General features: G+C 41.6%; 4 protein-coding genes across 9 annotated transcripts in view; all 4 read right to left on the bottom strand.

Annotated features, from left to right (window-relative positions):
• Window positions 1–25,903: 25,903 nt before the first annotated feature.
• LOC129859637 (inactive dipeptidyl peptidase 10-like) lies at window positions 25,904–72,602 on the bottom strand. Of its 2 annotated transcripts, none has more exons than XM_055929674.1 (26): window positions 72,317–72,602; window positions 47,669–47,783; window positions 47,287–47,382; window positions 43,119–43,213; window positions 40,066–40,140; window positions 39,030–39,082; window positions 38,760–38,841; window positions 36,557–36,677; window positions 35,616–35,770; window positions 34,039–34,136; window positions 33,417–33,540; window positions 33,262–33,300; window positions 32,955–33,062; window positions 32,723–32,814; window positions 32,476–32,523; window positions 32,136–32,257; window positions 31,731–31,778; window positions 31,128–31,226; window positions 30,879–30,948; window positions 30,402–30,596; window positions 29,065–29,119; window positions 28,881–28,977; window positions 28,536–28,594; window positions 27,342–27,438; window positions 27,139–27,212; window positions 25,904–26,892 (listed from the first exon to the last, which is right to left on the bottom strand). In XM_055929674.1, the coding sequence occupies exons 1-26, from the start codon at window positions 72,371–72,373 to the stop codon at window positions 26,752–26,754; spliced, it is 2,415 nt and encodes an 804-aa protein (XP_055785649.1). In that variant the 5' UTR covers window positions 72,374–72,602; the 3' UTR covers window positions 25,904–26,751. The 2 variants fall into 2 exon arrangements, with proteins under 2 accessions (XP_055785649.1, XP_055785650.1); XM_055929675.1 differs by lacking the exon at window positions 72,317–72,602 and adding an exon at window positions 53,670–54,098.
• Window positions 72,603–85,791: 13,189 nt separating this feature from the next.
• LOC129859636 (actin-related protein 3-like) lies at window positions 85,792–98,951 on the bottom strand. Its single transcript, XM_055929673.1, has 12 exons — window positions 98,721–98,951; window positions 98,078–98,133; window positions 91,189–91,313; window positions 90,637–90,747; window positions 90,456–90,551; window positions 90,001–90,108; window positions 89,566–89,709; window positions 89,160–89,333; window positions 87,080–87,172; window positions 86,706–86,831; window positions 86,450–86,533; window positions 85,792–86,256 (listed from the first exon to the last, which is right to left on the bottom strand). Exons 1-12 carry the CDS (start codon window positions 98,762–98,764, stop codon window positions 86,161–86,163), a joined length of 1,257 nt encoding a protein of 418 aa, XP_055785648.1. The 5' UTR covers window positions 98,765–98,951; the 3' UTR covers window positions 85,792–86,160.
• A 16,940-nt stretch (window positions 98,952–115,891) lies between these two features.
• On the bottom strand, window positions 115,892–127,741 carry LOC129859635 (ly6/PLAUR domain-containing protein 1-like). Its single transcript, XM_055929672.1, has 3 exons — window positions 127,211–127,741; window positions 124,002–124,136; window positions 115,892–120,113 (listed from the first exon to the last, which is right to left on the bottom strand). The coding sequence occupies exons 1-3, from the start codon at window positions 127,257–127,259 to the stop codon at window positions 119,878–119,880; spliced, it is 420 nt and encodes a 139-aa protein (XP_055785647.1). The 5' UTR covers window positions 127,260–127,741; the 3' UTR covers window positions 115,892–119,877.
• Window positions 127,742–128,220: 479 nt separating this feature from the next.
• Window positions 128,221–134,148, bottom strand: part of LOC129859633 (nck-associated protein 5-like) — a 157,551-nt gene continuing 151,623 nt past the window's right edge. For all 5 annotated transcript variants that reach the window (XM_055929666.1, XM_055929667.1, XM_055929665.1 and 2 more), the window contains one exon: window positions 128,221–130,832. In XM_055929666.1, coding sequence (XP_055785641.1) covers window positions 130,509–130,832 — 324 coding nt within the window. In that variant the 3' untranslated portion in view covers window positions 128,221–130,508. The remainder of the gene's footprint in view (window positions 130,833–134,148) is intronic.

Here is a 134,148-nt window from a genome sequence, read left to right as displayed (position 1 = left end):
CACTGATGATACCAATCTGTCAATCCACTCAGTCCTCTTATTGAGTTCCTCCTCAGTGAGTGGACTGGACACTCAGGTGGACAGACGTCTCCAGTGATTTCTGTCTGTCTTCCAAAGGAACTATTTCTTCAGGGAGGAGTGACAAGGAGCTAGTTGTGGGGGAATGGCGTTATTTGTTTTCCACAGTGGATTTCAGTAATTAAAGCATTGACATGGTTTATTTAGTGTCAGTGGTTATCGAATGAAGAACCGGTGGAGCCAATATTTTAAAGCTACGGTACATGAACACCCTACCCAGAATTCAATGGATTGAAATGGTGGATTAGTTTCAAATTAAATAGCAGGGACATTGTTAGGTACTGTATGCACTGTTACATGATCACACCGGTGGTGGTCGGATCCGTTTAAAACCTCTACGGGATCGGTGTCCCCCTCGCGGGCTAATGTAGGCTAATGTGATTAGCATGAGGTTGTAAGTAACTTAAAAAAAAATCCCAGGACATAGATCTGAAAAGGGCAGAAAGCTTACATTCTTTTTAATCTAACTGCACTGTCCAATTTACAGTAGCTATTACAGTGAAAGAATACCATGCTATTTTTTGAGGAGAGCGCACAATTATGAACTTGAAATTGTATTAATAAACCAATTAGGCACATTTGTGCAGTCTTAATACAACCTTTTGAACAAATATACAATGGTTCATTGGATCAGTCTAAAACTTTGCACATACACTGCTGCCTTTTAGTGGCAAAAATCTAAATTGCGCCTGGGCTGGAATAATACATTATGGCCTTTCTCTTGCATTTCAAAGATGATGGTTTTCTTTGTATTATCTTTTAGCAGATCTTATGTGTTATATTCTCCTACATTAATTTCACATTTCCACAAACTTCATAGTGTTTCCTTTCAAATGGTATCAAGAATATGCATATCCTTGCTTCTGGTCCTGAGCTACAGGCAGTTAGATTTGGGTAAGACATTTTAGGCGAAAATTGAAAAAAAGGGTCCGATCCTTAAGAGTTAAGAAAAGTTTTAAAAGAATCGGCGGAATGAATACACCCCTGATCACACGCAAAGAATTCACTTTCATAACCACATATAAACAGCGTGTTGTTTCCTTCTCACATCTATGCGCTCTCCTCCTCTCACCTATTCCCTTCACTTGTGGACTTCAGTGCACAACACATCAGCTGTCTGTGACGAGGCAAAAAAACTTTTCCCAGTCAAACCTTCATATCATAACTGCTACACACAGCCTACATCGTTGTCAGCATATTAGCTAAAGTCATAGTCAACATACTGTAGCTAATAGAACTAACGCGTTAGTAAACCCGCTAAAATCATGCAGTACAGTGTACAGCCAGTAAACAGTTTAGCAGTTACACCGGCGGGCCCCGGTGGCAATACATTTGTAAAACCAAAAGCTTACCTTGACTTGGAAGAGTTCCAGTGTTGGATAGTCATAGCCAGCTAGCTAACATATCATCCCTCTTTTTGAGCCAGGTATTTGAGTAGGCTAAACTAGCTAGATCCATTTGCTAGATAAGTAAGTAATTGTGAAAAAAAAAAAAAAAAAAATTAAGATATGAATTTGTTCAAAACTGTTGTCTTTCTCTCTTTTTGAGTCAACTACTCACCACATTGTATGCACTGCAGTACACGCTAGCTGTAGCTTATGCTTTCATTACTAGATTAATTCTCTGATCCCTTGATTGGGTGGACATCATGTCAGTTCATGCTGCAAGAGCTCTGATAGGTTGGAGGATGTCCTCCGGAAGTTGTCATAATTACTTTGTAAGTCTATGGAAGGGGGTGAAAACCATGAGCCTCCTAGGTTTTGTGTTGCAGTCAATATACCCAGAGGAGTACGAAAGTCAACTGTCCCCCGGCTACAGCATGTTGCTACCCCACAGAGTGCTGCTGAGGCTACTGTAGACATTCACTGCAAACAGTGTGTTTTAATCAATTATTTGGTGTTGTGAATATGTCTGGTATTGTAACTTATTAAATGTTTCACTATTTTATTTTTATGAGATTAACTGAGGAGGATGGTCCTCCCCTTCCTCCACTGAGGAGCCACCACTGGATCACACAATATGTTGACAAGGATAACATTTAGTGTTAGTCTTATATCCATAATGCATTGACATCAGTAATCTATATTACATGGGGGGTTACTTCCAGAAAAGTTGAAAATAAGAGATATTCAGTGATGGTGTGGAGTGTACTTTCTCTCGCTTTTAGGACTATCTACTGATGGGGAAAGCAAAAGGAGAAAGATGTTGAATGGTGTGGAGCTAAGCTCGCTCGCTCCGTCTCTCTCTGTTTCTCTCTCTCTTGTTATCTCCCTCTCTCTTGCTCTTGTTATCTCTCTCTCTCTCTTGTTATCTCCCTCTCTCATATATATATATATATATATATATATATATATATATATATATATATATATATATATATATATATATATTATATATATATATATACAGTATATATTATATATATATTTCCCTCATTCTATGTTTCACATTATCCTCCCAGGTCTTGGTTGGGGTTTCTGAGAGGGTTGATGTCTGAGAGGGTTAGGCTCCTAGACCTCAATGCCTGGAGCATCATAGGGGTTATGAGAATGTCAACACTGCAAATCACTTAGTAATGACATTCCCATATGCTCCCAAACAGATATTTCTCTGTCAAAAGCAGAATACATTTGATGTCCTCAGTAAGTTCGATTTCATTGCTCATCCATGAATTTTCATTCTGGATATCTTCGGTCATGGGATATCTCCTGTACACGTTTAATAAGAGCAATGCTGCAACTGGATGTGTCCATGTCACCTAGGGAGTAGTAAACATTCACACTATCAAATTGCATTGTAGGAAATACGATTGAATCAACAGTTTTAATAAGCAAGATTTGCAACAAATCCAAGTGAAACAGGATTCTTTATTTGCCGGTGATAATGATGATATCCTCTTCCATGTATTTTCCTCCTCAATCTTCTTTGTCTCTGTTCCGTTACACACCACCTAGCTGGGATTCAGCACAGTCTGAATAATATTGTCCTCTCTTCTAGATCTGTAGCATCTGCTGGTTTAATAAGCCAGTGATTTCGCTGTCTGCAGAGATTCAGGGGAGCAAACATGCAACAACACTGAGACGCCTCGTGTGTGACCGCAACCATTGTTCCTCCCAAACAAAGTCTTCACTTTGACGTGTCTGTGCTTGGCTAACTGGAGGAACTTTCTTTTTTTTTCAATCTGCGCTATCCGTCCTCTGTTTTCCTCTTTTCAGTCCCTGGTCTGTTTGAGGAGCTAACACAACCCCAACATACCACAAACGTTATCCACCCTCCATGCGACAAAAATCAATAACGCCTAAAGAGAGTGTGTTCAGTCAGACTGCTTATTAGAATGAAAGACCAACGGATAAAAACACAGAAATAGACAGATGTCTTTACTGGTCAAAATCTACGAAATGTGTGTTGCTTCTTTCAAATCAACAAAACCTCTACACCGTAAGTTTAGAGAATGTTCATGTGGTCCTAAACCCTGCACCCACTCAGAAGATAACATGTATATTTTAAGCTGGAAATGAAGTCTGACAGAGACAACATCCACATCCAGGATATTGTTCCTGCCTTCTCATCTTTGCACCAGTCTCCGAGCAGTTTTGTAGCACATCGTATGTTGCATGGTGAATTTACTGGGAACAATCGCAGAGTTTCTGTCGCACTAATACGTCCCAGACGCCCTTAAAGGGTTAAGCTCTGGGTACTACTTTGTTGTTGTCCTGTTGCTGGGACAACATGGTGTTTTGACTCCTGTTCAAAGTCTTGATTGACAGGTTCAGCCCGCCAATGCGCTGGGCACTAAAGGTGACAACACTATCGAGAAAGTAAGCCTTTATCCAGTCTTTTGAGCTACTTAACCTGCACACTGATTCTTATTCACAGGCTAAATTGTTTACTACACAAACAGGAGCACATGCAAGAAAACACACACATACATGTTTGTATGCACGCAATCACACACGCAAGCAGGTATACACACACACATGCCGTATGCAAACACACACACACACAGAGAGAGAGAAAGAGCTGTGCATGTGCACATACGCTTTCATGTTTACTACAAAATGCTGTTTTCCATTAATAAATATATGTATTTATTAGTTTTATCAAACCAAAATAGTTTATTCTACAAATCCAAGAGTAAGATATTTTACACATTACATTATCCATGATAACAAGATATTACTGCCCATGATTGGAGTCATTTTTTTCTCAACCCATATACTAAATGCAATTCAATTAACTTAGACAGTAATGTTATCATTGTCTGGAAGGTATTTTTTTTATACACAGAATCTAGGTTTCGATTCGGATAGTTAGGAGGGTCTCAATTATAGTATCAAACAATACATAAAAATAACCTAACTTATTCTGAAATACTAATCCCTAAAATGGAAATGCATAAAATAATATTTTCCTTATCCTGAAATACAATTGAATACAACACATGCTATTTATAATGTTGATAGTACACTGAGAAATAACAATAATACGGGATGTATGGCATTACATTATTGACATGTATCTGAAAACACTACAATATAAATATTTCAAGCATACAACAATCTTAACCTATTGTTAACACTTTCTGTGTTTTTTCCATTTTCAAGGTGTCAAATTCATTTTAAAAAGTGATAATTGGTCATACAAATTGGAGTAGTTTCCCTGTAGTCTATTGAAGAAGCCGGCAGTCCTCTGACAGTGGGAGTTGATTACTGTTCGACATGGGCCTCAATGCACCGTTATATATTGGGTACAGTGGTTTTGTGCCCCCTTCTGGCTGTTCAGAATACACCTTTTTAACAATCATTTGAGAGGTAGAAATCCATTGAGACAAAAGTATAGAAATATGATCAACATTATGCTGAATATAGATTTGCACATCACCGCATGCACAAATGATTCTGTATCACAGACTTTACTGTGACCTTGCATTGTCTTAAGTGTTAGTATGTATTATTCTTACACCCATCCTATGTGTTTTAGTCTTCGAGTCTAAAAACTCTAAAGGCACCTCTGAGCTGATCTTTGTTGCAGGTGCATGGAAACAGTTGAATAAGATGAGAAAAAAGAAGAAACATCGACACCGCTCTTGATAGTATCACTGCTCTTTAATAAGCTTCAGGTATCACGCCAAGCTTATTAAGTGGCAGTGATACTATCAAGAGCAGTGTGCAGTCTTCTAGTTTTGCAGTCTTCTGGTTTTGAATTGAACTCTAATGTGTTTGTTTACACACTGCAAAGTATACACTGCAAAGGTCAATGAGGCAGATTCTGTCCAAAACCTATTTTAATGTGGCATTTTAATTAAGGCACTGCAAACCCTGGCACACACACACACACACACACACACACACACACACACACACACACACACACACACACACACACACACACACACACACACACACACACACACACACACACACACACACACACACAGACCAAGGCCATTTAACAGTTAGCGCCGAAGAGGTTGCTGTGCATTGGGCCCTCCCTCCCTCAGATAACGATTCCAGCCTCCTTGACACCCTAATAGAATGCCTCTCCCCCTACGAGAACAATTGAGCTGGGCGCTGGAGCAAAAATCATTAGGTAAGCAAGATAATCAAAACCAAATCAGCCATTATCCCCAGTGCATCTGTGTATCCTGTGCTCTGACAAGCTACCGGTCTCTCAAGTCTCCCACTCAACATTTTCCTCTCCCCTCCTTCGCGCCTCAACCCACCATCCACCTCTCATCCTCCCCTTGTCTTCTCAGGCTACTTGTCACATTCCCCCATATTAATTTCCGAACGTGTAAAAGAGATGCTGACTTTGCAGCCTGCGCAATCTGGGTATGACTATGACCCTGATAGGGGCTGAGGAGGAGCGGCGAGTGCTATCGGAGCCATAGAACTATGTTATCACCGCTATTAGAGAGCTTTAAACAGTGGCTGGGAGTGGGGAGACACAGACAAAATTGGAAGCTTATTGTGATTGATGGGTTCCTATTAGAGGCTGTGTGTTATCACTATGAGGGTGGGGCGAGATGGGGGGAGAACGGGCACTGAGTTGTAACACAACAGATTACCTGAACCTCCAGTCGCTCCCGTTTCTCCCTCAAGGATGCTTAAATAAAACAGAGCGCCCTTTTTTTTACAGAGACGCTCATTTTCACTCTCTCGGGCACTCAAACTATTTCACGTCGGGTGCAATTTTCCGTAGCCACTCAATAAACTGACACGGGATTCATATTTTCCATTCCTTTCCTTCAGGTAACGGCTAGCCTATTTCTTCAGAGGTTTCTGTAAAACAGGCACAGCCAACAGGAATTGTGTTAGGGTCCAAGTTGCTTCACTCAGATTTTTTTTCTTCCCTTTTTTCCTTCTTTTTCCCCCAGTTTTTCGGTGCACAGTTGCCAAAATGATTGATTGTGACGAGCAAACTGGGTGTCCGGCATCATCCAACAAATGACTTTGGCCCGTACCGGCAGACCTTGGCTGGACAGAAATCAATAATTCACCATTAAAATCTATCAAAGAAGAGTTAAGGCTCCAGCTGTCTTGGCCGCTTTTTTGCGGCACTCCGACATGAAATCCGACACTTGTAGTACATGAGTAATCAATGTATAGTGGTCCACAGATCATCTGTGGTCACCTCGTAGCCAGTGACGGATGCCTTGAGTAGTTGTGATTCATTTTGTCACCCCATTAAACTGGATTCTGCCGAGTTCTTCCCCTGATTTCACTTTAGAAGAGAGGCAGAAGAAAAAGGAGAGAATAGAGAGCAATGCTTTCAGTTTTTTCAATTTCCCTATTCCAATATGTCAGGTTATAGAGATTTTAAAGCTCACCGAGTGTGAAAATCCCATGGAGGGTCGAACGAACATGCTTTCGGAGCCATTCACTGCATGACTTATGCTGAGTGCGAAGTTACCTATGTAAACACATTTACCTATGAACTCGCCGCGTGCCTAACCCATTCACTCTGCTCAGAATATATATTTTTTCTCTGTGTAAAAGTATAAGGGGGTAAATGGGTTCTAAGAGCTATATTATTGTATATTTAAAGGTTGCTGAGTACAATTTTCACACAGAGAAGTATGCTACACTGCCGCAAACTCTGTCCTTCTTTTAAAACAAACATGCTCAATGTAAGACCACATAGCCTCATTTGCGGAAAGCACCATCTTGTAAATAAAAAATGACCGCCTATTAACAACGAACGAGGAGATGACAGAAAAACAAGTGTGTTGTTGATGCAGAGAAGGACATTGGTTTCTCTCTTTCCCTTTTCACCGCTCATTTGCTTCAAGGACAGACCGTGTGTGTGTGTCCTTCCCTGTCTGCCTCCCTGTGTTGGACCGCAGCCCAAAAACACACTGAGCGTGCTCCGTAGCTCACTGACTCAGCTACAACAAACAGCTGCTGGAGTAGTTTTCTTCTTCAGCTCACCCCATATGTTGGTCCTCACCTGCTGCCGATGCTGAGAGGATTATTAGGTACAACCCTTATTAAAAATGGATTTGTTTCACCCTAACTGGGGGGGCTGTGTGTGTGTGTGTGTGTGTGTGTGTGTGTGTGTGTGTGTGTGTGTGTGTGTGTGTGTGTGTGTGTGTGTGTGTGTGTGTGTGTGTGTGTGTGTGTGTGTGTGTGTGTGTGTGTGTGTACACGCTTTAACCCACATGACTCGTTCTAAGCCCACGCCCTTTACAAAATCACCTACACAATTCCGAGCACATGGACACTCAGCCCTGTGCATGTTGACATACTCACACGTAGACACGATAGCACACATACATACTGTACAAATAGCCTCAATTTACAACCTCTTTTAGTAACTGTAATTCCCCTTTGTCAGCTGAATGTTCCTCTCGAACCAATCACATACCAGTATCCCATCATGTAATGATGGCATAGCAGAAGCATCTTTTCTCATTGTGGAAACACAACATGTTTAGATGGTTATGTCAATCATCCACTGGACGAATACAGTATGATGCCTGAATACGACGCTTGAATACGATGCCTGAGAATGATGCCTGAATATTATGTCTGAATACGATGCCTTAATATGATGCCTGAATATGATGCCTTATTATGATGCCTGAATAGGATGCCTTAATATGATGCCTGAATAGGATGCCTTAATATGATGCCTTAATATGATGCCTGAATAGGATGCCTTAATTTAATATGATGCCTGAATACGATGTCTGAATACGATGCCTGAAAATTATGCCTGAATATTATGTCTGAAGACGATGCCTTAATATGATGCCTGAATATGATGCCTGAATATGATGCCTGAATATGATGCCTGAATATGATGCCTGAATATGATGCCTGAATATGATGCCTGAGCTGAGCCCTAGAAGAAGAGATCTGTGTGATGTTGTTGTGAGCTCAGTATGTACAAATGATCTTGACCCATTCAATTTTAGTACTAGATACTGCACTGGCGCAGTAATGATTCTGACTATCATCGATGGCAGCTAAATAGCTACTTACAAAGATTGCTTTCAATTGAATTGTTTCTTATTAAACACACTCTTTTAATTTGTATTTCCAAAACAATTCACAATTGTATTGTGAAAGAGATGATACCAGATGGACTGCCAGTTTAATTCTCTAAGTAGATGCAAATGTAAACCGACCCCATTCACAACCAGCAGGAGGGCTAATGGCTTTTCTGATTCGGTCTAAATGGCAGAGACTCTGATTCAAAAGAGAGAGAAAAAGATACAATATTTGCAGTCAAATCGGTAGCGTACAATACAGCTGCATCACCAGGGTTCAAAAGGGATGCACAAAATGTTTTTAATGGAAAAGAAGACAAGGGAAAGTTACTCATTTCTCAAGTACACCAAAGGTTTTAGTGCAAGCACTTTCTCCTTGGCGTTGACCCTCATCTACTGAAAATGATTTTGCCGAATGTCAAGAGTGAAACATGACTCATATTCACTAATAACCTGCAATAATAGACTGTTTAAGCTTTTCAAACAGTGAGCAGCAGTGTCATACCACTTCCTCTATTTCACACTCCTGATGAAAATGACTCCACAAAACAACTAGCCTTGAAACTTTCCACATGATCTGCTTTTCAAAAGGGGAGAGGAGATAGGGGAAATTGGGGATTATCCCACACACAGAACAGCCCTAAATGAAGAATATTCATCTTAGTTGCTTATGGTGGTGGCAGCCAAAAGGAGGCAGGTAGCATTCATTTGCATTAGGACAGGCAGACAGAGGATAAGACACTCTGGCTTGAGTCCCAAATGACACCCTATTCCCTATGTAGTGTGTTACTTTTCACCATGGGCCCATAGAGCTCTGGTCAGAAGTAGTGCACTGCATATGGAATAGTGTACCATTTGGGACGTAACCTCAGTGCTGATTCATGGTCATTTAGGCTGCATGTTACTAAAGTGATAACACTGGACTTTGAATAAAAGATCAGGGGATTTATTAATCCACCTTCCAGTCAGGGGAGTAATGTTATTCCAATACACGCTAGTGTTAGAAACTGTGAATGAGTGTTTATCATAAGCATTGGAGAGGTGATGTCACGCTATTTGCAGTTTGGTGCGATTTTTCATATTTTTCTGTTGCTGTGTTTGAACATAGAGGACTGAGTGTGTGTGTGTGTGTGTGTGTGTGTGTGTGTGTGTGTGTGTGTGTGTGTGTGTGTGTGTGTGTGTGTGTGTGTGTGTGTGTGTGTGTGTGTGTGTGTGTGTGTGAACCTGTGTGTGCACCGGTATCATCCAAGGTGGTATCTCTGGGTGAACTGGAGCCTGTCTGCCACACACGATGAGGGATGGGCCGATAAGGTCACACAGAGACACAATATTAATGTAATTAAAGGTAATCCACTTAGCTCAGGTTTTATCTGCTCGCAGGCTCCCGCTCAATCTTGGATTTACATAATTTACTGAGCCCCAATGTCAAAGAGCAAACTCCAGCACTACGCTGAAATGTGGCCCGGATCAACAAAAGGGATTGGGGGGAAAGGGACAATGTCACAGTCAGAGAGAACGAGAGAGGGAGAAGAAAGAGATAGGGAGAAGGGGGTTGAGGGAAGTTGGGGACGATTATTGTCATAATGCCCATATTTTGTATTATTGTATTGCTAATCAACTTTTGAATTTATGGATGATTGACATTATACAGGAAAATATGAACTACTTAATAACAGTTGAAAATGTACTAAATAAGACGTAATGACAGGGACACAAATGCTAAATCATAGGCAAAAAACACACAACACTATCCATACTGTTGTTTTCTATTGGAAATGTTCAGCGTTTTCATCATTCAAGGTTGCCCTACTTTGCTCCTAAGGGCCACTGCATTAACTTCTAGGAGAGGGCCAGACTGGAGGTGAGGGCCAGACTGGAGGTGAGGGCCAGACTGGAGGTGAGGGTCAGACTGGAGGTGACGTGGAGTGACAGCATGGGCCTGGAAGGAGCATCAGACAGCTAGAGTAGAGCTGGAGGACGTTAGTCGTGGGAGGTCTGTCTGCTGCACTGCTCTACTGGTATTCCACAGACACATGTTTGGCACCTGCTGAGGCTTGCTCAAAGACTGGGCTATGGATCATGGAGGAGGGTCTCAGCATCCTTTTTAAAAGCACATCTTGTGTGACGTTGTTCATTCGAAATATCCCGGGTTGTCCTCACAAGATTCTGCTCTCATTTTATTTGTTTGTTTTATTCTATTTCATTTTGTATTACATTTCAAAATTTAATACAAGAAAATAATCCCAATATGCTGAAATATTCTATCTTTATTATAGTGAGATTCCTTTTCACAGTAAGAGTTTTTTGCGGATTACGTTTCTGATAAATGATATGACTTGAATCATTGCAGCAAGAAATCGAGGCGCCAAGCGGTCAGTCTGACCACAGACCTAGCCAAATTGATTACAGGGTTGGGAGAAAAAAAAACATGCTGGAGACCACTGGTTCACACCAAACAATACACAGAACCATCAGATGTGTGTGTGTGTTAGCGTGTGTGTTAGCCTTCCAGTGTGAGAGCGTATGAATGTGAGTGCCCAACTGCCCATCATTTTAACTGTAACAATATCATAACAAGGCATGGCACAAGCTGCCAAGGGGCAGTCTATGAAGAATGAGTCAAATAAATGCACAGAGGCAGGACACAAGTGAGACAGTTGTGCTTTTGGATGCTACAGATGTAAAATCTTAATTTGAGCCAGTTTGCTCCAGCAGGAAAATAATCCTGCAGAAACAGGAAATGTGAATTAATACGTGGATTATAATGAATGGACATTTTTGTTGGGGTCGTCACATTTTTCGTAAGGGCCAATCAGTCTGAAATTTCAAAGTGTAATCATTTCCTACATACGGGGCGATCAAATTAAGATCCTACACCTGTACACTGGCGGTATGGTAAGTAGATGGGGCTCCAGTAGTCAATGTCTGACAGACAGGTGCACATTTTCTAGGCCTGTTCACAGCGGATCAAGGCGTTTGGTCCTTCTCCGCATCACCCCACACCGGCCTCCAGGGTCTCTCCAGGGGCTCCCTACAACACCCCATGGCCAACACACTGCTGCTATTGTTGCCCCCATCAGATGAATTGCAAACAGCTCGTGATTTACCAAGCTGTCTGGCGTTGTCTAACTGCATGGCTCTGGACCTAATGGAGTTTTCAGCTTTTGGATTTCACATCTTGGGCTGAGCCAAATACTCAAGAGGATGAAAACGAGTTGGTCTCTCAAGAGTTCAGCAATATGATATTGGCACTGCAGTCCCTGTAATGTGAGAGTGCAGGGGTTACAAAAAGACACGTACTGGGCAAAATAACCGTAACATTTCAGATAGATGGGATGGCACCTTGTCCAAGGTGAGTTCTGAATACTCTAACCAGCGGTTAGACCTACATCACACGGAACAGAGTTGAATTTTTAACCGTGTGGTGCTACTTTGCATGAGTCCATCTAATGTACTAGCCTGCTCAATGTGGCAATCAGGAAGAGCACGAGGGGTTGCTACATGTCTACCAGGCCCTATTGTATGTTGTCTGGGTAATTTATGACACGATGGCTGTGTCGACCAGTTGAACTTCCTTCACCGCCGTGCGACTCCCGCCCGCTGCAGCTGCCCGCCAAATGCCGCCTTTGAGAAATCGATCATTTCACACCTCGTAAAGCATTTTTCCTCCAAAAATGTGGATCAAGTCTGCCCCCCCCCCCCCCCAGCGCCCCCCTTAGCCCCAGCCCCTTCAAAATGCATAATCCAACCAACACCACAGCAAATCCAAACTCATATTAGTCTCAGGCTCCCAGTAAAGTTTAGAATCGAGGTAGCCTACACAAAAGTGGCCATTCCCTTGGCGGCATCATTTCATGCATTTGGCAAATGGATACCCCTACACTTGGTAATGCAAAGTTTTACAGTGTACTGTATGCCTGACCCATAAAGTCATAGGATGAAATATTATGAGTGCACAACTCAAAATGTGTCACGTGACATGGAAATTAGATTAGACCAAAATCGTCTGCTATGAGCAACTCCAAATGCACTGATCCTCATACAAACCTCTTTACTTGTATGGGTTTCTATAAGGATTCTAAACCTTTAACCATGCACAATACACACTGTGTAATACCCTCTAAAGTATAAATGGCAAACTCTTGGAGTGACTAATAAAAGCAAGAATAAAGTGCTAACTGCACAGATTTCCTTAATCCACCTTGATTTTTTTTTTACTTAGCAGCTTAGCCTTAAATCGTTTAGACCTCATGCTTTGGTAAATCATAGGTGTTAAGTGAGTAGTTATGAGAGACTAGAGGGGAACAACAATTATCACACACGCACACGTTTTTCAGGGATTCAGTGTGCTCTGCTGTAAATAAGTTGGGGACATTCCGATTAAGTGGAGCCAGACCGACATTCAATAAAACTGTCCCTCTGCCTCTCTTTTTGGTCAATCCAAATACTGAAAATGTTCCCACTCACTGTCCTGTAAGTTGCCTCGAGTCGGATAAGAGCGCCTGCTAAGTGGCATATAATTCGCATTTCCTGGAACCCTAGGAAGAAGACAGCAAGACACAGAATTCTGTCAAGGCTGAAAAATAGTCACGGTTGTCTTCTAATGGAGGATCCATGTTCAAAGCTTTCTCATCTTCTCAACAGCACACATCATGACCTAGCTTGAGAGGCAAGTGCAATCAAATGATAATGCAGCATTTGCAATAAAGCAGAGCCCCGGTCCTTCTCCCATTTAATTACAGTGATACCGCGGCTCCTGCTCTTCAGCGGGAGGCTCAGAGGTGTTGTTCCTGTCCATATATGTGAAGGGGTTATCACTGCTTAATGGCATCATTGCTTGTAAATTAATTCAGGGCTGTCAGCAGCTCACCGCACTTATCAGTTAATGTGAACGAATAGGCTGGGGGGGGGGGGGGGGTTATATCTCTAGAGGATAGAGGGAGGAAAAAGCGGGATAAGGGGAAGGATGAGATGGTAGAAAGAGGGAGAGCGAGAGGAAGGGAGGAGGAATAGAGAGGGAAGAGAAAGAGATAGAGGGATAAAGAGAGAGAGAGAGAGAGAGAGAGAGAGAGAGAGAGAGAGAGAGAGAGAGAGAGAGAGAGAGAGAGAGAGAGAGAGAGAGAGAGAGAGAGAGAGAGAGAGAGAGAGAGAGAGAGAGAGAGAGAGAGAGAGAGAGAGAGAAAGAGAGAGAGAAGATGGGTGGAGGGATCCCTATTAGGGTGTCAGATGGGCCGATAGTAGCAGTAGCCTCCTCCGGATGATAAGTGAATCCGACCTGGCACCCGATTCATCATCCCGGCTGGCCCAATATTGAGGGTCCTTCAGTATCAGCACTATTTGTCCCAGTGTCACAACCCTGGGATAAATCTTCCACCGGAGGCCCCTCTCGTTAAACTGAACCCCCCCATTATGAGTGCAGTTGCCCCCACATGATCAGCCCCCCCCCCCCCCCCACCGACCCCTCAGTTGTTTCTTATTAACCCTTCACCCTCTGCATGTAGGTTCAATTCCCTGACAAAGATTTTTTTTTTTTAAACCTTAGCCCAGATCCCATTGACGCCGAAGCTCCGGTGACAAATTGGGACAGACAGTGACAAATTGTTGGGAAAACACTCACTGCAGGGATTACATTTAGCACGGTAGAGGAGCCATTGGGAATTGGATTATATGGGATAATGATGATACAGAATAGTGCAGAAAATGCAGATGTGAATGTGAGTAATTACCATTAGATGATGTGTTTTTTCTCTTTCACAAATCAATTTACAGGAAGAAGATAATATGGAAATAGATAGAGCATTACGAAGTCTTTATCAAAATCCATTTAAAGAAAACAGTGTCAGAACTACTTGAAGTGACTGTCCACACACGCATCTGCTTCGGTTTGGAAGTGAGGCACAAGGCACAAGCACCATATGGCCAATTGTTCTGGTTGCCTCACATCCTCAAGTATTTTGTTGTTCAATAACATTTCCCACCCTTTTGTACGCAATGGAAAGTGGGAGATATATGCGAGAGCCCCCAATCTCCTACAGAGTAAGGACAGATCAAGAAATCGTTCTAACTACTTGTGACAAGTTGTGGAGACCAGCTAAACATCTGCTGGGCAGCGTCTGAGCCAGGGAAGAAGCAGTGGAGGAGAAAAGACAGGTCCAAATGAATAGAGAAATATGACTAATAGGACTATATCTTCCCAGGAGTCTCCAGGGCAAGCTACATATATGCCTAGACCTAATCTGATCTAGCGTCTCCTTACCCATATCTATCCTGTTAACATCGTGAAGGCACATCAAGAATGGTATTCCCTCTCTAGTCAAGGTGTTTGGTTCAGAAACTACAGATGAGACCGTCTTTAGTCAAAGCGTTTACTTGACAAAAACAAACACTTTTTGTCCTCTCATTGTACTTCCCGAAATGTCCGTCTTTCTGCATTTAAGTAATCAATGTATTCGCTGCTGTGCGGGACATTAATTTCACCCCAGAATAAAGTACAAATGTCCTCACAAATACATTCCAACCTACCACTTATTTGACGGTATGAATGGCTGAAATAGATTCACAGCAAAATGGGTTTGGCAAAACGTCAAAGACTAAACAATGCAGGCTTTTTAGCCGCTTTAAAGACAACAATGAGGGACTATGCATCATCCTTTGTGATCGATTCTGCGGGACCATTATAGGCTATGGTTTCTGAGACAGCAACCCACAAAGCATTAGAGAGAGGTAATAACGGTAGTGATTTCTGCTCATTCTGCTTGACTCTAAAGAAATGAAGCCAAATGAATAAAGCAGTCAAGCCATAAATGTATTTAATAAAAAAACACGCTGTGTGTTTAACATGTTGAAACCTCTGTGGATCGTCACTATTGGAGCGCTGGCCACCTTGTGCCCCCTAGTGCTAGTGTTTGAGCACACACACACGTGCACACACCTCGATTGAGAGGGGCAAAACAACACAACTCATCTCAAGTAATAAAAGTCCCAGGAACAATAGCAGAAGGCCGCCACTGCAGTGGTTGCAGCTGTGTTTTCCCCTTCTTTGTGCAACAGGTTTTCAGAGGCATCAGCTCAGGTTTTGCCTCTACTGTTTGCTGCTCTGCCAGCTTGAAACGCCTTGCTAGCCGTTTAAAGGTATTATCTGTTAAACAGTAGCACCGACTACTGCCTGAGATACAGTTATATAGACTGAGGAAAGGAAATACTTTTTTGTTCTGTCTGCTGGCTGGCACATTTAGGTACTAGAGTCCACGCAAGCACAACCACTAGCCAGTACATCCCCCAGCCACTCCCCCCACCTCAGTTATCTAATTAGCCCAAACCCATCCATTAAGAATACTGGGCAGCAGGCCGGCAGCCATACGCGTATTACACACCATACTAACCATGCTACTTAGAGCCCATGAAGGCAATACATTCTAGTCTTAAAGCTGCGTTCTGCCCGCCTGCACCTATAATGATCGCTAATTGAATGAAGAAAGAGGAAGTCTGCGCTCTTGAGAATGGTGGATTCTGATTGGCTGGTGGATTGCGAGCCTTTCGGTTGCTCCAAACTGTCAGTGTTAATCAAGTCTCATCTCTTAACACTGGGCTGGTAGTTATCAATGAGGTTGAGATTAATATTCGGGGCGAAACAGATGATAAATCATTTGTGCGTAATTAGTGCACACGGCAAGGTTACAGCTGACATGAATTTTTATCTTAATTACGTGGGAAATTTGTTCCATTAATTTAATTTGGCTTGCTCGAATGAGTCCGACACCTAACAAAGTTAATCTTACACCTGTCATTGGCAGCAGGAGAGGAAAGGACTATGTGGGTTTGGGAGGAAAAAGGAAATAGGTTCTTCGTATTGCTGGCTCTTTTAAGTGGTGTGTGTGTCTGTTTGTTTGTGTGTGTGTGTGTGTGTGTGTCTGTTTGAGTGTGTCTGTTTGTGTGTGTGTGTGTGTGTGTGTGTGTGTGTGTGTCTGTGTGTGTGTGTGTGTGTCTGTGTGTGTGTGTGTGTGTGTGTGTGTCTGTTTGTATGTGTGTGTGTGTTTGTGTGTGTCTGTTTGTATGTGTCTGTTTGTGTGTGTGTGTCTGTTTGTGTGTGGGTGGGTGTGTGTGTTTGTGTCTGTTTGTATGTGCTCGTGCGTGAGTGCGTACATATGTGCAAGTATGTGTATGTGGCCATAAAAAAGCCAAACAGGAGCACCTCAGCCTCTGCCCATCTGTTCTAGAATTTCCCCCAAATCACCAATTCTCTTAGTTTACAACTAGGGCATCATGTTGTTGGAAAATTATAACCTTGATTTGTAGAACTGACGTATCGAATCAGACATTTTGCAATGGAGGGTTAAATGAGCTCCGTTTTATGGAAGTCACAGAGTGTGACAGTACATTGAGTGTATTATTATGTCTGGTGTCACCAGACAGTGTCAAGGCTGTTCATTGGCTCTCATCAGGGAGAGGAGGCCGCCACAAGGCCCTTGTCATGGATAGCTGCTTCATATAATTAGCATACTTGATTAAAAAGTAGGAATAGGACAATAACCCTGGAATTATTCAATCAGATGCCTAATTTTTCTCGGTACCTAACAGGCTGACTACACAGCTCGTGTCGTGTGCGCGAGCATTGCAAAATAAATTTAGAAATCTATATTATTCAATTATTGCACCCACACTGCTCGCGCGCACCAACGAGCGTCTGCGTTGCCATGGGCTAAAATAGAAGTCAGTTCTATTTCTGACGCAGATCGTGCTGCAAGTCCTGCCTCTTCCATCTCCTCATTGGTTTATAGAAGCAGGTACCCACCCATCTCCTCATTGGTTATACCCACATGGGTGACTGAAAGACGAACGAGGTCGGTGGCGGTAATGCATCTAATTTCTGAAAGTTGCCAATCGCATTATAAAGTCAAGAGAAGAAAAAGCCTGGAATGAGGAGAGATGACTAGAAACGATTCGGTTGACCGTTTTATGTGTGGATTAATTGGCGGAGTAAAGAACCTTGTGCATTTCAGGTAAAATAACAACTCAATGTTTATATCCCAGGACAAATTAGCCAGCAACAGCAAGCTAGCTAAATAGGACAAATTAGCTAGCAAGTGCAAGCTAACTAGCTAAATTGCCATAAATGTTTAATGCTTTTCGACCTGTCCCCAAATTAATATAATTGGTTCAGAGTTTGTTTTGATATTTTAACCTGAATGTTGTGATCGCGTTTGGTGTAGGGGGACAAAATCAATTTATGCACGATGGCGCACGACGGCACACGATGGCGCATGCGCGCAGCCGGTTTGGGTTCCGTGTAAGAATCAGATAATTTAGTAGCAATATTGCAACAGTTTTTGTGAACATAATATCGAAATGGGCAACACAGAAAACAAGATAACAAAATAATAAGACCTCAAATCATAGTTTTAAAGTGGATGTCCTTTGGTCAGAATGTCTTTTTTTTTACTACAGGAAATAACTGAATTTAATAAACTCAAAACCTTACTACCGATTAGAAGAGAAGGGTGAACCTGAAGGGAGCATCAGACATCCCACTCTCTGAGGGAGTTGGGATATGCAAAATACATATGCTATACTACATACTTGTGTGAAATAGGACAAATAGGACAAATATAAGCATCCACAAAATGAATAGCTATTAATATTATTATCACGTTCGACATTAAGCCATGATAATTACACGACCAATCCCGTGACACTGAAGGTTAACCGAACGGGAAAGCCCCGAAAATGACTGATTTAAAAACAAAGGGGCCTTAATCGAATTCACCTGCTCCTCAGTCATTAAAACTGGCAACTCTATTACCTGGCTGTAATTCACAGTCCATTATGGCCTCCGCCATTCTAATAGAACGTCTATCCCGCTGTAATACAGACACCTCAGGCTTCGAGCCATTTGTCAAGCCTGTGATTTCACCTGGAAACTAGGTTTTACCCCACGGAGCAGCTCTCGGCTCCTCAAACACTTACTCTGGCACGGAGCAGCTCTCGGCTCCTCAAACACTCACTCTGTCACGGAGCAGCTCTCGGCTCCTCAAACACTTACTCTGGCACGGAGCAGCTCTCAGCTCCTCACACGTCACTTACCCTGGCACGGAGCAGCTCTCAGCTCCTCACACGTCACTTACCCAGGCACGGAGGAGGACGAGCTAATGAACGACTGATTCCGAAAGAGACACTCAAGAAAATAAAGGGGGATTGGTAGGTTCTAGGTTACATCACTGTCTTGATATTAGATCAGATATTGATGCTTGAAGATGCTGCTGAGGATGATGGCGAGGGGGAGGAAGATGATCATGAAGAGGATGCTGAGTATCACAAGTAATATTATTGATTTGAAGTTTTTCACACATTTTACCTCAAGACACCGTGTCAGCATATAATGCCATAGGGAGTCTCTGAGCTGCTCTTTAGACCAAGTGAAGTCAGGTTGAAGCCAGATGAAGGAGGCTCCCTGATTAGAAACAGACTACTGGAGAACATCTCCTCTCTCTAGTTCTGCTTCATTGGCCAGGCGATGACCTCTAAGAGCTGGAGAGAACATCATTATGGAGCTGCCTCAGTAATAAGAAGACAGAAATGAAAGAGGACGGAAGATCCTAGTCTTGTTCAAGTGTACAAGGATTTCAGGCTCTGTAGGATAGCAGGAACACCAAACTACGGATCATCAGTACAGAGTCTTAAAATCCGATGTGGGCACTTGATTAATGAAATACACTTTAAAAATCCCTATAATCCAATGTTTTTTGGGAGGGCAGTATATAACCACCTGTAGATAGTCCCACTTCTATCAAATGAACGTTTTCACAGTGAATGTGCTGCTATTGTTCTCACAGCGGTGTTGTATTAGGATTAAATTACATTTATAATAAATTAATAACTGCATAAAAATACATGCATGTTGTTCCCTTCTGGTGAATGTATAAGGATTACATTACAAATACAATTTGACTTCGATAGATCAGGTCATCCAGCATTTAGCCTAGGCTTGGACAGCATGTGGACAACAGCGCACTCCTGTGGTGAGCAAAAATACTCAAACGCACCTGTCCAAAACGAAATAGTTAGATTAGAGCACCACCTGCAGGTGAAAAGGCACCGTGTCCATATAATATGTTCAGTACTGTAATTTCATCCTTAGCAACAGCCTTTACCTCTATTCTACTCAGTGTCATCAAGACAACATGCATGTATTGTAACACTGCACTCATATCGCTATTTCATTCATAGGTTGTTCCATATTTCTAAATGTCAAGTACTTAGTTCAATTGTTTGCAAATAACAGCAGTGGTTGACGAATGCTGACCGCTGAGCTGGCTATCTAAGCATCAGTCTCCATCACTGTGCCCAGTTTCCACCCTGGCCATTTTTCACACCAGAGTTGAGGTGGCACTGGCAGATGTATCCACCATTATGGCTCTGGCTCTATAAATCCCTGGTGCCTCCGTTGCTCATTCATCTAGCAGTGTGTTTAAGGCGACTGGGACACAGATGGCATTGAACTAGAGCCACTGGAGCCGTGCTAGCTCTTCAGTAGGCCTGGCTAGTTGTCACCAATGGGGTGTGAAGGCGTTTAGAGCTGAGCAGACCTCCATGTCCTGCAGAGTGCCAGATAAGCAGCCTCTTTCTATCTCGCTTTGAGGGGAGCCTGGAGGGGCTGTCTTGGCTAATTAGAGGGCCAGGAATCCGTGGTTACAATCCACTCACTGTACTAACATCATATGCATAGTAAGCTGTCATCTATCAACTGGAATGACAAGAAGGATACATCTGTATGGCAGGAACTGGCTGATAATGTCGTCTGTCCCTCGTTGTAAGAATGTAGATGAAATTAATTTGCATTGAATCAACAGACAATCTATTGTCAATCTAGTTCATGTTCAGTGGCTATTGTATACGTGTGTTCGTCTACAGGCCCGAGGACTGCGCAGGTCGAAATGCACTCATGTGTCACACAGTTTGTGTCAGATGGTTTGTGCGTTCAGCGGCTGAAGCACTGTCCAAGTGGACTGTCTGGTTCTCTGTTTCTGGAATGGCAAAACTGCAGCAAGAGACCCGATTGGTTGACTAGAACGAGATGACTTGATGCAACCTGGGCATAACAGGTGCCCCGCTAAACGCTGCAGCTATTCAGGACTCATGGAGGTCCCACCCTGGTCCCTCCCCCTTCCTTCCCACCCACCCTCAGTAGCTGAGAGCAGCTGCTCCAGCATACAGTAGAGCTGATCTGCAGTAGCCACGGCTCCAGATGTCTCTGCTGGGAGGTATTAGTGGAGGGTCATGCTCTGGAATTTACTGCAAATCTTCCCCATCCTTCACTGCCACCAGAATGCGCAGACCCCCCTGGAGTTTGGCCCTGAGACGAGTTAGGGGGAAGCATTTCAGTGCGACACCTACTGGGTTTTTGTAGACCCTAGCATTAGGCCTAGGCTATATGTGTATGAGGTATGGTGAGTTTTAAGGGAAAGCATGAATTAATAATGGTTTACTGACTGTAGTGGCTCCCACGTGTGTGACAGGTGAGGTGACAAAGTTGAGATCCGTTTTCCCCATCCAGTGAAATAAAAACCTTGTTAAAGCTCAACTCTGTTTGCTTTTTAAAGCCAGGTGGTCATGGCGATGGCCACTTAAAGGTCAGAGGCCGAGAGAATGGGCAATCTATTACTCGGCACTGACGGGCACTATTTCCACCGCCAGGTGCGGCGAGAGCTATGACAGCGATTGTTAATGGATGGCATGCCACTAATATGGTGCAGATGTCTTCACATGTGGTTCCCCCATCGCCGAACGGTTTCATTGGAGTGAACGAATTAGGCAGGCGGCCGCGGAACTGAAACTCCAGACACAACTGGAGGTTATTCCTTAGGGCACATCGTAGCAAAACGTTTCGCAAGAAACAAAGATGAATGTCTTATTGGAGGTGTTCAAATAGTCCCTCCCTGTTTCAGTCAGTTTCCTTCCGTTTGCTGCCGAATGAATACAACCCTGACAATCAAAAGTGATAGGCCTATTTCCTCTCTCATAACTGTCTATATGGATATTCCGTGAGAGGACCTATACCAACATGCTGTTTAGAGGTGTGTCTCCATTATGGAATGTATGACAATGTATGCTGTTACACCACATGTTTACTGAAGAAAATTGGCAGGTTGGTTGAACAGCTGAAAAATATAGGCCTACATCAGGAACATGATTGTGTCCAAAATGGCACCCTATTCCCTATATAGTGCAATACTTTTGACCAGAGCCCTATGTGTTGTGGTCAAAACCAGTCCACTACACAGGAAATAGAGTGCTATTTGGGACGCAAACCTGGTTTGAGGAGCGTTAGCTAATGACAAGAACTGAGCCCTGGTCATGGTGAAAGGATGCAAATTGTTGAGTCATAAATCCTCATCTTGTCATCCTCTCGATTTGTCTTCTCTGAGGTAAGAGGGTTTGCAAAGAAACACAGCATCAGGCCCACGGGGCTTTCATTCTCTACCCCTGTCTGGTCTTGTCTGGAGAGCCACAGCAATAGGACAAATTGCAAGTTGAGCAGTGCTTTCACTTTTATCAGAAAGGAAGATATATTGAGCAATGCATACATGTATATGGCTTGGCTTTATGTCTGTACTGCTTACGTTTTGCTTTCGGCTTCGCTACCCCCATCTTTCCCTGAGGATGGGATCGGAAGCTTCTTCCTTAAAGGAAACATATTTCTGGTCACTGGTCTTATCACAAAAATAACGTAATGTTTAACAGTATTAAAACCTACACCACAAGAATACATCTGTTAGCCGTCTGCTGTAAAGGGTTATGTGTAAGGGTTAACGTTGGTAGGACTATTCAGTAGATGAGATCAGGGCACTTTACTCTGAAGTCAAATGGACTACGAAACAAATCAATAAAGTTCATCTTTCTCACAAGTATGTAATACTGAACCAGCATTTTGGCACGAAGCCTGCGTTTACACAGGCAGCACAATTCTAATTTGTCTTTTGACCAATCAGATCAGCTCTTTTGCCAATAATTGGAGAAAATATCTGAATTGGTCTGCCTGTCTAAACGCAGCCATAGTGCCTGCCTCGGGGCTATGACTTAGTTAACACAGGTTATTTGTATGCAGAGCACTAAGTGCAACCAATGACAATAGTGAGAGGTAACATAATCTTAGTGGTGTACTCTGTGAGTTTTAAACAGCTCATATCTGGCTTCCATTCGATAACATCCAAAAGAATTGAATGAAATACTCTTTTTTGAGTGTTTATTGACTGTGGTTTGTCTGAGGCGGAGGGAGGACTAAACATGCAGCCAACTGAGCCACATTCCCTCTTCCACTCACCACCACAGAGTGAGACATCCAACCAGGTGGGATCATAGCCTGACAGATAGAAGCGTTAGGGAAGACCGGGGCCCCGTATACTGACGTGGAATCTGAACCTTGGAAGGGCATTTGAGAACTACTTGCAAGCCAATTGATCCCATTTATTTTAGATTAGGCTTATTTTAGGTTTATAAACTCTATTTCAGCCATTTCTTCAACATAGGAACATAGCATAGGTCTATGTCAAATCCTCTTCAGTATAATGTGTGGCTTCCATAGGGTTCATCAGTGTTCCAGTTAAAATTCTGCAGTGAAAGGCCTTCAATACAATCTTAGAAAAAAAGGGTTCCTAAAGGGGTTCTGCGGCTGTCCCCATAGGATAACCTTTTTTTGGTTTCAGGTAGAACCCTTTTTGATTCAAGGTAGAACTATTTTGGGTTCCATGTAGAACACTCTGTGGAAAGGGTTCTACATGGAACCCAAAAGGGTTCTACCTGGAACCAAAAGGGTTCTACCTTGAACCCGTACCCCTTTCGGGTTCAAGGTAGAACCCTTTTGGGTTCCATGTAGAACCCTTTCCACAAAGGGTTCTCCTATGGGGACAGCTGTAGTGCTAACATCCTTCTTTGAGCCACTTAACCATAACATTAGCCTACTTAGAAAAATTAAGAAATAGGTCAATGGAATGTACAGTACATAATGTTAAGTACATGTAAACAACAATACTGTGTGTCTACTCAGATTTAGATAGTGCAAAGGGCTTGGAGATATTTTCAAATGTTTTCCCCTCAAGATAATCCAGCCAATATAGACTGAATAATCCATTTGTACGCATGCATGCACACACTGTCGGTATAGGTTGTGCATTGTTGTATTAATTCAATTACATACCAAGATGATAGAAACGGGAGGAGGTGTTAAGTAACATGAATAAATATATACAGCTAATAATTTATGGTTGAGGCAACATCTATTCCTAAGGAGAGACGTAACAGCATGGAGATGTGTGACTTTTAGTTTAGACTTCACATTGAATACACAGTGCAAGTGGCAAGTGAGTAGGACGCAGAGTGGGGAAACAGACCCTCAGGGCCTGTAGAGGCTAACATGGCCACAACCACCCATTATTATTTACAGCTTTGATACAGGTGTAGGATCTTAATTGGATCACCCTGTTGCAAGAGAACTTTCCTGCATGCAAGACATTTTCAACGTGCAGTGTATTTGAGGTTTAAAAAGGCTTCTGAAGTTTGTCATTTCCACTTTGAAAATTCAGACTTGATTTTCCCTTACGAAAAATGTATCAACCCCTACAAAAAAAGCCATTAATTATAATCCACGTAATAATTCACATTTCCTGTTGTTGCAGGATTATTTTCCTGTTGCAGCAAACTGGTTCAAATTAAGATCCTACGTTTGTATAGGGGCTGCAACTGTAAAAACATGAGGAATATGGGGTTAGAGGAGGATAAAAAGCATAGCTGTTGACAAAGGAAAATGATCTGGCTTTTGCTTTCTGCTCAACATCTCTCTCACAGACCTTCACCAGAACTGACAGTGGACATAAGAATATTCTCAAGGCATGGGAAGGATCGCCTCAGGACCCTGTTATTTGTCCTATCGTACCAACTCCTCGTCACTCATTGTCATGCCAAACAATATTTGGCTTGACAATGAAAGCAACGGAGTTGGCAAGAGAACAGACAGATCTGGGACCAGAGTATGAGAAGGAGATCTTACAGACGCTCCATTATGTACTGTACGATAAGATGTATTCTGGAGATAAGCAGCTGTTCTGAACAGTACAATAAACCAATTCAGCTAGCACAGTTTAGGCTCTTCAGTGATCCATGTGTAAAAGCGTCCTCTGGCTGAGTGGCTAGGATTGCGTACAATAGCCTAACAGACTAACAAACCATGCAGTGCTACGGTCAATGTCCATTTGACATAGTATCAGCCAGGTTGGAATTGTATTCCTATCTAGGTTGGTGAGAGCGACCCCCTACGTCACAATGATGAATGACCTCACAGCAACGACTTTAAAAAGAGGCAACGGACAGAAACCCTAAAACGCATGAATAGTAACGAAGTGCAATGCCCATCGCAAGTGAATCCGTTGTGCTACAGTGGGATCCCCTCATGTGGAGATGGGAGAAGTGTGCTATTGTAATTTGGCTCTGTATCCCTCCACATCGCTCAAGCTCAAAGCCTATTTTGTAGCCTGATTAAACCAGACTGAATGCCTCGCTCACCATTGTCTCACACAATGGGGAAGCATAGAAAACTCAGTGTATTAATATACATGGCTCTGAGGCTACCTATTTTGCACGTTCCTTCTCTCAAATAGGTTCACTCAGTCAGAGGAGACGCGGTATGAAGCTTACTCACAGGGCAGTGTTGAATTTGTCCTGTAAAGTAATTACATTTCTCTCAGTTTATGCGTCCCAAATGCCACCCTATTCCCTATGTAGTGCATTCCTTTTGACCAGAGCCCTATGGTTCTGCAGGTAGTGCACTGAGAAGGGTGCCATTCAGGACGCAAACAGTCTGTCTGTAAAATAATCACACAGGCCACTGGCTAGATCCATGGGACTACAGTAGAAAATTAGCCGGCTGGCAAATCTGGCACAGACATTTTCACACATGTCGATTAATGTGCATTGCCCCTGTCAAGTACACCTAATAAAATCAAGCAAAGATGAATGGGAAACAACTACTATAACAGGGATATCATACCCAATGTGTGCATTTGTTTGTGTTATATGCAATAAATGAAGAGAACAGCAATAACCTTCAACCTGTATGCTCTCATAACTTACCATTTGAACCACTGAGACACTGAGTAGACAATGGTTACTCAAGCAGGATTAAAGACCTCAGATTCACGGTCGTTCCAGACATCAGACTTCTGTGCAGAATATATCATTTTGAGCCCGATATTAACTTGGCTCTCAGATGGAAAAGTCAACAGAAAGTCTCTCAATATGAGACCCAGAGAGACCTGTCATGGATATTTCATTGGCAGAACATAGTTGTTTTCTTAAATTCTTTATTGTTCAATTAATCCAAAGACAATGGCTATTTATCTGAAGTGTAACAAACCGCAGCAAAAACAAAGACCATTCATTCACACAATATTCGAATAGATCACCCCCTGTAACACATATCTCAAAAATATACACACTGTATACTGTAAACGTACAGCTGAAAACAGCATATCATAAGACATGAAAAATAGCACTTCATCAGATAATATGGTGCTATATCGTATGTAACGTCACCTAATATGTGTGCATGTCAGTAACTGAAAGTACAATTGAGGCGTTATTAGTGCACAGATAGGAATGGGATAAGACAGACGGAAAGCGGTAGAATTGTGTTGATGATGCTTAGTACAATTGGAATAATGTGGATAAACGTGGGCTTCAACAAAAGCATGCTTTCACAGTATAACGATACAGCTGATGGTAAAAGCTGTGAAGGGAGAAACCAGTGTATCTCTGAGTGGAATTTAAAAAAATGTCAAAAATAACATTTAACTCTCAGATTTTGTCCATCAACCATTGTGCTGTTCTACCAATAGAAAGCCTCCATGATCTGTAGTCCTGCATTTTGCACGCACGCACGCACACACCAAACACACACACACACACACACACCACATTACCCCACATCAGCTATGTCTTGCCTACATTGGACACCTAATCAACAGCCAACAGCCCTCGCGAGGGCTGAGCAGTCACTGTACTGCTTCAACATAGCGATCCCAGATCCACACACGGCCCGTCTGCACGTCCTCCCGTCAGTCACCATCTAAACCTAACCCTGTCAGTCATCATCTAACCCTAAACCTGTCAGTCACCATCTAACCTCAACCCTGTCAGTCATCATCCTCTTTGCCTATCTCTTCAGGTAGCGGTGTGCTGAAGTCCTGAAAACATGTTCTGAAGTAGCCAACCAGGGACTCAGATAGGTGCTGTTGGCTCTGCAGGGACAGGAAGTGGCCCTCGTCTGGGTAAAGCTGTCTCAAACAAAGGTCAAAGGTCAAACACAAGGTCATTGGGACTGTCATTCCTGTGGTGAAGTGTGGTTACTCATTTATCAGTTAGAAGGAACAAGAAAGTCACTTAATGTTTTTCCTGAGTGGTGTTTGTGTGTGTGTGTGTGTTGCAAATATATTGGCTAGCAATCAAAATCACTTCAATAATCACATTATGTAATCACTCATTCAACATTTTCATTCAAATTTGTGGATCACGGCTCATACCTGCATTGTGTAGTTCGCTCCAATTTTGATCAAGTGCTTAATCAACTCCGCTGAATGTTGGAAATGAACATTTGCTGAGAAAAGAACAAAAAAAAAAAATTGGTTTCGCAAATTGTCTTTGAAAACAACACAAGGCCAATCGCTGTTAACGCCGTACTTAGGATCGTCTATTTTCCATTTCTGTTGGACGAAAGGGTAATTACCATCAGCTGTTCCGTGAATCAACAGAAAATCCGGTCCTTGGGGTCCTTTCATCATGTTTCCTTGCAGTCCTTTCATATTTGGAAGCACTCTAGAAACCTGAGAGAATAGACATGGGAGACAGTGTAACCTCCTTCTTTCTATTCTATTGAACCTTGATTTTGACCGGGAGTCATGCTGAGACCAAGGTCTCTTTCACAGATGAGCCCTGTATACACATCAATACACACATCAATGTTCCCATCAATATTCACATCAATATACACATCAATATACAGTATACACATCAATATTCACATCAATATACACATCAATATACAGTATACACATCAATATTCACATCAATATACACATCAATATACAGTATACACATCAATATACGCATCAATATACACATCAATAGTCACATCAAAATACACATCAATATTCACACAGCAATATTCGCATCAATATACACTATACACATCAATATACACATGAATACACAAAAAGCTAAACAAAACCTCAGGTTTGAACAGAAAACAATATCTGAGGGAAAACCAACCACAGCAGTGAATAAAGAGTTTGTGAAAAGATTACGATATACAACTAGCCTTGTTAAATCAGACTGCTCACTTATTCCTTCACTTCACAATCAATGCTGAGCATAGTGTTCAGTCTGGTTGAGCCAGGCTACAATAGAGGACTGGATCAAACATGTCTAGCACCCCCAGGGGAACCAGTGTGTTGCTTCGTTAACAGAACGTGTTCATGTCTTTTTCCATCTACCTCTCAGGACTGTATGAGTGATGCCCTGCTGTTTGTTTACGATCATTTTGACCTGCTTCTCTGAACTAGCATCATTTACATTTTAAATGGCTCGAACTGTGTGGCCCACATATTAACAACCTACTTTCAGGGGAACACTTTCACTGATTACACTGTAATCTCACACAGGAAGTTGTACGGCTTCACGAGTTATTATTCTGACTGATGAACAATACCTGGCCCATGAACACCCAACACACACACACACACACACACACACACACACACACACACACGCACGCACGCACGCACGCACACGCACGCACATGCACACACACCCTTCAGTGTGACAGTTCCCACTGTTCTCCAATCTGCTGTGATAAACTGTAGAACCCACAAATAGAAAACCATCAATAACACCAACAGATTGACTGTGATAAACAACTTACTTGATATCTGTTGTCGTTCTGTGACGTCAGGCCAAAGTATCGCTCTGAAAATGCTGAAGCTTCGTGTAGAGAAAGTACACAACGTTTCAAAAAAGTATTCAGTTCTTTCAACTCCAATTTCATTGATAATCAAATTTGTACAGTATTTCATGTCATTTGTTGTGGAAAATGTACTCACACAAAACACATAGCACCGGTTTCCCAATCCTAGATTGAGCCTAAACCTAGACTGAAAAGCTATTTCAATGGAGATTGTGCATTCAGCTTGCTTTTCAATCCAGGACTAGGTTTAATCTCTGTCAAGGAAACTGACCTTAAGGGTAAAATCATGGAAACATTACTCACCGTAAAGTTTCCAGTCAATCACTGGGGAATTAGCAGCTGCACACTTAATCAGCGCCGTGGACCTCAGAAGCATCAAGGTGAGGTAAGCACCGTATCCCTGGAAAGAAAAGAACACCTTCACTTGTTGAACACACCCGTGAGTGTGAAGCATGGTGATCAACTGAAAGACAGCAGTTAAACTTGCCTTCCCGTAGATTCCGATCCGCGCGCGGTCAATGTATGGGAGTGTCTTCAAGTATCTGTAATAAGTAAATAAAAACAACCCAAAACCGAATGACTAATTATTTTTCCAGATTTCATGAGGGCTTTAACACTGATGACTGACAGGGAAGTTAAAGAGTGTACAACCATGCCATACATTTTTAATGGATTTCAATGGAAAGGGGAAAATATTGTATCATATTACACCATATTGTATCATATCACATCCTGTCTTATCTTATGGTATTGTATTATATCATATTGTATGGCATCGTATCGCACTGTATATCACATTACATCTCATGTATTGCATTGTATATAGTATCATATCATCTAATAGTGTATATTGCATCGTATATCATATTGTATATTATATATAGTACATATATATATATTCTTTCCATATACTGTCCATAATGTCTATACATCCCATCATATGTAAATAAATATACATATATATACATACAGTTGAAGTCGGAAGTTTACATACACCTTAGCCAAATACATTTAAACTCAGTTTTTCACAATTCCTGACATTTAATCCTAGTAAAAATTCCTTGTCTTAGGTCAGTTAGGATCACCACTTTATTTTAAGAATGTGAAATGTCAGAATAATAGTAGAGAGAATTATTTCTTTCAGCTTTTATTTCTTTCATCACATTCCCAGTGGGTCAGAAGTTTACATACACTCAATTGGTATTCGGTAGCGTTGCCTTTTAATTGTTTAACTTGGGTCAAACGTTTCGTGTAGCCTTCCACAAGCTTCTCACAATAAGTTGGGTGAATTCTGGCCCATTCCTCAACTAAGTCAGGTTTGTTGGCCTCCTTGCTCACACACGCTTTTTCAGTTCTGCCCACAAAATTTCTATAGGATTGTGATGGCCACTCCAATACCTTAACTTTGTTGTCCTTAAGCCATTTTGCCACAACTTTGGAAGTATGCTTGGGATCATTGTCCATTTGGAAGACCCATTTGCAAAAAGACCAACTGCCTGACTGATGTGTTGTGAAAAACTGAGTTTAAAGGTATTTGGCTAAGGTGTATGTAAACTTACGACTTCAACCATATATATATATATATATATATATATATATATATATATATATATATATATATATATATATATATATATACATACTCTGTGCTCCAACATAGCTCATCCTAATATTTCTCTATTTTCTAATTGCATTCTTTTACTTTTATATTTGTGTGTATTGTTAGATATTGCTACACCCGTAATACATCTGCTAAATATGTGTATGCAACCAGAAAATGATGTCATATCTCATCACGTCACATGCTGGTCGGAGGTTACATACTCCAATGCAGCTATCTGGTCCTGAACATCCACGGTACCCAGGCGCTGGTGGACCTGCTGCAGAACTCTCAGGCCCCGGAAGCCTGTCCCCCTGCCATCCAGCCTGGCCACAATCACCTCATCACAACTGACCAGCACCGAGTCCCAACCCAGCTCATACTCATCACTCACCGACTGACTGCCAGGCCCACCATCACTAAGAGGGGCGGAAGGGGGAGTGAGAGAGAAAGAGAGTGAGAGAGAGAGGCTGGTTGATTCAAGCTTCTCAAACACGTTAACTAATTTAAAGTTCCATATTATGTGAAAACATCTTCCCTCAATAAATGAAAGCGTAATCTGACATCATGGAATTGGAGTTAGACAATCACTGTGTTTGTTCTCAAGGTAAAGTATTCCGTTCTAAATGTATTGCTGAATGAAAATGTACTTAAGACTGTGTAAATATGTTAGAATGCTAGGAAAGAGGAGCGATGCTTACACAATCAAAAGAAGGCCATAGAGAAGAGATTCAGAAAAGTCAAGGGGATAGGTGAGTTTCAAAGGCAGCTCTGTGAGAAGAAAATGTTGAATTACAGTAGTTATTCAAATAAACAATATACTGTAGCGAGAGAACGAGGAAAAAAAGTGACTGGCAGACTATATAGCAGAGAGAGAGAGAGAGAGAGAGAGAGAGAGAGATACAAATAGAAAAAGAAAGAAATATACACAGAGAGAAATGGTTAGTTACCAAAGTCTTCACTTGGAATAACCCTGACATCTGACTTAGAGATCTTTTTGATTTCCAAGGCAGCTCTCAGAGGCATGTTGTTGTCCAATATAAAGTAAGCTGTGAGGATAAAGTGTGAAAGTAACCATTAACATACTGTGTGTAAAGAGACACAAGGATACTGATAATATTGGGTATTAAACTGTGATGGGAAAATCAATCAACAGATTGTTTCAAGAAGCAGATTCATTTGAGTTTGACATTTTTCTAATACAGACTTCACATAGGCCACTGCATCTAAACCAGATGCCCTGTGATCCTTTGTTTTAGACTGTCACCAATTACATCATGTCAGTACAATTATGCCTCATATTCAGTATCATTGAAAAGCAGCCATGCATAAAAAAATCAAATCAATATCATATGCATTAAAAATACTTTCCAGATTATCATTTAAACCTTGCCAGAAAATGTCATTTGGACAGCTGATGAAAATCTATTTCACACGATGTGAAACACAGCCAACAATCTCGTGGCCAAATATGAAATAGGAACCATTAAAACAGACTGGAAACAGTACAGTGCAGGAGACGAGAGTTCATATCAATACTTAGTATTACTCACTGTTTACATCATTAAAACTCTGCAGCATCACAGATGGAGCACCGGGACCTGTGGAACAGAAGATACACTAGCAATACTGCATAGCATCGTTTTGAGACTGAACAAACGCTCAGTATGATATTCTAACGTGGTTTTATAGTAGTATTGTAGCTACCCTAGCCTATGTAAGCCCAACGACGTCACCCGTGGGATATAGTTATTAGAGCAGTGGTTAGGAGACCCAGGCGCCATCTGCTACTATATCATAAAATACATAATGGCATAATTGACATAATTACTCCTTAACAATATCTCGTACATTACCCAGAATAGGTTGGGTTTTTCTACAGTGGCTATAACATATCCACATAAAGCTGTATTTGTCTGAATGGTTTCCAGAACGAGAAACACAGACCAGACTCGTACCTTTACACTGTAGAATAACATGCTGTTTGTTCGGGCTGATGTCTGCATCGAAGAATGAGCAAGCTTCCTGGTTCATCTCACAGGTCAAACATCGTTGAGAGAACAGACCAATAGTAGATGCACTGAAAGAGGGATTTTCTTTTAGCGCTTCTTCACATTCTTGAGATAATTGCATTTCAACACTGTATTACATCTATGCAATACGGAAGGATAAGACAAACTGGAGCCGAATAGGGCTAACGGCTACTAGAATGCGGCTGAAATGTCTGGTGTTATTGAGCAGAATACTCTCAGCATGCGCATTTCTTCACGGGGAAAATGTTTTAGAATCATTTCTCACCTGTACACGTGTCTCTTTTGTGGGGAGTCTTGAGTACCGATAAAATATCTACAGTGTATAGGTGAAAGCAGAATGACTAACTCGGGCAAGTACAGGAAACTATAGTTACAAATAGAATAGTTTCAACAAAAGAGATGTTTGAAAAGAGAAAAAAAAAGGTCAACACTTGTTGAAGCTCATATCTGTAACACAAAATATGACATTCGATTATTCTCATAACTGATCTGAAAGGATCGGACAGACTCACATGGTTTGCTCCCCCTCATCATAGGCTAATATCTTGGTCACCTCCCAGTTGCCTGACGTCAAGTGACGGGCATCATTTTGATCACTTCTGAACTGAGAAAAGACAAATTGTGATTTTTTTCGATAAAAACATGTTTCAAAAAAAAATCAAGACACATAGTGAGCACTGAAAAAGCCGGAGAATAACAAGACAACCAATGTCTATTTCAGAATTGGAGTATGACAGCACCCACCGATTTGGTGAACATGGCAATATGATGGAAGTCTCCTTGTCCCCCCTGCTTCACCGGTATGGTCAGGAAAAACCTGCTCCCGTCCTTTGAAAACACTGGCTCCTGGTTCTGAGGACATTGGATTTAAGGGACAGTCAACGTGCATCAATTTCCTCTTTACTATTAGCATATAGATACAATACTCACTGTTTTAAAATTGCAGCACAATTTGGAGCAAATCAAGCCCACAATAGCATTCAAATAAAACGTTACTAGATGGAAATATGAATTGCTAATATTATAGAACATTTACAACATTTCAGCTTACCTGTCTGGTGAGCCAGAGATCTGAAGCTTCCTCATGTTTCTGAAATTCAAGTGAAGGAACACGTCTTAGATCCAACATGGAGCACGACACAGACGACACCAATAAAACCCATTTCTAGTGAGGACCATCTTAGCGTAGGTGAAGGAAAAACCCACCTGTACACAGGATCCGACGGTGGCGTCACACACAGTGAGGAAGGACAAGTTCTGGGGCCGGTTGAGCCATCGTACCGCTGCATGGCTGTTGCTGATCCACTTCACCATACTCACATAGTGGTCTCTGGGTCAACGTCAGACAAACGTTCAGACGTATAGCAACTACTTCTCTGGGCCATTTGAATCATACTGTGTTTCTGAATGATGGTTGTTGTGCACTTGTGAATAGCACTTGATCAAACATGCACTGTAACAATCAGGGGCAGACTGGCTGGTTCATTTTTAGTCTATGGGCCTCTTTAACCTTGGATTTTTCATGCAAAATGATCACTTTCTGGCTAATAATGGCGGAATATAGTTAAGGAATATAATGGACAGGTGTGGGGGTCTCAAGGAAAAAATGGGCCGGTGTGTTAGAAATTACAATACGGATTTCTGGTCCCAGTCTGCCCCTGGAAACATGTAAACATGCATACATACAGATTCAATTGTTGATATACTGGCTATAACGGTTAGTAAAGAAATAACATGCAAAGAATAACCTGGCATGCCTGGTGGCACCACAACAATTACAAATGCAGATTAAAAGAACCGGAATGCCAGAATGATGTGTCTTCCTCACCTTCCTTTCAAGCCATCAGGTGGTACCAGCTCCTGAGTGTGTGTGGGGCCGTACAGGTTCACCACCAACAGCCTGACTGTAGGGTTGGGCTGGCCAGCCTGTCAGCAAACAGATCCTCATAAAGTCAATTATTAAGTATGCTGAGAAAAACCAGTACTGTCGCTACACCGCTTTCAAACCAAGGTGCATGAACAGTGGATATTCAGCAATTCATTATAAACTATGCTAACAATCAATGTTTCAAATGACCTCACAGGTTATTATCTTCTTAACATCTTTGTTTTGCCTGGACCATTTGGATGTCTGTCCTAGCTTAACGTCTTTGTTTTGCCTGGACCATTTGGATGTCTGTCCTAGCTTAACATCTTTGTTTTGCCTGGACCATTTGGATGTCTGTCCTAGCTTAACATCTTTGTTTTGCCTGGACCATTTGGATGTCTGTCCTAGCTTAACGTCTTTGTTTTGCCTGGACCATTTGGATGTCTGTCCTAGCTTAACGTCTTTGTTTTGCCTGGACCATTTGGATGTCTGTCCTAGCTTAACGTCTTTGTTTTGCCTGGACCATTTGGATGTCTGTCCTAGCTTAACATTCAACCAGCGATAATCTCAGAGATGACAGAGCAAATATATATATTTTTTTTTTATCCCTGGAGGTAAGGAATGAACTGGCAGAATATCATTGTGAATACTTCATACAAGCAGGCTTCTTTTTTTCTGGCAGATTTAGATGTGTTAGAAGTAGGACTGGCGCGGTAAACAACGATTATGGATGAAGAACGTCATGTCTAAGTCGTCAAACTTCACCTAAAAGCAGTAAGTAAGAGTAAGCCCGATTCACATCTAACAGCCGATGTAAGGAGAGACGAGAGAAGATAAAAGTAGCCCGTTTGGTGTTCTGGAACGAACAGCTGACTGTAGACAGCCGGGCATTCAAAAAGACCAGACGTGCAGTCAGGAGCCAGAGGAGAATGAATATGTTCTTCTTTTTTGTTGTTGTTATTCGAACAGTTATACTTGTAACTATAACCGGGACCATTTGGCTGACAAATAACCGTAATCCAAAATTCCATAACCATCACAGCCTTTGTTAGAAGCGCTATTACCTCCTCCTATCAAATCTGAGGAGGGTTCTGATCATTTTGTCTAATCATTTATTCAGTTTCCAATTTCCCTTTTGATGAGACTCCATAAATACTTGATCTATCAGAATATAAGACCTTTATGTGTGCAGGAGTTGTAACCAACTCTATGCACGGGATAATCGTAACTGGATAGCCATAGTTGTTGTATCGACATGCAGTACATATAATACAGCACATCAATCGATAGCACAGAAACATGACTTCCGAAGCTCAAATCTAGTACACTGTGTGTATCAACAAAGACATACAATAGTTATGTCATCCGAACTGAAATGACTGTTTCTTGAGCCAACAGTTTTTGTTGCTAAAACCAATAGCGTTGTTTTTCCAACAAGCAAGCACAATTTCACCAATGGGGGCAAAATAATGACACAGACAAATACACTCACTTTCTACAGCAGCATGCTATCCCATTATATTGCGTCTTTCCATTACCTTGGGGTATGGGTACTCCTGTGATCTGGGGTAGGGGCTGCCAGTGAACCGGGGCAGGAACATGTTGGGTACCAGGGTATCGTTGATCATGAGGAAGGCCAGTCTCTCTCCGTCAGGTGACCACCAGTGGACTATGTGTGACTGCAGAATCTCCTCTAAAAACACAAGGTTGAAACTATACTATAATTTTTTCCCGGATCTATTCCTATCCACATCAATATAGGCTTCTTCTGTACACCATACTTGAAGTTGCTATATACTGTATAAGATCAATTTGTCATTGTAAATGAAGTTAAAGAGAACGCTCGAATTTGTATCTGCATCATCAAAAAGAAAGGAGGACCAAGGCACTCTTCATATAATTAATTCAAATGCCTTTGTATCTGCATCAATTGGAAATCTGTGTTTTACACAACCTTGTTGAAAATATGTCAAAAGGATGACAAATTAAGAATTTTACAGTTTTTTTTATAGAACTTGTTTTGGGTTGATGTAGATAAAACATAAAATTGGTCTTAATTAAGTCAGGGCTACAATCCATCATTAAGGTGTAATTAATAAGTGCAAATTATGAATGAAACTGTCTCTGCTATCCCTGAGCATGGAACAATGTGTAGATTATGGCCCATTCATGAGGAGACTTAACACTGCTGTAGTGAAATAATGACATTCCTTCATCTATATTTAATTAACTTTGATAAAAATTCTGAGTTAGTTCTCATTTATTCAATTATTCTTCGGAAATGGGACTAATATCGTTAGTAGTGTTAATTTTGAATTCTTATTCCATCCGTCCCTGAATGCGACTGAGAACCGTTCAACTGTGAAAGTGATGAATTCCTTTGTGGCTGCACATTATTTATTTCCAATGCATGGAATACCTTTCCTGACATTGTGTCCTTGGGTACGCCCTGAACCTGTAAATTGGCATTCAGACAAACCTTCATACAGCCAGTCAGCGATTCCATTAAATATGACTCCTTCACCTCCCGATGAAGTAATCCTAAGAGAATTGCTCTGCACATCTGATTGGTAATAGATGTTGTTTTCAAAGATGTAGATCTGAAATGAGAGTAAGGAGAATTGCAATTGTGCTTTGCACGATGGCTAAGAAACTATAGCACAGCAAAAGCCAGACTCTGATTCCCATCAGTATCCTGCTACAATACAGCACTAGTTCACTGCCAGGGAAATATGGTGATGATTTTATTTTAAATTATGACTTATTTTTTAAATTATGACTTATTATTTCTATCTATGATCCATATCAGGAATTAAAGTGCACCATAATTGGTAGTACCACGCTCTCTGTGAGTAAAACCTTTAGACAGGTCAACATTCACAAGGCCGCAGACGGATTACCAGGACGTGTACTGCGAGCATGCGCTGACCAACTAGCAAGTGTCTTCACTAACATTTTTCAACCTCCCTGTTCGAGTCTGTAATACCAACATGTTTTAAGCAGACCACCATAGTGCATGTGCCCAAGAACACTAAGTTAACCTGTCTAAATGACTACCTACGTGTCTGTAGCCATGAAGTGCTTTGAAAGGCTGGTCATAGCTCACATCAACACCATCATCCCAGAAACAATAGACCCACTCCAATTTGCATACCGCCCCAACAGATCCACAGAGGATGCAATCTCTATTGCACTCCACACTGCCCTTTCCCACCTGGACAAAAGGAACACCTATGTGAGAATGCTATTCACTGGCTACAGCTCAGCGTTCAACACCATAGTGCCCTCAAAGCTCATCAATAAGCTAAGGACCCTGGGACTAAACATCTCCCTCTGCAACTGGATCCTGGACTTCCTGATGGGCCACCCCCCAGGTGGTACAGTAAGGGTAGGTAACAACACATCCGCCACACTGATCCTCAACACAGGGGCCCCTCAGGGGTGCGTGCTCAGCCCCTTCCTGTCTTCCCTGTACTCCCTGCGTCCGACCGCAAGGCACTACAGAGGGTAGTGCGAACGGCCCAGTGCATCACTGGGGCCAAGCTTCCTGCCATCCAGGACCTCTATACCAGGCGATGTCAGAGGAAGGCCCTAAAAATTGTCAAAGACTCCAGCCACCTTAGTTCTTGACTGTTCTCTCTGCTACCGCACGGCAAGCTGCACCAGAGCGCCAAGTCTAGATCCAAGAGACTTCTAAACAGCTTCTACCCCCAAGCCATAAAACTCCTGAACGTCTAGTCAAATGGTTACACAGACTATTTGCATTGCCCCCCCTCCCCCTCCCCTCCCCTCCCCACTGCCACTCTCTGTTGTCATCTGTGCATGGTCACTTTGATAACTACATGTACATACTACCTCATCTGGCCCCGCACATTGACTCTGTACCGGCACCCCCCTATATATATTGTTATTTTTTGCTGCTGCTCTTGTTACTTTTATCTCTTATTCTAAGCTGTACTTTTTTGAAACTGCACTGTTGGTTAGGGGCTCGTACGTAAGCATTTCACTGTAAGGTCTACACCACACCTGTTGTATTCGGCGCATGTTGCTAATACAATTTGATTTGATTTGATATTGATTCATTATTTGCTAAACTTCAGTATTCTCTTTTTCAATCAGTTCCTTTAACACGTTCACTTTTGTATCCTTTTAACAATCAAGTGTACTTCGTTAGGCCGCCAGATGTTCGGCCAGACAAAAATCACATGCTGGGTTTTGTTTGTGACCAAACAAACTCTGAACAGAGTAACAGAAGCTCAAAGATGTCTGGTCCGGATAAGTGTAGTCTGCATCCCCATCTGTAACAGGACCACCTGCTGTCAAAATGGCCGCCTGATATACAACAAATGGTGCTTTCTACTTCTTCACATGAGAAATTGTAGCACAACTGGCCCTCATAAGAAATATAAATACGGCAAATTTGATACCAATCCCTAGTGTGACGACTGGGTTTGAAACCGGGTCTCCTGCATGCCAGAAAAGCACATTCAACACATCTAGATGGAACCCTGTACAAAAGCCGTCGATAATGCTCACACCTATCAATTTCTTTCATATTTGTGACGAGGCATCTATGACAGTCTAAGAGCTGTGCCCATAGGTTGATTTTCGATTGGGTGAGAGAGAGAGAGAGTGAAAAGAGGAAGTCTATGGCATCATAGAAGAGGAGAGGAGAGACTCACCAGCTGCTGTCCCTTCACACCCCACGCTGCATGCTGGAGCACTGCATTCTGGACCTCCGGAGGATTCAATTCCCACACCTCCCTGAAACGCAAGCACACACACTAAAGTACACAAAGACAGGCAGACAGGCATGAACAAACCCCATCTGTTGTTGAACTAGAGGTGTCAAAGATTGGGTGTATCATACATAATACAGTATGTTCTTCAGTGTGGGGGTATGCATGTCAATACAAGACAGAAAGCATCAACCAGTCCATTCAGTCTCTTACCTTGTGTGGATGTTGTAAACAATGTACGATGCCGTATAGGAATGTCTGTACACCTGAGATTAAAAGTACCAACAATTAATGTTATAACAAATAATAGACAGCACTAAAGCATATATGATGCGAATGAATCGTGTTAGAAACCACTTGTTGGGATTCCACAATGTAATTGTTTCCAAAAGGAATTCAAGACTGTGTTAGCCCGCACAGCTCAGGGAGCCAACGCAAGTCTTCAGTTGTCAGGCAAGGTTAATCATCACGCAAGCTTGGTTGCACACCACCTTTGATACTGCATAATAATAATGCATAACACAACTAAACAACATTTGCATCAGTCCATGGAATCCTATTCTGGTGCAATGTTTCCAAACCTTGGTTGCCAGCGATCCAGCCATTAAACAAAGAGGAAATCAATGAGAGATCCTTGGTTAGGGCCTAAATATTACAACGGAAAACCACATGAAGGATGAATAAAGAAGAAAGAAAGAGAAAGAAAGAAGATAAAACTCAATGAGGTTAGTACACCTGCCATTAACCCCGGTGGTGCAATCTGATTTCTGATCAGAGCCTATTTGCTGTTTGGTCTCCTTCCCGGTCAGACTTGGGGGGAGTCTCAAATGTAATTTCCTTCAATCCTTGAGTCCCCTCTCCTCAACTCCTTCTCAAAACGCATTGAAACAGAGGATTGGAGATTTCTTTCGGACCATCTCCTCCTATGCATTCTGAGAAGGAGGCGAGGAGAGAGGAGGCGAGGAATCAAGGAATTACAATGGAAACTATGCTTAGGGTCATGGGAAACACTGATTCATTCTGTAGCTGTTTGGTTATTTATATAATCATTTGATTGGCTGAAAGGTGAACCATATTTCATACTGCTCTGGTGAAAGACAATTGTACTCAGTTGACATTTGGTGTACTAACAACGCCCTGTGACGTTGTACTGTATGTGTTGACATGTTTATCTCTCGTAACTGTTATTTAAAAGTGTAAGGGTAATCAACAAACAACAGTCATTTATTAACGACTATTCATATCCTACCTGTTTCACTTCGTAAGCAAATAGCACGTATTTCATGTCTGGAGAGAGAGAATATTTGGCTACTTTGAAAGACACCTAGGACAAGGGAAAGACAGAAGTCACAAATAAAACATCTAAAAGGTTAATACATCTTGTACATAGATCTAGGAAGTATCTTGTGCACACAGTACATTCGGAAAGTATTCAGAGCCCTTGACTTTTTCCATGTTTGGTTACGTTACACCCTTATTCTTAATCTACACACAATACCCCACAAGCAAAAACAGCGTGTGTCAAGCTTGTTTTCTTAAGGTCGTTGTACAAGCTTTATTTGGGGGGTTTCTTCCATTTTTCTCGGCAGATCCTCTCAAGCTCTGTACGGTTGGATCGGGAGCGTTGCTGTAAAGCTATTTTCAGGTCTCAGAGACGTTCGATCGGGTTCAAGTCCGGGCTCTGGCTGGGCCACTCAAAGACATTCAGAGACTTGTCCCGAAGCCACTCCTGTGTTGTCTTTGCTGTGTGCTTAAGGTCGTTGTCCTCTTGGAAGGTGAACCTTTGCCCCAGTCGGAGGTTCTGAGTGCTATGGAGCAGGTTTTCATCAAGGAACTCTCTGCACTTTGCTTCGTTCATCTTTCCCTCGATCCTGACTAGTCTCCCAGCCCCTGCCACTGAAAAATATCCCCACAGCATGATGCTACCACCGACATGATTCACCGTAGGGATGGTGCCAGTTTTCCTCTAGGCTTGTCATTCAGGCCAAATAGTTCAATCTTGGTTTCATCAGATCAGAGAATCTTGTTTCTCATGGTCTGTGAGTCATTTAGGTGCCTTTTGGCAAACTCTAAGCGGGCTGTCATGTTACTTTTACTGAGGAGTGTTTTCTGTCTGGCCACTCTACCATAAAGACCTGATTGGTGGAGTGCAGAAGAGATGTTTTTCCTTCGGGATGGTTCTCCCTTCTCCATAGAGGAACTCTGGAGCTCTGTCTGAGTGACCATCGGGTTATTGGTCACCTCCCTGACCAAGGCCATTCTCCCCCGATTGCTCAGTTTGACCGGGCGGCCAGCTCTAGGAAGAGTCTTGCTGGTTCCAAACTTCTTCCATTTAAGAATGATGAAGGCCACTGTGTTATTGGGGACCTTCAATGCTGCAGACATTTTTCGGTACCCTTCCCCAGATCTGTGCCTCGACACAGTCCTGTCTCGGAGCTCTACGGACAATTTCTTCGACCTCATGGCTTGTTTTTTGTCTCTGACATGCACTGTCAACTGTGGGTCCTTATATAGACAGGTGTGTGCCTTTCCAAATCCAATCAATTAAATTGACCACAGGTGGACTCCAATCAAGTTGTAGAAACATCTTAAGGATGTTCAATGGAAACAGGATGCACCTGAGCTCAATTTCGAGTCACAAAGAAAAGGGTCTTAATACTTAAATAAAATTATGTAAATAGGGTATTTCTGTTTTTATTTTTGATTAATAATCCATTTTAGAATAAGGCTGTAACGTAACAAAATCTGGAAAAAGGGAAGGGGTCTGAATACTTTCCAAATGCACTGTAGATCGAAGAAGTAATTCAGATGATGGTAAACCAATACACAGCCTGTATACTGTACTTTGCCCCTTAGGGCCACCGTACTATTACAATCACAGGCATATGACCATTCCACCCAAAATTGTAGCTAGCATATCTAAACTTTAAACAGGGATTAATGGTGCCCTGCCTTCCGCCCAGTTAGATGATTAAATGTCAAAAAGCAAGCCTGCCAATGACAGTCCAAAGCCGCTTAGCCTTATGCAACACATAAAACATGACCTGTCAGATGTTGTTTTTACGATTATTATATATATTTTTTTGACTATTTTTTTTTCTCAAACAATATTAACCATACATAAACAAAATACAATAAACAGACAGACACAAATGAAAAAAAACATCAATGACATCACACCTGCTCAGACGCACGTTCCCACCGCAATGTCTCACAACCACACACCCCCTCATCCTTCATCCCGTAGCCCACACCTTTTCAATATTTAAATTGATTTATCACAATGCTACAGGAGGCAAATAATGACAATGTGCTCAGCTTTGATATTTGAATGCAATATGGTACTGTGTTATGAATGCTGATGGGCCAATATGGTACTGGGTAATTAATGCTGATGGGTCAATATGGTACTGTGTTATGAAGGATAATGGGTCAATATGGTACTGGGTAATTAATGCTGATGGGTCAATATGGTACTGGGTAATTAATGCTGATAGGTCAATATAGTATTGTGTTATGAATGCTGATCATTAAATATGGTACCGTGTTATGAATGCTGATGGGTCAATATGCTCTGGGTAATTAATGCTGATGGGTCAATATGGAACTGTGTTATGAATGGTGATGGGTCAACAAGGTACTGTGTTGTAAATACTGATGGATCAATATGGTATTGTGTTATGAATGCTGATGGGTCAGTATGGTAATGTGTTATGAATGGTGATGGGTCAACAAGGTACTGTGTTGTAAATACTGATGGATCAATATGGTATTGTGTTATGAATGCTGATGGGTCAGTATGGTACTGTGTTGTAAATACTGATGGATCAATATGGTATTGTGTTATGAATGGTGATGGGTCAACAAGGTACTGTGTTGTAAATACTGATGGATCAATATGGTATTGTGTTATGAATGCTGATGGGTCAGTATGGTACTGTGTTATGAATGGTGATGGGTCAACAAGGTACTGTGTTGTAAATACTGATGGATCAATATGGTATTGTGTTATGAATGCTGATGGGTCAATATGGTACTGTGTTATGAATGCTGATGGTTCAATATGGTACTGTGTTATGAATGCTGATCATTAAATATGGTACTGTGTTATGAATGATGATCATTAAATATGGTACTGTGTTATGAATGATGATCATTAAATATGGTATTGTGTTATGAATGCTGATCATTAAATATGGTATTGTGTTATGAATGCTGATCATTAAATATGGTACTTTGTTATGAATGCTGATCGGTCAATTGAGGTTAGAGAGGGGGACCCATAGGTGGCAAGCTACTTACAAATGTGCTATTTCTCAGGATCATTTCTGTTTCATTTAAAGCAAAGTTGAACTTGATGACGTGGCCGTCTCGGTTCCTGTACAAAACCTCTGAATCTGTAAAATGATACAAGAAAAATGTTGTCAAATGCTCATTGATAACCATATTTTAGATAAGAAGAAAATAGGCCTACACATTCTGACACTGTATATCCACTTATCAATATCCATGTCAGACCCCAAAGAGAGAGAGGGAGAAGGAGATGGAGAGAGGGGGGAGAGGGTTCTGTTAGTCCCCCATCGCTAGACTGACTGGCACTTCATTTTCCAGCAGTTCATTTCAAGAGTGCCTCTCCTCATTTCTACTGAGCAAAACCTTTTTGACCTGCAGTCAGCCAGCCAGCCAGCCACATTACTGCAATGGCTTCCTTTTATTTGGCATTACAAATCTCACTATCTATCTTTAGGAATATGGCTCCCAATTCACTGTTGTTGGCTCGGGCAGTTGCTCTGAGTAAAAATGTGGTCTTAAATGCAGCTACGTAACTGGCATGATAAATCATGCAGAACACTTGGTCAGCATTTTTTATATATTATAGAACTGAATTCCTTAAATCAATACAAAATAACAATAGAACATTTAATAAAAATCGACAAAGCCACCTAGCAATGCTCAAATGTGTTAAACGGCAAGGACATTGCGGGGTCTGGAACGTTAGCTTACTGTTTGTAAATACACCTTTGTGTTTTCACTCAAGACATCTTACAAAAACATGCCAAAGCATGAATTATTTTGGAGGGGCGGATCCTCAGATGGTTCCTAAAACGTGGAGGATGTCTAACTGATCCATTGGGAGGTTGACGGAGAGGAGTAGGAAGCTACACGCTTCACTGGTCCAACACAATTGTAATATTTCAATGACACCTCAACTTGTACTTTTGACATGACAATACAGGTAAACTATGATGATATTCCAGCAACTATGGTGGATGTGTAACCAGGCCAGTGCAGTACAGCTAAGCTCAGACTGTGAAAAGGGTAGCCTACTACAGCGTTTCTCAAACTCGGTCCTGGGGCCCTCCGTGAGTGCACGTTTTGGTTTTTGCCCTAGCACCACACAGCTGATTCAAATAATCAAAGTTTGATGATAAGTTGGCTATTTGAATAAGCTGTGTTGTCATAGGGCAAAAAACCAAAACGTGCGCCCAGGGAGGGCCCCAGGACCGAGTTTGAGAAACCCTGATCTACCATTTAGCAATACTTTCATATCAGGAAAACTAGGAATAAGACAACCAACAAGCCAGGTTCGAAGCCTGTAGCCTATGTGGTGAGTCACACTATCTAGCTGAAGCTCATGTGGCACTATAACCTTTAAACAGCCCGTTCGCTTAGCCACTGCTGTCTCTGCCTTGGTGACGTCGTTAGTAATATATTTTTATTCGGTTAATGAAAATTCCTCCTATGTCCACAAGGCTAGGGAATTATAATATTTAAATAGCCTTCCTCACATGACATTCAACCACTATCTATGTAGACCAAAAAAGGTGTGTGTTCCCGTGTGGCTCAAATGACGGAGTATGGCACTGGCAAGGTCAGAATTATGAGTTCCAATTTGAGATACTACTACGGTATTCATGATTAACAGAAATATTGTTCCAGTCACTAAAACATGGACATGAAAATATATATGAATACAGAGGTGAACATGAATAATGAATTATTACAGAGACATGTCAGAGGTTATGGAATCACATATGTTGGTAGTAATGATCATGCTGGGCACGTGTGTGGACAAGCTAATAGGGTACGAGTGTGGTGATGAAGTTGATGCTATATTGAATCCCTCATCATATCCCCCAGGGTATACCTACCACCGCTTCCAATCGAACGTCTCAAATTATAGTATCATTTACACTTCATATTCTATATTTATGGACAACCACTTCATATTCTATATGTTTGGACAACCACATTTTACCGGGGCAAACAGAGTGTGTATGGTGTCCACATTTCCGAGGCTATAATTGGCATGAACATTCTGTCCTCTTCGCTGATTAAAATACATGACGACGTGTTCTGACTACTATGCTGTGTGAACATTTTGGGTTCGTTCTCATTTACATAAGTCACATATACAGTACATCCCACTGGCCAGAACAAACAGTTCTTTATCCTTCACCCAGACTGTTGAGAATAATATACACCATGTACAATATATTCAGGAAATCGATAAATAGGGTATATAGTTTGCGTTGTTACACAAATGACTTCTACGAGATTGAAATAAAGTGTCGGGATGCAGGTTGTTTAGAATTTCATGTCGTGTACGCACGAGAAAATAACAAGGGCCATACTAAATATCATGATCCGCAAGAGTGCGTTTACTATTACAACACTACTTACAACATGTGAAATGAACACTACATGTGATACACAGTCAGTGCTGATCATTTCAAACAAGGTGTTAAAAAAAATCCAATTCAGTTCAAATGTATGCGATTGTGAACACTAGTTTTATAATGGTAATAGCCTAAACCTGAGCAGCTTTTCTAAGGGGTTCTGTCTACTTAGAAACAGTCTGATCGTGCTGTAGCATAGCACGCTAGCAGCAGGCAGATAGGGAGCACTCACCAAGATAATCCCCCCCAAATGTAATGAGGTCCTAGCAGGAACTGTCTCTGCAGCTGTGCCATGGCAGACCACTGCCTTTCACCCTGACATCACTGTCTGTCTGTCTGTCATTCTGTCTTTATGTCTGTCTTCATACCACCTGTTAGCTTGCCTCTAATCTCACCAATATTTACCACTATAACGTAATGTCAGCTAACATGAGAGAGGTGGTGATGAAATCACCAGTCATTATATTTCTCAGAGTGTTTTATGGGGGGGTAGCAAAGTTTTATCGATGTGTCCTACAGAAGGAGAAACGTCAGCATGAGCGGACGAGGGGGCGGACGATATGGCTTGATCCATCATGGAAGGCGTTGTGAAAAACGACGGGAGGCCCATAAGAGTTAATGCAGTCCATCAGGTCAACACAGTGTGCGAGAAGGCATCACACTCCAATCCCCATAATGAGAATCAACAGGCGACTGAAAAAGTCATTTGTATTTGCTACCCTTGGATGGAAAAGCTCTCTGCAGGCTTCCAGGCCTCCATTTCATACACAGGCTGGAAGACAGCCCGCTCGCTGTGGCCAAGAAGATCGAAGAGGAACCACACTAGCTCAGGCAACAGAACAGACACCAGCACTGCCACCCCAAATTATTCTCTCACACTATTATGAAACCTGCTAGGTTTTGGAGAAAGGGGTGTTGTTCTGGATATGGGGCAGAGAGATTTGACCTGAGAGTATATCCCAGAGGGGCTCCCAGTGATGGCTTGAGATAGAGTCCACCCTGTTTTGGCAAACCGGCCAGAGTTGAGGCATGACTGGGAGGCCATCTGTTTTACTGAGACAGGTCAGGAGGTGTTGCTCCCATGCCATGCTAAACTCTCAGCTGTCATTATAGCTCAAGATGAGATGAGAGCTTGCAGGAATACTCCCATGCTTGACTTGAGAGGTTCAGAATGCTCTGCTTCTGAGTGAAACAACGTTTAAAATGTATAACAACAACAAACTAAAATCTATGATTTAATCGTTTCTTTATGATTCTAGGATCATGTCAAGAGAATAGAGTCTCTGTCACCCTCATCCAACTATCAGATAGACTGTAGCCTAATATCTTCCAAAAACTAGCCAACCTGGCCACACCCTTTCTCTCATAATAGTAGCCTCCTGGACAGACCCTTTCTCTTATAATAGCAGCCTCCTGGGAAGACCCTTTCTCTTATAATAGCAGCCTCCTGGACAGACCCTTTCTCTTATAATAGTAGCCTCCTGGACAGACCCTTTCTCTTATAATAGTAGCCTCCTGGACAGACCCTTTCTCTTATAATAGTAGCCTCCTGGACAGACCCTTTCTCTTATAATAGTAGCCTCCTGGGCAGAACCTTTCTCTTATAATGGTAGCCTCCTGGGCAGACCCTTTGTGGCACTGCTGAGGGCTTATAAACTGTTGCTTTTGGGCGTGCATTTGAATGAAATCCAACCTTTTCACGTGAGACTCAATCAGATTGAGAGGATAGGGATCAGTCTAAAGGCTTCGTTACAACCGGAATGTTAGACGGTTATCCTGAAAGTACTTACCACTTATCCACCTGGCCTCAGGATCGTGCACCGAGAACTCTGGTTTAAACAGGTCCATCACAGTAAGTCTGGAGTTAGCCGCACCAGGAAGTTCCACTGAAAATAGGATAACAGTGTCAGGCCAGTTATCAAAATACGGATATTACAGCCTGATGAGGATAAAAATCACACAGGAAAAGAATTGATATTCATACACACATAACAACAGTCAATATTACCCTGATCAAGAAACTGTTTTGAAAAACTCAGGGCTCTGACTACATAACCTGACCAGGAAGAATTCTGATTCTTATATTCTGTTAGTTAGATTACAGGCCTACAGTAACTATGAGCGTAAAAATAAACCCCATGAGGTCTCTTGGTCCCCTGGTGGGTACAGTACCTGGCGTGAGAACAAAGACAGACATGGTGATGAGGGAGCAAACTGCCACTATGACCAGCAGGGAGATGGCTATTCCTTTGTAGTTCCTCGATTCAGGGCTTACTTGCACAAAGTCCTGGAAAAAACACACGAAGCAAACTGAGAACACTCTTCAACTAAAAAATGTCATGATTACTATCAGACATAAACATGTTTGGTATTAGAGGTTCCTATGAAACATAGAGGCTCTTACGGAAGGGGGAAATACTGTGTTCCTTATGTACATATGGATTTTTAATAAAACAATATTGTAAGATTCTAATTCTAAATAGGTGATTAAGTAGAGTCCACTGTTGGTGTCAGCAATGGGATCCAACCCCACCACTTCCTACAATATAATCCCTATTATAATTACAGTACCAGTCAGTCACTGCAAGCTTATGGTTTAATTAAATGCGATCTCAAAGCAGTAGGTGTCCACCTTTTCATGATGAACATTCTGAATATGTCAAAGGGAATAGGTGTGTGTCTCGCAAATATTTTGACTGACCAGAGCTGAAAGGATTAGAGCTGAGAGGTGTATAGATGGGTGTTACAGTACACCACCTAGCCTTCCTTTCGCAGTACATACGGGACGTAGGGAGGGCAGTGAGTGGTGGAAACACAAACTATTGATTCCTCTCAAGAAGCTATCTCCAGAGAGAACACTCCCTGAGACCTTCAAATGTCCCTTTCATTTCTCCTCTAAACACACTGAGTCATAGCCACTGAGTCATAGAGGGAGACAGTTTTAACCTGGCTTGTTGCATCGATTTTTTGGGTATGTCTATATTCTATACATAAATAAATGATGTCCATTTAATGTAATGTTGGTAAGCATATAGAATTACAGCTGCACGTGGTTGGTTGAATTGATTTGGGTAAGAATGCAGAATTACTGCAAAAGCTTACCGGATTCACGTGATTGGTTCACAGTCTGTAACCTATGACCAGTTTACGTAATATGTATCACAACTATAAAACCAAACAGATTTTTGGTAAATGCGGTTCTAGGTCTTTTTTCATCCTTTGCTAGTTTGTCATGAGGTGGTTATAACAAGTCAATAAAGAAAACATTTGGGGCGGCAACATCCGGACAATCGTGTTTCCTGCCTGTTACATTTAGGAAACAGGACCATCCATCAGAACAATGCAAATAGACAAGCAAGGAGGCAAAACAGACAGGCAGTCCAGCGCAAGGTAATCAACATCGTAAGAATCACCTGTAATGTGAGACACTGCTGGGCAGACAAACAAACTAACGAGGTCATGTTGCAGGCAATTGTGGCGTTTCATTCATCTATTGATTAGCACCTGGGAAGCATGAGTCATGGCTCTGTGAGTCGGAGCCTGTTCGTCTAGCCTACTATGGAGAACCTACTGTGCTTTCCCAAGAAACCAGTTAAGGAGAACATTGTGTTCCCCGGAAGCAGAAGCTTACTAGCCTGGATTTAAAGTGAATTCACAAAATGTAAATAGAACAATTCAGTTTGGATCCAGGCTAGAACGTACAGCTGTAGATATACAGTCCTATATAATTCTGTGCTTGACGTGAGAAATCTAGTGTACAAAAAAAAAACTAGTTTGTACACATTATCCAGTAGAATAGTGATTTTTTTTGACAGACCATCTTCTCAAGGCACTGGGATTTAGGAGAGCAGTGAGGATTCCCCATGCAGTCACTGAGTCTCATTAACTTCCTGACTATGTGCCAGCCACTACAAACAAGTGCAATTAGGGCAAGTGGGGCCTTGCCAAGTCCTTACAGAACACATCTCCCCTCCACTCTGCTGTCAGACTCTTCTTGTTTGTGACCACAGGGCCACCTGTCACTGTCTGGCCCCTAATGACCCCTTTTATGAGTCCCAATTCATAACAGATATTCATGTAAAGCTAGCTCTGGTCCAGGGTGTTAGTGGGACTTGCTAATGCTGAACCTGTGAAGGTAAACACACTCACACCCAGGACTAGAGCTAATATGAATCTAATATTTACAGATACGTGCCAAGAAAATAGATGGATTTGATCTCCCAAGGCCCCCAACTCAGCCTTAACTCAGTCTAACCTGTCATGAATGTATTGAATCAAACCGGTATGCGGAGTTACCCCTGGGCCGTATATAGTACATACCCATAACTCCCTACTGGGCAGCTTTCAGTGAATTTTTAATTATTTAGAGGTGAGCTGTACTGTTGTAGTGGTTTCATTATGAGATCTGTTGGTAGTACATTCAGCTAGCCAGCCTCGTCATACATCAGAGCGGAGCTGTAGACAGGTATAGACTAGTAATGTCTCACTCTCTCCCTGTAGTTCACTGTATTCAACCCATTGAAAAGAGAACCATGATGTGAGAGCAAAATAGGCAGCCTATAGGGAAGTCAGAGACCTGGCAGTGTGGTGCAAGGACAACAACCTCTCCCTCAATGTCAGCAAGACAAAGGAGCTGATCGTGAACTACAAGAAACGGAGGGGCGAGCATGCCCCTATTTACATCGACGGGGCTGTAATGGAGCAGGTCGGCAGCTTCAAGTTCCTCAGTGTCCACATCACTAAGGAATTAACATGGTCCACACACACCAATACAGTTGGGAAGAGGGCACGTCAGCGCCACTTTCCCCTCAGGATGCTGAAAAGATTTGCCATGGGTCCTCAGATCTTTCAAATGTTCTACAGCTTCACCATTGAGAGTTGACTGGCTGCCTCACCGATTGGTACGGCAACGGCAAGGCACCCGACCGCAAGGCGCTACAGAGGGTAGTGAGTACAGCCCAGTACATCACTAGGACCGAGCTCCCTGTCATCCAGGACACATTTCAAAAGACTCCAGCCATCAAGCCGTAGACTGTTCTCTCTGTTACCGCATAGCAAGCGGTACCAGTGCACAAATCTGTAACCAACAGGAGCCTGAACAGCTTCTACTTCCCAAGCCATAAGACTGATAAAACAAATGGCTACCCAGACTACCTGCATTGACCCCTTTTTTGCTCTCTTGCACTGACTCTATGCACACACCCTGGACTTTACCCACACACTCACACATACTTACACTGACGTCCCAACACACACATACACACACATAGCACACGCACGCACGCACGCATAGACACCACACACCCACAATCACACACACATTCCCACTCACCATACGTTGCTGCTACTGTCTATTATCCTGTTGCCTAGTCACTTTACCCCTACCTAACTGTACATAGAAACTAGTGTGTTTTTAAAAAAAAAAATCTAAGTCTTATTTTACATACGGTGAGCAATATGTTTGGAACATCGAATCACAATCAAATCACAGTATCGATTTGCAATATATAGAAACGTGTCATATATCATACATATCACATATCATATCGGCACCTAAGTATCGTGATAATATCGTATGGTGAGGTCCCTGGCAATTCCCAGCCCTAATAGCTACCTAAAGTACCTCGTACCCCTGCACATCGACCCGGTACTGGTACTCCCGCGTTACGTGTACCTGTTACCGTTATTCATTATTCACAGTGTGTCACTATGTACATTTTTCATTACATTTTGTATCATTATCTTAACTATACATTGTTGGAAAAGGACCCGTAAGCAAGCATTTCCCTGTTAGACTACACCTGTAGAAACATGTGAGATTTGAAAATAGGCTACTACACTATGACCTCCTGTCATTAGGGGCATTCTCCGGTGGTTATGTCGGGACAACCTTCAGAGTTCAAATATGCATATAGGCCACACACGTATGAGGACGGTTCTATCAATGTCAGAGTATTCACACAAACAAGGTTGGTGTAGTGTAAGGGAAAGGCTAAGCATGTCACACACACACGTATACACATCACACACACACGTATACACATCACACACACACACGTCACACCCACAGACACACAGAGGGCCAGATTTGTATTCTACTCCTAATCCAGAGAAGATTTATAATAAATCATGTTCTTTCCTACTGAGACTACATGTCTGTCAATAGGATTTCCGCTGTACTCACCAGCTGCCTGAGCAGTCACTGCAGAGCACTGAGCTTTAAAAGTCCCAGAGTATTTGTTAAACACGTATCGGAGCTATCCTTCTACTTAACAAAGCCAGATAAAGCCCAAGCAGAGATCTGGCCAGATTCTCCTGAAACCGCCTAAAACTGTGTTTGAAAACTGGAATCATTAATGAAAACCAGAGAATAAGGCCGCTAAGAACTGCAGTCCAGTGGTTTTACATAACATTAAACAATCTAAATGAAAACAGCGAGGGTTGGCTGAGGAACTGTACTCGTCGCAATGTGTTCGGCTAATGAAAGGATTTGTACAACAAACATACAATGATTGTCAGTTGTGTAAGAGATCTCAGAGATTCCCTGAAATCGAATGACCATTTGGGGAGCGTTTTTCAGCTTGCGGCTAAGCATTTTAAACAGCATGCCTACATTTGTATACAAACCTGACTATAGTTACTTCCAAAATGTGCAATGGGTCAAATCATTTCATTTGTCCCTGTATATGAAGTTTATCATCTTCATGGATCCCAGAGAGCTGGAGTTACCACATGGCAGGGTTGGTCAGACACACACACACACGCACACACGCACGCACGCACGCACGCACACGCACACGCACACACAGATTAAGAAATCTCCCTCTACTCAATAGCACTTCCTACTCAGACAACTGCAATAGCGGTTAGCGCTTTGGGCCTAGAGCTGGGCGATATGGACAAAAATCGGCATTGCAATAAATAATTATTATTCATTTGTGTGATAATGATAAATAGGTTACATTTATAACATTATTTCGCAGCATCCTTTAAACTAATACTACTAGTTTGATGGTTGTAGCCATTCATTGTCCCATTAACATCACACATATTAGCAAACGCATTTCACTTCAAACTTCATATTCCTCTGGTATAGGCCACTAATCATAATGAATGATATCAGTATGGTCCGTGTCGATCATTTTCGGGTTTATCATCCCAGCTCTAGTTCAGCCAGTAACCAAAAGGTCGCTGGGTTCAAATCCCAGAGAAGACAAGGTGAAAGATATGCCGATGTGCCCTTGAACAAGGCACTCAACCCTAATTGCTCCAGGGTCATCGTTGATAACGGTAGACCCTGGCCGCGACCCAGCTCTCCAATGATGTCTCAGAGGAAGTTAGCCAGGGCGGGTATGCAAAAAAATAACAGATTTTCTATTCACACATGTGTATAATCCACACTTGTACATGTGTGAAATAGGACAAATATAAGCACCCACCAAATTATTACTATTATTATTGTCATTAATAGGAATCACTTTCAAGTAATAAGATCTCACCTTGAAATAAGTGAATTGCCTAGGAGAATGATCAGTGTGTCTTGGTCTTGAATCCAAGAGATGTACATATTTAATGTGAATATCAACTACACTTATGTTCGATTGAAGCTACACATAACTGAATAGGGGTTTACTAACTGAGGTTGACACATCTGTAATGAGACTAAGTCTATGTGGCTCCTATGCATGCATGCTATACTTATCTGGGAGTTGGATTGACAGCGTTCATATTGGTTTGAGCATGTGCTGAACTCGAATGTTCAGGACATATTGTTATTGCTCTAAGTTGTGATAACGTAAGGCAACTTCAGAAACCTACGAAACAATTCATCTTAGGAGTTATGGTGTAGTAGCCAGGGTCGTGACGGAAAGATGTCAATACAATACGCATCATTGGGAGTCAATGAATAAAACTAACATGAATGGTAGGCTAAATCTTAATAAAAAAAATAGAGTGGATTAAAAAGAGAGTGCCTATCCGAAGAGATCAATACGTCTCACGTCTTTTCCGACTAAACGGATCCCGTGCATTATGACATCGGTTCTGTTTCGCGTGATAACGGATCTGTTGCATCCATCACGCAGTTGACACAGACTCAACTGAAAATAAGCACTCCATCTCTACACAAATGCAATGCCTCAATCAAAATCAGTATTAGCGTGTACCATCCTACCTCCTCTCCTTCCTTTGAAGCAGTCATTGTGGGATCTTGATTTTCCCGACCTCCTCGGTCAGATGGACTCGATAATGTGTGCAATGTATGCACAGACCTTTCGGAGTAGCTGATATATCTACGTATCAACCCAGAGAATGGCGAGGGGCTTGACGCACAACACAATACAGAAATTCTAACCCTAGTCAAGCAGGGGGCATCACGATTTCAAGAAATCTACCGCAGCTCGCATTTCAAAGAAGAATATATGGGGAGAAAAGATAAAACCCCCAGTGTACCAAATATGCCCTATCTCTTTCAAGCAGAGGAAAGCACGCAATATCCCGAGAAAGAAAGTGTGTGATGTGTGTTGCTGACGCTGTAAACATCCACGACCACGAGTAGAAATATCCCCCCCTCTCACTACAATAAAAGAGACACACACTCGGCAAAGGGGGCGGGAAAATAATACACTTCGTGTTCATGACAAGAGTTTTCAGAGTACTGGATAAAATTAGACTGGCAAGTGGTTCTGTCAATAGTGTGATGTGTCTTTTCTTTGTATCATAATCCAGTTTAGTGTGAGTGTTAGATTGAATAAATTAATCTCGCTCTTTGAAGGATACAGCGCTCAATGTGAGCTGTCCATGGTGCTGAAGTTCCAAACGACACTACGGCATTGTGCTTTGAAAGAATGGACACTCGTTCACTGAAACAAAATATATCTAACAAACCAGAAATATTACATGGACATGGAGTAAATAATCTTGCCAGCCTTAAACTAGCGGCCTGTAGTGCCTTTCACGCAGAGTCGTAATGTCCATATGGGGCACGTGGCCCCTCAGATTATTTCTGTAAAAGAATATATATATATTATAGAACAATATTGTACCTTTAATTTTTTTTACATTGTTATTGTTTCTCTGTATTACTACTAGTTCCTAGCAATTTTATGAAGTTGGCTTTAGCTAGCCCAGGTAGGCTCCCAATCTCCCAACCTCATAACTAGGTACAGTACCAAGAAGCCATTTCAGGCTATCAAGCAAGTTAGAGTAGCTAGCTTGTCTAACTAACTATCTTAGGCGGCATTCCTGCTAGCAAGGTTGGTAGACTTTAGAAACAAGCAATTACTAAATGTACTAAATAAGACTCACATTCCTGTCAATGTTTTACCCAGATATTATATTTTGGACATTTAATTAAGCATAATGATTATGGCTCTAGATTACAGGAAGAAGCTGTTTCAGGTGTTTGAAAAATCTCCAGCCTGAATTAATGATGCAGATTGCAGGGTTCCTTTATCTGCTGCACTGCCAAGCAATCAAGGTCCACATAGCGGCTCTCAGAATAGCCATCCATCCCCAGTCCTGTTGAATGACTCTGTGAGTCATACGCGGGCCTGCATATTCTTCACAACATCATTACTCTTCCAAATGAGCGCCATGTCCTGCAAGATTCTATTTGTGATTTACAAATTGGTACAAATTCCTTGTTGCTCACAAACACAGGGCTGATTTGTTATTGAGTTAGTGTTGAAGGTGTGTGTGGGGAATGGTGTGGGGAATGGTGTGGGCGTGTACCAGAGAGAGAAAGAGAAAGCGAGAGAGAGAGAGAAAGAGAGAGAGAGAGAGAGAGAGAGAGAGAAAGAGAGAGAGAAAGAGAGAGAGAGAGAAAGAGAGAGAGAGAGAAAGAGAGAGAGAGAGAAAGAGAGAGAGAGAGAAAGAGAGAGAGCGAGAGAGAGAGAGAGAGAGAGAGAGAGAGAGCGAGAGAGAGAGCGAGAGAGAGAGCGAGAGAGAGAGCGAGAGAGAGAGAGAGAGAGAGAGAGAGAGAGAGAGACAGAGAGAAAGAGAGAGAGAGAGATAAATACAGTACCTTCAGAAAGTATTCAGACCCCTTGACTTTTTCCACATTTTGTTACGTTACAGCCTTATTCTAAAATGGATTAAATAATCAGCAATCCATACAATATCCCGTAATGACAACACAAAAAAAGTTTTTTTGCAATTTAGCAAACTGTTTGGAAAGGCACACACCTGTCTATTTAAGGTCCCACAGTTGACAGTGCATGTCAAAGCAAAAACCAAGCCATGAGGTCGAAGAAATTGTCCGTAGAGCCCCGAGACAGGATTGTGGCGAGGTGGGGAGTTTGGGGATCTTGGTCTGGGAGGTGACCAAGAACCCGATTGCCAATCTGACAGAGCACTAGAGTTCCTCTGTGGAGATGGGAGAATCTTCCAGAAGGAAAACCATCTCTGCAGCACTCCACCAATAAGGCCTTTATGGTAGAGTGGCCAGACGGAAGCCAGTCCTCAGTAAAAGGCACATGACAGCCCACATGGTGTTTGCCAAAAGGTGCCTAACATCTCTCAGACCATTATGAACAAGATTCTCTGGTCTGATGAAAACAAGAAATAACTTTTTGGCCTGAATGCCAAGTGTCACATCCACAGGAAGCCTGGCACCATCCATACGGTGAAGCATGGTGGTGGAAGCATCATGCCGTGGGGATATCTTTCAGCGACAGGAACTGGGAGACTAGTCAGGATCGAGGGAAAGATGAACGGAGCAAAGTACAGAGAGATCCTTGATGAAAACCTCCTCCAGAGCTCTCAAGACATCAGACTGGCATCACCTTCCAAAAGGACAACGACCCTAAGCACACAGCCAAGACAACGCAGGAGTGGCTTCGAGACAAGTCTCTGAATGTCCTTGAGTGGCCCAGACAGAGCCCGGGCTTGAACCCGATCTAACATCTCTGGAGAGACCTGAAAATAGCTGTGCCGCGACGCTCCCCATCCAACCTGACAGAGCTTGAGACGATCTGCAGAGAAGAATGGCAGAAACTCCCCAAATACAGGTGTGCCAAGCTTGTAGCATCATACCCAAAAAGACTTGAGGTTGTAGTCACTACCAAAGGTGCTTCAACAAAGTACTGAGTAAAGGGTCTGAATACTTACAGTTGAAGTCAGAAGTTTACATACACGTTAACCAAATACATTAAAACTCAGTTTTTCACAATTCCTGACATTTAATACAAGTAAAAATTCCCTGTCTTAGGTCAGTTAGGATCACCACTTTATTTTAAGAATGTGAAATGACAGAATAATAGTAGAGAGAATGAGAGCTTATTATTATTATTATTATTATATTATTTCAGCTTTTATTTCTTTCATCACATTCCCAGTGGGTCAGAAGTTTATGAAAACTCAATTAGTATTTGGTAGTAATGCCTTTAAATTGTTTAACTTGGGTCAAACATTTCGGGTAGCCTTCCACAAGCTTCCCACAGTAAGGTGGGTGAATTCTGGCCCATTACTCCTGACAGAGCTGGTGTAACGAGTCAGGTTTGTAGGACTCCTTGCTCACACATGCTTTTTCAGTTCTGCCCACAAATTTTCTATAGGACTGAGGTCAGAGCTCTGTTATGGCCACTCCAATACCTTGACTTTGTTGTCCTTAAGCCATTTTGCCATAACTTTGGAAGTATGCTTGGGATCATTGTACATTTGGAAGACCCATTTGCGACCAAGCTTTAACTTCCTGACTGATGTCTTGAGATGTTGCTTCAATATATCCACATAATTTTCCTACCTCATGATGCCATCTATTTTGTGAAGTGCACCAGTCCCTTCTGCAGCAAAGTACACCCTCAACATGATGCTGCCACCCCCGTGCTTCACGTTTGGGATGGTGCTCTTCGGCTTGCAAGCCTCCCCCTTTTTCCTCCAAACATAACGATGGTCATTATGGCCAAACAGTTCTATTTTTGTCTAATTTTTGTCTCATCTGACATTTCTCCAAAAACTACGCTCTTTGTCCCCATGTGCAGTTGCACACCATAGTCTGGATTTTTTATGGAGGTTTTGGAGCAGTGGCTTCCTCCTTGCTGAGCGGCCTTTCAGGTTATGTTGATATAGGACTCGTTTAACTGTGGATATAGATTATTTTGTACCTGTTTCCTCCAGCATCTTCACAAGGTCCTTTGCTGTTGTTCTGGGATTGATTTGCACTTTTCGCACCAAAGTACGTTCATCTCTAGGAGACAGAATGCGTCTCCTTCCTGAGCGGTATGACGGCTGCGTGGTCCCATGGTGTTGATACTTGCGTACTGTTGTTTGTACAGATGAACGTGGTACCTTCAGGCCTTTGGAAATTGCTCCCAAGGATGAACCAGACTTGTGGAGGTCTACAATGTTTTTTCTGAGGTCTTGGCTGATTTCTTCTGATTTTCCCATGATGTCAAGCAAAGAGGCACTGAGTTTGAAGGTAGGCCTTGAAATACATCCACAAGTACACCTCCAATTGACTCAAATGATGTCAATTAGCCTATCAGAAGCTTCTAAAGCCATGACATAATTTTCTGGAATTTTCCAAGCTGTTTAAAGGCACTGTCAACTTAGTGTATGTAAACTTCTGACCCATTGGAATTGTGATACAATTAATTATAAGTGAAATAATCTGTCTGTAAACAACTGTAGGAAAAATTACTTGTGTAATGCACAAAGTAGATGTCCTAACTGACTTGCCAAAACTATAATTTGTTTACAAGAAATTTGTGGAATGGTTGAAAAATGAGTTTTAATGACTCCAACCTAAGTGTATGTAAACTTCCTACTTCAACTGTATGTAAATGTGATATTTAGCAAAACATTCTAAAAAACAGTTTTTGCTTTGTCTTTATTGGGTATTCTGTGTAGATTGATGAGGGGGAAAAAAAACATTTAAACAATTTTAGAATAGGGCTGTAAACATAACAAAATGTGCAAAAAGTCAAAGAGTCTGAAAACTGTTCGTAGGCACTTTAGAAGTAAAATCTGCATTAAAGTCCTCTAGCTTACAAATATCAGAATATCAGAATAACAGCCATGTAGCATCAGTGATAGAACAGCAGGAGGTGTGACTGAGATTGACCTTTCCATATTATTCAAGCCAGCTCCTGAGCTCCTCTCTAAAAAATAAAATGACAAAGAAAAGGTAATCAACAGCCCAGGGATATTTTTCTTAATTGGCCTTTTTTTGGAGTTAGGAGATACTGTATAAGTGACATTTTTGTTTTATTATTTAACTTTAATTTATTCAGGGAAGCCCATTGGAGACCAGGGTCTCATTCTCAATGGTGTCTTGAGAGCAAACAATTCCCAAATCAACATGATAATTCAATAAAACAGCAGAAAAGGAACTACAAAATACAGCAGTTACAGATACACCACGTTTCAACAACGCAAATACATTATTACAATCAAGCAAAACACTCGCAGACCTCAGTGAATCCATTCCTCCCTGGTGCCAAGACGTAATGTAATGAGGTTTGTAAATTCTTCCAAACAAGGGAGGCATTAAAGCTAAAGGCTGATTTTCCTTGGTTGGTAGAGACACCAGGAACCTCAAGAGTTAACCAACCCTGCGAGCGGATTTGGTGCCTCCTATTTGTCTACTTGAACAGAGAAGTGAAATATGTTGGACGCTGGTGCGGCAGAGCTTTGCAAACAAAAAGAGAGAAATAAATTGATCGACGGGATTTTATAGAAGTCCAGCCGACTTTCTGGTAAAGGATGCAGTGATGAGTATTAAAACCTGTCGCCTGTGATAAAGCGAAGCGCGCTGTGGTACACAGTATCCAAGGGTTTTAGAGTAGTGGCTGCTGCATTCTGATAAATGGTGTCGCCATAATCAAGAGCAGGCAGGAAGGTTTCCTGTACAATCTGCTGCCTGCTGTTTAGGAAGAGGCATGATCTATTTATATAAAAGAATCCTACTTTAGCTTCAGCTTCCTAATTAGTTCATCTGTGTGTTTTTTAAATGTCCATTTTTTTGTCATTTCAAATGCCCAGTTATTTATAGCCGGTAATGAGAGAACCATCCAATGCATGAACGTGTAAATGATCTGAAATACTTAAAACAACGTAAATGTGTTTTGTCCCCTGCATTAAGTATACATTTCAAATCAACAAGGTCTTTCTGCAAGGCAACAAAATCAGATTGGAGCTCTAACAAAGCCTAGTCAGCAGTAGGGGCAATCGTGTACATAACAGTTTCATCTGCATACAGATGAATGTTACAGCTTTTTTGCAGACAGACCAATATTGTTTAAATAAATAGTCAAGAGGACATGTCCCAAAATAGACCCCAGCGGGACACCTTTAGTGATATCGAAGTAACTTGACTTATAGCTCCCTGGTCGAGGCCCATTTCAGACAACCTCTGAATGAGTAGGGGATGTTCGACAGTATCAAAGGCCTTGGATAGGTCTATGAATAGGGCAATGTAACACATCATTTAGGACGTAGCTGCTGAAACGGTGCTTTGTCCAGGTCTATAACCAGATTGGTGCTCGTTAAGAACATAATTTGGAATGAGCAGGAGAAGTGAGAGAGAAATCAAAACCACTCTTCCATTAAATATTTAAACAGAGAAATCAGAGACTGTATGTGTGTGTGTGTGTGTGTGTGTGTGTGTGTGTGTGTGTGTGTGTGTGTGTGTGTGTGTGTGTGTGTGTGTGTGTGTGTGTGTGTGTGTGTGTGTGTGTGTGTGTGTGTGTGTGTGTGTGTGTGTGTGTGCGTGCGTGCATTCGTGTGTGTGTGCACGCGTGCGTGTTTAAATGCTCTTCGCTCGGACTCAAGGAGAGGTGTTACCTCCACTAGTGTTGAAGTTCAGTCATATCCTCTAGACTGGACAGAGTCCACGTTGTGTTGTTCTATTCTAAATGAACATGTATAGGGAGCCTTCCTCCCTTCTCTCCTTACTCATGCCCTGACTAATTGGGGCAATTTACGTTTACATTTACACTAATTGGGGCAAACATCCGAAGAATCCAATGCAAAACAATCACGTATGAATATCTTGCTGTGGCAATTTGAAACACCGTAATCATCGTAGCTCAATTAGAATTGACCTTCATGTGTAGGCTACACCATTTATAGATAGTTGATGAATAGGGTTCGTCTACAGCTCCAGGTGGTTTTCTAAGTGTGATATCCTGGTATTTTTAGCCTGGTGTGCTCTCCCAGTGGGGGAGAGGCTGAGGTAGGGCAGGAGTCTCGTCTGTCTATTAGGATTGTAGGTCATTGGAAACGACTCAAACGAGAGCTTGCAGATGCAACTCTATTCCCTAAGAGGTGTCGTCACTTAGTCTCTACTTTTTTTTTTGTTGCCAAGAATCTTCACACTGATCTTTGGTTGGGCAATGTCAAAGACATATTATCGGTGTGGGGAGACAAACAGCCTATAATCTTCATTTTCATTCCTCTCTTGTGCAAGGAGAAGACACATGCTTCATGTGTTACCCACGGCCCAGAGCTCCGCTGATGTCAGTAATCAAATATTCTCATCTGAAATACTCTCAAACGGCAGACCTCCAGGGACGTGTTCCAAATCTCACCCTATTCCCTATGTAGTGCGCTACTTTTGACTAGGGCTGCATAGGGCTCTGGTCAAAAGTAGTGCACTATATAAGGAATCGGGTACCATTTGGGATGCAGACCAGGAGCTCCTAACCGCCAGGGCCCAAATGAGAGCCTGCAAGACCGTGTTCCGGAAGACAATGCACAGACAATATTATCCCGCAGGAGGCTGTCGATCTCTCAATCTCAATTACGGCTGCAGATTATCGTCTCATAACTTAATCGTGCATTAAACAGACTAGGCCCTACGCATTGGCCTACTTCGCCACTCTGAGGCACGGGGTCAGAGTGCATCAACTGCATTTACTTATTAAACAGACGCCTACAGTAGGGATGGAAACAGCAACGCACGCAGACACCTGGACTGCAGAGCAACATGACCTCTGAAACAGGTCACGTTGCCTCCTATGCAGAGGTAGACACTAGAGAGGAGGAACAAGACAAGAGTCCCCATCAAGTCGTCTGTTATTATGGCAATAGACTGACCTAGCCAAAGAGCATTTCCTCGGAATACTTAAACAGGCAGTGGACATGTACTGGAAGACAATGAGCATGGCTGACTCGGGATGTGCTGCCCACGGGCTAGCCTAAGCCTTTGAAAACCGCAAATATACCAGTGTAGAGAGTTGGCGCTCGACAACAAACTGAACACACGGTGCCTCAGTTACTCTGGGTGCGTCCCAATAATATCTCCTTTCTCCTGAAGTGTGCACTCGTTCACTACTTTCCAAAAATAGAAAAACCATAAAATGAGGTGGAGGCATGGGCTAGTGGGAGTTTCCACCATATTTCTTATGCCAGCCATTTCCCATTCAAATCAGTGAAGGGAAGTGAAGTGCACACTTCCGGAGGGAGGAGAGATAATTGGGACATAGCCCCATTTCCTCACATAAGCACTATAGTCAGTGAACCAGCTCAGAAGGAGATTGACGGTGCGCCAGCTACACCCGACTATATCCCTGACTATATCTACTGCGTGCGGTTAATGATAAGGTGTAGTGGTATGCAGATAGTTACACTGAAAATCACAGACAGATAGAAATATGAGGTTTTCAACAACTCGAACCCACTCCTGTTGGCACTTATAATGCACAGGTCAAATGTTTTTTTGACCCGCGCTGCCCTGACCATTTGAACAAATAGCCCACCTCCACCAAACACGAGTAAAGCACAGCTACCATTTAAATCAGGAATGCATACCATTAAAAAGGTTAACGGTGATGTGGTGCGGATCTGCTGCGATTAGAGAAATCGAATGAAACAAATGAGAAAAAAATGGAAGAAGATTAACATGCCACTATGATTCATCTTCGCCCAGAGCCAGTTGACATAATGATGCATTATAACAGGGAACTGAATTAAGGCTATCTGACAACAAAATGAACGCCCAAAACAGCTAAAGTACACAACTGGCAAAAGTAAAAGCACAACTATGAACAAACATTACATTCAAACATTACATTTACATTGCAGTCATTTAAGAGACACTCTTATCCAGAGCGACTTACAGTAGGGAGTGCATACATTTCCATACTTTTCTTCCATACTGGTCCCCTATGGGACATTGACGTCTACATAGAATATAAAAATATATTGCCGTTCAACAGCTGTCTATGTATGTCAGTGCAGGGAGACAATTATCTCTGGGATAGAACAAGTACAGCACTGACACACTTCAGATCCCTCAGGGTCTGTGTATATATTTCACATGGCCCTCTCTCCCAGGGATCCATACCAACCACAGGGCCTGTGTCTATGTTTCTCATGGCCCTCTCTCTCCCAGGGATCCATACCAGCCACAGGGCCTGTGTCTATGTTTCTCATGGCCCTCTCTCTCCCAGGGATCCATACCAGCCACAGGGCCTGTGTCTATGTTTCTCATGGCCCTCTCTCTCCCAGGGATCCATACCAGCCACAGGGCCTGTGTCTATGTTTCTCATGGCCCTCTCTCTTCCAGGGATCCATACCAGCCAGGCACTGGATTCTTACTCTTCACATCCCTTTCCCCTGTCCACCTCTTCCTCTGTCCTGCACTTAATCCAGCATTTCTCCAGGGACTTCAGCCTGTCTGGTAGAAATCCAGAGGCTGTTTCCCATAAGCAATCACTCTCTAAACTCCCTTCTGACATACTGAGGAAGAGGGGATGGGATAGGGGGTAAGTGGGGTGTTGAGATCCACCAAAACACACTTCACCTCCGTAATGTCCTCCTCAGTCGTCTTTGGAAGCGTTGTCGAAATATTTCCCCCATTCAAATCCTATCAGAGCATTTTTTTCTTAGATCCCGTGACTCAGGACAGGACAGGATATATGCTGATTTCCTCTCCCCTGTCCGGTGTAGATTTACTTCTAGCACTGAGCTGTTTCGCCATAACGGTTGAGTAATTTGTCCAAAGGTTAACACAGCCAGTAATGCAGTGTAATTTGTTTCAGTGGGTTTCCAAACATTGCATCAGCGCCACTAATCTAGCCTGCAGATGCCAAAGAGAGGAGCCCTGGCCTGGCCTCTTAATTTGTATTTACATACACAGAAATAATCCAGTACCTCAATATACATTATGTCAAGACAACCAACCATCAAATCTCCCTTCTATTCTGTTTACAGACATACAGTACAAGTAAGATTGATTATAATTCCATTGTGTTCTTCCACATCAAATTATTGAAATGTTCCATATCAGAATGTCCTGGTCTGTACACTGCTCCTCCTCTCCACCCCTCCCTCCCCTTTCAGAGTAAAACAAACGAGAACAAGAATGGCTAATAGCAGCATCTCAAAAGATGAGGCCCGATGGGGAAGGTCTTTGCCCTCACTGACTCCGCCCTTGTTCAAGCTCCAAAAATAGCCTCCCTTCTCTGTCTCCTCCTGGAGTGACATCACGGATCATGGAGGGCTCTACTTGTTTGGGCAAATCTTTACTAATAAGGAATACACAGCAAAGGCAGCCAGGCAACATTGTATGTCCTATAGTGATGCACTGGGGCTGGTTGCACCAGTTGGTCTTACACCTGTTTCCTGTTTATACTGACCTGACAGAATGGGGGAACAGAGTGGGGAAAGCTATGGGCAACTACTAAACATATAATGTCCCCAATATTCACATAACACTTATTCCTATACTGTAAACTGCAATGCTATGGATGGAACAAAATAGGGATGACTGATTAATTGACATAACACCAACAAATCGATTTCAAGATTTACTCGATTTCAAGTTTACAATTCAAGGAATCGTCTTCTGTCTGCCAACCGTTTCATAGCTCCCTTTAATTTCTCTCTTGGAACACAGACATCCTGAACACCCCAAACCCTTTGCGAAGATTACAGTAGGTAACCTTGTACATGAATTAAATCCAGTTGAATTTTAATAGACGTGATGAGGCACATTCTGAGTCAGGGCAACATCTACCGACAACGACAAAAACACAAACAAACAGGAAGTACAGGTCAATCTAAGGTGAAGATTTACATACTCCTACATATAGTCTATTACAGCCAATGTCTACACAGAGTTCTAGGTTTATTCCTGCCAGAGAATTGGTACTGTTAATGAAGTTTAAGGTTGATATAACAGTCTGGTACTCCAGTCTATCCGCACACTATCCACATAGAATTCCTTCCTGTTCCAGAACATCTTGTAGAACTGATGGATACAGCCTACTGTCATAACTCAGTGGAAAAACTATAGAACAACTCGCAAAGATGTCCATTTATCCAACAAGAGCACCTAGCTGAGGGCTTTACATTTTGTCACAGATTGCTGTGAAATTCTCAATTTCTTACTTCAGCCTTTGATGTTCTCCACAGTGATTTAATGAGCAGGGATGTTGGGTAGCCATAGGACGTTTCATGTTTTTGTTAACCCTAAAGGGTACTCTTAAACCAAAAGAGTACTCTTAACCCATCGGTCCCCTGTCCCCGGCCTGTACACTGTGAAATGACATAATTATAATCCTCAATGTTGGGTTACATTAATTTACTTCAGCCATAAAGATGTAGTTCACTTTGATGGAAGTTTAAATAAGATAGCGTTGCCCTCTAGTGGTCAAGCATGAGATGTGCATGTATGTGATTTATACAGCAAGGATGACTTCAATATAATGCGTTACCACTATGCGACAGTATTACCTGCCTTAGTTCTCTTTCTCTCTACGTTTTCACTCTGTCTGATCGAAACGACATGGTCTGTGGATCTACAGTGTGTCGACTGGTGGGGTGTGAAGCACGCTATGATACTCAGATACTTTATGGGCTCCCAAATGGTGCAGCGGTCTAAGGCACTGCATCTCAATGCAAGAGATGTCACTACAGTTCCTGGTTAGATTCCAGGCTGTATCACATCTGGCCGTGATTGGCCCAGCATCTTCTGGGTTTGTTTGGGGTAGGCCGTCATAGTAAATAAGAATTTGTTCTTAACGGACTTGCCTAGTACAAATAAAAAAGTATCTTTCTGTAAAGACAAGAGATACTGACAGCTTTTGTTGAGCTTCTGACAGTATTTTGATCCTGCTTTGTGCTTATTCCCAATGCATATACACTGAGTGTAAAGAACATTAGGAACACCTGCTCTTTCCATGATATAGACTGACCAGGTGAATCCAGGTGAAAGCTATGATCCCTTATTGATGTCACCTGTTAAATCCACTTCAATCAATGTAGATGAAGGGAAGGAGACAGGTTAAAGAAGGATTTTTAAGCCTTGAGGTAATTGAGACATGGATTGTGTATGTGTGCCATTCAGAGGGTGAATAGGTAAGACAACAGATTGAAGTTCTTTTGAACGGTGTATGGTAGTAGGTGACAGGCGCACCGGTTTGTGTCAAGAACTGCAACGCTGCTGTGTTTTTCACTCTCAACAGTTTCCTGTGTGTATCATGAGTGGTCCAACGCCCAAAGGAGATCCAGCCAACTTGACACAACTGTAAGAAGTATTGGAGTCAACATGGGCCAGCATCCCTGTGGAACGCCTTCGACACCTTGTAGAGGTCCATGCCCCGATGAATTTAGGCTGTTCTGAGGGCTGAAGGGGATGCAACTCAATGTTCTGTACACTCAGAGTACATACTGAGTAGATGAAACAAACTTGTGAGCCGGGTGTTAATCTGTGAACTTGAAATCATGTTACAAGTAAATAACTGAATTACATAATTTCTCATCATTTTGAGAAATGTCTTTGTTACCGAAGTGTCAACACTAAAACAAACAAACCGACAATCTTGCAGTAGTCAAGCCGCAATAATACAATGATTTGGTCACATCTACCCTCCAAAACCTGCTGTAGTCCACATTAGCATTTCTAGAGCAGAATTCTTAACAAGAATTCACACTATAAATCATGCATTTAAATGAGGGGATTAAAACCTGCCTGTCACACTCAGAGACAGCTTCACTGCATAGAGTTAAACACTTCCTTGGGCAAATCCTAAACCACAGCTCTTTTGAGGATCATAGTTTTCCTTCTAGTTTTATTTGTCACATGCACAAGTACAGTGAAATGCCTAACTTGAAAGCTCTACCCCACAGTGCAGCGTTCAATATAACAAATAATATATATTATATACTATATATACATATATATATAAAATGAAAAACACAAGAGAAATAAGAAATAAGAGAGGAAGCTATATGCGGGGTCAGTGCCAGTACCATATTTACAATGTGCAGAGATACTGGAGTACTGAGGTAAATATGTATTATTTGTGGAACAATCTTCAAAATGTTCTTTAATTTGTTGTTTGGAGGGCACTATTGTGTAGTCGATGAACAGCATTCTCACATAGGTATCCCTCTTTTCCAGGTGGGAGAGGACAGAGTGGAGTGCAAATTCTGGCGGTACGCAAATTGGAGTGGGCCCAGGATGTCTGGGATGATGGAGTCGATGTGTAATGATCAGCCGCTCAAAGCACTTACAGATGTGAGTGAAACAGGGTCATTGTGGCAGGATGCCTCAGGGTCATTGTGGCAGGATTTCTCAGGGTCAGTGTGGCAGGATGCCTCAGGGTCATTGTGGCAGAATGCCTCAGGGTCAGTATGGCAGGATGCCTCAGGGTCATTGTGACAGGATGCCTCAGGGTCAGTGTGGCAGGATGCCTCAGGGTCATTGTGGCAGGATGCCTCAGGGTCATTGTGGCAGGATGCCTCAGGGTCAGTGTGGCAGGATGCCTCAGGGTCATTGTGGCAGGATGCCTCAGGGTCATTGTGGCAGGATGCCTCAGGGTCATTGTGACAGGATGCCTCAGGGTCAGTGTGGCAGGATGCCTCAGGGTCATTGTGGCAGGATGCCTTAGGGTCATTGTGGCAGAATGCCTCAGGGTCATTGTGTCAGGATGCCTCAGGGTCATTGTGGCAGGATGCCTCAATGTTTTTGGGAACAGGAATGATGGTCGTCAGCTTGAAACATGTGGGGATTCCAGACTTGGACAAGGAGAGGTTGGAAATGTCCGTGAAGACGTCTGCCAGCTGGTCGCACATGCCCTGAGGACACGCCCTGGAATACCGTCTGGCCCTGCGACCTTACGAGTGTTGACCTGTTTAAAAAACCTTACTCACGTCAGCCTCGGAGAGAAAGCTCTTATGTCCCTATCCCCCTTCCAATATCACAGATTTAAATGTACAGTATATCTGTGCCAAATATACTCTATATCATTCAGAGGTGACGCTAAACCAATGCAAAAAAATATACATTATCTTTGGTTAAGCCAATGCAATGTGTGTATTACTTGCCCAAACATAACACTTGCCTTGAATACATGATGCAGCCTTCTACGTCTAGCAGTGGAGGCTCCTCCTCAGAGGAAGGGGAGGAGAATCCTCCTCAGTGAATTTCAGAAACATATAAATAGTGAAACATTTAAAAAAGTTATCCCTTTTAGATAAAACTATACTAAACATATAAACGTCACCAAATAATTGATTAAAACACATTGTTTTACAATGGAGGTCTACAAAAGCCTCAACAGCACTGTAGGGTAGCACCATTGTGTAGCTGGAGGACAGCTAGTTTCCGTCCTCCTCTGGGTACATTGACTTCAATACAAAACCTAGGAGGTTCGTGGTTCTCACCCCCTTCCATAAACTTACACAGTAATTATGACAACTTCCGGAGGACGCCCTCCAACCTATCAGATCTCTTGCAGCATGAACTGACATGTTATCCACCCAATCAAAGTGACATGTTATCCACCCAATTGCCCGCCGGTGTAACTGCAAAACTGCTAGCTAACTGTACACTGTACTGCATGATTGTAGCGGTTTTACTAATGCGTTAGTTCAAGTAGCTATGTTGACTTGACGTTAGCTAATATGGTGACAACCATGTTGGCTGTGTGTAGTGGTTAGCGGTTATGATATGAAGGTTTGACTTGGAAAGGTTTTTTCGCCTGGTCACAAACAGCTGATGTGTTGTGCACTGAAGTCCACAAGCGAAGGGAACAGGTGAGAGGAGGAAGGCGCGTAGATGCGAGAAGGAATCATCCAACGATTAAAGGGATCATGCTGTTTGTATGTCGCTGCTATGAACATGAACTGTGTTTGCGTGTGATCAGGGGTGTATCCATACCGCCAATTCTTTCTTAAATGGAAGCAAACGTAACAAAACGGGGATAAACAAACCTGTAGTTGTCTAATAGAAAGTCTTGTTTGCAACTGTTGGATTAATAGGAGATTTTTATCAATTTATTCTGCTCTATTTAATCTCTGATTCGAAAATGCTAATTAGCATCAGTAGACATCATGCAAGACTACAAATCTCTGCAAGCTCCTGCACGTCATCTCTAGCTGACGTAAGAAGTATTGTGTCAATCTAAAACTTGCACAAGACAGTTCACAGAATTGTCTATTTAAAGTCATTTTGCCAATTTATTCATTACTACATTTAGCTAACATTTGATCAGTCTTGTCCAGATCATCATCTGTAGTTCTTTATGATAGCCACATTAGCAGCTAATTAGCATTTCATTTTGGGGGGGTAAATACAGGCAAATATATTGATAAAAGTCACCTTGTCCTAGAGAGATTTACACGGTTATAAAAACGTCAAGCCAGGATAAGCCTACACGAAACACAGCCCTTATTATAAGTGTTTCTAAAATCCCCTATGAGAAAAATGAATGATGTAAAAAGGATTTGAACTATTTCAAATAAAATAAAATAAAAGCTGATTTGTCACATGCACCGAATACAACAGACCTTACAGTGAAAAGCTTACTTACAGGCTCTAACCAATAGTGCAAAAAAGGTATTAGGTGAACGATAGGTAAGTAAAGAAATAAAACAACAGTAAAAGAAAGGCTATATACAGTAGCGAGGCTATAACAGTAGCGAGGCTACATACAGACACCGGTTAGTCAGGCTGATTGAGGTACTATGTACATGTAGATATGGTTAAAGTGACTATGCATATATGATGAACAGAGAGTAGCAGTAGCGTAAAAGAGGGGTAGGCGGGTGGTTGGTGGCGGGACACAATGCAGATAGCACGGTTAGCCAATGTGATAGCCCGGTTAGCCAATTGAGGTAGTATGTACATGAATGTATAGTTAAAGTGACTATGCATATGCATATATGATAAACAGAGAGTAGCAGCACCGTAAAAAGAGGGGTTGGGGGGGAACACAATGCAAATACTCTGGGTATTTGTTCAGGAGTCTTATGGCTTTGGGGTAAAAACTGTTGAGGAGCCTTTTGTCCTAGACTTGGGACTCCGGTACCAATTGCCATGCGGTAGTAGAGAGAACAGTCTATGACTGGGGTGCCTGGGGCCGTTGACAATTTTTAGGGCCTTCCTCTGACACTGCCTGGTGTAGAGGTCCTGGATGGCAGGCAGCTTAACCCCAGTGATGTACTGGGCCGTACGCAATACCCTCTGTAGTGCCTTGAGGGCAGAGGCCGAGCAATTGCTGTACCAGGCAGTGATGCAACCAGTCAGGATGCTCTCGATGTTGCAGCTGTAGAACCTTTTGAGGATCTCAGGACCCATGCCAAATCTTTTTAGTTTCCTGGGGGGGAATAGGCTTTGTCGTGCCCTCTTTACGACTGTCTTGGTGTGTTTGGACCATTCTAGTATGTTGTTGATGTGGACACCAAGGAACTTGAAGCTCTCGACCTGCTCCACTACAGCCCCGTCGATGAGAATGGGGGCGTGCTCGGTCCTCCTTTTCCTGTAGTCCAAATTCATCTCCTTGGTTACGTTGAGGGATAGGTTGTTATTCTGGCACCACCCGGCCAGGTCTCTGACCTCCTCCCTCTGACCTCCTCCCTCCTCCCAGTCCTGTAGTTTAGCATCTGCTTCATCTGACCACTTTTTTATAGACTGAGTCGCTGGTGCTTCCTGCTTAAATTTTTGCTTGTAAGCAGGAATCAGGAGGATAGAGTTGTGGTCAGATTTACCAAATGGAGGGCGAGGGAGAGCTTTGTACGTGTCTCTGTGTGTGGAGCACAGGTGATCTTGAATTTTTTTCCCTCTGGTTGCACATTTAACATGTTAATAGAAATTTGGTAGAGCTGATTTAAGTTTCCCTTCATTAAAGTCTCCGGCCACTAGGAGCGCCGCCTCTGGGTGAGTGGTTTCCTGTTTGCTTATTTCCTTATATAGCTGACTGAGTGCGGTCTTAGTGCCAGAATCTGTCTGTGGTGGTAAATAATCAGCCACGAAAAGTATAGTTGAAAACTCTCTTAGCAAGTAGTGTGGCCTGCAATTTATCACAATATACTCTACTTCAGGCGAGCAAAATCTAGAGACTTCCTTAGATTTCGTGCACCAGCTGTTGTTTACAAATATGCACAGACCGCCTCCCCCCTCGTCTTACCGGAGTGTGCTGTTCTATCTTGCTGGTGCAGCGTATATCCCGCTAGCTGAATATCCATGTCGTCATTCAGCCACGATTCCGTGAAACATAGGATATTACAGCTTTTGATGTCCTGTTGGTAGGATATTCGTGATCGTACCTCGTCTAATTTATTGTCCAATGGTTGCACGTTGGCGAATAGTATGGACGGTAACGGCTGCTTTCCCACTCGCCTTTTCCAGGTCCTGACTAGGCATCCGGGCTCTTTGTCCTCTGTTCCTGCGTCGCTTCCTCTTGCAAATAACGGGAATGTCGGCCCTGTTGGGTGTTTGGAGAATGTCTTGTGCGTCCTCCTTGTTGTAGAAAAAATCTTTGTCTAATCCGAGGTGAGGGATCTCTGTCCTGATATCCAGAAGCTCTTTTTTGCCGTAAGATACGGTTGCAGAAACATTATGTACAAAACAAGTTACAAATAACGCAAAACAAACCACATGATACACACAATTGGTTGGGAGCCCGTAAAACTGCTGACATTTCTTCTGGCGTCATTTTAACCATTTGTTTTACCACTAGATTGTATGGGTATCGTGACTGTGGTACTCTATGATTACATCCTAGATCAGCTAGATGCAGGCAAGATTGTGCAAGGTGACATTGAATGTGTCAATGTCTGTCATCTTGATTACTCAAATTTCTCTCGACCTGTGCACCTACATTGTAAACTTTCTTTCACAGGGTAGGTTGGAGCAACCTCATGATGGGTATAGGGAAAATTTGATTATCACGTATGTTACGTTGAGCTGGGTGAATGGAATATGAATGACAGTCATCCAATATGCTGTAATAGAAAAAAGGCCATGCTCATTAAAAAAAATTATTGTCCTCCCTAATCTTAAACAGCACCGACCGCCACTCGTCTCTAGAGAGACTACATTTGCAGACATAGAAATACAATCCATTGGATTGTATTTCTATGTTGCACCGTTGTTGCTAAGAGACCAGTTGTGGTCACTTTATTTTTGGTATTTCGGGTGTTGACTAATATAATATCCATTTAATATGCAGCCACTATAATCATTTCATATGACAGGGTTTAATTGTTTGCATAGAGTCTCGTGACAGATTTATAAATTACACACATAAGATTGGGTTCTGGGTGATTAGATTGTTTGAATAACTATTTTCTATAAAAGGCAAAAGCTGTGCAGATACTCATTCATCGTTCAAGTCCAGAAGAGACAACTTTTAGCCTGAGCAACCCACCATTGTGATTGACAGTGATGGATAAACGGAGCTATGAAGACGGTTGTTTGCACACACCTGTTCAAACCATTGATCACAATGCCTTTCTTATACAGGCAACATTGTAAGCTACAGGTCGTGATTAGGCTACTGTAGACTTTAGGTATAGGAAAAATATGACACATATCTGAATTTGTAAGTAGGTTGTGCACATCGTGCATTCTAAAATAAACACACTTACCATATCTTTGGATGACTGGCATGGTATTTGATGAGAGACGCAAGCTGTTTGATTCATCTTGGACACAGTTCCCTTTGACGAAGATACAGACAAATTGATAAAAACAAATGAAATGTGGTCTAGAGTTTTCCAAGCTCAGGGTGCATGTTGCTATCAAATGTGTTCGGTGTCTAGAATACTTGGCAGTTAATGCATTCGATTTTTGTTGCCTCCTGGTGATGAGTTTTTCAGTCGCTGCTCCTCTCGCTCTCCCTCTGTGAAAAATATATCTGACACATCTCCTCCAAAGCAGACTCTGAATATGTTACTTGTTTTACTGGGGTTGCTTCACGTGGAGAAGGGATGGTAAAAAAAGAAATAGCTACAGCTGATTCTTCAAAAAAAGATTAAAGCTAAGGAAAAGGGTTATTCAATTGTTTTGTCAAGTGTTTGTCTTTTTTGGTTCCTCTGAATTTTAGAAGTAAGACTTGAAATGAAATGTTTTGCTATGATGTATTTCTTGGTTCAGATGAAAATACTGTTATGCACCTCTGAAATATTGCTCCGTTGCCTTCACTGATCTGCTTCGAGGACCACAATCTGTTGAACACTGCAGTAGCCTAATACATTTCTCACAACGTTTCACTCACATTCCTTGAAGAGCTACCCTTAGATTAAGCCCCACTGGAGAAAATTGTAAAACACGCGGACTGAAGGATTTCTGGCGTTCCTACACAATGCCTGAATATGTACACGGGGAGCTATCTTCAAGATCCTCAGGCTGTTCCTAAAGGCATGTTGAGCCCACTCACTTACGTCCTCTCTTTCCAAATACATGTTGCATTTACTGAATGGTTGTCATCTACAAGTGGAGATGATGTTACTGTAAAATAAATCAACAGAGTGCATTATCTGTTTGGTTATCACATTCATGGGATGTGCATTGCACTTGCTGAGGTGATCCATGACTGCTGTACATTAAGTATACACTGATTGTACAAAACATTAAGAACACCTTCCTAATATTGAGTTGCAGCCCCTTTTGCCCTCAGAACAGTGCCAATTTGTTGGGGGCATGGACTCTTACAAAGTGTCGAAAGCGTTCCACAGGGACGCTGGCCCATGTTGTCTCCAACGACTCCCACAGTTGTAACAAGGCTGGATGTCCTTTGGGTGGGGGACCATTCTTGATACTCACGGGAAACTGTTGAGTGTGAAAACCCCAGCAGCGTTGCAGTTCTTGACACACACTGATTGAAGTGGTTTTAACAGGTGACATAAATAAGGGCTTTCACCTGGATTAACCTGGTATGTCTATGTCATAGGAAGAGCAGGTGTTCCTAATGCTTTGTACACTTAGTGTACAGTACATTTTTAAGGACAACCCATTGGGCATCAGTTCAATGTCTAGTTTTGATTTACATTTGGCTGAGTTGTCAACTAATGTGAATTCAACGTGAGTTAGGTTAAAAGTTGGGTGAAAAAAAATCAAATATTCACTTACGTTGATGGCTTTTTGCAAATGCAATCAGTTTTCCATGTATATTCGAACTCATAGTTGAAATGACGTGGAAACCATGTTGATTCAACCAGTTTTGGCCCAGTGGGAAATGAATCATTGCCAGCTTCTTCACATTCTTACATAACTAACAATACTGCTGCTTTATCAATGAGCTATTATGCATATCGTCATGATGAAAAATAACCAATACCTGAAAGTCATGAAGCTGGCAGAGGTAATATTAATGCACGTAAATACTTTTCATATGACTATTATTCACAGTTCAGACAGCACAATTATTTAAAAACTATAAGTATACAAGTAGGTTTTCACTTTGTAGCACTTCCATTTAGGATTTCATTCATCGGCAACATTAATAATTGCCACATTGATCCTAATAGTTCCCTTTTTTCATTTCACACTGAGGTGATTTTTTATTATGAAGAGACACACATGTAGAGGAGGCAGTGTGTCAACAGAGTGGGCTGAAGCTGAGAGAGGACTCAGAGGATGAATACTGGCATAATTATAGAGAATACATGTTGATCTCCAAATAGCAGCAGTACAAAAACCACTCTCCTCAAACCAACACTGACACTTACATTACAGGACCAAAAGTATGTGGACACCTGCTCGTCGAACATCTCCTTTCAAAGCCATAGCCATTAATATGGAGTTGGTCCCCGTTTGCTTTTATAACAGCCTCAACTCCTATTGGGCGATTAGGCCTGGCTCGCAGTCTGCGTTCCAATTCATCCCAAAGGGGTTCGATGGGGTTGAGGTCAGGGCTCTGTGCAGGCCAGTCAAGTTCTTCCACACTGATCTCAACAAACCATTTCTGTATAGACCTCGCTTTGTGCACGGGGGCATTGTCATGCTGAAACAGGAAAGGGCCTTTCCCAAACTGTTAGCACAAAGTTTGAAGCACAGAATTGTCTAGAATGTCATTGTTTGCTGTAGTGTTACGATTTCCCTTCACTGGAAGTAGCCCATACCGTAAAAAAAACAGCCCCAGACCATTATTCCTCCTCCCCAAAACTTTACAGTTGGCACAGTGCATTCTGGCGGGTAGCGTTCTCCTGGACTCTACCAAATCCAAATTCATCCGTCGGACTGCCAGATGGTGAAACGTGATTCATTACTCCAGAGAACGCTTGGCATTGCGCAGGGTGGTCTTGGGCTTTCTCGGCCATGGAAACCCATTTCAAGAAGCTACCGCCGAACAGTTTTTGTGCTGAAGTTGCTTCCAGAGGCAGTTTGGAACTCGGTAGTAAGTGTTGCAAACAAGGACAGACGATTTTTACGTGAGCGGTCCCGTTCTGTGAGCTTGTGTGGCCTACCACTTCGTGGCTGAGCCGATGTTGCTCTTAGATGTTTCCACTTCTCAATAACAGCACTTACTGTTGACTGGCAGAGCTCTAGCAGGGCAGACATTTGACGAACTGACTTGTTGGAAAGGTGGCATCCTATGACGATGCCACATTGAAAGTTACTGTCCTTTTCAGTAAGGTTATTCTACTGCCAATGTTTTCGGATGGAGATTGCATGGCTGTGTCCTCGATTTTATACACCCGTCGGCAACGAGTGTGGCTGAAATAGCCGAATCCACTAATTTGAAGGGGTGTCCTCATACCTTTGTGTATATATAATGTAGCACAACGCAAGCAAGATTGTAAGATCAAATATACCTTGACATCATACCTCAGAATGATGGAGACACAGACATTTCCCCAAAAATATAAATGTCTATAATGCATACAAACTGACTAGCTAAAATCCTTGCCAGCTAATATTAGCTAGCTACAGTTACCTCATTTCAACTCTGATTTGCAACTCTGATTTGCGAGTAGCTAGCTAGCATTTGTGTTCTTCATCTGCTAACCCCAAACAGCACACCTGACACTGTTTTCATAAACGTGTATTATGTGTAGGGCAAAAATGTATTAAGAATCAAACTATGGTAATAGCTCATGTCAAACTACTACTAACATCGTCCAAGACACAAAGGGACCATTATGACTGACCCTTGCTGACATTTTTTAACTCTAATACCTCACATGAAGCAGTACTACCCTCGCTCTTACCAAGCATACAATAGGACAGAATAGGTGCACAGCTGACCCTCAGCTAAATGTACATCTAAATGCCTTTTAAAGTGGTCAGTAAGCTAAATCAGAGTCACACCGTGATTCTTGGTAGTCTTAAACAAATCTGCTTTGAAACAAAAGTATACAACTCACACACAAGGTTATGGGCTTAAAAAAAGACACATGTACCATGTGATATATAGAGGTGAAATGTATTCAATTTTGAGTTTGCATCCAAATATTACCATAGCCAAGGGATGTAGGGGTGCTGAAAAATCTGAATAAAAAATATATACTGAACTTGCAACCATTTCAGTGATTTTACTGAGTTACAGTTCATGAGGAAATCAGTCAATTGAAATTAATTCATTAGGCCATAATCTATGGATTTCACATGACTGGCAATACAGATAGGCATCTGTTGATCACAAATACCTTTAAAATAAATTGCCTCACAATGGGCCTCATCACGCTATTTTTGTGCATTCAAATTACCATCGATAAAATGCAATTGTGTTCATTGTCCGTAGGTTCTGCCTGCCCATACCATAACCCCACTGCCACCATGGGGCACTCTGTTCACAACGTTGACGTCATCAAACCGCTCGCCCACACAATGCCATACACTTGGTCTGCAGTTGTGAGGCCGGTTGGACGTATTGCAAACTTTTCTAAAACAATGTTGGAGGCGGCTTATGGTAGAGAAATTAACATAACATTTTCTGGCAACAGCTCTAGTGGACATTCCTGCAGTCAGCATGCACTGGGCCTTTACTAGTCCTGTATTAGCAGACCGATATAACCTGTCTCACCCCCCCCCCCCCCTCCCAAACTACTTCCTGCAGCTATGAATATTACCCTTTATATACATCACAGAAGACTGAAATATAACAAAACTGTTTGACATAGGAACACTGTATTTTTGTTGTTTTATTTTATTTATAATCCTTATTAGTTATGAAATTATGAAATATATGAATAACATTCCACCCATGAGGCCAAAGAGTGCGCTTTTGGTCATTGAATTCAGTAAAGGGCTACTCATAGCAGTCTAACACTCTAAATCCCAGCACCTAAATCTTCGAAGACATGGTACGGTTATAATAATATTTGAGAAGACAGAGTTTTTGACAAATACACTATGGGAGTACATTTTGCATGCATCTATCACAGGGAAAATACGCTTTTTCGATGTATAGAGGCATACACACTACACCCTTTTTGCTTTAGGAGGCTGCTCAGGAAGATATGAGTGTCTGTGTGGGTGGGTGGGAAATCACAAGTCCATCCAATTGGAAAGGACTGGTAACTAAGACAAATTAGTGGCATAAATTCTTCACAGGTTTTGTGATTTGAATGATACATTTCAGTTGAAATTACAAAGTACACAGAATGTCAGTAGGTGTTTGATAAATACATTTCAGTCTGCTTTCAGATTAATATAGGATCATGTACCTTCTATTTTGTTTAATCAGTTGCATGTAGGCCTGCAGTATTTACTGTATGCAGCAATTCAACTTTCAGCTCCAAATGTGTACTATTCAAATAAAACCTGTATATATAATTCACTCAAGACAGTCATGTTAAATACATTGATTAACTTTATCACAGATCACGATACAGTATTAAAACAAAGACCAATGAACCCTTCAGTAATGTTCAAAAGAAAATATGTCTCCAAACATTTAACCAACAGGTCAAGTTGTGATTCAGGTTGTGATTCTCACCGGAAACAAGCGAAACGCAAAGCAATTGTTCACCTGCCTGAGCCATACGAATGTTATGAAGAACTGTTAAATGAGCCATGTTCCGCCTACCATCTTCACCCAATATCTAACGAGCGCAAAACTTCTTCATTCCAGCATAAATAAACACAACCCAGGCCCTACGTGGATTTGAGTCCTACTCAGTTCACCATTACTTGAAGACCTAAACATTTGACATTGGAAATAGTAGTACAATCTATTCCTCCAAAAGGGAATAAGATACTTTTTGATAAATCCCATTAATACCAAAATGATAACTTTGCCAGTGCATGCTAACAAAGTAAAGAAACTTGGACAAACCTAAAGGTATGTTAAATCGTGGTAGTCAGATGTGTCAGTCATGCTTGGGGAGTGGCATCATCCCTTCTGATGTCCTCAGCTAAACCCAGACCAGTAATAAAACACAAGAATGAGTCACAATTAGTTCATGTGGCCAATGTCCTTGGCGTAATTTGGATACACTGACATAACACGCACTCATTGTGTCATATTTAAGCAATAAGGCATGAGAACCCAGGGATTATCGTGTGACAGCCCTTAGGAGGGTGTTATTCACGATAATTAACCGGTTCGAGGGTCTTTTTGCTTTTTTATAAAACAGGTTGTTTGGATCCTGATTGGTTGATAGCAGGGAGTTATTCACAACAATTACATTATTTAGCAGATGCTCTTATCCAAAGCGATTTACAGGATAAATTAAGGTTAATTGCCTTGCTCACGGGCACATCGATAGATGTTTTTACCTAGACAGCTCAGGGATTCGAACCAGTGACATTTTTGTTACTGGCCAAATGCTCTTAGCTTCTAGGCTACCTGCCACCCTTTCTCTGGGTAATGCCTGTTACCAGTTCCATTTGAATTATCAATGTGCGTCTACTGTTCCACAGCCCAGCTAGACAATTCATGAACTTAATCTCCCCTGGAAAAAAGCATCTAGATATTATTTCCCCATGCTACTAGCCTAGCATTTGATTTGCAAAAGTTTGTCTAAACCTTGCTGCCTGCCTCTCCACCGTGCCATAGAGCAGGGGTTTTCAAACTTGTCGTGCCCAGGGACCCCCGCCCAGGCAAACCGGCAACCCAGAGACCCCATCGTCTGTTAGCAAAAAAAGATCTAATCACGTCTTGTCTTATCATCAGGTGAATGCAGGGGAGAACGACTGCCGGTTCTCATTGAATCCACAGAAGTTCAAGGCCAACCGAGCTACTGCAGGCATTGTTAAAAGAAAAAAGGATCCCCATTATAGTTAATGGGAAAATGGTCATTATTGTGGTTAATATTCTTGTAAATAAGACAATCCAAGAAAATTGTGTGTAGTTTGATGAGAAAAAATAAATGTAATCCTTTTTAGAATACGGCTGTAAGATAACAAAATATTGAAAAAGTCAAGGGGTCTGAATACTTTCCGAATGCACTGTAGGTATTCCTCTTATCTAGGTGGGTGAGGGCAGTGTGGAGTGCAATTGAGATTTCATCATTTATGGATCTGTTGGGGGCGGTATGCAAATTGGAGTGGGTCTAGGGTGTCTGGGATGGTGGAGTTAATGTGTGCCATAACCAGCCTCTCAAAGCACTTCATGATTACAGAAGTGAGTACTACAGGGCGGTAGTCCTTGTGGCATGAAGCCTTAGAGTTCTTGGGGACAGGAATAATGGTGTTCATCTTAAAACATGTGGGGATTACAGACTGGGACAAGGAGAGGTTGAAAATGACCGTGAATATGCCTGTCAGCTATTCTGCGCATGCTCCGAGAATGCACCCTGGAATACCGTCGGGCCACGCGGGTGTTGACCTGATTCAAGACTTTTCTCACGTCGGCCTCAGATAGCGAGATCACCCAATCCACACGGTCGGTGAGGGCCCTCACACCTGGCACGATGTTGTTGCTGTCAAAACATGCATAAAAAACATGGAGTTCGTCTGGTAAAGAGGCATCGTTGGGCAGATCACGGTTGTGTCTTCCTTTGTCATCCGTAATGGACTGTAGTCCCTGCCATACGTGGCGGGCGTCGGAGCCTGGGTAGTATGATTACACCTTATTCCTATATTGCCCTTTTGCTCATTTGATGACTCCGCGGAGGTCATAGCGGGACTTCTTGTACTTATTCCTGTACTCTGCCATGGCCTCAGAGTTGTCTACGATGGCTCTGTGTGCGGTAGCACTGTCCTTTAGTTTAGCGCCAACCTCTGTGTTACTCCAGGGCTTTTAATTGGGGAAGAGGCGAACCCTCACCATGGGGACAACATCGCCGATATATTTTCTAATGATGCCGGTGACAGAGTCGGTTAGTGGAGTCTCAAAACATATTCAAATCCGTGCTAGCAAAGCAGTCCTGTAGCATAATCTCTGATTCTGGTGACCATTTTCAACAGAGCGAGTCACAGTATTTCCTGTTTGAGTTCTGCTTGTAAACAGGAAGCCGAAGTATGGAGTCATGATCTAATTTTCCGAATGACGGACGAGGGAAGACCTTGTATGCTGACTTGTGGGTAGAATAACAGTGGTAGGACTTTATCGCCCCTAGTGGCATTGGAGACGTATTGATGGAAGTTGGGCATCCCGTGTATTAGTGACGCGGAATTAAAATCGCCGGCAGCCAGAAAAGCAGCCTCTGGATGTAGGGTTTCTTGCTTGTTTATAGCCTTGTACAGCTCGTTAAGTGCCAGCTTGTTATTTGTCTTGTACTGAGGTGGAATGTATACAACAGTCACGATGACAGCTGAAATCTCCCTCGGGAGGTAAACAAGTCGGCATTTGGCCATCAGGTATTCCAAGACAGGTGAACAGTGGGTCAACACTTCTACCGCGCTGGAATTAGCATACCAGTTGGTGTTGATGTCTCCCCCCTAGATGTCCCTGACTCCACTGTCCAGTCCATCTGGTGAATGGAGAATCAATCGAGTTGGATAGCCATAGGGGGTATCTTGTCCGAGAACCATGTTTCAGAAAAGAAGAGACCTGTCCGTCCGTCCATTTATGTTGACATACTCATGTTCCGGGAGCCATGTTGAATTGCATTTACCCATGACTCCCACCTAGGCAAATCAACCATCATTCTAAGACAAGCTTAAAATTGACTCAATGGTAAAAAAAAAAAATGTTTTAACTTATGCTGCTGTCTAAACCAAGTGTGAAGGTGGTATTACCACGCACGACTGGGAAGAATCCACTTGAACACCCCTCCAATTCGTAATTACAAGTGGGAAACACATCTATGATGCCACGTTCAAAACAACTGGCTACTCGGATCTTGGAACTCGGAAACCTCTGACTACCGACTTCAGTGTGTTCAAGACAACTGGGAACTTGGGGGAAAAACTAGCTCCGACTGGGAAAAATAGTTTTGAGCAGTCATCAACGGAATTCCAGCTCCTTTATCTTGAGTGGTCAACTCGGGAAATTCCAAGCCGGACACTCGGGCATCTTGCTAGAGCTCTGACTCTACAACCGGAAGATCACTGATGTCATGATTTGACCATCTTTTTGGGGGGTAGTTTCCAGTTGTCTTGAAACCACCATCATTCCTGAACACCAACTTCTCCCACATGCTGACCTCAGACGTCAACTACTGAGAAAAGGACCTCGATAACAGCATTTTCGGCAGTTAAATGTAACAACAAAACATTATTCATAAAAAACAATCTATTATTATGGTTTCTGAACACTACAATTTCTTTACAAGCACGACACTGTAGCTGTACTTTTATATTTATTTAAAAAAAAAAAATCTTATAAGGGGTGTAGCTGTACTTTTAGTTTATGGTTAACACAGCTGGTTGGCCATTAGCCAATCATCGTTTCTCAACTAGCTCAAGCATGTGAATGCATCCAACCGGTATTTACGACTAATTACCATATCCAGTTGGTTATGAATTCAGCATTATTGGTGCTTTTTTTGATAGTTGCGGGCAAAAATGATTGGTTTGCTCAGGCAATTCTGACATTTTGCAGTGATTCCTGTCCAATGTGTCACGAAAATGCACTGGTGAGGGAAAAGTATGGCTTAATTGAACCATTTTCGTCTGTAAAAGTGCGGCGATTGGTTAAAATTGAGAGCCCTCTTTTTGAAATGCGGTGATCAGACAGTAACATTGCAGTGATTTAAATGTTATTGGGCAGTTTTCCATTGAAAAAAGTCCTGCCTGTGTAAGTGGGAGTTCCCGCTCTTGCATGAGCATGCCAGAGATTGGGCATTCCTCTGCCTAGGCGTTGCTGACACATACTAGATCTAAAAACAACTGGATAGTTAACTTAAGTATCAGCTAAGAGCTAAACACATATGTTATCCCAATCTGTTAGTCGATGACAGTCTATGACCGGCACACAACCATTGGTTGATGCATGCAATGTCTGAGCAGGGGAACACAACCTATATGGAGGAACGGTGAGATCTTGCGGGAAAGCATGCTCACACAAGAGGAAACACCCACCTACAGACAGGAACCTTGGTTTTAAATGGTAAACAGCCATATTAAACATCTTTATTTATCCACCATCTTTGGTATATGCAACTCATGTCTATTTTATGTTAATTCCTGATGAAGACACTCCCTGAAATATGTTGGGGGGGGGTTCTGAAGAAATATTCCATTGTCCTAAGATTGCTGAATATCATTTACTCTTCATGTTAACGGCATTGTTCATTCACCTTGGTTTGAAAGTAACGTAGCGAAAGCACTTTCTAGACTTAATACACTCACTGTACCATTAAAATAGTCCTTTCAGGTCATAACCATCGAGACACATTTATAGAAATATCTGTCTGCCTTTATTGGAATGTGGGTAGGCGTTGAAATCCACAGATTTGGTACATGGTGAAATACACGAGACCCTCGACAGCAATGATGGTCTAACAGTCATTTCAATTTAACGGATAATAAATGTAACTTATTTTGTAAAGATATTGTATGATTCTGGGATTCATGGATTATTTCAAACCAATCCACGAAGCGACCACACAACAAAACAAAAAAACTGTGGATGGTAAGACTATGTATTAGTTTGAGAGAATAAAACTACTGTCAATATTACATGGGTAGTTATGGGTTCAGGCCCCCCCAAAATTATTCATATATATACACATACACGTTAAAAAGTTTGGGGTCACGTAGAAATGTCCTTGTTTTTGAAAGAAAAGCAATTTTTTTGTCCATTAAAAAAGCATCAAATTGATCAGAAATAGAGTGTAGACATTGTGAATGTTGTAATTGACTATCGTAGCTGGAAACGGATGACTTTGAATGGAATATCTACATAGGCCCATTTTCAGCAACCATCACTCCTGTTTTCCAATGGCACGTTGTGTCAGTTAATCCATGTTTATAATTTTAAAAAGGCTAATTGATCATTAGAAAACCCTTTTGCAATTATGTTAACACAGCTGAAAACTGTTGAAAACCGTCACTAACATCTTTCACCCTTAACAGAACAGCGCAAACTGGCTCTAACCAGAATAGAAAGAGGAGTGGGAGGCCCCGGTGCACAGCTGAGCAAGAGGACAAGTACATTAGAGCGTCTAGTTTGAGAAACAAACACCAGTCTCAATGTCAACAGTGAAGAGGTGACACCGAGATGGGGGTTGCAAAAAAAAAAGCCATATCTCAGACTGGCCAATAAAAAGATTAAGATGGGCAAAAGAACACAGACACTGGACAGAGGAACTCTGCCTAGAAGGCTAGCATCCCGGAGTCGCCTCTTCACTGTTGATGTTGAGACTGGTGTTTTGCGGGTACTATTTAATGAAGCTGCCAGTTGAGGACTTGTGAGGCGTCTGTTTCTCGAACTGGACACTCTAGTGTACTTGTCCTCTTGCTCAGTTGTGCACCGGGGCCTCCCACTCTTTCTATTCTGGTTAGAAACAGTTTACGCTGTTCTGTGAAGGGAGTAGTACACAGCGTTGTACAAGATCTTCAGTTTCTTAGCAATTCTCGCATGGAATAGCCTTATTTTCTCAGAACAAGAATAGACTGGCGAGTTTCAGAAGAAAGTTATTTGTTTCTGGCCATTTTAAACCTGTAATCGTACCCACAAATGCTGATGCTCCAGATACTCAACTAGTCTAAGGACAGTTTTATTGCTTCTTTAATCAGAACAACAGTTTTCAGCTGTGCTAACATAATTACAAAAAGGGTTTTCTAAATGATCAATTAGCCTTTTATGATAAACTTGGATTAGCTAACACAACGTGCCATTGAAATACAGGAGTGATGGATGCTGATAATGGGCCTCTGTATGCCTATGTAGATATTACATTTAAAATCTGCCGTTTCCAGCTACAATAGCCATTTACAACATTAACAATGTCTACACTGTATTTATGATCAATTTGATGTTATTTTAATGCACAAAAAAAACATGCTTTTCTTTCAAAACAAGAACATTTCTAAGTGACCCCAAACTTTTGAACGGTAGTGTGTACACATGCACAGTCGTGGCCAAAAGTTGAGAATGACACATATATACATTTTCACAAAGTTTGCTGCTTCAGTGTCTTCAGATATTTTTGTCAGATGCTACTATGGAATACTGATGTATAATTACAAGCATTTCATAAGTGTCAAAGGCTTTTATTGACAATTACATGAAGTTGATGCAAAGAGTCAATATTTGCAGTCTTGCCCCTTCTTTTTCAAGACCACTGCAATCCGCCCTGGCATGCTGTCAATTAGCTTATGGGCCACATCCTGACTGATGGCAGCCCATTCTTGCATAATCAATGCTTGGAGTTTGTGGGTTTTTGTTTGTGCACCCGCCTCTTGAGGTTTGAACACAAGTTCTCAATGGGATTAAGGTCTGGGGAGTTTCCTGGCCATGGACCCAAAATATCGATGATTTGTTCCCTGAGCCACTTAGTTATCACTTTTGCCTTATGGCAAGGTGCTCCATCATGCTGGAAAATGCATTGTTTGTCACCAAACTGTTCCTGGATGGTTGGGAGAAGTTGCTCTCGGTGGATGTGTTGGTACCATTCTTTATTCATGGCTGTGTTCTTAGGCAAAATTGTGAGTGGGCCCACTTCCTTGGCTGAGAAACAACCCCACACATGAATGGTTTCAGGATGCTTTACTGTTGGCATGACACAGGACTGATGGTAGCGCTCACCATGTCTTCTCCGGACAAGCTTTTTTCCAGATGCCCCAAACAATCGAAAAAGGGGATTCAGAGAAAATGACTTTACCCCAGTCCTCAGCAGTCCAATCCCTGTATCTTTTGCAGAATATCAGTCTGTCCCTGATGTTTTTCCCTGGAGAGAAGTTGCTTCTTTGCTGCCCTTCTTGACACCAGGCCATCCTCCAAAAGTCTTCACCTCACTGTGCGTGCAGATGCACTCACACATGATATTTCTGAGCAAGCTCTGTACTGGTGGTGCCCCGATCCCGCAGCTGAATCAACTTTAGGAGACGGTCCTGGCGGCTTACTGGACTTTCTTGGGTGCCCTGAAGCCTTCTTCACTACAATTGAACCGCTCTCCTTGAAGTTCTTGATGATCCGATAAATGGTTGATTTAGGTGCAATCTTACTGGCAGCAATATCCTTGCCTGTGAAGCCCTTTTTGTGCAAAGCAATGATGACGGCACGTGTTTCCTTGCAGGTAACCATGGTTGACAGATGAAGAACAATGATTCCAAGCACCATCCTCCTTTTGAAGCTTCCAGTCTGTTATTTGAACTCAATCAGCATGACAGAGTGATCTTCAGCCTTGTCCCCGTCAACACTCACACCTGTGTTAACGAGAGAATCACTGACATGATGTCGGCTGGTCCTTTTGTGGCGGGGCTGAAATGCAGGCGGAAATGTTTTTGGGGGATTCAGTTCATTTGCATGGCAAAGAGGGACTTTGCAATTAATTGCAATTCATCTGATCACTCTTCATAACATTCTGGAGTATATGCAAATTGCCATCATACAAACTGAGGCAGCAGACTTTGTGAAAATTAATACTTGTGTCATTCTCAAAACTTTTGGCCACGACTGTATATATATATATTTAACTCAATAATATGAAATATCAACAAGCTCTACCCTTGAACACTCAGAGAAGTGCATCTGAAAAAAAGAGCTATTGACTAAATATAATCCAACTGTACTTAATTGCTGTACGTGTGGATACCATAATAATAACATACGTCGGGCACATACTTAACCATACATGAGTTGACTTTATTATCTTGCACATTATTTTGTGTCCACACAATTGCTCTGAAAATTCTTTTGGCTTTAAGACACCATTTCCTTCTCTTTTACATAGATATTCACCCCCCGTTTGTCAGCCTGATAGTTGGTTGATGATTGGTTGATGCAGTTGATGAATGAGTCATTCTCCATAGGAATAGAATCTAGTCATTCTATTTCTATGTCATTCTCTTCCTGTATTTTGTCTTTAACCGTAGCCCTGGAAATAGGCTGGGTTAAGCAGCGACCGTAGTGCAGTAATGCAACTCTGCCTCTGTCCGTCCACTCCATTCTGCTCCAACTGCAAGCTCCAGTGATAACCGAGGGAAGTCCTTTTTAAGACATGACCCCGAAGACAGGGTTATGGCGGCAGATGCTCGGTCCGATCTCCTCATAGTCTTTTTTGGTGTGGCACACTTGGTAAAACTCCGGCTGAGGAAAGAGTAGATATGACCGTTATTATTTGTTGGTGTACACTTTTCCTTTCAAGTTTCCTATTATATATTCTAACCAAGGCTAACAAAGCCTCCAAGTGTTTCTTCAGCTTTTACATCAGTAGAATATATATATCTCTGATAGAGGGATCTTTGTCTGTTAACTCATGTTACTAAGTTCTAGAACTCACAGTTGATGCCAACATAGACCCGCCGAACCAAACAGCATATCTCTGCATGTGGTGAGTGATAACTTGCACGTCGATGGGTTTGGGCTGGCAAGAAAACATGAAACATGTTATTATTGAGCCAATAACACCTATGATTATGCTGGAAATGCAAAATATGACATCATTTTGAACATTTTAGGAGCCACAACACCCATAAAGCTGTAGCATTCCTATAAAGTAGATCAGCTGACTAGGTCAAATGTAAATCGGTTCTCACCTTCAGCTTGCCACCGCTCAATTCCTCACTGAGTTTCAGTCTGCCATCCACTGTCCTTTTCAGGTCCCTCTGCAGACGTCGGCCAAAATCTCTGAACATAGTGGAGCCTCCAGAGAGCACGATGTTCTGCATAGCAACAGACAAGGTAAATAGACACTTGGAACCTCGACATACTCCTGAATAGATCATTTAGAAAGTAAAAACACATTTCATCCTCCTACTTAATCTCATAACTTCTGGATGGAGACAAGTCTCGGTATCTGGCATAAGTTTATCGTTTCAGTACATCATGAGGACTGCTTTTCTATTGTCAAACACAATGTTCTTGTCGCCTGTCATGTGAACGAAATCGAACTTGAACTCCCCAGACGTACCTTATAGAGGGGACGTCTGACGTCAATAGGGCAGTTCTGAATGACCTCATCAACAACCTCGGAGATGGGCTGGGTGAAGTCAGGGTTGGCAAACTGGGGGAGGAGAAAACACATACAGTACAACCAATGTTATTATGATACAATTAGAGCTGAGTGATTAACAGAAATGTCAGTTCAATTATTTGAATTCGTTCAGTTTTTCCCCTGCGAGTTCAACATCTCACAGTTTCTCTAGAGATAAATCAGATCCAGCCTGAACTGTGCAATGTACTTGTAGTTTCCAACAGGCCAATATTCTACATAGTTTAGTGTATAAAAACGTGGTAATTAACTACAATGACCATAATCCATTGTGCATCTACTTGTCCAGTCTTTCTTTTATGCTTGCTACTGAACAGAGAAGAGTGGTCGTGAGGTGACGGAGAGCAGCTGTTACTTTGCGAGGTACATCATATGACACCTGCCCGTCGAACATCTCATTCCAAAATCATAGGCATTAATATGGAATTGGTCCCCCCTTTGCTGCTATAACAGTCTCCACTCTTCAAGGCTTTCCACTAGATGTTGGAAAATTGCTGCAGGGTCTTGCTTCCATTCAGCCACAAGAGCATTAGTGAGGTCGGGCACTAATGTTGGGTGATTAGGCCTGGCTCGTAGTCGCCGTTCCAATTAATCCCAAAGGTGTTCGATGGGGGTTGAGGTCAGGGCTCTGTGCAGGCCAGTCAAGTTCTTCCACACCGATTTCAAAAAACCATTTCTCTATGCACCTCGCTTTGTGCACGGGGCTATTGTCATGCTGAAACAGGAAAGGGCCTTCCCCAAACTGTTGCCACAAAGTTGGAAGCACAGAATCGTCTAGAATGTCATTGTATGCTGTAGTGTTACGATTTCCCTTTACTGGACCTATGGGGCCTAGCCCGAATCATGAAAAACAGCCCCAGACCTTTGCATTCGGGCACGTAGCGTTCTCCTGGCATCCGCCAAACACAGATTTGTCTGTTGAACTGCCAGATAGTGAAGCCTGATTCATCACTCCATCTGAACAAATTTACACTGCTCCAGAGTCCAAGGGCGGCGAGCTAGACACTACTCCAGCCGACGCTTGGCATTGCGCATGGTGATCTTAGGCTTGTGTGCGGCTGCTCGGCCATCAAAACCCATTTCATGAAGCCCCCGACAGTTATTGTGCTGACGTTGCTTCCAGAGGCGGTTTGGAACTCGGTAGTGAGTGTTGCAACCGAGGACAGATGAATTTTACGCGCTATACGCTTCAGCACTTGGCGGTCCCATTCTGTGAGCTTGTGTGGTCTACCACTTCACGTCTGAGCCGTTGTTGCTCTTAGTTGTTTCCACTTCTCAATAACAGCACTTACAGTTGACCGGCACAGCTCTAGCAGGGCAGAAATTTGACAAACTGACTAGTTGAAAAGGTGGCATCTTATGAGGGTGCCACGTTGAAAGTTCCTGAGCTCTGCAGTAAGGCCATTCTACTGCCAATGTTTGTCTATGGAGATTGCATGGCTGCACGCTCAATTTTATACACCTCAGCAACGGGTGTGGCTGAAATAGCCGAACCCACTAATTTGAAGGGGTCCACATACCTTTGTATATATAGTGTATATCTACCTGAATATACATGATCTAAATGTTTGACAGTTGGTATTCAGCAGTCATAAAAGTATGCCTTATTCAATTTGAAGAACTACAAAATTGTGATTTTGTCAGACAGCAGCTCTATAGAGATGAGATGATGACTTGGAATGAAATAATAAAGTCATCAAATAAAACAAATGTAATATACACAACAACTGAAATATTTTATTAAAGTCACTAAATAAATGTTTATAAGTGATAAGCAGTGACGGGCAGTCACTACCATCATGAGACTTTAATTAATTTTTTATTCTGTGTTGTTACAGTATTCGACCCACATAATGCACAACGCATTTCATGTTTTCAAAAAAATATTAAAACCAAAATCTGTGATGTTTTAATAAATCGAACCAAAAAGCACTAATCACCCAGCACTAGACATTACATAACACAAGCACAACAATATATATTGAAAATGGGATCATACCTCTGGGTGGAAGAAGATCTCAGGGCCAAGGAAGCGCTCATAGCCCACGTCGATGGTGAACTCCTTCTTGCTGATGGAGTTGATGCCCGTGTACTGCTTGATCCACTTGGAGCCGTCCACATCGTACTTGTTGAACTCTTTCACCAGGTCAGGGCAGACGTAACTGAACCTTTCCTGGAACACAATATGGAATCCTTATCAATTGTAAGTCATAACCGAGTGTACATAAGACACTGGGTAGATGCCAAATAGTTAACAAGGAGTCATGATATGTGACTGTACATCTCTAGTCAATGATGCAGCAATACTGACCTCTGCTGTTTAACCTGAGAAATGCTCACAAATAGTACAGGTAATACTTCCTTTGGTTTGTGTAGGGAACAAAAAGTTATAAATGTGCAGGTACCTTGATGGCTTTGGCTGTTTCCAATGACTGCTCTGGTGGGATACCCACCTCCCGCTCTCTCAGCAGCTGCTGGGTGAAGTAGGTGATGTCTCGACCAGCGATGGGGATGTGCTTTATACAGCTACCGATGACGTAGCCTTCCGCCTGGAAGAAAACACAACACCGATTGACTACACAATCTATTATCGCTCGTACAGGAATGTAATGTTACCATGTATGTGTTAGCAATAGTATATAGTTAGAATACATCCGAGTAGTGTTCAGTAGGGCACACTGTTCCAAACTTTTGCAGCAGATTAAGAAAATGTATTCTTGTTGGACAAGTTCAGGAAGTACCTCCCCGTTTCACTTTGTTTCAAAACGTTTGCTACCTAATAAACATGACCCAGTTCTAGTAAAAACTATATGGAATGATGATCGAATGAATGTACCCACCACTGGGATGACGTGGGTGACCCCATCACCGCTGTCAATCACCGTCCCCGTAAGGGTCCTCTCGCCCAATTGTCTGGAAGTCCATGAGGCTGCCAGCGCCAGGACCGCCTGAGAAGGAAAACACAGACCTTGTCACTTTCCACTAATGACGACAACCCGTATTCGCAAAGCGTCTTAGATCAGGAGTGCTAAATCTAGGATCAGTTTAGACCACAATCAATACAATTATAAATATAGTCAGGGGAGTGACTAGATCAGCACTCCTACTCCTGTTTTGAAAAGGGACCCAGAATTGAGATCCACCCAGGGGTTTCACAGACACCCTCATTTCCTCTGTGAAGTGTGTTGAGAGTTGTGATAATGCACACAAAATCAAGTTTGACTTGACCCTGGAACATGAAGAGGTGCAGGGAAGAGATGATATAGAACCAACCAAGAACATAGAGAGGATTTACCTGTACAGCGATGTAAAGACCTGGAACGTTGAAGGACTCAAACATAATCTCTGCTGTGTACTCTCGGTTTTCAGGGGTATTCAGAGGAGGCTCTGTCTGTGGAAAAGAAAAGTACAAATCCCGTAGGTTCCTGCTACTAAATGGCATACTTTCCACACTAACGTGCATGTTATGAACGTACCAAGAGGAAGTAGTGGTCTTCGGGCTCTGCCCGCAGATACTTGAAGATGACCTGTTCCATGAACCTCTCCATGAGATCCCAGTCATCCACGATCCCATGACGAATGGGCCACTGTTACAAGGGGAACAACCACACCCAAAATTATTTTTTCCATTAGGCTACTCAGTTCTAACAGGCATTCAGCATGACTTTACATTTCAACTTTAAAAAAGGGGCAATGACAAAGCGAATTGCCAGACACTGTTGTTTCGGGGGAAAAAAGCTGACTAATGGGGCTGAAGAAATTGAACCGCTCTAAAATGCATAGATAGAGATATGGTTGCAAAGACTGACCATCCGACGTCGTAGTTTCACCATGTTTTGTTTACAAACATTGGAGTAAAACAAGAGTTATATTTTCGGTTCTGATGGGATATGCCAGTTGAACTACGCTCATGAGGCATTTTGAAGTTATATTCTTCAAGAACTAATATCATTAAAGTCCAAAAACGTATGTAGCAACTGCAGACTTCCCCTTTAAGTAAACCTCCATCACTGGAAAATGCAATGTACCTTTGTCGCATAATTTGGTTTGTCTATTGCCTCGTCACCGATGTAAAAGTCCAGGTCGTCCACCCCCTTCGTCATCCTGCGCTGGGCTTGGTCTCCAACCTTGGCCGACTCCTTGATGGCGATACCTGAAGTTTAGGAAGATTCAACGCCATTAATCCTTAGTACCAGCCTACATATGGTTAGGACATTGTTGATTGAAACATCATGACTTGAGGGTGCTGATAGGCAACGTTACACAGGTGAGCTGATTAAATCAAGCATAGGGAAAGCAGACCGCTGATGCTAAACACAAGAGAGGAAACTCAATGAGCGGCAGGCCTATTACTTCGATTCGTCTTGTAAAATCAGTACACAAACAGACACATTTTTATTAAAGAGATACTGAACGACTCTGCATGGGTTTTTCGGTTGCTCATTACGAAAAAAACAAGATTTCAGTCATGGGGGTGGTTCGATGTGGCGGTTACTTATGTTTGTCCCTCATGAGACACCGTAGGAATAAAGCCAGTACCACTTTCTCAAAATAGTCAGAATGAATTCAATTAAATTCAAATCAATTCAAAGGGCTTTTTTGGCACGGGAAACATGTTTACATTGCCAAAGCAAGTGAAATAGTTAAACAATTAAAAATGAACAGTGAACATTACACGCACAAAAGTCTGAAAGGAATATAGACATTTCAAATGTCATAATATGGCTATGTACAGTGTTATATCGATGTGCAAATAATTAAAGTACAGAAGGGAAAATAAACATAAATATGGGTTGTATTTACAACGGTGTTTGTTCTTCAGTGGTTGCCCTTTTCTTGTGGCAACAGGTCACATATGTTGCTGCTGTGATGGCACACTGTGGTATTTCACCCAATAGATATATGGGACTTTATCAAAATTGAATTTGTTTTCTAATATGGTCATACATTTGGCAGGAGGTTAGGAAGTGCAGCTCAGTTTCCATCTCATTTCGTGGGCAGAGTGCACATAGCCTGGCATCTCTTGAGAGCCAGGTCTGCGTACAGTGGCCTCACTCAATAGCAAGGCTATGCTCACTGAGTCTCTACATAGTCAAAGCTTTCCTTATATTTTGGGTGAGTCACAGTGGTCAGGTATTCTGCCACCTTGTACTCTCTGTTTAGGGCCAAATAGCATTCCAGTTTGCTCAGTTTTTTTGTAATTTCCTTCCAATGTATAAAGTAATTATCATTTATTTTATTTTTTTCATGATTTTTTGAGTCCAATTGTGTTGCTGTCCTGGGGCTCTGTAGGGTCTGTTTGTGTTTGTGAACAGAGCCCCAGGACCAGCTTGCTTAGGGGACTCTTCTCTAGGTTAATCTCTCTGTAAGTGACAGTTGTGTTATGGAATGTTTTGGGAATCACTTCCTTTTAGGTGGTTGTAGAACAGCTCTTTTCTGGATTTTGATAATTAGCGGGGTATCCAATGCTGAATCCCAACCCCCCCCCCCCCCTTCCATAGTCCCTACATTGGCGCTTTCACGAGTCCCTCGCCACATACACAAGTGTCTCAAAGCTGAGGGAGTGAAAATTAGAGGGTGTATGGGGCTTACTTAGATCCTCTGATAGCCATTTTGACCAAGCCAGCAAGGCTGCATGCTCCAGAGCGAAGTGGTATCCCACATGCAGCGATATGCTTGGAGTTTGCGCAATTTCATACAAAAGAATGCAGAGGCGTGCCTAATTACATGCCACATGCATTGTTTTCATCTGATTTAAAACTTGACATGTAACAAATGGAATACCTCCAAAATTAAATGAGGTTTATATCTTGTAAAATCGGCGGGGGGGGGGGGGGGGTTGTTATTTGGAATTTCATGTTCGTTTTATTATTTGAATGTGGAACATGAATTGCATCGTTTAAGTCACGAGTGTGTCCTAAAGTTGATGGGTTCATTGATCCCCTTGCCACTCTTGGCCAGGTCGCAATTGTAAAGGAGAATTTGTTCTCAACTTGCCTACCTGGTTAAATACAAGGTGAAATAAATAAATAAAACTCTGAAAGTCTCCCTTGTTGTCAGCAACAAATGACAACGGAACGCTTTCTGAGCGAATTGGTAGGGGCGAGGGAGTGGTTTGGAATTCACCGTAAAATAACTCAAGAAATCGGTAATTTTGTTGACGTTTCTGCCGAGGAGCTTTTAGTCGCACAGTTTTATATCGAGCTAAGGTGTTTGGTGCAGTATTTCTCAAGTAAAACATTTTTGTGACGAGTTGTTTTATGTAAACAAAGTCCGATCCTCTGTGCTGCTGGGCAAGTCTGTCTCGCTGTCTGTGTTCTGCCATACGACTGGATATCCATCCGTGGTAATGGACATTGTTGAAATCAAAACCAAACCCTTGAGTCATTACGAACTCATGAACACAAATCTCACAAAACTCTGTTTTGGACGATACTGACTTAATGACCAAATTTAACCTACTTGTGCTTTTTAGTCAATTTTATCACTGAAATAAATGTTTGACTAATATCAATGTCACATATGCCATTTTCAACAAGATCAGTTATTTTATGTTTTTAATTATTTTCCCAAAATTGAATAAATGAGGTAAGCTTTATCCAACAACATAAGTGCGAACCCATTACACTCCTTTGTTTTGTCTGAATTTACGTGTTTTACGCACCAGCTAAGCTTCTGGGAGAGCCAATCATTCTCTTTGATTTGAAAATACATTCGATACAGGACCTTCTAATCAGCAGGTTTTACATGGGTGGAGTTTTGGCTTGCCTGGTGACATCACAAGACGGTAAATAAGTAATACCAATAACAAAAGAGAGTTATAAACCTCTTTGCCAATAACATATAACATAATAACATACAATAACATATTTTTTACATCCCACTCAGACTACTCCCAAACAGTCCTAGCAAAATTATTGCTTGAGAATTATATTTTACTTAAAAGCCATTTTTGTTTCTTTTTAACCATTTTAATGGAAAACTATTACAGTAAGCTACATAAATTGTACCCAGAAATGATTTGATGTTGATATAAAAACAGCTGCATTGGGCCTTAAACTAACTGAATAATGTGACTTCATTGACAAAGTTGAGAGATTTACGAAGAGCACTTTGGTTTCCCGGGCCCACACGTACATAAAATGTATGCAAGGATGACGAAGTCAATTTTGATAAAAGTGTGTGCTAAATGGCATACATTATATATTATTATAATGTTGGACGATGAACATTGCTCCTTCAACTACTTCCTCGTAGCCTCTAAATGTTTAGGCCTACTCATCATCCATCCAGGCTTCGAAAATGCACATGTCATCCATCTACTGGCTACTTCAAGTCCACAGTCAGGTGGCCTTGGCAAGCTTGTCCGTTATTCTAGTCAACAGGGGCACAAGGGGACTTCTGCTATGGAGCCATATCACTGAATATAGGCTGGACTAGCTTCCTTTCAAGCTGTGTCTGTACAGCTTTCAAATACTGAAAACAAGTGAATAGGCTAAGATTATTGAAAATAGACAAAAATGGTTTGGATTTGTCACTGAATAACTAGTCTACGGTCCTCTAACAAGCTAGCATTGCCATTTAGCGTCCACTGGATGACTCAACGCTAGAGGAAGGCGGCCAACTTCAAACTTTGTGGTTTTACATTTGTTGAATTAGGCGTGCTCGCCTACTTCCTTTGAGCACTCCAATCAGATAAAAAAAAACAGGAAGGACCGATACCAAAATGCTTTCAGCAGATTCATTTAACTAATGACCATACAGTATGTCCGCCTTATGAGTTAGCCAAATAATGGACTAAAGGAGCCTAACGTTACTCCTAATAGACCAAGGATTTTCTATTTAAAGGGTAAATTGGCTCTGGAAGCCAAAACAAACAAATACTCCATCTAAACGTGAATCGAATCTCAATTGCGGTATGGTTCTAAAAACATAAACCCCTCTACTTTCATATCACGTCAAAATAATTTCACAAATGCAAGATGCGTATTAACACAGTTGCAGCAGACAGTAATTTTCAGTGACAACAAACATCTTTCCGTTTAGAACAGAATAAAACTTTGTCCATCCAGGATGGACATTTTTCTTTGGCATCACCTTCCATTAAAATAATCACATACACATACAGTTGAAGTCGGAAGTTTACATACACGTTGGTTGGAGTTATTAAAGCTAGTTTTTCAACCACTCCACAAATTTCTTGTTAACAAACTATAGTTTTGGCAAGTCAGTTGGGACATCTACTTTGTGCATGACACAAGTCATTTTTCCAACAATTGTTTACAGACAGATTATTTCACTGTTTCACAATTCCAGTGGTTTAGAGGTTTACATACATTAAGTAGACTGTGCCTTTAAACAGCTTAAAATATTCCAGAAAATTATGTCATTAGAAGCTTCTGATAGGCTAATTGACATCATTTGAGTCTATTGGAGGTGTACCTGTGGATGTATTTCAAAGCCTACCTTCAAACTCAGTGCCTCTTTGCTTGACATCATGGGAAAATCAGCCAAGACCTCAGATATAAAATTGTAGACCTCCACAAGTCTGGTTCATCCTTGGGAGCAATTTCCAAAGGCCTGAAGGTACCACGTTCATCTGTACAAACAATAGTACGCAGTATAAACACCATGGGACCACGCAGCCATCCTACCTCTCAGGAATGAGACGCATTCTGTCTCCTAGAGATGAACGTACAATGGTGCGAAAAGTGCAAATCAATCCCAGAACAACAGCAAAGGACGTTGTGAAGATGCTGGAGGAAACAGGTACAAAAGTATCTATATCCACAGTAAAATAAGTCCTATATCGACATAACCTGAAAGGCCGCTCAGCAAGGAAGAAGCTACTGCTCCAAAACCGCCATAAAAAAAAAGCCAGACTACGGTTTGCAACTGCACATGGGGACAAAGATCATACTTTTTGGAGAAATGTCCTCTGGTCTAATGAAACAATAATAGAACTGTTTGGCCATAATGACCATTGTTATGTTTGGAGGAAAAAGAGGGAGGCTTGCAAGCCGAAGATCACCATCCCAACCGTGAAGCACGGGGGTGGCAGCATCATGTTGTGGGGGTGCTTTGCTGCAGGAGGGACTGGTGCACTTCACAAGAGGGAGGGAAATTATATGGATATATTGAAGAAACATATCACAACATCAGTCAGGAACTTAAAGCTTGGTCGCAAATGGGTCTTCCAAATGGACAATGACCCCAAGCATACTTACAAAGTTGTGGCAAAATGGCTTAAGGACAACAAAGTCAAGGTATTGGAGTGGCCATCACAAAGCCCTGACCTCAATCCTATAGAAAATTTGTTGGCAGAACTGAAAAAGCAAGGAGGCCTACAAACCTGACTCAGTTACACCAGCTCTGTCAGGAGGAATGGGCCAAAATTCACCCAACTTATTGTGGGAAGCTTGTCGATGGCTATCCAAAACATTTGACACAGGTTAAACAATTTAAAGGCAATGCTACCAAATACTAATTGAGTGTATGTAAACTTCTGACACACTGGGAATGTGATGAAAGAAATAAAAGCTGAAATAAATCACTACTATTATTCTGACATTTCATATTCTTAAAAAAGTGGTGATCCTAACTGACTTAAGACAGGGACTTTTTACTAGGATTAAATGTCAGGAATTGTGAAAAACTGAGTTTAAATGTATTTGGCTAAGGTGTATGTAAACTTCCGACTTCAACTGTACATTCTCACATCATACACATTTAAACGAGTCAGTCCATCATGCTGCATACACTAACATAGAGGACATTAATAGATTCACTCCGAAACGACCACTTTCTCAACTGCACTAGATAGATAAGTACATAAACCGATACAATTTACTTTGCATTTAGTATTCCAACAGCACAAAGAACAAATGAATGTTTGAATGCCATCTTTATGTAATACATGTATCACTAGCCACTTTAAACTATGCCACTTTAATGTTTACATACCCTACATTACTCATCTCATATGTATATACTGTACTCGATACCATCTACTGCATCTTGCCTATGCCGTTCTGTACCATCACTTATTCATATATCTTTATGTACATATTCTTTATCCCTTTACACTTGTGTGTATAAGGTAGTAGTTGTGGAATTGTTAGGTTAGATTACTCGTTGGTTATTACTGCATTGTCAGAACTAGAAGCTAACCATGTGTATGTGACAAATAAAATTTGAGTTGATTCTTGGCCATGGGCATTCTGAAGCGCCGGACAGAGGGAAGCCTCTCGAACTGAGGGTGTAGAGGGTGGGGGGGGGGGGGGGGGGTCAGTGCCGGTGGTCGACCAATTACTTTGCTGGCTGTGTTGACTATTCTGGTTAGTCTGCTTTCTCTCCTCACTCTCAGATTCCCATACCAGACTGTCATACTGAACATAAGGATGCAGGTGTTTGGAGACGCAGATAGCTATTTAGAACTTATTCTGTCCGTTTTCCATAAACAAGCGCTGTAACATGGACATATGGCCGTGTGGGAACGCTAACCCTATTTTTTCAAATATTATTTCTCGCTGATATGAAAGATAAGGTCCTTATGCTTCCAAAATCATACTGCAAGCGATGCGTGTTACTGTTCAGACCGAGCGTCGCGGCTCTTAACAAAACTCCTCAGTACAGTCCAATGACTCACGTGTAATGGAAAGGAACTGATTCTCCTGATCAAGGACTACATATGAATGAACATGGTACATTATCATTAGAAGACTGTCTGACATTGTTTCCCAAACTCAGTCCTTGGGACCACAGGGGGTGGTTTTTGCCCTAACACTACACAGGTGATTCAAATTATCAAAGCTTGATGATTAGTTGATTATTTGAATCAGCTGTTTAATGCTAGGGCAAAAAACATTGTGCACCGAGTTTGGGGAACCAGCTGCTGTACGATACCGAAATACTTACATGAAGGAACAATAAACTGTGGCTCTGTGTTTCCAGCATATCCAATCTTTGTGTACCTACAACAAAAGCATTGCATGAGAATGTTCAGTGGGTTATATAGATCCTAATGATGCACGATCTAAAGCAGTGGTTCACAACCTAGGGGTACTTAGCCATCCACAGGGGGTGTATATGGTCATGAGACCATAGGCCTAATGGTAAAATGCACATGAGGGGTACTCAGTCCGAGCAGTGAAATGTCAGTTGGTTGTACAGTAACCGAAAAAGGTTGGAAACCACTAATCGAAAAGGTGGCATGACTGTCTGTGGACTAGGCCAGTTATACGGTTCCATAAATTGAAACAGTCACGTAAACTCTTGTAACAGATTAAAGTCAATGCATACTACTAATGTAACGTCTAACGAATGGGGAACCCTGATTGAAATTAGCTACTAGCAAGCTATCTTCTAATGCCTAAAATGGGTAACTAGCCATCTTGCTGGCTGGATTAAACGAAATTAAGCAAATTAAGGTTGTTGCTGACTAGCTAGCTATCTTGATTGGTTTACTTTGCACTCCCAACATTTCTTCCCTGTCTGGGTGCATCTAGCTAAAGCCAATGAATCAGTAAGCTAGCTATTAGCATTAACACTTGCTACTTACCCTGTGCCACAGTCAACTACACAAGCCGGTAGACGTCCAGCCATGTTTCCTTAAATATCTACTGCAGAGTGCAATAGTGAATTGCTGCTTTATTCCAATGGGTCTTATAAAAAGGAAAGTCGTTTGTTTTGGGTAGAGGGATAACCATTTATTTAGCTAGCTAGTTTAGAGGCGGAACCCTGAACCCGCAGAGTGAAGTTACCTCCGCAATCACCTGATGCGGAAGTTGAAAGCGGCTGACGCGACGCTGATCATAACGTTGGTTAAAGCATTTCTAATATCGCACCTTATCAGAAGGGTAAGGGAGTGTACACTTTCTAATTGCAATGTAAACATAGTAAACAATTATTCTCTATAATGTACCGGTAGTTTGTATAGTAGCAGCAGAATAACTGTGTTCAGTCAATTCACGGACAGGATTCTGTGACGACTGATATGAGGGCAGTAGACTATCTGAATATAATATCTTCTTTGAACATTGCATGACGCTATAGACATCAATGACATTAAAATGCATTGTATCAATGCGTTAGATTGACATTTTGGATGAACATGAAAACCAAGCTCTCTTCTCTCTATCCTAGAAGTAAACTGCATTAGTGATCAGTTTCACCCAATACCATCTCAAAAGTTTCCATCATTTTCAGAGACCGAGTTAAAATCAGTTTCAAGTTGGATAATCGACAATAGCTTTCAAACCGCTTGAGCCACAGACTCCAAATAAGTGTCATGATGTTGGAAAAATTGTGACCGTGACATGTTGGTACGTTCCTTTGAATGTCATCAAGTTGACATTCAGTGATCCGTGCCCAGTGGGTGGGAACCTAGGCTTCTTCCGTCTGTTTTATGGTTCCGCAGCAAAACAATGGGCGTGGATGGTACTACCCACATCAGATATAGGCCTCCCTCCCCAGACAAGCTGGAGATACCGCTCCCCACTTCATAGGGCATAGGGCATGAGCCAGATCCATGCAATGCCAATGGGTTTAGTCTCTGCCTCAAGTCTAGTGAGCGTAGAGGAGACCTCCCCACCTGCAATGTGTGGGGCCGGCAAGCACCGTAGCTGGGGAGATCTACGAGGATGTCCCGGCGCGCGTCCAGAGTTGCCGGACCCGACCCCCAACCGGTCCGCCTTCGGCCCGCTGACGGACAGCACCCCGACGAACCCCCGCTTCGCACCCCAGCCAGACCGACCCAGCCCTTAGAGCCAATCCTTATCCCGAAGTTACAGATCTTTTTTGCCAATTTTCCTTACCTACCTTGTTATAACATGCCAGAGGCTGTTCACCTTGGAGACCTGCTGCGGATATGGGTACCGCCCGGCGTGAGATTTACACCTTCTCTCCCGGATTTTCAAGGGCCAGGGAGAGCTCACCAGATGCCGCTGAAACGGCAATGCTTTCCAGGGCTTGGGCCCCTCTCTTGGGGCGAACCCATTCCAGGGTGCACTGCCCTTTACAAAGAAAAGAGAACTCTCCCTGGGGCTCCCGCCAGCTTCTCCGGAATCGGTTGCATTACTGCACTGGATGCCTCACGGCGCCCGTCTCCGCCAGTCCGTGGATATTCTGAAAGTAGTTTGAGGTCACTAGGTCACATTACCAAGGAGATATTGAATTAATAAAGTTTGAAAAATGTATGCAAAATCATGTGAGATGAAAATGGACAAACTAAAGGGTGTGCAATATAGAAGGGTAGTCAGTAGACATTCTGAACCTTGTTTGAAGTCAGTGGGTCACATGACCAAGGAGCTATTGACATTTTGAAAAATTCATGTAAAATCGTGTGAGATGAAAATGGACAAACTAAAGGGTGTGCAATATAGTAGGGTAGTCATTGGACATTCTCAACCTTGTTTGAATTCAGTAGGTCACATGACCAAGGAGCTATTGAAATTTTACATTTTGAAAAATTCATGTAAAATTGTGTGAGATGAAAATGGACAAACTAAAGGGTGTGCAATGTGTAGGGCCACTGAGTGCACAGTCGTGGCCAAAAGTTTTGAGAATGACACAAATATTAATTTTCACAAAGTCTGCTGCTTCAGTTTGTGTGATGGCAATTTGCATATACTCCAGAATGTTATGAAGAGTGATCAGATGAATTGCAAAGTCCCTCTTTGCCATGCAAATGAACTGAATCCCCCAAAAAACATTTCCACTGCATTTCAGCCCCGCCACAAAAGGACCAGCTGACATCACGTCAGTGATTCTCTCGTTAACACAGGTGTGAGTGTTGACGGGGACAGGGCTGGAGATCACTCTGTCATGCTGATTGAGTTCAAATAACAGACTGGAAGCTTCAAAAGGAGGGTGGTGCTTGGAATCATTGTTCTTCATCTGTCAACCATGGTTACCTGCAAGGAAACGCATGCCGTCATCATTGCTTTGCACAAAAAGGGCTTCACAGGCAAGGATATTGCTGCCAGTAAGATTGCACCTAAATCAACCATTTATCGGGTCATCAAGAACTTCAAGGAGACCGGTTCAATTGTTGTGAAGAAGGCTTCAAGGCGCCCAAGAAAGTCCAGCAAGCTCCAGGAAGTCTCCTAAAGTTAATTCAGCTGCGGGATCGGGGCACCACCAGTACAGAGCTTGCTCAGGAATGGCAGCAGGCAGGTGTGAGTGCGTCTGCACGCACAGTGAGGTGAAGACTTTTGGAGGATGGCCTGGTGTCAAGAAGGGCAGCAAAGAAGCAACTTCTCTCCAGGAAAAACATCAGGGACAGACTGATATTCTGCAAAAGGTACAGGGATTGGACTGCTGAGGACTGGGGTAAAGTCATTTTCTCTGATGAATCCCTTTCCGATTGATTGGGGCATCTGGAAAAAAGCTTGTCCGGAGAAGACAAGGTGAGCGCTACCAAGCAGTCATGTGTCATGCCAAAAGTAAAGTATCCTGAGACCATTCATGTGTGGGGTTGCTTCTCAGCCAAGGGAGTCCGCTCACTCACAATTTTGCCAAAGAACACAGCCATGAATAAAGAATGGTACAAACACATCCTCCGAGAGCAACTTCTCCCAACCACCCAGGAACAGTTTGGTGACGGACAATGCCTTTTCCAGCATGATGGAGCACCTTGCCATTTTCCCCTAAGTGGCTAGGGGGAAAAAACATTGATATTTTGGGTCCATGGCCAGGAAACTCCCCAGACCTTAATCCCATTGAGAACTTGCGGTCAATCCTCAAGAGGTGGGTGGACAAAAAAACAAAAAAAAATTCTGACAAACTCCAAGCATTGATTATGCAAGAATGTGCTGCCATCAGTCAGGATGTGGCCCAGAAGTTAATTGACAGCATGCCAGGGCGGATTGCAGTGGTCTTGAAAAAGAAGGGTCAAGACTGCAAATATTGACTCTTTGCATCAACTTCATGTAATTGTCAATAAAAGCCTTTGACACTTATGAAATGCTTGTAATTATACTTTACTATTCCATAGTAACATCTGACAAAAATATCTGAAGACACTGAAGCAGAAAACTTTGTGGAAATTAATATTTGTGTCATTCTCAAAACTTTTGGCCATGACTGTACATTCTGAACCTTGTTTGAAGTCAGTAGGTCACATGAACAAGGAGCTATTGAAATTCAAAAATGTTAATAAATAATTTTAAATTGTGTGAAATTTAAATCGACAAAAAGAAAGTGTGTGCAATGTGTGTCTATGCCATCAGGTTAGCTAGAATCAGTTTTGAAAGTTTTAGGAGTAGTGGTTAAAGAGTTATTGCAATTTAAAACATTTGATTTGTCACTATGTTGACGGTCCCTAACTGCTCTTGGTGGACGTAAGGAAAACTACAGGCGAATAGCTGTCGAATATCCAACCTGAATCTTTTTTTACTTCGGTTTTTCAGAGCTATGTGTCCCTCGAAGCTATAGGCTACTGCAGCCCCCACAAAAACCATCTCCACCTATCTGCTCTGTTTAAAGATGATATCATTGATTTATCTCCCATCAACCAGCCAAGGAGGATTGTATTCCCTTCCACCATGACCACATGGAATGGAAGGCCACTGATAAAGAAGATATATTAGCCGAGAGTGCTCTGGGGCTTAGAGCTGGATCCATCATGGAGGACCATCTAGCGGCTACTCTAGATCCAATCCTTGAGCTTTATAGAACATTGCCTTATTTCTCTCCAGGAAGAGTCATCCATCGCTCACGTCGGTGGTCCCTCACTCCCTGTATCCTCCCAAAGCCCTCAGCTTTCTCTTCTTGTTCAAACGGTCCTCTCCAGTCTCCAGTCAGAGGGAGAAACCATTCCTTTACTGTGTCGACATTAGGATGTGATCAGGAAAAGCTGACAAATAAATGCAGTTTAGCTGAGAAAACTTTCAAATGTACATTTGATTCCAGTCCTCATTTAATATTAAATGTACAGTGCCAGAGTTACTGTATTTGAAGGGCTGCTATAAGAAAGAGGATGCATACAGTAAATTGTTATTATACTTTGGGGTATATTGCTATTTCACCAGTAGGTGGCAATATGCATTTGACAGTACAATGCACGGTCAGTGCCTATAGAAAGTACACCCCCTGTTTTCACATACGTTTTTGTGGGATTGAAATAGACTTAATTGTACATTTTTTTTACATTGATCTACACAACATACTCTATGTGAAAGTGAAAATATGTATGTATATGTATATTGTATATTTCTATTTTTATTTTTTTCAAATAAATAACAATTAAATAACTAAAATATAGTCATTGCATTAGTATTTGCCCCATTTGTTTAGGCAAGCCTAAATTATTTCAGAAGTAAATTTGGCTTAAGAAATCACATATGTTATCTTGACTCACCAGGTATGTGCCTGGGTAGGGGGGGTTGGGGGTTCTGTCACCCCCTGATCTGTTTCACCTGTCTTGTGCTTGTCTCCACCCCCCACCAAGTGTCTCCTATTCTTCCCCATTATCCCCTGTGTATTTATACCTGCGTTTTCTGTTTGTCTCTTGCCAGCTTGTCTTGTTTTGTCAGGTCTTTTCAGTGTGTTTCCCGTTTCTCAAGTTCTTGTTTTCTAGTCTTCCCGGTTTTGACCTTTCTGCCTGTCCTGACCCTGAGCATGCCTGCCGTTCTGTCCCTGATTGACTCTGCCTTGGATTACAAACCTCTGCCTGCCCTTGACCTGCCCTTTGCCTGCCCCTTTGTTATAATACATATTCTGAGAACCAAACTATCCGCCTCCTGTGTCTGCATCTGGGTCATATCCTGAGTCGTGATAGTTGTTCATTATTTTGACCTTCCTATCTACCATTTACTCCCTCTAAACGTGAATCGATTCTCAATTGCGGTACAGTTAAAATACTTCTCCAGGACATTATCATTTACCTGTTGATAAGACAAGACGTGAAAAAAAAGAAGCTTTTTTGCTAATGTATGAAAGGGGTCCCTGGGTCTCTGATTTGCTTGGGAGGGGTTCCCTGGGCAAGAAAAAGGTTGAAGACCCCTGTTATAGAAAGAGAGGCTGAATGCCAATCCAATCATGGCACAGGAACTGGACAGAAATATTCACTAAATATACAAAAGTATGTGGACACCCCTTCAAATTAGTGGATTCGGCTATTTCAGCCACACCCGTTGCTGACAGTTGTATAAAATCAAGCACACAGCCATCCAATCTCCATAGACAAACATTGGCAGTAGAATGGTCTTACTGAAGAGCTCAGTGACTTTCAACGTGGCACCATTAAAGGATGCCACCTTTCCAACAAGTCAGTTCGTCAAATGTCTGCCCTGCTAGAGCTGCCCCGGTCAACTGTAAGTACTGTTATTGTGAAGTGGAAATGTCTAGGAGCAACACCAGGGTTTGGCGGATGCCAGGAGAATGCTACCTGCCCCAATGCAACTAAACCTGTTTGTTTAGTTGCTGTTGACTTAGAGTCAAAATCTGTGCATGAGAAAATAAATGCAACTATTTATTCAGTTTTACTCCCTTGAGGTGATGGATTCAAGCTCTGTTTGTCACGTTTACTCCCGCCTGATGTCACCGGTCTACTAACCTACGGTCCTGGCAACACATTATTACTCACACCTGGCAACTGAGGTAAAGTTGGTTTTATATTCACACATTCGGACATTCAACAGACATTCGCCAAAAGTCATTTCTAAATGTAAAAATCTATAACTAATTCCACTGTTTGTCACAGAATCATGAAAATACATGTCTAGCAAACAAACGACTTTCCTTTTTATAAGACCCATTGGAATAAAGCAGCAATTCACTATTGCACTCTGCAGTAGATATTTAAGGAAACATGGCTGGACGTCTACCGGCATACATTTACAACCTTTGTTTTAAATAGAAATTACAGTTTTGACTTGATAGAAATACATAAAATCTATAAAATGCCATTTAATGCAGTATAAATCAATAACTAATTCACTGTTTGTCACAAATATCAAACTGTGTATGATTTATTCTATAAATGTCTAGCATACTTTTACAACCTTTGTTTTGAGGAAAGATTTCTGTTTTGATTTTAAAGAAATACATAAAATCTACAAAATGCCATTTGAAGCGGTATAAATCAATAACTAATTCACTTTTTGTCACAGAAACATCAAACTATGTATGATTTATTCTATAATTGTCTAGCATACTTTTACAACCTTTGTTTTGAGTATAAATTCTAGTTTTGATTTGATATAAATACATAAAATCTATAAAATGCCATTTAAAGCTATATAAATCTATAATATTTTCACTGATTATGTCATAATCATCAAACTAGGTATGATTTATTCTATAAATGTCTAGTATACTTTTACAACCTTTGCTTTGAGTAGAAATTCCAGTTTTGACTTGATAGAAATACATAAAATCTCAAATATTGCATTTAAAGATGAAGAAATCAATAACCCATTCAGTGATTGTCGCAGAAAAAAAGTGAAAATATGCATTTATTTGCAATAACTTTAAAGAAATGTTCATTTTAAGTGCAATTTGTTCTATATGAAGTTAGACCATGTTTACATAAAGTTGTACAATGTTTACAATCTTAAATGATATGCCAAATCAATGTTTGCATTTTTAGTGCAACAGTTCTACATTTTAAAGTAGTTACAAGGCGCAACAGTCATTTATTTATGCGTCTCTAATCTAACAGCAAAGAGGCCCCTTCCAATCATTTTCTATTTTGGCTTTGTTGAAGTCCTTCTTTGTCATCCCCAGACAAGCTGAATGGTACCATCTCTGGCACACAGAGCATTCTATCTGCAGTATTAAAAACATAAAACAGGGTATGTTTATTTACATGTAAATTACACTTCTGGAATACCCATTCTGTTACATGCTTTTGCAATTAGGAACATTTTCAAATGTAATTAGATTTTTTTCTCAATTGCTAAATTGACTTTAAATGACATGCATTTGCTCACAACCCTGACAGAAGCACACATAACTGAGGTGTTAATCATCGTTGAGTATTCAGGCAATATAAATCATATAGTATTAAAGGAATACATTGTAGATATCACAAACAACTCCGTTTGAGCAGTGTCTGTCTGTTATACGTTTGATCCATGGGTATAATGGTACATCTGGTCCCCAAGGTCCTCATAGGCTCACTTGGATATATAGAGTTGGAGGTAAGGAAAGAAATATGAAACTAGGACATTATAACCCTGGCAGAGTTCTTTCATCCACATCCATTCACATAAAATGTATTTTAAAGTATTAATACCGTTCTAAGACCAGTCTTTTCTGTATGTTTTAAAATGTTTGCAAATAGTTCTTTCTGCAAAGAATGGGAATTGAAAGGGATATGGTAATACCTATGTTGGTGATGCAGTTTCTACACTGGTATAATGTGTAGTAGTTGCACACCTCCCTGCTGAATTATTATGTAGAGCTGATTTGGGCCAGATTATCTTTTTTTTCTTGATCTTTTGTGAAAAAACAAATGTTCACTTAGGCTTTGTACTAGCAGTTTAAATAGCATAGGGACAGCCTGGTTGAAGTCCTAGTCTTTAATGGATAGTGCCAATAGATTGCAGAGGGGTTCACATACAGTTCAGAGACGAATCATAATGTATACATTTAGCCCAAAAACCAAGCATGTACCATCTACTTCTTATATTAGTGCTTTTTTTTGTTATCCACCTTCTAGTATCTTTCAATACTAAATCAAATGTATTTATAAAGCCCTTCTTACATCAGCTGATATCTCAAAGTGCTGTACAGAAACCCAGCCTAAAACCCCAAACAGCAAGCAATGCAGGTGTAGAAGCACGGTGGCTAGGAAAAACTCCCTAGAAAGGCCAGAACCTAGGAAGAAACCTAGAGAAGAACCAGGCTATGAGGGGTGGCCAGTCCTCTTCTGGCTGTGCCGGGTGGAGATTATAACAGAACATGGCCAAGATGTTCAAATGTTCATAGGTGACCAGCAGGGTCAAATAATAATAATCACAGTGGATGTCGAGGGTGCAACAGGTCAGCACCTCAGGAGTAAATGTCAGTTGGCTTTTCATAGCCGATCATTCAGAGTATCTCTACCGCTCCTGCTGTCTCTAGAGAGTTGAAAACAGCAGGTCTGGGACAGGTAGCGCGTCCGGTGAACAGGTCAGGATTCCATAGCCGCAGGCAGAACAGTTGAAAATGGACCAGCAGCACGGCCAGCTGGACTGGGGACAGCAAGGAGTCATCAGGCCAGATAGTCCTGAGGCATGGTCCTAGGGCTCAGGTCCTCCAAGAGAGAGAGAGAAAGAAAGAAAAATAGTTAGAGAGAGCATACTTAAATTCACACAGGACACCGGATAAGACAGGAGAAATACTCCAGATATAACAGACTGGCCCAAGCCCCGCGACACATAAATTACTGCAGCATAAATACCGGAGGCTGAGACAGGAGTGGTCGGGAGACACTGTGGCCCCATCCAATACCCATGCTAATATATATATATATATATACAGTATAATACGTATGTTATGGTTCACTCTTAGTTTTCCTCATCTCCAGTGTGGAATGTCCATGTTGATCCTCTTGGTCCTCTTGATCCATCCACCTGTCTTCTTTGTTAGTCAGGCCTGACCCCTTCATCCCGTAGTTTTTTTCTGTTATCTATTTTAATATGACTAAAGATGCAGAATTTTCTGATAGGCCCCTTCTAATAGGGTATAACAGATTTGTGAGAACTTTGACCACACGCCCTCTAGATGGACTACATGCCCTCTATCAAATCAAAACTGGAAGTTTTTCCTCAAAACAAAGGTTGTAAAGTATGCTAGACATTTATAGACTAAATCATACCTGTTTGATGTTTCTTTGACAAACGGTGAATTAGTTATTGATTTTTACATTTTTAAATGGCTTTTGGCGAATGTCTGTTGAATATCCGAATGTGTGAATATAAAAACAACTTTACCTTGGTCACCTGGCAACCCTTATTACCCACACATGCGCCCCATCATCTGTCACACCCGGACTTCATTACTACCTTGATTACTTACCATTTATCTAGCACTCTGTTCCATCAGTCATCAGGTAGTATTGTTTATGTTTCCTTGTTCGACACGGCTCTTGTTCTTTCTTCGTTGTTATTAAACACTTTTCTGACTCCCCTGCATCTACGTTACACTTTTGCAAAACAGATGTCAAACGTTGCTTTCACTTTTGTTTTAAAGATAGCAAGGCCAAAGGACAAACACATGCATATGAATAATGTTAATATATGTGGTCCTTGAGGGGAACAAGATCAAAATGCTGTAGGCATCTTTTCCTGATTTATAATATTTATGTTTATTTGAGGTTTTGGGACTATGGACTACTCCACGATGGTAACATAATGCAATCTGAAGTGACTGTTGTGAATCAGATGCAACAAAGTTATTCATTCCATTTAAATATCATAACTTACTTTACCCAAAGGGGACTTCAAGTGTGGGAAGTTGGATGAGATACCTAAAGTATACCAAACAGCAACATTCACATAAGACAATAGCAATACCACTCAATACCTAGGTGGCTCGTTTTGTCTGCATCCAGTGCAACAGCATCCATTGTTTGTGGGTGACAAACCTAACCTGTGACAGTCAATCTGGAGGCGCTCATGAAAATGCTTACTAGTGACAGAGCGAAGCACCTGTAGAGCAAACTCCTAGTCAAGATGAATCACCTTCCAATGGGTCAACAGAGGCACATGGAAGTCAGAAACCTGAAACTAAAAATTTGTGGGAAGAGAGGTTATATTGCAGGTTGTTATAACTAAACAATGTAATATTGAGGGAATACTGTATACTCACCATACCACATGGAATATGTGTGATATTGCATGTTTTGTATGTACTGAAAGTGCTCATATCCACAGCATCACAAATACAATACATATAATAGCAGTCAAATGTTTGGACACACCTACTCATTCAAGGGTTTTTCTTTATTTTTACTATTTTCTACATTGCAGAATAATAGTGAGGACATCAAAACTATGAAATAACACATATGGAATCATGTAGTAACCAAAAAAGTGTTAAACAAATCAAAATATATTTGAGATTCTTCAAAGAAGCCTTCTTTTGCCTTGATGGCAGCTTTGCACACTCTTGGCATTCTCTCAACCAACTTCATGAGGTTTGTCACCTAGAATGCATTTCAATTAACAGGTGTGCCTTCTTAATGCGTTTGAGCCAATCAGTTGTGTTGTGACAAGGTAGGGGTGGTATACAGAAGATATCCCTATTTGGTAAAATACCAAGTCCATGTTATGGCAAGAACAGCTCAAATAATCAAAGAGAAATGACAGTCCACCATTACTTTAAGACATGTAGGTCAATCAACAAGGAAGATGCCAAGAACATTGAACGTTTTTTCAAGTGCAATCGCAAAAACCATCAAGCGCTATGATGAAACTGGCTCTCATGATGACTGCCACAGGAAAGGAAGACCCAACGTTACCTCTGCTGCAGAGTCCAAATTTGAGATTTTTGGTTCCAACCATCGTGTCTTTGTGAGACGCAGAGTAGATGAACAGAGAATCTCTGCATGTGTGGTTCCAACCATCGTGAAGCATGGAGGAGGCGGTGTGGGGGTGCTTTGCTGGTGACACTGTGATTTATTTAGAATTAAAGGCACACTTAACGAGCATGGCTACCACAGCATTCTGCAGCGATATGCCATCTCATCTGGTTGGGGCTTAGTGGGACTATCATTTGTTTTTCAACAGGACCAAATGACCCAACACACCTCCAGGCTGTGCAAGGGATATTTGACTAAGTAGGAGAGTGATGGAGTGGTGCATCACAATCAACACAACCTCAACCCAATTGAGATGGTTTGGGATGAGTTGGACCGCAGAGTGAAGGAAAAGCAGCCAACAAGTGCTCCGCATATGTGGGAAGTCCTTCAAGACTGTTGGAAAAGCATTCCAGGTGAAGCTGGTTGAGATAATGCCAAGAGTGTGCAAAGCTGTCATCAAGGCAAAGGGTAGCTACTCTGAAGAATCTCAAATATATTTTGACTAGTACTGTACATGTTACACTAATGAAAAAAAAGAAATTACATCAGTAAAATGTCTATTTTTTTTTATTGTTATCTAATCAAATGTGTTATTTCGGTCTATAGTCAGGGGTCTATCAATTCTGAATCCTGGGACAGTTAAATGTTTTACTCTGAAAAAGTGGGAATCTGTTTATGATTATCCCCAAGTTGTAAAAACTTTTGAGACATCGCATCTTACTTTAGGAGATAAATGACTGGACTAGATTAATGCGAGCCACAAATTACACCCTACTCTCTATGGGCTCTTGTGTAAAGTTTTGCACTAGATTGGTAATATAGTGGCATTTGGGACGAACACTAGATTAACTTTACAAGACATCCATTTCCATCACTGCATGTCTCCATCTATAAAGCATTACTATTGGATTCCAAGTGCCGGCTTCTATTTTAATCAGTGTAAAACGACAGGACATTGCACCAAGGGTTCTCTCGACCGACATTATTGTGATTAATACAGTCTCTTTTATCTTCTGGCTTCTTCTGGTGGCTTGATGTATTTAGTGTAGGCCCCAAAGCTTGTTAATGTTTTCCCATTGCCTAATGATATAGATCCTCTCTTGCTCCCATCCCTAACAACACAGAGGAATCAATCAAAACAGATTTGTTATTAAGTTTCGTTTTCTTTATTAGCTCCCTTGAGAAAAAGAAAAGTTGAGACACTTTTTATTTCCCATCAGATCACTTTAGAGTGGGAGCGAAACGAACATTTACTTTCGTCAATTAGCTGGTTTTGATCGGCCTGGCTGTATAGTTGACCCTCATAACTTGGAACGTTTAGACATAACTCAGGATGTCTGAGACACAAAGCAATCGAGGCAAAGACACTATCGTGTATAATGCATGCCTGTTTTTCCGTGGTAAATGTACACCACATGCAGGCCCATGCTCCTATAGGTCTCTACCTGCGTAGAGCACATGCTCCTTTTCTTTGCCGTTCCAGCCTCTAAAGTGTCCTTTTGTTTTGGCAAAAAAAAATAAAAAATATATACAGCTTAGTCGTTGTGGCTCTGAACACACTGCCCGCAAGCCGTCGTTACATTTTCATTAAATATGTGTTATTTTATTAGCCATTAAGATGTGGTCATGTTTTGCTTTTATGTAACTAAATCATCAAAGACATAACTGCTCAACGAGTCGGTGACCGCGGTTACGAATTTTTCTTTTTAGTTTTTTTACTTTTTCACCTGCCCCCCCAAAAGTTCTGTGCATTGCCCTGACTGTGCATGTATGCAACAGCATGTATTTGTGATGCCATTTTATTTTTAAAGTCTGCTGCTGAAGCCTGGTACCCCCCCCCATAAAACATGTATTGATATGTACTGTATGAATCGTTTAAACATGCCAATTAACACACGTGAAATGATAACTCGGATCAATCACATTGAAACTCTGACTCCAAAATAATCCTATCAAGTCAGTATTAGAAGTCGGGTGATTACGATGTTCCTAGGGTTTTGGACCCACCTCCTCTACCCCACCCCAAAAACATAATAACTACCTTGTACACGATCCTTCCCAAAATATGAATACTTTTGCCATCCTGGATAACACAAAGTAAACAAATCAAACATGAGTTTAAGTCCCTCATCAACTAGAGTGTTTCAACAAGCACCCCCTAATATGACTATGTTTGCACAAACATCATTAGGGCCGAAGCAGAGGTAGCCCTATTATTTCTAATAATCTTCTCTTTGCTGTCTTTTTGCTATTTCTTAAACCCAGGAGGTCTGTAGTCTGCAGTTAGTACCCCCTCTTCTCATACTATCTCAATCCTTTGGCTCTCTCCTTTTCCACACAGCCTCTCTGCTTAATAGCGCTGTCTGTCGCCAACACTTTTTCTGCTGCAGGGTGCAGTTGCCGCTGCTTTAATGATCCTGTCGAGAAGGTACAGGAGCGTCCGCTTTGCCTGTGTTCAGCACTGTGGTTTCTCTGTGATCTTGTGCATCTAACTGCATGCTTTTATCCCACCGGCTGAGGCTTCATCTTCATGTACTGTACGAAGAGTACATTCTTGTTTTTCGACTCACATGTCCTTCCTCCTATTTTTGTGTGTGTTTACTAGAAATATTACAACTGAGAATTATTAACACTGTAAATGTACTGTTGGCCCATCATTGCGCAATCAAATGGGAGGCATGTAAGGCTCACTTCAGACATGGATGACAGTTGATGTGAATGAGAGTGGACGCTCGTTGTTACCATCGTAGTCTTAAAGGGGAGTAGATAACAACAACAAAATGGTGGCGGCGAAAGACATCTCCTCATCCACCCCCCCCCCCCCCCCCCCCCCTCCCCCAGGCACATAATCTAAAAGCTCATGAGTTTAATGAGGCATTAATGCTAGTCGAACGTACCGGGCAGAAACAGAGACCTCAAGGCCCAGTACACCTCACAGGAAGCGAAGACTATATGTTGCTAGGTTTTTGTTGGGAACCCGTGCCAGGTGTTTGCCGATACACCTGGAGCCTTCCATGCATTGATTTTATATCTCTGCGGGAATGACTATACGTTGGGGCACCATTGCCCTTGCCAGAGCTTGTAAATGAACCATGGGGCTTTATGTCTCACTGAAGGGGCTTTTAGGCCTGGTGAATCAGCATTTTGGCTGCATTTACACAGGCAGTCCAATTTGTATATTTTTTTCCACTAATTGGTATTTTGATCAGTCACATTAGCCCATTCATTTAACTAATTTTTCAGAGCTGACTGATTGGACAATATGCCAATTACAACAACAAAAAAATCTAAATTCAGCCTTAGAGAGACACGTAGAATCGGTTTCTAAATCCCGTATGCCTGCAGCAGCCCCTTCTGAAGTGCGTGTTATCTTGTTTAACGCCTAAAACTATTTTCCGAAAAGTTTATTTGTTGAGAAGCCATAACAATCGCATCTTCAACGTGTTCTAGTGTAATTCCCCTCCAAGACGCTTGAAATAAGCAGCAAGATTCATTGTGAGAAACAGTGTAGAGTAGCACTAGAGAGGAGGTTTTCAATCATGGCCGCTTTGTATTCATACCGCTCTCTAGGTGTTTTTATTAATGAGTTTTAAAGTGTGATCTCTTATTTTCTTTGCCAGCCTTTATCAGGTCAGAATGAAAACCAGCGGTGACTATCTCTAAAGTGGGCAGTCTGGGCTTTTGTCTAACTCCAGGAGAAGCCCAATCATGCTCACAGAGGACACGTCAGCCTTTCTGCTGACTGTTGACCAAAAATACTTATTTCGCTGACATTTTCCACCAGCCTTGTTATACCATATATGTCAACTATACTTCATTCTCCTCTTTTGTATGAGGAGCCAGTCTGGCCCTCTCTCCCCAGACAGATGCGTAGTGGGAGTAAGCTAAAGGCTCCATATTTTTTTTAAACAAATGCTGCACTTGCAATGTGTTGAAATGCACCATCAAGGTATATTTGAATTCATCTGATAGAATATCACTCTATTGCTTAGAGCCACATCTGTCTGTGTTGCCTCTAAATGGCAAAACAGTGCTATGTAAAGGAAAGGGTATTGCGTAAGACTTGCCCACTGCCTACATTATGACAGCACTGGGTTGTTTGTCACAGCACACACCAAGAAGACAGGGGACGACCCTGACACAGCGGATCTCTCTTACACACGGATTTGAGCTGTATCACCGTCAAAGGTCTAATCGATAGTTTCTTATACCATAGAGAAACCCACATACTGCACCATCCTCTACTTTCTTTCCTGCCTGAAGCAAATGATCGTTGTGCTTGTTAGCACCTGCTTGTTCATGGCTGACTGCAGTGAAACGTGTACTTCCACGTGTATGCATGAATGAATGGCAAGAAGCAGCTTGGTTATAATTGGCCTCTGCGCCAACTCCTTATTGCTTTTCGTAGCATGATAATTGAAGGTGGTGACAATGTAACGTGTATGATAGTGTGGTACGCAAAGTGGACGGTAGAAAGTAGCATTATACGGTACAATTAATTTAGTCCCTCGCCTACTGTGGAGGAGAATGTAGCATCTTGGGTGTGAGAAATGTGCATTACAAATTAAATGAATCATTATTATTAAATGGAAAGACATTATAATGGTAATACTAGTTTGTACAAGGCTAAACAGCGAAACAGTGACAATGTTCTGAAGACCTGGTTAGTAGTGGTCACGAATGGCTCGGCATATTCCAAAACAAGTTGTAGTTATAGTTGTCATTAGAGAAACCTAATAATGTAATCTTTGAGAAAAAAATCTCAAATGAAGGTCTATTGCATTAGTATTGTCTGTAGTAATGGAATTACAACAGTTGGTGGTCATTGCAAATTGGGAGCGGCAGAATTATAATGAAATAGGTGCGTGGGTGGGTCCTTTGTCCACTTACAGTTGAAGTCGGAAGTTTACATACACTTAGGTTGGAGTCATTAAAACTCATTTTTCAACCACTCCACACATTTCTTGTTAACAAACTATAGTTTTGGCATGTTGGTTAGGATATCTACTTTGTGCATGACACAAGTAATTTTTCCAACAATTGTTTACAGACAGATTATTTCACTTATAATTCACTGTATCACAATTCCAGTGGGTCAGAAGTTTACATACACTAAGTTGACAGTGCCTTTAAACAGCTTGGAAAATTCCAGAAAATTATGTCATGACTTTAGAAGCTTCTGATAGGCTAATTGACATCATTTGAGTCAATTGGAGGTGTACCTGTGGATGTATGAAGGCCTACCTTCAAACTCAGTGCCTCTTTGCTTGACATCATGGGGAAATTATGTAGATATTATGAAGCAACATCTCAAGACATCAGTCAGGAAGTTAACGCTTGGCCAAAATTCACCCAACTTATTGCTTGTGAAGCTTGTGGAAGGCTACCTGAAATGTTTGACCCAAGTTAAACAATTTAAAGGCAATGCTACCAAATACTAATGGAGTGTATGTAAACTTCTGACCCAGTGGGAATGTGATGAAAGAAATAAAAGCTGAAATAAATCATTCTCTCTACTATTATTCTGTCATTTCACATTCTTAAAATAAAGTGGTGATCCTAACTGACCTAAAACAGGGAATTTTTACTAGGATTAAATGTCAGGAATTGTGAAAAACCGAGTTTAAATGTATTTGGCTAAGGTGCATGTAAACGTCCGACTTCAACTGTAGATGTCAACGTTAATCGATGAAACCACTTCAATGTTTTCCATTCTGCCCTAGCCTACATCTAGCTGTGTGGAAGTTACAGAAATATGAAATGCAGGGACATCTCCCTGTGATATCCATTTTCCAGACGGTGCAATAAATTGAGCAAGGTCCACATAGTACGTACTGTATCTGGTGGTGAATAATAAGAAAAGTCCTAGCCGCTGGAGGTCACTGAAATTACAAGCTAGGCTCCGAGACAGGATATTTCACAGCCTCCGTCTCCCTGTGTCTCTCATTTAAACGTGGTGCACGGCTGTGTCGGGCATCCCTCTCTCCCTCTCTCTCTCTTCCTCCATCTCTCTCTCCCAGTGTGAGGCTGACCTAACTAGGCCCATGTCTCATTTACAGACAAGCCTTAACTCCCCAACAAAGGAGGTTGGCATTTTAAGACTCCCGATGTCATTAAACTTAAACTGCCTTTTGAAAAAAGAAGAAGAATCAAATCAAAAATGTTATTATAAATATTGTATTTGTCTATTACATATTGAAAACAGAATGGCGAGTCTGCTGTTTCAGAAGCACTGTTTTTGGTCACAACTCTTTATTTGCATTTCACATGGGCAGAATATACAATCACTCTTCACAGAAGACCAATTAAGGGAGACCATCAAAAAAATTACCCATAATACCCCAATTCTGTTAAACATGTCTACCTGTTAGTTCAATGCCTTACACGTTCAAGATAAACATCAAATCAGAAGGAGAAAAAAAAAGCTGTGTCATTATCGTTTCATTTAACCACTATCTTTTCATTTGAAGGATGAATTATGACATACTTCTTAAATTATCCACTTTGCAAAGCCTTTCAATAATTATAATGGCCAATGAATAAATAAAATACAATTGTATTGGAATAATGAGAGTAAGTTATTATATATGTTTCTGAAATCTATTTACATTTCATAAATGTTGTATTTCAAAAAGAATGGTCTTCCCTTTAGTCTCTGTGCTGCCTTTTCAGCAGAATAAATAATTCATCAATTGACTAAAGAATCAGCTGAAAAGAAAGACAAAGTAGATGACTGTAAAGCTACTGTTAAGCTAATACTGACTATGACTGGCAAAAGCCCATGGCACAAGAACCAAGAAAGAAACACTAGCCAACATAAATATACACCCCGTCATGTATTTCCTACTGCACTGTTGTCTGTACTCTTTTGTCAAATGAACTCCACATTGTCACTTCAACATTCAGTAGTCATATACACTCTGAAATACGTGAGTGACGTCAGTTTTTTAGGGGTCAATAGAAACATTTCGACCAGTCACTCACTCCAATGGTTCATGTGGATCATTTTATACAATCCAAAATATTGTCGTTGTGTTTGTCCGCTCTCTGGTACTTTCAAGTGACAATCCATCAGATGGGAAACATCAATAGAAAGAGAGAGAATATAATTTCAGTAAGACATAAAAGTATGAGCAATATTTGTACATGATGCATTGTTGAGTAAATGTATCCATCAACTATGCCTCTCCACTTATAGCTACGTGATCCATTCCACAACACACCGTACGCGGCGAGCGGTCCGTGGGTCAATGTGTTGCAAAGGACGTATGCTGCTAAATGAGCATTATACTAACATCATCAATAGTTCCAGATGAGCAACTACACTAAAAAGCTCCTCTAAGCAGTTTCTGCTGGTAGCTACAATAACCAATACTTATATCTGACCTTCCCGCAATGACAGTCACATATCTCATGTCTGTACAGAAAATTGTATAATATGCATCCCTGCATTGAAATGTCCTTAATGTGAACTTGGGAATCAGTTACTAATAATGGAACTGCATAAGCTCTACAACTAAAAAGCTGAAATATACTATAAGGACTATTGAATAACTTCAAATATACTTGAAGAATGACACCTAAAAAAGTTTTTAAAGTTGAAACTGGATGTTGATACAGATTATTATTATCATCCTGTAAATGACTACAGCTAATAATAGGTTATTGAATACACTGCCGTTCAAAAGTTTGGGGTCACTTAGAAATGTCCTTGTTTTTTGAAAGAAAAGCACATTTTTTAACCATTAATATACATCAAATTGATCAGAAATACAGTGTAGACATTGTTAATGTTGTAAATGACTATTGTAGCTGGAAACAGAAGATTTTTTTTTACGGATTATCTACATAGGCGTACAGAGGCCCATTATCAGCAACCTTCACTCCTGTGTTCCAATGGCACATTGTGTTAGCTAATCCAAGTTTATCATTTTAAAAGGCTAATTGATCATTAGAAAACTCTTTTGCAATTATGTTAGCACAGCTGAAAACTGTTGTTCTGATTAAAGAAGCAATTAAACTGGCCTTCTTTAGACTAGTTGAGTATCTGGAGCATCAGCATTTGTGGGTTCAATTACAGGCTTAAAATGGGCAGAAACAACAACTTTCTTCTTAAACTCGTCAGTCTATTCTTGTTCTAAGAAATGAAGGCTACTCTGGGATGCTGGCCTTCTAGGCAGAGTTCCTCTGTCCAGTGTCTGTGTTCTTTTGCCCATCTTAATATTTTCTTTTTACTGGCCATTCTGAGATATGGCTTTTTCTTTGCAACTCTGCCTAGAAGGCCAGCATCCCGGAGTCGCCTATTCACTGTTGATGTTGAGACTGGTGTTTTGCGGGTACTATTTTATAAAGCTGCCAGTTGAGGACTTGTGTTCTCAAACTAGACACTCTAATGTATTTGTCCTCTTGCTCAGTTTTACACCGGGGCCTCCCACTCCTCTTTCTATTCCGGGTAGACCCAGTTTGCTCTGTTCTGTGAAGTGAGTAGTACACAGCGTTGTACGAGATCTTCAGTTTCTTGGCAATTTCTCGCATGGAATAGCCTTAATTTCTCAGATCAAAAGTAGACTGACGAGTTTAAGAAGAAAGGTCTTTGTTTCTGGCCATTTTAAGCTTGTAATCGAACCCACAAATGCTGATGCTCCAGATACTCAACTAGTCTAAAGAAGGCCAGTTTAATTGCTTCTTTAATCAGCACAACAGTTTTCAGCTGTGCTAACATAATTGCAAAAGGGTTTTCTAATGATCAATTAGCCATTTAAAATGATAAACTTGGATTAGCTAACACAATGTGCCATTGGAACACAGGAGTGATGGTTGCTGATAATGGGCCTCTGCACGCCTATGTAGATATTCCGTAAAAAATCAGCCGTTTCCAGCTACAATAGTCATTTACAACATTAACAATGTCTACACTGTATTTCTGATCAATTTAATGTTATTTTAATGGACGAAAAATGTGCTTTTCTTTAAAAAACAAGGGCATTTCTAAGTGACCCCAAACTTTTGAACGGTAGTGTATGTCAATTTATATAACGTTTATAAACAAATCCCTTGTGTCTTTCAGCAATATTTGAAGTCCAAGAAATTAATTGTGTATATACAGATGTAGGATCTTAATTTGATCACCCTGTTTTGGCAGGGAATTTTCTGCACAGCAGGAAAAGCAAACTTGTAGTGTATTCAAGGTTTTTAAAGGCTTCTAAAGTTGTATTTTCCACTTTAAAATGTTGGTTTGGCCAAACAAAAATTGTATCAACCCCTATGAAAATGTCCATTAATTATAACCCACACAATAATTCACATTTCTGTAGGATTTGTTGCTGTAGGAATATGCTCCTGCTGTGAGAAACTGGTCAAATTAAGATCACACATCTGTACTTACAAATGATATAAGACATGAGATCCTGCAGTTAGTACTTACTGTAACAAGAACTTGTACAAGTAGTAAATGATGCAGACATCTAAGTATATCACCAAAATCCCTACAACTCACTGCTCAATATCCTCAACTGTCAGTGCCATCTCTACACTCAGATCCATAATGAGTTAACACAATCCTCACAGCTAAACGGCTGCTGAGTACTCACTGACTATGATCACGTCTGACTCCTAATCATCAGGAGTATTGATCTGAAGCGTTCGATCTTCCTATAAACAGGAGAACACCGACGTTGATGAGGTCAGTGCCCATTGCCCCCAATAGGGACCCTACGGAGTAAGCAAAGGGTGATTGGAGGGCAAGGGAGGGACGAAGAAGAAGGAGGCAATGGCAAGCATTCAGTTCTCAAAAACTCAAAACACCAGGATTATAAAAGGGGATCCTTCCGAAGAGTCTTAAGCTCTTGAGTATCTGATCCAAAGATGACGCTGTAGAGTACACAGGAGGCTGCTGAGGGGAGAACGGCTCATAATAATGGCTGGAATTGAGCAAATGGAATGCCATCAAACACCTGGAAACTATGTGCTTGATGTCTTTGATACTCATTCTGATCCAGTCATTACCACGAGCCCGTTCTCCCCAATTAAGTTGCCACCCACCTCCTGTGATAGTCTCTTATGTATAGGATTCCTCTCCAAAGACGACACTAGAGTCTTGATGTAGCCAATACACTACGTACGGTTATGTACTGTAGCCTATATGTACTCTCATAATACTCTAGTGTTATCTTCGAGTAGAGGAGGGGACAAATGGACGCCTCTAGGTCTATGTCAGAGAAAGGGAGACCAGCGTGAGGGAGACCAGAAGAAAAAGAAGGGAGGAAAATGAAGAGGTCGCGGCCGACGGGACCGGGCGGTTCTTCTTCCGGGGCCCATTGCAGAGCGGTGTGTTACAGCAGGAGATGCACACAGAGTTGATCCTTCCAGTGCAGAACTGCTGGTAGCCTGATGAGGATATGAGGCACGCCCCAGACGAGGCGCAGGACTTGCGGTAAAATATGCCTGAAGAAGGAGAGAGAGAAGTGGTCAGGAGTAAAGCTATACAGGATGTCCAGGTCAAGGTATATGTGGTAGTGACACCGTTGGTGAAACTGAGCCAAGTCTCATAGCAAACTGAGGTAGCACAAGCACTGGGGAAGGGAGGGGTAAAAGTCTGTAAACTGTCTTTTTTTTTCCCCCCCATGAATGTGTGTCTGTTTTATGTTATGCCTGGCCTATGCCATGTCTCTCACCCTTTTACAGTGGATGTTCTTGTACGTAAAGCAAATATCTGTGAAAATCAGACAAAGCAATATCTAATCTACCTTTTTTTCACAAATTAACAGGAACAACAATTACACATCAAGAAAATGTGGTGATTTGAACATATTTGCCTTAGGAGCTTAGCCAAGTGAGAAATTCTTGAGACATACAGTATACTGTAATTCAGTGCTATTTGCAATAAAACAGAACTTTATCCTGATCAATACTGGAGTGGGTCATATTACTGCGAGGTGATCCTCTAAGTGCCTAGAACCTTTGTAGAGCCGTTATAAAAAAGAAAACATTTGAGAATGTCATCTCGACATAGAATATAATGCTCTCAAACTATGGAACAATTGCAACAGAACTATGCTTTGATTTATATGGTGGCGAGAGAATGCACATGAATAAGAGTGTTTTGATTTCATGGAAATGTTGTTATGCCATTAGTCTTACCATAAGAGGTGGTAAGAAAGCCTGCGTCTCCCTGCCTGATGAATGAACACCTTGCAGGGACTCAACTCCCATTTCTCCCTACTCCTTCCTCGGAAATAGACACTGTGCTTTTAGACACAAACAAATCCAAGGTGACCCTGGAGATGCCACTCAAGCTCCACTGAATCTATAAGCATCAGTACTTGTTATAAGCATATATGGACGCTTATAATATCTTAATACAAGGTTTATCATGTGTTCTCTGCTGAAATTTGTCAACAGACTGCAACGAGCTGTTATTATGAGAAGGAGTTCATAAGTGCTTACGACAAGTCTTACGTTGCATTATAACTGTGGCATAATGTGTTATACCTGTCGACGTTAGGTGAAGTGTTACGAAAAGTTCAAATGAAAGAGTAGAGAGGAAATAGATGAAAGAGGTCGATGATGGGGGGGGGGGGGGAGAGAACTGCTAGTCACGTTAAAAGTTACATCAAAACTTTACTGCTCTAATTTACTCGTCTTTCTCTTGAAATAATAACAGATGAGCTGTCAGACAAAGTGTAAATTTGTAAATGCAATACAATATTCTTGTTTGTCTCAAAGATGTCAGACAAGCCTTCAAGACAAAAGTAGACCATTTCGGTCTGCATCAGCCCCTGATTACTGCTATTAAGTTTGACAGAACTAACAATGCAACTTCAGCATAATCAACCCTCTGCTTTGTTCCATACTTCATCACTATGCACATTTAGAACTGACAGTCAAACAAACCAAGTCCCCAAACCTTTGTTGGGGGAGGAATGGGTAGAGACCAAGCTGGCACCAATTCACGTGCAAAAGCCAATTTTCCCTGAGGATTACGTTACAGATGTCTTCACATATCATAAACACATTATACAAGTGTTTCTTTCCGCCGATAACGTTGTGGTAATTTTGCAAATTCATTATTTGTGATAAATTGCGGTTGCTGCATTTAAAGATAATTAGTTAGGCTCCTGGTCTCAGGCTGACATTATATGAAATTTTCAAATTAAGGAACACATTCATTACCAACATTGCTAGAAGGTTTCATGTTAGAATAAAAGTTTACATAAATTTTCTGTTTATCTGCTTACAGGAGCACATAAGAATCCCTTTGCCAACATCGCATTTGAATCAAATGACTCAGAAGACCTTTCTAAAGAGTGCAGAGGCTGGAAAATATTTGTGAATATACTGTAAGCATGTGCATTTCACACAAAAGTGAATCCTTATCTCAAGGTTATTCAAACCATTACACAACATTACACATAGTGTACATTTGTTCATGACATTATTGCCGTAGATTATTGCCTTTGAGTGATGCATCTTGTCAACCATCATATTCAGAGACATAATTTGGGCATAAAACACTCGCTAAGTACAATCTTGCTATGGCGGTCTTGGTAAAAAAAATGGTATACTCTTGTAATTGGAAGCATACATTTGATCACAAGTGACAAACTGTACATAACATTGGATGTGGTAGGATTAATAGGCCTAGTGTACTTGAAAGGCGTTCTCTCATTATCCCTCTTGTCGTGTCCGTTTCATGTTAATGAATTCTGTGTTCCGGGTCCAAAATGACCGCCCACATTATAGCTGATTATAAATCCATAATAATACATATATTATCACCTAATGCCGTGTTAGATCTTTTTATCAACTTAAGTTCTTGTGAACATTACAGGTTTTGAACTTCTATTTGCTATTTATGGCCTGTAGGCCTCGTTGACCTGAGCTCATACAACTCGCTTTTGATTAAAAAAAGCATAATGTATGGATTATTTTGACTGTAACAAATACTCAAATGAAACATATTGTGCTATTTATCACAGAGTCCTTTGTGTCAAAGTTGATCAAGGACTCTCTCCTCTTCACCAGTGTTATGATCAAAGATATGATCAACAGCCTCACATACAGTATATCGTTTGGTCATTGTGCTGCCACAGAATGAATTGTGAGCAAGGCCTTGTGTGTGTATGCTCAAACACACTTGCATGTGGGGGTCTGGGAGAGGAAGTGTGTCCATCTGATGAATGGGCATGTGCCTGAACTCAATTTTATACACTAATTGTATTCTCACCCATTAATTTCTAATTACTGGTCATTTTTGACCAGGAACTCCACAGGTGTACAAAAGTTAAATAAAACACCCCAAATTTTACAAAAATCATCTAAATGTATTTTGTGTGTTCAGATGCCCTGTGTGGACAAAGTCATGGAACCTTATGACAATCAGATTAAATCAACTACGTTTTTCAGAGAGAAAACTTGTAAATCAGTCCAATATGACTGGAACACAGCAGGAGGGTTAAGCAATAAGGCACGAAGGGGTGTGGTGTATGGGCAATATACCACTGCTAATGGCTGTTCTTAAGCACGACGCAACGCAGAGTGCCTGGATACAGCCTTTAATTGTGGTATATTGGCCATAAACCACAAACCCCTGAGGTGCCTTATTGCTATTATAAACTGGTTTCCAATGTAATTAGTACAAATAAATGTCTGAAATACCACGGCTGTCAGCCAATCAGCATTCAGGGCTCGAACCACCCAGTTTATAATAAAAAATATTGCATGGATCAACTGAGTACAGCAACCAGCAATCAAGGGGTTAACCACCCTTTGGGATAATCCCATTAAAATAATAGCCATAAATCATGAATTAACTATGGTAATAGCCTCTTCATCTATGGAGATTCTTTGATAGGTGCCAATTGATGTAGTGGGCACACGTATAGGCCTAGTTTATGATCTCATTTGTTGACGTTTCAAGGAGACCCTATAGATCAGTTCCACTGAATTCAGAGATAGAGAGGAAGTACAGGAAAGAGGGAAATATACCTTATTTAGGTCACATGTTAAAAGTGTCACAGTCCGTTGTGGCTTGGTTTTGCATGGCAAGGTAGGTGTCAGAGAAGGCAGTGTGGCCTGGGGTGGTCTAGCTGCAGATCACGTTTATATTGTGTCGGCGTGGGTTGGAATCCGGCCCACACCCTTCTGACACAAAACAGATCCCCCAACCTTCCTGTCTCTCTCTCACTGGTCTCTCTCGTCAGACTGAAGCTCACGCTCTGCTGTGGCGGAGATACAGCATCAGCGAGAAGGGACTACTCTCCCACTATCTCTATCCAAAACAGAACAAACGATGAAAGGAGTGGGACTGCTCAGGAGACGCTGTTTTCTTACCATCCTTCTTCACCAGTACCTCTTTCTGACACATGTCCTGCACGTTGACCGTGCAGTTGACAATGAACTCCGGCGTGGAGCATTCATTGTTTTTCACCTCCTCACACTGGTAACACTGGATCTGGAGAGCATAACCTGTACAAGAGAGAGACAGGAAGAACCACAAGGGTTTAAAAAAAAGTCCACAAGAGCAGTTCACCAGTATCTGGCATATAGTATCTCATTAGTCTATGAATGTTGGTCAAGAGAGACTACAGGCTAATTCTTTCAAATGTGTTATGCTGTGCTTGATTGAGCTTTCCCGGCACAATGGAACCAATGGAGGAGTCCGAAAAGTGCAAACAGGCACTCCAGGCAGGCTCGATCAAAACGCTGAAACTATTAGAAAGATTAGGCCTAAAATCTTATTTGAAAGATTTGGAAATGTTATGTTGTGCACCCTGGTCTGCAGTTCAGTCAGTAGTATTATCCTTTGTTCATCTGGAGCCTTTCAGCCCCCCTTGTTTTCCTCCCAGCTAATCAAGAATAAGTGTGTTCGGGATCTATTGCCATTACCACAGATCAGGAACTGTATCCTCGAGGAGAGACAAATGCATCTTTGAAATGAAAAAGTCTCTTTGCTGGCATTTTGAAAGTCAACTTGGTCCCTATTTGCAAGACTGGATCTCCTTGATGAATAACAAATGTGAAGATTATCTCAAAGAGCATTTAATGTGGGAGAGACGATGTTGACGCATATCCTTACACATGCGGACATGTTACAAATATCAGACAATAGGACTTTGAGCTAATATGATGACATTTCTGTACCGCACCACAGAAAGCACTGATGAGTCACACAAACACATACTTCTCTGTCTACATACACGTTTGTCATGACAACAAAGAAACACAGCAGAGGGGAGTTGTTTAGTGCACAAACAGATCTGGAGTCAGGATAAAGGGATTTTGACTGAAAATAATGAACAAATATGTTTCAACAATATAAATCCATACTCTCATTTACTTGCCAACTAAACTTAATATAGAGCCGTCAGACATAATTGTGTGTGGAAGCTGGGCATACTGTATCTGTGCAGGGAAAAAAGCCACTCAACTTTACCCACTAAAATAATAATTGCCATTCTGACTACTACAGGTCCAAACAATCAAGCCAGAGTGTTTCAGACAAAGTGTTTTATCCACACACTCAATGAAGCTGTTGCTCCAGCACTGACTTCAAATGAGATAAATTCATTCTAACTTGACTCATTGGAATTAAATGGAAATTGAGATCAACTAAGAATGACAGATGGTTGGCTATTCATGCAAAGTTGTTTCACAGGGAAGAGAAATCTAGAGAATTGAATCGAGGATACCGGATGGAGAGCACAATCTGATTCAGGGTTTACAAATGGGGGTTTAGCAAAAAAAATGCATGACTGTGCAATGATAAACAATCATTCAAAATGTTCTCAAGCGCCACAGTTTCAGGTCATTTGTTCTCCGTGACGGTAGTACTGTGTTCTAATTATTGAAATGGCGACAGTCGTTCATCTCCCAGTCTGACAGCGCCATCAAGTACAAATTCAATTGAAAATAATCCAAAACAAAAATCAGAGCGTAATTACTTTAAAACCAGATAAACGCTTCAAAACTCCATCCATCAACCGAGCAATAGTCTCATAAAGTGCCTAAACACATCCTAGACAGTCATGTATGTGTCCTCTATAAACCACTGGCTATTGATACTAAATATGATTAACATTTAGGCAAGCATAAAGTTATGTACATATTGTCGCTACTGTTCATGTTGTTCCTCAATACAGTTTTCACTGAGGTAAAAACATCCTCAAGTCATTTCTGCTGACAGCGAAGATGATGTTTAAGGAGTGAGCCAAACGCAGCACATCCAACTCAGAACGGAGAATAGCATGTGTATGTTATTTACACCAGAGGCTTTTTTTTGTTGTGATCAAGTTCTTACACGCCACTGTTTATATGCCATGTGCAATGTGTTGAACTGGAAATATGGACTGGAAAAGCTCTGAGTGGCTCATTGTCACATCATTCTGATGATGTGATCAGTGGGTGTGTGTTGGAATGACAATGCGGACTACTCCATTGACATGGATTATCATTGTTATTTTACCTGATTCTTTTTTAACAACTACATTACCACCGTTTGTATGCGTTATTACCAAATCATTGCTATGAGGTGACCCATGTGGATTGAGAAATCAGTTTATTTGCCGTCATCTATCTTACATGGTGTATTTTCCTTCCACAGTCATTTGAAGAGAGACAGCTTTGTTATTCTCTGCATATTTAGTGATATTAATATTCATCAGAGGTGTTCATGGAGTGGTAGATCAGCTCCTTTAACACCCACTAAAAAATGGTGCTTGAGTTTATTACATTCACCTGAGCTGACAACTGTTGATCAATCAAGTTCCGTATCATTTGAGCTTGATGGAATGCCTACACCTGTAAAATAAAATGTTGAATTGCATCTGTGTTGTCAATTAGAGAGCTATTAATTAGCTATTGATAATGAGTGGCCTACACATGTCCCTCTGCTTTATAAACTGTGTGAATACATTCTTCCGCTGTAATGGTGTCTAGTCATGTTTAGTAGCAATTCATCGGAATATTCAATAGCCTAATAGCATGCCATTTAGGGCAATTGTAAGATCAGAAAGACGCTCCAAATATGGAATAATGTTCAATGTTTCAGCATGTCACGCTCTATTATTTAACATTTACATTTTTAAGCAATATCATTAAATTGAAGCAAAGATATGTAAAATAGTAGCCTAAATCACATTTCGAAAATGTGTCTTTGCACAAGTGATATGCGCAATAGTTTTACAGACGCAATTATGACCTAAGGTGACATTTTCTCTATCTGGAGCGCAAGTGTCATTAAAAATGTTAAATCCAAGAATCTGTGTCACAATTTCTTATTCCAAGACAGTTATAAATGCATTTAACGAGATGATTTGACACTGTTGGCATTACCAGACCTCTACTGGACTTCTGAAAACGATTTCATTGTTTTCATCCGACAAAAAAAGCTCCCCAAAATCATTTAAACATAATCCAAACTTGAATTAGATTGGAATACCTGGAATCGTTGACACATCACTTGAGGAAATGCTCTCAGCATCAGAATACAACGCAGCAAGCCAACACATGTAAGATTACGCAGTCTCCAAAGTTTAGCATACCTGTTTTGAGGAAAAATCCAAGCAAAGTTGCATAAATGAGAAGCAACATCCTCTCCCAAATGACACTATAGAGGAACACATCAGACCAGGTGAACTTAAAACGAAAGCAAAACCCTTAGATGGATCCGTGGCATCAATGTGTGAGAGCACATTCTGCTGCGAGGAATGTGAAGCGCAGCGCTGAACGAGGGCGAGCTCTGCGGTTCGAGAGACTACGTTGCGGGATTCCAGTGAAGTTGGATGAGGATAAATCGTAAAACGTACCACGTGATGAAAGATCGTGGTATGCAAGCAATTCTTCAATCACTCATATCCTACACACGCAGATCAGTGACTGTTTAATTGCTTCCGAATATGAAATGGTCACCTTTGGATAGACTTTTGGGCATGGAGTGCACCGTTGGCAGCCATGCACATTTAACCAGATTTAGAAAGGCTACTATTCATTAAATACATTTGTTGAGATCTTATGGATCCTCTGTGTCTGTTATGGGTCTTGTATGTTTCAGTTAGAGAGAGAGAGAGAGATGGGAGAGAGAGCGAGAGAGAATGTTTGGGTGTCACTCTTGGGTGGCTGAATTAATAACTTTTATTTATAGTCACATAATTACCCATCAAGAGACTCTAATTCTTATAAATATCCCTGCTTTATAAGCACTGTCAAAGAGAGTGAAGCTCAGTGAACACAGGCTATACGTTTAACGCGTTTTGTAGTTGAAGACTATGACATGAGCTTTACCGCAAGCATTTGAATGCAGGACTTGGCTCAAACCTTCCCTTGCCATTATTAACAATTCCCTGCTGTAGCCTATTTACAGATATTTCAGTTACACATTGATGAGCGCAATGGCAAAGATCAGCGAAGATCTCACTGTTCCTTATGACTATAGTACCTTACATTTGACTACAGTACTGAACGCACACGTGTATGACTGCACGCACGCACGCACACGCACACACACACACATACACAAACGTCAACCTCCAACAGTTACGAGAGGTGCACCAAATTTAAAATAGGAAATAATTTCTTTTTATTTGTCTGGGAAATTATGACATAAAATATAGCATTAAAAGTCTAATGTAACAGCCAAAATTGCACACGTAATTACCAAAGTAACACTGCTGGTAACAGGTTCTCTTACAAAGGAACAATCAAGCAGAGAATATGTGAAGTAGGACAATTAGACACCACTATACAGTTCCATGTACAAAAAGTGGGATATAAATACTCGTCAGCTAGAAAAAAATACATTATGGTCTTAGCAAGACTCTCCTTACATATTGTTAACAGTTTCGTGGAAAATTGTTCAAACAATGAAACGTACACAGTCTGTTTTTGATTAGCACCAGAATCAAATTACACACGTTTGGCATGATGATGTATTCCTACTACGTGTCAAATGTGTTATAGGATAAAGTGATAAAAGGTTGCAGTAGTAGCTTTTATTCGACAAAAAAAATAACAATTTTGTATCGACAAAACCCTACAGGAAGTCACAAAACGAGGAAACGATCAAGAAAAGTTGAACTGTTCTCAATCAATAGACATACAGCTTGAATGATTGGCAAACATTACACAATTATTAAATGTTTTAAATTGCATATACCAGTCAGCAATGCTCTATTCTGATATTAATTTAATTGCAGTTGTTAACACACAAACAAAATATACAAAAAAAGGGGTGTTTTATGATGCTCCAAGAGACACAGTTTCAACAGTTATGTTATCTTGCAGTTCATGAAGATTTTACTTTTCAAAAAATGTCTGTTTTCCGTTAAAAAAAATGAAAAATGTATTTTCCATGAGTTGTAACCTTATATTCAAGGTAACTAGGTATACGCGTTGCATTTTCCCTGAGCTATTAGCATAGACCTTGCTCCGCAAATGTGTTATTGAAGCCCACAGAAGTTTCTGATTCATCAGTACCATTCTGACACTAGTTCAGTTCTATGTTTACATTAAATACTGAGTGACCCAAGTACAATGGTGATGGCACGGTGATTGCCTAAAGGGATAATTCAGGATTTTTTCTACTTCCCAGAGTCAGATTAATTTGTGGATACCATTTGTATGTCTCTACGGGCAGTTTGAAGGACATTGCTAAATAGCGTTAGCATAATGACTGGAAGTCTATGGTAACTGCAAGCATGCTAGTAGATACCATATACTTCCAGTCATTGCGCTAACACTAGTTAGCATTAGCTCACACAACTAACTCTAACTTCCTTCATACTGGATGCAGAGACATAATAATGGCATCCATGAGTTCATCTGACTAGGGAAGAAGAGAAAGGGCTTCATTGCCAAATATCCCGAAGTATCCCTTTAAGCCACTACACAGCAGTTGAAGTTCATCTTGACAGTTTTGACTTGCTGGTAGAAATGATTGACATTTATTGATCATGTATTTCTCATCTGTACTACAACTCAAAGTCGAAACTGACTCCAGTACATTCAATATGCAGGATACTATTCTTTAAGATCCCACAGTACTGGTGGTTCAATTAAATGTGCATATGCATGTATTTAGGTCACTTAATATAAAGTATAAATCACGGCACTTCAAAAATAAAATACATTATTTGTTCTTGTTCTCATGTGTGTCACATTTTAGTTCACCATGCAACTTTCAAGATACCACAGCAGTCTGGAAATCGTACACGTTTGAGCCAATGGCTTTAGGAGCTATGATTGTATGGTATGGGTTGCAGTGTATTGCATGATGGTAGTTGTGGTGTGTAGGCCTGCCATTATGGCATACAACACTGTGGCAGTAAAACCATAGAGAAATAATTAGAGAAATAATGATCAGTGAGAAAACCATATATCCACATCCAACAACCGTAATAGTTTTTTGCACATATTATGATTCTAAAGGTATTGCTTCACACTACTAGGCATCATCAGTTGCTCCTGATAATATTACTGATTGGTTTGATTTGGATTTGGTGGTATTTACTCTAGTTGTGTCTTCAAGTTGAATTCCTTAAAAACTTTGTACAGTATTTGTTACAGTGCAATGATTTTAAAAAAACATTCCCCCTTCGGGGAAAAATATATAATGCAAGAAGACAATTTCTAATATTGCTTTCCACACCTTGAACGGTGGTACTGTTGTAGCCTATATTTTAATTGTCCATCTCAGAGGTCATGCATACCGTACAGTCTGGGTTCACGTCCTTATCTTATGACATCACCTATGACATCCCTTCCTTCCTTATGACCTAAGTGCTTCGGTTGGTGAGAGTAGCAGAGGACTCCAACAGAATCGCCCCCGGCCTCCACTTTCTTACTCTACACGTCGTTGGAGCCTTGACTGGTGCATGAGGAGAAGCTGTCGTAAAGCGAATCGCTGAGAGAACCCACACGCTCCGCCCCGGGCTTGTTGGAGTAGTAGCTGGACGACGAGGGCTCGTTGTCAGCCCTGCTGCAGCAGTCCTCTTCTCTCTCCCCTGCGGAACAGGAGCAGTCACCGCTACTGGGCCTTAGCTCTGTCTCCGGGCACAGCCCCAGCCCACTGCTGTTCAGCTTGTTCAGGGAATCCAAGGACACGTCTCTGGAGCCGGCCCGGACACCTCCTCCGCAGCCGCCTGTCGTCATGTCCACTTGATTCCCTTTCTACAGCAACAACAAGACAAACAAGAGAGGAGAAAATGAGACGAGAGGTGTTTTTGTCATCTACCCACACCGAGTCCACACTACGTCCACACTGTTGCACATTATTATCATCATACTTTAAAAGGCCAATCTGGTATTCAAACAACAAAGCTGTCCCAGATTACTTATATGAAATGATATGGAGAAAGGAGCAATCTGTCACTCGGTCTCTCAACAAACAATATCCAGAAACAACAAAAACAAGGCTGTCATGCAGAATTTACACTGAGTGTACAAAACATTAGGAACACCTCCTAATATTGAGTTGCACCCCCCTTTGCCCTCAGAACAGCCTCAATTCGTCGGGGCATGGACTCTACATGGTGTCGAAAGTGTTCCACAGGGATGCTGGCCCATGTTGACTCGCGAGGTCAGTCTATGTCATGGAACTGTTTTGTACACTCAGTGTACATCTACTTCAGCGTAATGCAACACTACAAAGCAATTTGACTACTGCCATTCCTGTGTATCGCATTGATTTATTGAGAGCTTTGTTCATTCTCCTCCCATGCTTAAGGCCCAATGAGTCTGTCTGGGGGAATGTGCCGTGAGATATCAACCTCTCTACAGGGGGGGGGGGGGGGGGGGGGGGGGGGGGAAGAGAGAGAGAGAGAGATTCTCCTTCGTAGCTGTTTTAACACAGCGTATTATATATTTGTCAGGAGCCCATGTTGTTAAAAAAGAAACGAGTGAAACGGCGGCCAGCTTCTTCTCGCTATAAATTAACGCAAATGGCTTAACCTCAAATATACTGTCAAGAAAACAGCTACCGTATATAATTTTGCATATTGACAGGTGTTTTGGTATACACAGAGAATCTAACTTAAAGGTATAATGTGGTATCTGGGTATCTGTTCAATGGAGATTTCAATCCATTGATTCTTGAAGAATATACCACAACAAGAGTGGGGCTGCCATTTGTCTAAAGAAATACATCTCAGATTGCAGCATTAACGTTGCAGTTTCAGGATGAATCCCTAGAACCTTCTAGGTCCTGTTGTTTATGTACTTTTGAGAAATATTTTTGGCATGTACACTTTTATCGTGTGTGGTGGTTGAACTCATTGCCTTCTTTCATGGAAAACGCCTCCAAGCCATTCCACCACCCTTGAGTAAATTGGCAACACAACAATAGGAGAAGTCCCCATTGAGATACATATATATATATATATAAAAAGCTCTGCATCTCCAATCTAGCATAATCACAGAAATCATGCATAATGCATTTTTCCACATACAGTCATAAATCTAACCACAGTGAATACAAAACACATCTTCAGTAGAAAAAAAGTGATGTTGTGTAATTCAACCTTGGTCAATAACTATTAGAATATCTGAAGGGTAATATTTATGCAGAAACGCACTGAGGAATCTTGAAATAATTTGAGGAATTATTAGAAGGAGCATGTGCTCTCTGGCTACATTTTATCTGTGGTAAAGGTAAACACAATTCTCCGGGTAACTGGATTGTCCTCCAGCCAATCTACCGAAGGGGCCAAGCCATCCACACACTTCCTGGGTGGAGAGTACACAGAGGTATTACCATATTATCCGGGGTATAGACCGCCCTCGGGGTTGCACTAACTCCTCATCATTAAGTGTTCACTGCCAGGTGCCTCTTAGAAATGGCTTTTCTCCCAGGAACTCCAGCCCAGAACCACTCTGCTAACAATCTGGCGGGTTAACATTAATGCATTCTAGATATTCTTCATGTACTAAATCAGCACAGAGAAAATCAGAAATACCCTACACTTCTGAAAAATATCCCTGTGACTAATAGGTACTGTGACTAATAATGGTAATTCAAGGGTCGGTGATAAAAAACGAATGTGATTCAAATCTGCAAAATGACACATCTCCATTCTAGCAAAGTTACTGGAGAATCAAAAGTGCTACATCGAAAAGGATTTTTAGTCCAAGACTTGGCTCAATCTGGGTCCGGGAAACCAACCATATAGTATGTGCCAGTGTAGTGTAGTCTACAGGTGCATGGATGTGGAAGACCATGAGAGCCGAGCAGAGGGTGTATGACTTGATTGTGATCAGTGATTGGAATTGGGGTGGCCTTTCGTTCAGCGCCTTTGACAGTGAGGAACAGCAATCATGGTCCTGTTCTTCTCCTAACAGCACTGAGCTCTCTATCTCGGCAGGAGGGATTCTTATCTGTGATTGAATTTGATTTGGTGAAACACAATTACCACTCTTGTCTGTGGGTCGAAACCAACCTCCGTGCAGACCTTGACTATCCGAAGGCACCTAAGGAGCCAGTTGAAGTGTATCCTTTACAACGGAACACACAGGAAAACATCGCCTCAGGGGCACATCGGGTGGAAAAAGAGCTTGTCAACGGCTAATTGGTTATCATCTAGCAACACCGAGGTATTTCAGTTCAATGGGAATGTCTTGGGTGACTGGGATTCTGAAAGAATATATACGTTTGAAACATTCTTGCTTTCTAAAGGTGTTAAGAGTCAGTCAGTCGATGAGGAGGCCAAAGAGAGAACGGCTGTTCTTCTCCCTGACAAGGATTCTGGACAATTGATATATATATATATATATATATATATAGGCATGTGGGCCTTGAGAGACAATAATTTCTCTACACTTGGTGTCAGATGTAAAAAATATATATATAAATACACCTCTGATATTTAGAAAATTACAAATAACTCATAACATTCCAGACCGATATTTGATTCGAAAGTCTGTCATCTGAAGCACATCTTACACGTCTGTACTTCTACTTCCAACTGCGTGTCCAAGACCAAAAACATCCCTCTCTCTCCCCATTGCATTAGTGCTCCAGGTAACAAGCTGTTACAAGCAGCTGGGGAGAAAGTGTGAACACAGCTATTACATAGTTATGAGGCATATTGCTGTGTAACCTGGCCCTCTCTGGTCTGGCTCCTTAGGCCCTGCCATGCCCGGCCCCAGCACAGCATCTAAGGCTGTTTTCACCCTGTCGGGGAGGCCTGTAGCGATCTCTATTACCCATCGGGAGAGACAGAAGGGAGCGAGAGAGAGAGAGAGAGAACAAGGGAGAGAAGGAAAGAAAGAGAAAAAGGGAGAGAAGGAAAGATAGAGAGGGAATGTAAGAGAGGATGAGAGCGACAGAGAAAGATATAGAAATAAAAAGGGGGAGATTGAAGGAGGGATAGGGAAGGTGGGGTGTAGCCAGGCAGCCAGAGAGGCAGGCAGGCAGCGTGGCTGTCAGGCAGTGTCAGGATGATGAATGGGGGCCAGGCTGGGCCATGAGGTCTCTGATGGGAGCTGCTGA

Source organism: Salvelinus fontinalis, chromosome 7, assembly GCF_029448725.1.
Source record: "Salvelinus fontinalis isolate EN_2023a chromosome 7, ASM2944872v1, whole genome shotgun sequence".
Classification (NCBI taxonomy): Eukaryota; Metazoa; Chordata; class Actinopteri; order Salmoniformes; family Salmonidae; genus Salvelinus; species Salvelinus fontinalis.
Note: the sequence above shows the minus strand (reverse complement) of the source record. Positions and strands in the feature narration are given on the sequence as shown.

Excerpts from the sequence above, each read along its gene's own strand:
- LOC129859635 (XM_055929672.1), bottom strand. The coding sequence starts at position 127,259 with ATGTTGCTTCTCATTTATGCAACTTTGCTTGGATTTTTCCTCAAAACA. Across the intron at positions 124,137-127,210 it reads TGGATTTTTCCTCAAAACAG|GTTATGCTCTCCAGATCCAG; the intron begins GTATGCTAAACT and ends TCTCTTGTACAG. Across the intron at positions 120,114-124,001 it reads GGTACTGGTGAAGAAGGATG|GCATATTTTACCGCAAGTCC; the intron begins GTAAGAAAACAG and ends CTCCTTCTTCAG.
- LOC129859636 (XM_055929673.1), bottom strand. The coding sequence starts at position 98,764 with ATGGCTGGACGTCTACCGGCTTGTGTAGTTGACTGTGGCACAGG. Across the intron at positions 90,748-91,188 it reads AACCAAATTATGCGACAAAG|TGGCCCATTCGTCATGGGAT; the intron begins GTACATTGCATT and ends CCCTTGTAACAG. Across the intron at positions 90,552-90,636 it reads AAGACCACTACTTCCTCTTG|ACAGAGCCTCCTCTGAATAC; the intron begins GTACGTTCATAA and ends TCTTTTCCACAG.
- LOC129859637 (XM_055929674.1), bottom strand. The coding sequence starts at position 72,373 with ATGAATCAAACAGCTTGCGTCTCTCATCAAATACCATGCCAGTCATCC. Across the intron at positions 31,227-31,730 it reads GAGTTTTAATGATGTAAACA|CTTACTTTATATTGGACAAC; the intron begins GTGAGTAATACT and ends TTATCCTCACAG. Across the intron at positions 28,978-29,064 it reads GGATCGGAATCTACGGGAAG|GGATACGGTGCTTACCTCAC; the intron begins GCAAGTTTAACT and ends TTTTCTTTCCAG.